The 120,903-nt window shown below is 37.3% G+C and overlaps 5 protein-coding genes across 11 annotated transcripts in view; 4 read left to right on the top strand and 1 right to left on the bottom strand.

Annotated features, from left to right (window-relative positions):
- The window catches only part of tap2a (transporter associated with antigen processing, subunit type a), a 5,030-nt gene extending 897 nt beyond the window's left edge, over positions 1–4,133 (top strand). Inside the window, exons 2-9 of the mRNA XM_058752546.1 lie at positions 5–210; positions 330–527; positions 648–776; positions 1,598–1,786; positions 2,407–2,580; positions 2,722–2,881; positions 3,376–3,512; positions 3,630–4,133. Coding sequence (XP_058608529.1) covers positions 5–210; positions 330–527; positions 648–776; positions 1,598–1,786; positions 2,407–2,580; positions 2,722–2,881; positions 3,376–3,512; positions 3,630–3,872 — 1,436 coding nt within the window. The 3' untranslated portion in view covers positions 3,873–4,133. The remainder of the gene's footprint in view (positions 1–4; positions 211–329; positions 528–647; positions 777–1,597; positions 1,787–2,406; positions 2,581–2,721; positions 2,882–3,375; positions 3,513–3,629) is intronic.
- A 42,284-nt stretch (positions 4,134–46,417) lies between these two features.
- On the top strand, positions 46,418–59,528 carry brd2a (bromodomain containing 2a). 2 transcript variants are annotated; one of them, XM_058753293.1, is made up of 12 exons: positions 46,418–48,636; positions 51,474–51,771; positions 51,903–52,040; positions 52,231–52,375; positions 53,189–53,388; positions 53,518–54,024; positions 54,110–54,238; positions 55,147–55,380; positions 55,522–55,784; positions 55,877–56,202; positions 58,095–58,223; positions 58,316–59,528. In XM_058753293.1, the coding sequence occupies exons 1-12, from the start codon at positions 48,605–48,607 to the stop codon at positions 58,444–58,446; spliced, it is 2,532 nt and encodes an 843-aa protein (XP_058609276.1). In that variant the 5' UTR covers positions 46,418–48,604; the 3' UTR covers positions 58,447–59,528. The 2 variants fall into 2 exon arrangements, with proteins under 2 accessions (XP_058609276.1, XP_058609277.1); XM_058753294.1 differs by having other exon boundaries at positions 46,420–48,636; positions 55,147–55,368.
- Positions 59,529–61,103: 1,575 nt separating this feature from the next.
- LOC131525544 (HLA class II histocompatibility antigen, DP beta 1 chain-like) lies at positions 61,104–66,306 on the top strand. 2 transcript variants are annotated; one of them, XR_009267245.1, is made up of 6 exons: positions 61,104–61,814; positions 62,822–63,091; positions 63,246–63,527; positions 65,625–65,741; positions 65,829–65,913; positions 66,267–66,306. XR_009267245.1 is itself a non-coding variant. In XM_058753295.1 (6 exons), the coding sequence occupies exons 2-6, from the start codon at positions 61,751–61,753 to the stop codon at positions 65,852–65,854; spliced, it is 759 nt and encodes a 252-aa protein (XP_058609278.1). In that variant the 5' UTR covers positions 61,339–61,356; positions 61,714–61,750; the 3' UTR covers positions 65,855–65,974. The 2 variants fall into 2 exon arrangements, 1 of the variants encoding a protein (XP_058609278.1); XM_058753295.1 differs by lacking the exon at positions 66,267–66,306 and having other exon boundaries at positions 61,339–61,356; positions 61,714–61,814; positions 65,829–65,974.
- A 1,351-nt stretch (positions 66,307–67,657) lies between these two features.
- On the top strand, positions 67,658–70,581 carry hsd17b8 (hydroxysteroid (17-beta) dehydrogenase 8). Its single transcript, XM_058754162.1, has 9 exons — positions 67,658–67,840; positions 68,229–68,431; positions 68,515–68,631; positions 69,305–69,400; positions 69,540–69,625; positions 69,825–69,909; positions 70,099–70,141; positions 70,273–70,347; positions 70,443–70,581. Exons 1-9 carry the CDS (start codon positions 67,795–67,797, stop codon positions 70,460–70,462), a joined length of 771 nt encoding a protein of 256 aa, XP_058610145.1. The 5' UTR covers positions 67,658–67,794; the 3' UTR covers positions 70,463–70,581.
- A 1,865-nt stretch (positions 70,582–72,446) lies between these two features.
- Positions 72,447–110,575, bottom strand: col11a2 (collagen, type XI, alpha 2). Of its 5 annotated transcripts, none has more exons than XM_058754158.1 (66): positions 110,557–110,575; positions 109,375–109,488; positions 102,793–102,954; positions 101,660–101,870; positions 101,201–101,363; positions 99,922–100,044; positions 95,004–95,789; positions 93,632–93,760; positions 91,937–92,158; positions 90,205–90,258; positions 89,953–89,994; positions 89,642–89,704; positions 88,433–88,507; positions 88,135–88,221; positions 87,980–88,036; positions 87,822–87,875; positions 87,596–87,649; positions 87,277–87,330; positions 87,050–87,103; positions 86,778–86,831; positions 86,555–86,599; positions 86,361–86,414; positions 86,147–86,191; positions 85,862–85,915; positions 85,730–85,774; positions 85,489–85,542; positions 85,235–85,279; positions 84,945–84,998; positions 84,302–84,346; positions 84,120–84,173; positions 83,860–83,967; positions 83,588–83,641; positions 83,429–83,482; positions 83,175–83,219; positions 82,888–82,941; positions 82,709–82,753; positions 82,555–82,608; positions 82,414–82,467; positions 82,269–82,322; positions 81,926–82,123; positions 81,741–81,794; positions 80,405–80,512; positions 80,213–80,320; positions 80,073–80,126; positions 79,829–79,882; positions 79,610–79,717; positions 79,464–79,517; positions 79,269–79,322; positions 79,032–79,085; positions 78,874–78,927; positions 78,639–78,746; positions 78,502–78,555; positions 78,293–78,346; positions 78,155–78,208; positions 77,877–77,930; positions 77,694–77,801; positions 77,544–77,597; positions 76,804–76,965; positions 76,071–76,124; positions 75,793–75,828; positions 75,554–75,607; positions 75,161–75,440; positions 74,957–75,069; positions 74,779–74,847; positions 73,813–74,049; positions 72,447–72,593 (listed from the first exon to the last, which is right to left on the bottom strand). In XM_058754158.1, the coding sequence occupies exons 2-66, from the start codon at positions 109,454–109,456 to the stop codon at positions 72,447–72,449; spliced, it is 6,081 nt and encodes a 2,026-aa protein (XP_058610141.1). In that variant the 5' UTR covers positions 109,457–109,488; positions 110,557–110,575. The 5 variants fall into 5 exon arrangements, with proteins under 5 accessions (XP_058610141.1, XP_058610143.1, XP_058610140.1 ...); XM_058754160.1 differs by lacking the exons at positions 95,004–95,789; positions 110,557–110,575 and adding exons at positions 98,219–98,317; positions 109,601–109,971; XM_058754157.1 differs by lacking the exon at positions 110,557–110,575 and adding an exon at positions 109,601–109,971.
- Between the last annotated feature and the right edge of the window lie 10,328 nt (positions 110,576–120,903).

The raw sequence follows: 120,903 nt of genomic DNA, 5'->3' as shown, positions 1-120,903 counted from the left end.
TCAGGTGATATCACATCTAGACTGTCCACAGACTCTACTCTAATGGGTCGGGCTGTAGCCCTGAATGTCAACGTCTTTCTGCGGACCCTGATTAAGACCCTGGGCATGTTGTATCTGATGCTGAGCCTCTCGTGGAAGCTTACGCTACTGATGCTGATGGAGACGCCACTGACAGGCTTACTGCAGAACATATATGACACACATTATCAGGTATGGGGCTGACGAAAATTCAGGTATGGGGTTAACAAAAAAATCATGATGAATGATAGATAATCATTTCTGTGCCTTTGAGAATAATTTCTTATATCAAGTTTTCATGCCCTTTTTAGAGGCTCTCAAAAGAAGTTCAGGACTCTATGGCGCAAGCCAATGAAACTGCTGGGGAGGCGGTGTCAGGAATCAGGACTGTAAAGAGTTTCAGGACAGAACTTGGTGAAGCAAATCACTATGATGTCCGTTTGATGGAAACCCATAATCTAAAGACCCGACGGGACACAGTCAGGGCGATTTACCTGCTGGTTAGGCGGGTGAGTTTAGTCTTTAACTAAACTTTGTTTTTGAATATGTGTTTATTTTATTTAAAGCAAACATGTTGATGTGGAACTGCATTGCTCTAGATAGTGTCTTCTTGACCATTTGTTTTGCAGATGACAGAATTGGGAATGAAGGTGGCCATGCTTTACTATGGGAGACTCTTCATCCAGTATGGACAGATGAGCACAGGGAATCTAGTCTCTTTCATTCTCTATCAGCAAGACCTTGGAGACAACATTAGGGTATGCCTATGTTTATTTTAAGGCGAGACACTGCAGGTGAATAGGGTAATTTTTTTTTTACTAATAGTTATCACCTTACTTACCTAGTTGATTGATTACATTGATAATTGCAAACATTTTTTGTATTACAAGTTTTCTAAAATGTTAGGTTTAAATATGCAAATGAGGCATTATTTAATGAAATATGCACTAATTTGCATACATTTCTAGTACAAAAATCTGAACACTGGATGAAGTCAGTTTCAAAATTCTTGTTTAATTTTTTGACATATTACAGTCAAAAGTTTTACAGAGGAATTTTGGGTATCTCATTTTGTCACTCCATAATTCAGAAAATACTTAGAACAGACAGAAAACACTATATTTTGACAATTTTGGGGGGATTAAAATGTATATAATCAAGCAAATTATATATGAACAAATCCCTCTGTAAAAACCTTCAGGATATAGACAGGAATAAAAAATGTCAAGTTTGGTGTGTGTAAGTGCTACTGAAGTGGAGATTTATGGCTCAGTGTAGGAGAAAAAACTCATTTTGAGAAAACGGCCTTTAAAAATATGTATTGTAATTGAAATCTATCGACACAAATAGATAAAGTGCTATAAAAAAAACACTTAACAGTGTCTTTTGGATGTTTTCGTTCTACTAGTCTAAAAAAATACTTTATGAAAAACCAAAAAGCCGAAAATCTCAAAACTGACAGGTGCATGATAAAACAGTGTTTTTGCCTGCAGTGTCTCCCCTTAAAAGAGGGATTTCTCTGGTGACATAGAGGGTAGAGAAAAGTTGTATCAATCAAATTTATCCATCTCTGTTCCAGACTTTGATCTATATCTTTGGAGAAATGCTGAACTCGGTGGGTGCAGCTGGTAAGGTGTTCGAGTACCTGGACCGAAAGTCTGAAGTCAGTATTGATGGTGACCTGCAGCCCAGTGATCTGAAAGGACACATCAGCTTTCAGAACCTCTCCTTCTCGTATCCCAGTAGACCTGACCACAATGTGTTAAAGGTACTGAATGATTACTTCACTTGATCCTCATCAAGTTTGAGCCCAGCAGGCACCAGACATCTATGTAACATCAGGCTGACGTTGGACAGATGTTGCATTTTGGTTTAAAATGAAAATTGGGTTGACGTCAATATTTGACGTCAATTTGACGCTGACTTAACATTGGATTTTGGTTGTACAACCTAAAAGCAACAAAATCTCAACGTCAGCTGACATCGGTATTGGACATCAATTTAACATTGACATTAGACGTTGAATTTACATTGAATTTTGGTCACCCGACGTCGCAACCGAAATTTAACCAATGACGTTGTGTGCCTGTTTTGTGCCTGCTGGGAGAAGGCATTTCACATGAACCTAAAATATGAGTAAATATGGTATTTAAACACAAAGATCTTTTATTTCTTATATTTTCTTCAAATGGTTATATATGTACGCACACACATAAACAGTTGAGTGAATGTGCATACATTTGCAAACATATTGTGTATGCTAATGCCAAATAGAAAATGTATAATATTGTTAATCAGGATGTATACATGGTATGTACTAGGTTTATCATATATTTGTAATATTCATAATAATTACCTTCTTTTCTTTTCTTTTTTTTCTTTTTTCAGAACTTCTCTCTGGAGTTGAAGCCGGGTCAGATGACGGCTCTGGTGGGAATGTCAGGAGGAGGGAAGAGCACCTGTGTGAGTCTGCTGGAGAGATTTTATCAGCCTCAGCAGGGACACATTCTGTTAGACGGAAAACCACTGCAGAACTACCAGCACAAATACTTGCACAGCAAGGTGACTACTCTGAAATAACAAACCCGTTATTATTGTATGTGGTTATATTTTATACCATCTCTGTTGTTCATACAACATGTGAGTCTACATAAAGAACCATGTGCAACCATCTAATGCAATGCTGTAAATAATATCTCTCAGATAGCGATGGTGGGTCAGGAGCCTGTACTTTTCTCTGGCAATGTACGAGACAACATTGCCTATGGTCTGCCCGGCTGCTCAATGGATAAAGTAAAGGAGGCTGCCAGCAAAGCCAATGCCCATGCCTTCATCAGCAAACTGGAAAATGGCTACAACACAGGTAAATGAACTGCTGTCACTGTCCACTGTCATTCATGTGTCAGTGGCTAGAAAGATTGTGACTGGACATAAAAAATAATTTAAAGCCAATATCTTGATTATTTTCTACTCTTGATATCTGTGAACATCAGAATTGCCAGCATTCATAGCCTTTTAGTTATTCATCCTGACTACACCCCAACAAACATAGCCTGAAAGGTTTTGCTTTCACACCAGCATAAACCAGCCTGGACTTAGTCATGTTAGTCTAAGATGAACTTTACATTTAAAGTCATTTTAGAATTCCTGATATTATCAGCAATTCTGGATTTTTGTAGCCACGCCATTAATTATTTGATAAGGAAGGTTTTAGCAGCTTGGTCCATTTGCTAGACCAGCATAAACTAGCCTTTTATTCCACTCCATTTTTTATTGGATAAACAAGGTTCTAGATTTAAGCATGGTAAAAGTGTTTTATTAAATGCCACAGTGATAAAATCCTGTTTTCTTTGTCAGATGTTGGAGAGCGTGGAAATCTGCTCTCGGGAGGTGAGAAGCAGCGCATCGCTATCGCCAGAGCTCTGATCAGGCAACCTCAGGTGCTCATACTGGATGAAGTGACCAGCTCTTTAGACACTGAAAGTGAACAAATGGTAAAATAAGGCTATTCAGTATGAACACAAAGGCATATGCACTGTATGCATTCACAAATCCCTGCCCCCTTTAGTGCTACTATTATAATATTTCTTGCATGTTTTGTTATTCCACAGGTTCAACAGGCCCTGGCCTGCTGCCCCAGCCAGACTTTGCTTGTGATTGCTCATAGGCTGAAGACCATCGAGAGGGCGGATCAGATCGTGGTGATTGACAGCGGGGAGGTGGTGGAGCTCGGTACACATCAGGAACTGATGGACAAGAAAGGAAACTACTATAAACTGAGAGAGAGGCTCTTTACTGATGATAACACAGCCAAACAAGACCAAGAGAAATCTGACACTGTAAAAGCCCAGTAGCCTGTGATAAAATAATGTGCCTGTTCATAATACAAATATACCATTACAAACCTTTGTAAATAGGAACATACAGTATAAGTGAGGACGTTATCCTTTAACCATTATCACATTTCTAAAAGATCTGTGGTATTGAACTGTGGACTTGTACATAGAATAAATTCAGAGATGATCATCAGTCAAAATGTTTTATCAACAAGCAATTTTGATAAATGTAACATTTTGGATTTGTTCGTGTTGTGAATAAATGTGAATAAATATTGAGTTCTTGGTTTTTGTATGTTTGTTTTATACAGTCTAATTTCAAATTTTGTGTCATCATTACCTTGGATGTTTGTTTTATTTCATAACTGCACTGAATGAACGTATCAGCTCATGCCATGTGCTTAAATCATTTTAAACAATTATACAAAACAACAAAATATTGCTGCTGCTGTAGTGACTTATAGGTTTGAATTTTTCAAAAACTCTGTTCAGAGTTAGCATCAGTGGCGGTTTTAGGCATGGGCGAACCGGGCAGGCGCCCGGGGCGGCATTTTTTCATGACACGTGGGGGGCGGCACAAGCACTTGAAAAAACATAAATAATAATCTGCGCCGCTAAGCGGTTTTCTATTATCTATCATATAACTGTGTGGGGAACTGGCAAATTGGCGCCCGTGCTTGTTGAGAAGGTACTGTGCACAGAAGCTGTGTGAGAAGTGGAAAGGCCGCGGGGGACAGTTCACCTCTCCCAAATGAAGCGCTTGTCCGCTCCATTAGTGGGACAAGTGGGATGAAGTCAGTCACACCTTGACTTTCTTCCAAATAACGCACCTTTCATTCATACTATTAAAACACAGGCCTATAATTTGCACGTTTTTGTTTTTTTCTGAATTGTGTGAAATGGCTAATAAAAATAGGTAATACAAAACGATTATGTGGAGGTGAATTGGTTTAGTCTTGACTTCTGGTCGTGAATGACAGTGTTGGGGGATGGGAAATCTGTTGATTGTCGAGTGCCAAATAAACACAGAGTGTTTATTATATATATAGAGTATATTTATTTAAGTTCTGATAACTTACTGTTTTGTGCAGAATTGTGTTTTTCAAATGTTCTGTTGAAGGATTCGTGCAATTGAGAAATATAAGCTTGTTTTACACTTATATTGTTATAGTAAGGTTAATAATAGTATGTAAATGTTATTCAATGTTCTTCATATGTGTTTGGGTCAAAACACAACTTTATATAATCATAATATAAAAATTATTAATTTAATAATAATCTTGAGAATTTTAGTGCATAAATTTTAACTGATAGCAATTCTACAGAATAGCAGCCCAACATAAGCTCTTCCTGTTTTATTTAAAAAAAATAAAATCATAAAAAATCAGTCTGACCACATTTCATCATCATCAAAGCCAACAGTGCTCCATAAAATTAGTTTAATTGCTGTTAGGACCCTTATGCAGTTGCACATTGCTATAGATCGATAGGCAGGTGAGAACTGAATGTTAGATTTTGACAAACACAAATGAATTTTACACAAATTTTGTGGTAGTTTTGACACATTTGATTTTTCTTTTGGGCTGTGTGGCTATATCACAAGATCAACTACCAAACAAGCAAACCCTGTTCAGCTGGAAAGTCCCTATTGTTGTTTCACCAGGTTACACATTTGCATGTTTGGCTTGATGCCTGGCTCTACCTTGCTCGTGCCGTTTGTCTCCCCCACTAATGCCAGCAGGTCTCCATTTTATAAAGCTGCCTGTGGTCTACCTGCCTCAAAATGGCTTCCACTGTTTTTAAATGACGCATATATACCTTTTTGGATTATAGACCTATGTATCTGTTTTCCTACACTATATATACAGTGCTGCTAGAAAGTTTGTGAACCCTTTATAATTTTCTACATTTCTGCATAAATATGACCCAAAACATCATCAGATTTTCGCACAGGTCCTGAAAGTAGATAAAGAGAACTCAGTCAAATAAATGAGACAAAAATATTTTCTTTTCCATGAATTTATTGAGAAAAATGATCCAGTGTTACATATCTGTGCGTTGCAAAAGTATGTGAATCTTTGCTATCAGTATCTGCTGTGACCCCCTTTTGCAGCAATAACTGCAGGTAAACATTTCTTGTAAATGCTGATCAGTTCTGCACAATAACATGTAAGACTTTCAGCCCATTCCTCAGTACAGAACCACTTCAACTCTGTGATGTTGGTGGGTTTCCTCCTATGAACTGCTTGCTTCAGCTCCTTCCACAACATTTTAATTGGATTAAGGTCTGGACTTTGACTCAGCCGTTCCAAAACATTATCTTTATTATTCTTTACCATTCTTTGGTTGAACAACTTGTGTGCTTGGGGTCGTTGTCTTGCTGCATGACTTACTTTTTCTTGAGACTCAGTTCATGGACAGATGTCCTGATATTTTCCTTTAGAAATTGCTGGTATAAATCAGAATTCATTGTTCCATCAATGATGGCAAGCTTTCCTGGCCCAGATGGAGCAAAACAGGCCCAAGCCATGATACTACCACAACCGTGTTTCATAGATGGGATAAGGTTCTTATTCTGGAATGCAGGGTATTCTTTTCTCCAAACATAACGATCAAAAAGTTATATTTTGGTCTCATCTGTCCACAAAACATATCTCCAGGAGCCCTCTGGCTTGTCCACATGATCTTTAGCAAACTGCAGACGGGCACCAATTTTTTTTTGGAGAATAGTAGCTTTCTCCTTGTAACTCTGCCATGCACACCATGGCTGTTCTGTGCTCTCCTGATGACGGACTCATGAACATTACAGTTTTTTTTCAATTGCCAAAATCCCTTTGTCCAATCTGTAGTCACATTTTCAAAACTCTAAACACAATTAGCACAACATCTGTCTGTTGTGGCCATACCATTAACACAATTTGTGTTGTTTTCACACAATATGCAGTCAATTACAATGTTTCTAAAATGCTTAAATTTTCTTTTCATACATGCTTATCCAAAACCAAAATCATGGATCTTTTAGTCTTATTTACAAATGCTTAAACACAGCATGTCAGAATTGAAGACCTAATGTTCCAAACCTTAAATATAGTATAACGTTTCTACTTCTACAACATCAGCAGCTCAAAAGCATTGAAAAAAATCTCTATATATACAATTTTGTAACAACTGATAAGCACTTTTAAGTAACAGATCACTGAAATATTTAGAAATAGCTGATTCCAGTCTCAGTTGGAGGAATAGTAAGGTGTTGAAGCTCTTTCCATTACATCAACATAAAGTAAAAAAGACCTAGAGGTAGAGGAGTAGTTGGATCAGAAAAAGGCAGAAGAGGTGGGGAGAGGAGTGAGAATGTGTGTTGAACTGTGCATTTTATGTTTGTTTGTTTGTTTGTTTTTCCCCTTAGACATGTGGAACCAATGAAAGCTTATTTCTGCCATGGAATATAAAGGAGGGTATAAGGGTAAATGTGACTTTTTTTTTTTGCAATTGTGAATTTACAGTATCTCACAATTCTGATAAAGTCTGAATTGCAAGATGCAAACTCGCAATTCCAATACAGTTTTTTTACAATCATTTTTGCACTAATAACAGAACCTTCGTGTCATTTTTCAAAACTCTAGACACAAAACTCAAAACAGTCATTATTTGTAACACAGGCTTTCCAATGTTCAAAACTTTGCATATTGCGTTCATATCTTTAAAGAAGCCTTGCATTTGCAGAAGCATTGGTTCAAAAATTTATTTAGGTTCAACTAATTTATTACGAAATATCATAGGAACATTACTTTAGATCAACCACACACAAGATACCCATAGTTTCACTGTGTAGTTGTTAGTACAATCATTAAATATAGTTGTTCAAAACACATGATGCAGCTTTCATTATGGTTCTACACATTCATACATCATTGTAATAGACTAGAGAGAAAAGTACAGACACTGGAATCATTAAACATTTGAAAATTATTGATGAAATAATCAACACAATAGGTTTTTCAAAAAACTTTAAATAAGAAAAAATTAGATTAGGCCTACAGTAAAATGTCAACTGGAGTGTCCCTTACTACACTTCTATGTTTTTATCAACCCTGTCTTGTGGATTTGGCCACAGGTTCTCATCCACATCATAATGGATGTTTTCATTAGCTAAACATCTTGGAAAAAATCTTCCTGCATGACAAATACAGGCCTGACATTAGTCTACTCCTGTGACGTCATTGCATGCATCATCTGGCCTGGAGAAGAGAGATTTGTTTGTGAGGAGCCTATTGTGAACCCTCCTCCATGTGGAGAAAACTTCTTCAGTTGGGTTACAGTAAGGAAAGGGGAGTTATGGGGTAAATACAAGGTGATAAACTGTGGATGGGCCTGAAACCATGATTGCTGTCAGTGCTGTCGCTAGGAATTCTGGGCCCATTGCACTGATTTTGCTATGAGGCCCCTCAAAATCACATTCAGTGGGGGGTGGTCGGGCCCCCCAGAGAACATCGTTCTGGGCCGCTCTCAACCGCTGGGCTCTCAACCTCTCCTCCATCTCTTGGTCAGGGTAAAGCCTGTCTCATCCAAAAATATGAATGGTTTTCATCAGCTTCCAGCTCTATCACCCTCTAAAAAGACATGTACTGTATTGTAAAACAAATACTGATAACAATGATATAGACTTTTGGGGATTTTTTTATTTTCTCCCAACAACAGGCATCTTGAAACTGATCACACCTGAACATACTCAGTCCTCAGTTTCTTCACTTTCATAATCTAAACATTTACAGTTTTTCTCGATTGCTAACACACAATTCATGAAACAATTCACCATTTTCTCACAACTGTAAACACAATCTCAAAACTACACACCAACTTGTGCAAACTTCAAACTTCCAGGTCAAAGTCAAACATTTTAATCAAAAATATATTCTCTTTTGTCAGAATCTAATCTTTGGTCTCAGATGACACACAAAGCTGTTTCCCTGACTAGAGAACACTAGTGAGATCAATTCAAAACACTGTTACAAAAACCTCCTTTTGGGAAACAGGAAACATCTTGCAAGTCAATGTCTGGCAGTATGCAGCATAAATAGAGTTGTGCAGAATCAGTAAAATTCACCAATAAACTTTAAGAAAGGTTTATTTTCATTACACTACTGTAAAGTGATCTTACAGTAGATGAAAAGCACTAGAAGAGAAAAGTACAAAAACCAAACAACTGAATATACAGTAAACACACATTGGAATATCAGTTTCTGTACAGCAATAAATTAATTAATTCAGCATCCTCTGCCAAGTTGCATTACAGTATTGGTAATATCCTTATTTGTTATACTATAACAGTTTCTTAGTCATCTGAGAAAAGACTTTCTCTGCCTCCCCTAGACAGATGACTCTCAGTACATGTAAAAAGTACTTGGCTACAAATCAATTCAACAGTTACGAGTTTGAGGGTGTGTGCTGCAGTATTATTTACAGTACAAGTTCTCTCATCTGAAGTACTGCTGCTGCTATGTACTGTAATTGTAATGTGTAAGTAGATGAGGCTGCAGGCAGCTTTCCTTATGCTCATTCCATGCACAAGAACATGCTCAACTATAGTGCTTTACATTTCATCAGCAACAAATGACCTTTGACCTCATCCCCTTCATTTTTCTTTTCTCCCCCTATTCCTCTTTGTCTCCCACTACCAGGATTCATTTTCCAAAACACATAACCACCTGTGCTCTTGTTCATATCATCCTGAGATTCTGACTGCTGTGTCGTCAATTTTGCTACTGGATGTTCAAACACGGATAAATGTGTGCAATTTGTGTTCATTTTGTGATTCTTGAGGTAGTTATATTGTGTATTTGTGTTTTCTAAATGATAACATGGTTAAACCTTTGCAAAATGATGCTGTTATTGTGTAGAGTTTTGCAGAAAACATTGAGCAAATTGGAGCATGTGTGAAAGCAGGTGGAATGTGTTAAACGTTTTGAGAAACATGTCTTTGTTTCGAGAACTGTATGAATGGTTTGGAAAATTGGGCCAAATGAATCAGTTATAGTGTGTTAGCAATCGAGAATTTTACATAAAAACTATGCTTCAAGAGTAATGCAACAGCTACTTAGCATTTTGAGCAGTTGTATCAATTGATAGTTAGATCATTGTACTGAAATGAATAGACACTCAATTCAGATGTAATGTGTAAGTTGAATTTTTAAATAGTAATACTTTGATGTTAAGTTGTGTCATTTTGAACCAGTGATTTTAGTTCAATGAACAAAAGATCTTTGGCTCATGTGTATTGTATCCAAGCATTTGGAAAAAGTGTTAAAGGGGTCATATAATGCCCATTTTCCACAAGTTGATATTATTCTTTAGGGTCTTAATGAAAAGTCTGTAACATAGTTTGGTTAAAACTTCTCACTGGTAGTGTAAAAAACACCTTTTTCACCCTGTCAAAACAGCTCTTGTCAGAGCAAGCGGTTTTGTGTCATTCTCCTTTAAATGTTAATGAGCTCTGCTGACTCCGCCCCTCTCTTCCTAGCTGCTCTCTGAGGGGCTGTTTACTTTAGCACATTCATTGTGAAACTTGCTAATTAGCACATTGTTAGGAAAGGCCATTTGCAAAGATTCATTTAAAAAACCTTGTACTCACTTCTTCTGGAGGTGAAGCTGGATCACGAATGATTCGCGCGAACATAGACGCATTTAGGTAGATGGAGGGCGCATTCCCTTCAGAACAAACCTAATCCTCTTCAGCGGCTCAGATGATGGGAGTAAATGATGACTGCTATGTTCATTATTACATCCAACAACAAAACTCCTCAATCGCTTAGGAGTCACTCCTACATCTGCTCCGGCGGTGAAACAACTGATGACTGCTCACTCAGGCGGGTCTGAGGTAAGACACCAGTGCAGTCTGTGCTGAAAAGCTGCTGTCAATCAAACTACCGTGGGAGGGGCCTCCGTCCGTGTGACGTCACACGGACAGACGGCTCGATTTGAGACAGGGGTAAAGATTTAAAGAGATTACAAAAAAAAAACACTGGGTGGATTTTTATCATTATAGGGTGGTTATGTACACACACTGCCAACACACATTTCAGTTCAAACAACTTGTAAAAGTGCATGTAGCATTATATTACCCCTTTAAATGTTTTGAAAAATGGTTCTGTTATTAGTGCAAAAATGATTTTAAAAAACTGCAATAGAAGTCAAAATTGTGAGATAAAAAGGTCGCAATTACTGTTTTTACTTTTTTATTCTGTGACAGAAACAAGCTTGCATAGTAACCAAAGGCCATTTTGGAATTTTTGTTGATCACTGGCATCAGCTACCATCGGGGCACCATCCACATCCAACCCTCACCCACTGGAAAGCAATTTCAATCAAGGTTCCAATTGAATTTCTGCATAGGGGACCCTATTTTTTTCTATTGTACATTCTATAAAGTAATGACTCATTCAGTTTTAGATAGTATGTTGCCAAGTATGAACACATTCAACACTTACAAATGTAAATTGGGTTTCAGATGACGGTAAACTGAAGGCTAAATTACAAAAAACAATGGATTTTTTTATATTGTCTATTATATGCAGGTAGAACTGAAACATAACAAGTAATGCAGTTTTTGTAGAGCCATCAACTGTTAGTATTTTGACAGTCAATGTGCTATGATTGACTATATGTTTCTGTTGGATAGAAACTAGTGCTAATGTTTTGACCGAATGACTCAATTTTGAATCGGTTTTGCTGTGTTTTGATAGAGTTAGTATATGTAGAAAAAGGTATTCAGCATTTTCAAATGTAGAGTTAGTATTTATTTAACAAAATTTGGTTTTGGCCAGAAAATTTACTATTTGGCTAATTGTGTGATGTAGGTGTGTTGCTGTGTTAAGAGTTTAGAAAAAGCTTTGCTTTTAGAGTGATCTTTGTTGGTGGATCACTTCTGGGGAGGGTAACAGTGGTCTTGAATTTCCTCAATTTGTACACAGTCTGTCTGACTGTGGATTTGTGGAGTCCAAACTCGTTAGAGAAGGCTTTGCAACCTTTTCTAGCCTGATGAGCAACATCAACTCTTTTTCTGAGGTCCTCAGTAATCTCCTTTGTTCATGCTATGATACAGTTCCACAAACATGATCAGACTTTGATATATCCCTGTTCTTCAAATAAAACAGGGCACGCAGTGACTCCTGATAGTTATTGCACTGATTGAAAACACTTCTGAACAGACGGACTCTAATTTCACCTTCAAATTAACTGCTAATCCTAGAGATTCACATACTTTTGCAATGCACAGATATGTAACACTGGCTCATTGCTCACAATAAATAAATTATTTGTTTGATTGGGTTCTCTTTGTTTACTTTCAGGACTTGTGTGAAAATCTGATGATGTTTTGGGTCATATTTATGCAGAAATACAGAAAATTATAAAATATATATATATGGGTGTTATCAAACTACGTGCAACTACGGGCACTTTTGACTCTCCAAAACCCCTGTGAATTTTAATTTTAACCATCAGAGTCTGTAATACTCTGGTCAACAAAATAGCATGGAGCCATTAAGATTTTAATCTGGAACATGTTTATTTTTTATGTTTTTCAACTCTTCTTCTTACAAAATGTCCTTACCGCAACGTTACAATAACGTTCATTATATACATTTTTCTTTTTTAATTTCTACAAAAATGTAATATATTTCAATAGCTTTTTCAAATTTTGTGCAGTTCTGTAAATACTGATATTAAAAAATAATATACAAAATAGGGGATTTCATGGTTTTCTCTATGCCATATAAAATTTAGACAGTAACCTTAGATGTCAATTGTTTCCATACACACTAAAAATAACATATTTAGCTTTTTATAACAGATGTTGCAATTTCAATGTGTAAATCATCTCAACTTGTGTAAATGATTATTTTATTTTTTATGCAAATAAAAATATGAAACAAATTAAATAAAGCAGAGCTGCGATAATCAATCAATCAACATTTATTTATATAGCACATTTAAAACAACACCAGTTGACCAAAGTGCTTTACATATCTAAAAGTTAATCAAACAGACACAATACACAACAATATCCATCACTGAACAATGTCCCAAAAGCTAGGGGCAACTGTATGCCACCGACTAAAGGTGTGTTTTCAACATTGATTTTAAACAGTCTAATGAGTCACATGTTCTAATGTGCAATGGGACACAGACGTGGGGCTGCCACAGAGGCTCAATCACCTTTGGTTTTCAAACATAATCTGGGAACATGTAAAAGCAAACTCTGTGATGATCTTAGAGGTCTAGCAACACAATGCTGCTGCAACAAACATGAAATGTACTCTGGGGCAAGGCCATGTAAACTTTTAAAAACCATTATCAAAACTTTGTATCGGACTCTAAAATCAACAGGAAGCCAGTGCAGCGAAGCCAGCACCGGATAAATGCTGGACCACTTCCTTGTGCCAGTCAACAGTCTAGCTGCAGCATTTCGTACTAGCTGCAGCCGTGAGAGCAGACTCTTAGACAACCCTAGAGTTGCAATAATCCAATGTTTTTCAAAAGACCATGTCCTCAAAAGACTCTTCAATTTGGCAATAATATGCAATTGATAGAAGCTTTTAACAACAGCACTGACTTGTCTATGACATCTTGTGTCGGTAAGGACACAATGTTAAAGTGCCATGAAGACAAAAACAGGCTACTGTAGAGAACAATAGTAAAAGAAACATAAAACAGAAGGTATTGTATGTGTAATGTTCTTTTTCCTTTTGAAGATAGTCTCTGGGTCTTTTTCTCATTTCCACTCTGCATTTGTTTGATCTTATTGTTGATGAATTTGGTCTCATCTAGGGTTACAAAATGTCATGTTTAAATATAATTTACAAAAGACTGAATATTTGTAATTTAATATACAGTAAACCTTGAACTTGTCTCTACCGCAACACAAGGTCTTTACCGCAACACCTAAATTTGCTGCGGTAAAGACATGCTGCGGGGGAACATTTTTTTTGCTAATATTGCAGCTAATTGGCAGCTAGTAAGGTCTACTACATTAATTTTGACTCTTAGCATCTTAATATACATGAATTAAACAGTAATATACATTTATTTTTAAAATGTAGTTCAAAGTACAGAATTACTAAGCTGTATGGTAAGGACACACAATAAATACTGACACAGAAAAGATGATATTTACCTTATATTTTTGAGATCTTGTGAGTGAGGTAGTGAGGTGGCCCAATCTGTCAGCAATGTGCTCAGGTGCTAATTTCTCATTGTTGCGGTAAGGACTCAAAAGTGTGGGACAGGCACATTTAATTGAAAAAAAAAAAAATCATAAAAAATGATGTAAATATAAAAAAATTATTTAAGATACTGTAAATTAATATGTATATTAAATAATTCCATTTGAAATAGTCAAATTGTAATTCAATTAGCTTATTTTACGTATCTCAACATTGTGACCATGAACAAAAATGGTGTTTGCACCTATAAATGCTTCATAATTTTATATTAAATTGCATTAATCATTACGTAATTATATTTTTTTTGTCAAGGTGTGTAATGACACTGTGAATTGGCATCATATGACAAATTTGAACATAAATCTAAAATTTCACTGCTGGGATTTAAAAGTTGCAGAAACACCCATATATATATATATATATATATATATATATATATAAACATGTTCTTGTGGTGATGAATAGTGGTTTAGATTAACTTTGCATTGTGATAGCATGTCCAATATATTCTTTGAGTAGATTTTGGTACCTATAACCAGCTTCACTGTGAAAAGTTATAATAGTAATGGAATCAATATTACTGCATTTCGTTAAAGAAATTAAGCAAAATTAGAGATACCACCTTTTCACAAATCAAAATTACATTGCTTTAAACACCAGAAAAGCAGAAGGCTAAAGACAGACGTTTTCTCACTTAACAAGGATACTAAAATCCTCAATCATAAAATGATTGAAAGAAGGGTTCGTTTTTCCCGAAAACAAAAAAATAAAGTGAATGGCCATGAATGAGTTAAGTGTTTGCACAAGGCGCACAATTGGTGGTTTTGTGAAACCATGTGACTTTTATGAAATGGCCAGTTTGCCAGACCAGATTATCGGCACCATTTTGAGATTGTCAGCCATTTTATGACCTTAAGTAGGCTAAATAAAGATGGCAAACTCAGGTGATAGTGAAAGGATCTCATACTATTCTCTTCTGCAAGGAGAGTGATAGTGTGCATATATGCACATATTCTTTCATTTCACATACTGAGAATAACAAAACAGTTTTTTTTTGCAGTTTTTCAACGCTTATTTCTTTTTAACATGCTAAAATTATTTTAAAACAACAGCACCATTTATTATTCTCTTTCACTTTTTTCTAGTTTGTCGTCATGATACATCAACTTGGAATAATTTCCCCTAATGTTCAGAGCGCTGCTGTATAGATCGCCTTTGGTTTTTGATATCGTCTTGTTGGAAAGTACCTGGTGTTCTTGTTTTTGTATTGTAGGTTTGTTTTGCTTGCTGCCTGGTTATGCCTGGCACGTCCACGGTTGCAACGTTGTTTTATCACCCCCTATTGCCAGTGGGACAGATATGACAAGAGTTTACCTGCCTCAACATTTTTTATTATTGTATCATGCATACCTTCATGGTCTATAGATCTATATGAAATAGTGGTTTAGATTAAAATTACAGTGAGTTAGCAGGTCCAATATATTGTTTGAGTAGATTTCAGTAACAAACTGTGAAATGTTATAGTTTAAGAGGAATCTATATTACCAGTGTTGGGGAAAGTTACTTTTAAAAGTAATGCATTACAGTACTCTATTACTAACTAACACAAACTTAGTTACTTTTTATGTAGCCTAAAGTAATGCATTACATTACTTTTGCGTTACTTTTTGTCACCTGGGCTGGGCTCGCTTATTTATTTTAAATAACAGAAAACCCAAAAGTTATATTTTTGGCAACTGTAAAGGCCCTTTCACACAAAGAGTGAAATTAATAAGCGAGAAGAAATGCTGAAGAAAATGTCTCTGCCTCTACATTTACTCCTAATTTCTCTTAACACGGGGACAGGATAGGTGTCAATGAATAAATAGGAAAGCAAAATAACTTGCATTACTTATTTGAAAAAGTAACTCTGATATTTTCTTGTTAATTTAAAAGTAATGCATTACTTTACTAGTTACTTGAAAAACATGCGTTACTTGTAATAAGTTACCCCCAACACTGTATATTACCTTATATTGCATAAAAAACCAAGCTAAATGAAGGATACCATCATTTCACAAATCAAAAATCTACTGCGATACACACAAGGAAGGCAGAAAGATAAAGACTAATTTCTGACTTACAGGAATACTATAAAATTATTGAAAGGTTGGGTTTTGTGTGTGTGTGTGTGTGTGTGTGTGTGTGTATGTGTGTGTGTGTGTGTACTGGTTTTTGTGGTTTACGGGGACAAAATTTGTATAATGACATGGGTATGACAGAGGTATTACAATTTGAAGGTGGTTTATATGGACACTGCCTATGTCCCCGTAAATCAAAAGGCTTAAAAAACATACTAAATGGTGTTTTTTTTTTAATCTAATAATGCAGACAGTCTCCTGTAAGGGGTAGGTTTAGGTGTAGGGTTGATGTAGGGCAATAGCACATACAGTTTGTACAGTATAAAAACTATTACGCCTATGGAGAGTCCCCGTAAACCACTAAAACAACGACTGGCCGTGAACGAGTTAGGTGCTGGCAGAATTTTATATGCCAGTGAAGGTGCACAATTGGTTTTGTGAAATCATGTGACTTCCATGAAATGCCCAGGTTGCCTGTCCAGATTATCAGCACCATTTTGTGATTGCCGGCCATTTTGTGACCTGAAATAAAAAGAAATCACCAAGCTCAGGTGACAGTGAAAGCATCTCATCACATATGAAACCTATTCTCTTCAGCAAAGAGACTGCATACGCACATATTCTTTGCTTCAACATCCTCAGGATGACTAAAAAGTTTTGTAGTTTTTCAAAGCTTGTTTAAAAGTCATTTTAAAACCATACCACCATTTTATATTTGTTGTCATGATACATCAACTTAATCATTTCCCCTAAATATTCAGAATGCTGCTATATTTATTGCTCATCTTTGGGTTGAGACATTGTCTTTTTGGAAAGTCCCGGTTCTTGTTTGTGTAGTGCAGATCTGTTTAGCTTGCTGCCTGTTTATGTCTGTCTCGTGGTGCGTCCACGATTGTGATGTTATGTTTTATCACCCCCTATTGGAAAACATTCTGCTGCCAAGAAATGGTACAGTGATATTTTGGCCTCCATTACAAGGTACTGCCTCAAAATGACTGCCATTACATTGCACAATAAATAATAACTGCTGACGAAATAAATGGAGATTATCCATTTAATGCATTTTGTAGCACTTTATTTACAATTTTAAATGATCTATCCCTCTGTTGTGATACAAAAGCAATATTTTTTAACTCTTTTGAATGAGACTGAACATTAGGATTTAATGCAAAATGGAAGTTGAGCAACATAACTTTTTAAAAATATAATAAAACTTAAAGCTACAGACTTTACTGTTCTATAATTTGGCTTTCAATTAAATATATTATATTGTAACTGACTGAAATTTCAGCATACAAAGAAAAGTGAGGGCAGTGATTTTCTCAAGCGATGGGATATTATGAAATGCCTGACAAATGTTTTGGTACTTTTTAGTTTTACCCACACATGCTACAGACAAAAACGAAACAACAGACAACAGCGAAGCAAACGAGACAATAGTTCACCCAAAAATGAAATTTCTGTCATCATTTACTTACTCTCAAGTTGTTCCAAACCTGTATGAGTTTCTTTCTTCTGCTGAATGCAAAAGACCAAACAGTTGCCGGTAACCATTGACCTCCATAGTATTTTTTCCATACTATGGAAGTCGATGGCTGCTTGCAACCGTTTGTTTATCAGAATACTTTCAAATATAATCTTCTTTTTCTTTTTTTTTTCAATAAAAGAAAGAAACTCCAGAGGTTTGGAATAACTTGAGGGTGAGTAAATGATGAATGATGATGAATTTTATATGAATTTTAGAAAATGAATTTTCATTTTTGGGTAAACTATCTCTTTAAGATAACCAAGCATTAGTGTATGTTTGAATCATCCATTTTTTCTCGTCTCCTTGGGTGCTGACAAAGCATTCAAGAGTTTTCCCGCTCTCCTCTTTTGGTTTGATTGTATAATCACGCCACCAGTGGCTGAACATCACATGCCAAACACAATGACAACACCCTGGAAAGTACCGAGCCGGCACTCTTTCGCTTTCTTTTCTTTTCTTTTCCAGTTTGTTGGTGATGCCAAGCCAAAGCCAAGCTCACAGTCATGTGACTCAGTGATTGTGGGGGAGGGAAGGAACTGATGGATCAAATGCAAACTAGCCGCTCCCTTGCAAATATATGATCTTTAAACTCTGAACTTATTTTGAATCTGATCAATGATTATTCAGTTTTATAGCCACTGAATCAGTTCATATTATAAAAATTATGAAGTGATATTGTGGATGACATGACTGGGAAACTTGGGGAAATTCTTCTCATTTTTACCATGCTTGATGAAAACAGGTTTGTACATGGATCTGAAAGAAACTGCTTCAACGAGTCATCACAAACAAAAAAATTGTTCATTTCCAAAAATGGCCTGTGATAATGAAACTAAACTAAACAATGGGTTGGGCTTTTACAGTCCTGACCTATCAACACAATAGAGAACTTACATAGCTTACTCTAACCTACATTACAAAAAACAAACAACCAAAACAAAGCAATCAAACAAAAATATCTTCTGGGTGGCTGCACTAAGCATATAAATGCTAAATTTAAATAATATTTTTAAATATTAAATATTTATGCACTACCTCTCAATGTGATTTACCTTGTTGTTTACATGTTGTTGTTGTTATGTTGTTTCATGCTGTATATTTTCACCAAAAACTATGATGCTCTATAGACAAATCAATATATAAGACTATTAAATTGTTATAATGCAAATCAGCTTTTCCTGTTGAATATAATTAAATTATAAAACTATCAAATAATTATTAGTGATCACTCACATCCAAAATAAAAGTTTGTTTACGTAATATATCTGTGTACTGTGTATATTTATATGTATATAAATACACACACATACATGTATATATATATATATATATATATATATATATATATATATATTTAAGAAATATTCACGTGTGTGTGTGTGTGTGTGTGTGTGATAGATAGATAGATAGATTAGTATTTATTTATGATTTATATTATATTAAAATATATATTACACATATTTCTTAAATATAAACATGTATGTGTGTGTGTTTATATTAATCGATTTGACAGTCACAGCCCTATTATAAAGGTATACAAAACAGGAGTTAATTTGACCTTGTTTCAGGAGCAGGCCACACCTTGTGTCAGTTTGGTTCGGTTTAATAGACTGATAATCCCCTAAAGTTCACAAAGGGGGAATTGAAGGGGTGTGTATAGCTCTATGGTTACATCATCAACAGAAATGTGGTAAAATGCAGCACTCATTCTAGATGGGCTTTTTTTAGTCTGGAAAATCCCTATTAGGTTACAGTAATGGTTGTTTAGGTGGGTGGCTGTGTTGGCTGATAAAGAGCTCCCCCAAGAGACTAATAAGTAGATTTCACTCTATCCTGACCAAATAAAGGACAGCGTTTCTATCAGTAAATAGTTTCTTATAAACGTTTCTTATGTAGGCTATTCATTTTTATACAACTTAATCTTAAGAGTGTTGCCAGAGAATATCATCATCCAAAATGGTATTTAACCTAAAAACACTACATGCATTGTCTTCTGGGTAATCCAAACCTGCTCTTTCCTCGCTCACATGGCAACTTCTTACAAGTCACGCAACCAATCAAAAGAAATCAAACAAATCTGCTGTTTCATCCTGATTTCTAATGCACAGTCATTGGCGCCCTCTTGTGAACACTTTTGAATAGCTTCTCAATAAGATGCCATTATATAGTGTTTCTGGGTCATTCTACAGAAACGTCCACTTTTCTGTCCCAAGACTTTAAAGAAATATTACAATTGAAATACACATTAGGGTTACAATTTTTTTATATTTTAAAATGAAACAATATGTTATTTGAACAATTACATCTTCCTGAGCCATCAATGTGGTATTATTATTTTTTTATTAATTATAGAGAATTCCAAGTACCACAAAACTGCTCGTCCCCACAGCCATGTACAGCAGGAAAGTGCTTTATTTTGAGGTCAAAAACAGGATTTTCTACCATTTAAAATACAAAAGTCTATTCATAACTATCAAATATATGATATAAATGGCATAATAAAACAAAATGCCAAACAAATATTATAAAATGTATAATGAAAATAGTGGTCCCCTGGAGTTGTCACTGGTGTTACCGCTTAACAAAAGTCTTTTATTTTGGAATAAAAAATCACACTGATGACATCACTTGACTTCCTCCTTCCTATTTTCTAAACATCTATGAAAAAAGGCTCATGTTTAGTCCACTGCTTCTTATCAGTTATGATAAATTTTCTCATTTATCTCATAATTTCATATGAAGCTTTTAGTTGATGTCACTGGTGTGACCTATTTATTGTTAGGGAAATGTAAAAAAAACTATAATACAAATGGATTAAACTACTTAATTTAGTGAGTATACCATGATTGACAACATGTGGCTTGATACCTTGCAGCAGACATTTTGTAAAATGCATTTTTCATGAAAATTGTCACTGGTGTTACTGTCACTGGTGTCACCTTCTTTATGGGTAACACCAGTGATGATCAGTATATCAGGTCTAATGTATGTCACTGGTGTTACTGTACTGTTTTTGTCTGTCACATTAAATAAATAAAACATAATCTCCTTATTTCTTGCATTTTCATTCTTTTTCTGTAACTCTGACTACATGTGCTGAAAATTTTTTTTTAGAAATAATATTTCATAAAAACTTTTAATATTGCTAAAGAAGGTAACACCAGTGACAAAAAATGATACATATGGTCTTGAAATAATTGCATATATAATTAAGCTGTCGTTTATATGTATTCATAAAGTCAAAAGGTAATCTAATAATGTGGTCTAAGTTTAAATGTAAAAAAGAAATAACAATTTTAAGACATTTTGCCATACCAAAAGTGGACGTTTCTGTAGAATGAGCCTTCTATTAAAATTTCATTACAGTTCAGTTAGCCTATATAAACTCTTGTATTAACCGTAAATTTGTTAGATTTTTATGTTATTATTTTTGTTGATAATAGTGCTCAAATTGTATTGTTCAAGTGGTTTGTCATACCTGAATGTTGCAGCACATGTGGTTTGAGGTGTAATGGTTTGTGGGTTGTGTTAGGATAGTCAACCAAACAAATGCAGTGAAGTGGTATTATTGCAGTCATGTGGTAATTGTGGGAGAGATGGCATGTGGCAGTTGTTTCTTAACTGTTCTGTTTGATCTCCTAGAATTGTGTTCTGAGAAAAACAGTCTGAGTGCACAATGTTGTTTATCTTTATATATATACTATACATCAGCAAAATCAGAAGCATCCTCTCACATTCAACTACTTTTATTTGTAGAACATTTCTTATGTTACTTATGTTAACGTGGGGTGAATTCGGGTAATCCTAAACTCCAGTGTGTTTATTTCCTGTTCTAACAAAATTTAGACAACAGGACTTTTACCATAATTTTAGCATGGATGTCATGTGACTGATTCCACAGAAAGGGGCGGGGCACCTGTCAATCAAGAAGCTCCCCTGGGAATTGCATGACAAGGTCAGTGACAAAGGATTCTGACTAGATTAATGTTAAGGACATAAATCTGTCATAAATAAGACAATGTTCCTAATTGTTGTCAAATTATGTTTGTGATCTATTCAAGCAACAAAATATGTATTAAAGTGTCGAAAATGTGTTTTAGTTTTTTTTCTTTTGAACAATTTTTTGTTGTCCCACATTATCAAATATGATTGAGAATGTGGGACAGCATGCTTTGGGTAATCTGGGACAGTCTTCAAATGGGGAAAATATGCATTTAGGGACTTTATAAGTATTGACAAGGGCTAATATGCCATAGTGAGAAATGGGTGTATATGTGAATTACAGGAGGTTATAAAATTAGCATAAATTCACAGTAGCTAGCAGTTAAACCAGAGATGCTACAGAGATGGAATCTGTTAAACGTATTCATATATATATATATATATATATATATATATCACCTGCAAGGAGTGTTTGCTCCCCAAGTAGCCCCAATTTTAATAGAATGGAGAATTTGAATAACCAAATGAATAATCCCTTAATCGAATTGTTGCCTGCTGTTACTTAAATTTTAGTTGGTTTTTTAAAATGTTAAACAAATGTTAAACAATTTTAATAGAGATCTAAATGAATTAACACATATCGTTAATCCTGTGTAGAGATAGAAATTATTTTTCCTGATATTGGAATATACATTTTCTTATTGAGATTTCTGTACTTGTCATTTTTTTCATAATGCTTTTTAAAAATTGGTGATATTGTGTTTGGCATGCATAAAGTATGATGAATATAAGCTTTTTTAGGCCTAATACATATGTCCCAGATTACAAAGTGACTTGTCCCAGATTATCAAATTCAGACAGAATTTCAATTTATTTTAATTAATTTTTTTGGCACAAAAACACTAATAGGTGTGGCATGTCTCCTCTGGGTATAATATCTACATTCTTTCTTCTGGTGTGTTTAGAAAACATCTTAGGGGTTTCAAAAAAGTCTAATGTGTTGATATAATGTGTTAGATAGATATCGAAATAAATCGCAGAAGTCAAAATTGCAACAACAACAAAAAAAAAATGTCCCAGATTACCCGAATTCACCCTAACACAGCGGGCGGCCAGCAGCTCTGCATCTCATCTTCATGGGCTGCACCAGGTTACATGTGGCACATTTGTGTAATTAAAAGGATGAGAAGTAGTTAACAGTCTCCTACTGGCCTCAACCTCTCCATAAAACAAACAAAACAAGCCATGCAAATTAATAAAAAATATTTTAAAAACCACATATACAGACACATCATATTTAATGGTATTGTATTATTTTTATTGCATTTAAAGTACCGGTATTATAATTTCAATAAAACATTTGCAATGGGTTTTTAAAAGCTGTTTTATGCATGTTTTAGCCTGAGTTTTTGTTGCATTTTCACAGTTTTGACCAGCAGGCGTCAGCGCGTGGTGTTTCGAGAGCTTCGAAACAATTAATCATTTTGCGAAGCTTCGAAAAGGTTCGTTTCCTTTCAGTCGGTCACTCCGAGTCACGTCGGATAACCGACGAAATTGGGATCTCGCCAGAGAGACCAATCCACTTCGAGTGTAACTAAACGAGCCAATGGACATTGACATGCGATTATTGCATCCAGCTACCGCTGATCACAGCACGAGTATAAGGCTGCATTTACACTGCAGGTCTTGATGACCAATTCCGATTTTGTGACTAGATCCGATTTTTTTGGACGACTTGCTTACATTTCTTTTAAAAGTGACCCGTATCCGATGTGTGCATTTTACACTGCACTTGTTGAAACAAGCCAAAAATAGCATATATGACATCACAAATCAATTTGAATAGTACATTGAGTTTAATTTATTGACATGGAATTCATATAGAAACGTTTTTAATGCAATAGTTACATCTATACATCAAAATAATTATATATCCTAGTACAAATTCTTCAGGACCTTATGATCTTCTGCTCCGCTGAAAGCTTGCGAGTGGAATAATACTCAGGTGGTAGATATTGTTAAGCATGTCACATCGTCATGTTTTTTTAGTAATTAAAACCAAATGCGTTCTTACTGTACTGATATTCAAATATTTTCACTGTATAGTTTTGGAGAAAATGAAAGGCAAATTCACCCCAAGCATGTAAGTGCATAAGCACTTTTACACCATATCCCATTTTCAAACACTCATAAAAAAATTTCCTTTATAGGTTTGCTCTTTCTTTCAGGTGATTCCTATTCACAGTGACCCTGACTATTACTGAAATAGTTTTCAAATATTTTTACTGTATAGTTTTGGAGAAAATGAAAGGCAAATTCACCCCAAGCATCTAAGTGCATAAGCACTGTTACACCATGTCCCATTTTCAAACACTCATAAAAATCCTTTCTTTATAGGTTTGCTTGTTTTATGCTTGTTTTACTGATTCCTGTTCACAGTGACCCTGATTATTACTGTAATAATTTTCAAATATTTTTGCTGTATAGTTTTGGAGAAAATGAAAGGCAAATTCACCCCAAGTGTTGAAGTGCATTCTAACACTTCTACATCACGTCCCACTCATAAAAATCTTTCCTTTGTAGGTTTGCTTGTTCTTTCAATTGATTCCTGTTCACAGTGACCCTGACTATTACCGTATTAATTTTCAAGTCATTTTACTGTACAGATTTGGAGGACATTAATGGCAAATTCACCTTAAGTGTGTGTGTATTCTAGCACTTTTACATCATATCCCATTTTCAAGCACTCATAAAAAAATCTTTCCTTTATAGGTTTGCTTGTTCTTTCAATTGATTCCTGTTCGCAGTCACCCAGTCTATTACTGTATTAATTTTTAAGTCTTTTTACTGTATAGTTTTGAAGAAAATTAAAGGCAAATTCACCCTAGGCATCTAAGTGCAGCACCATTTCCCATTTTCAAACACTCATAAAAGTGTTTCTTTTATAGGTTTGTGCATTCTTTTAATTTATTCCTGTTCAGTTGAAAATCAGTTGAAAGCAAGAGCAAACCTCTAAAGGAAATATTTATATGAGTGTTTGAAATGGGACATGGTGTAAAAGTGCTTATGCACTTAGATGTTTGGGGTGACTTTGCCTTTCATTTTCTCAAAAACTATACAGTAAAAATATTTGAAAATTATTACAATAATAGTCAGGGTCACTGTTAACAGGAATCAATTGGAAGAATGAGCAAACCTATTAAGGAAAGCTTTTTACGAGTAAGTGCTTATGAGAAAATGTGAGAATGCACGTTGAGATTTGGAGTGATTTGCCATTAATTTGTACAGACATTGTACAGTAGATTTAACTTGAAAATTAATACAGTAATAGTCACTCTAAACAAGTATCAGTTGAAAGGTACACACACACACACACACACATATATGTAGCCTATAGTAACATTGATAAATGATGTATATTAATAATTGTACAATACAAATGTTAATGTACAAAAAAATGTATTCACAAACATTAATTCAATGTTCAAGTCATTAAACAAATCCTGAAATTCTATTATTTATGTCATGATATAAAATTATAAAATAGCAATAAATACATATTCTGATGTCGCTTTATGGTCTTTTTAGGGTTAAACTACGTTTAATGTAGACATATTTGGGTCACCGTGAACAGCAATCTATTGAAAATATCAGCAAAAGTAGCTACAAAGGAAACGCAGTTATGACAGCTTCTTTACATCCATTTTGACCACTCCCAGCACCATACCATAAGTGTGCGATTAGACGCGCAAACCAAAAAAAAGTGTGGCTGGCTTGACTGTGTATTTTCAAACCGCGGCTGGCTTGACTGCAGTAAATGCACGTATCTGATTCATATCTGATTTATTTCCACATATGATTGAGGCCTGAAACCGATCAGAGAATATCAGAATCCATGTGATTTTTTTTCCTGCTTACACAGTCGTGGGCCATATCGCTCTCGGTTACTAACATAACCTCGGTTCCCCGAAATGAGGGAATGAGACATTGCTATGGGAAATACATCTTCCTCAAATACTACTGAAGCCTTATTGAATCACGCCAGTGAAACTGGCCAATGGCGTTCAAGCGTGCGAAATATGAGCGGGAATCCCACTCTGTATAAGGCAGTGCTTGTACGTCATCCATTCAGAATCTTTGACTGAAGCAACTTGGCATTTTAAGATCCTGAGCTCGGTGACACGGCAATAAGAGCAATGTCTCATTCCCTCATTTCGGGGAACCGAGGTTACGTGAGTAACCAAGAGCGTTCCACTTCAATTCGGTCACTCAACATCGCTATGGGAACGCATAAAGTCCTGCCGTGTCACAGTGATGGAGCCTGGCTCGACTAAGTATATAAAGGTTCACATTCAGAGCCATAATGAGAGCGGCAATGATATTGGCGCTCTTAGTAAACACAACTCAGGTCTACAGGACCTAGTCGAAACCATGTAAAAGACTAGACATGACATTTGCCCAGGCCCACGAGGACGCGAGTCCGCGGGTTGAGTGGGCCCGAACCCCTATAGGACATTCCACGCCCTTACAGCTATAAGCCAAAGCAATTGTGTCGACGATCCAGTGTGACAGCCTTTGCTTGGACACAGGCAATCCTTTTGTACATCCACCAAAACATACAAATAGCTGCTCCGAGAGTCTGAACTGTCTAGTTGGTGTTCCGGGACGGAAAGCAGATAGTGTTATGACCTGCGCTTTAAATGGAGTCGAAAGCACTTTAGGCATATAACCTTTTCTAGGCTTCAAGGTGAGTCTGCAATCACCTGGTCCGAATTCAATACACGAGTCATCAATTGAAAGCGCCTATAGGTCTCCAATTTGTTTAACAGAGGCCAGCGCAAGCAAGAGCGCTGTCTTGAGAGAGAGCGCTCGTAAGCTCGCTGATTGTATGAGCTCGAACGGGGGTCCCGTGAGAGCGTCAAGCACAAGAGCTAAGTCCCAAGTGGGTAGAGTAGAAGTGCGAGGAGAGTTCAGTCTTCTTGCTCCTTTTAAAAATCGTATGATCAGGTCATTTCTGCCGATCGGGCGATTTTCGACGTGCACGTGAAATGCTGTTATAGCGGCCACATACACTTTCAATGTGGATGGCATACGACCACTATCAAATCGCTCTTGAAGGAAGACAAGGATTATTGGTATTGGGCAGCTGATTGGGTCTTCGTCCCGCGATACGCACCAACTTGAAAAAACTCTCCATTTATGTGCGTAAAGATGCCTCGTGGAAGGAGCCCTAGCCTCAGAGATAGTGTTCGACACACGCTGAGGAAGTGCATCTGTTACTGGCAAGCTCTGTCGAGCAGCCAGACATGAAGGCTCCATGACTCCTTGTGCTTAAGAGAGGAGGTCTCTCTTCAGTGGGATAGTCCACCGGGGGGGCTACCAGCATCTCCACCAGTTCTGGGAACCACGGCTGATTGGGCCATTTCGTTGCCACTAATAGAACAGATTCCTTTTCCTCTCTGATTTTGCAAAGCACGTGAGGCAGAAGTTTCACTGGAGGAAAGGCATACTTGTGTACTTTCGGCCAGCTGTGAGCTAGTGCATCCACTCCTAGGGGAGAGTGTGTCAGTGAATAAAACAGCGGGCAGTGAGTGTTCTCCGCTGATGTGAAGAGATCCACCTTCACCCTGCCAAATACACTCCAAATCATTTTGACTGTCAGAGGGTGTAATCTCCACTCCCCGTGGATTACCCCGCCCCTCGACAGTAAGTCCGCGCCATAGTTCAGGCGTCCAGGGACATGTACTGCCCGGATGGAGAGGAGGTGTCGATCTGCCCACAGAAGGAGGTCTCTCGCCAGTTGCAGCAGTGGTGGCGATTTCACACCGCCTTGGTGATTTATAAACGCTACCACTGTCATGCTGTCCATCCTGATGAGAACGTGAAGTTGAAGAATGTCTGGGAGAAAGCACTCGAGCACTAGGTGTACAGCATGGAGCTCCAGACAGTTTATATGCCATGACTTCTCAGTTTCTGACCATGTCCCGAAGGCTGGACTGCCATTGCATACGGCTCCCCAGCCCGTGCTCAATGCATCTGTCGTAACATTCTTTCTCCTGATCACTTGGCCAATACGAACACCCCGGCGATACAGAGTCATATCATGCCAAGGGTTCAGCTTATGCAAACAGTTGCGCGTCACTTTGATGCGCAAGGTGCCCGTGCGCCATGCGTTCTGTGGCACCCGGCTCTTTAGCTAGAGCTGAAGCGGTCGCATATGTAGGAGCCCTAGATTGCACACTGTTGAGGCAGCAGCCTTTCTGAAAGCATTTCAGCAGGGGGAGAACACCCTAATTTGAAGACTGCGAGAGAACTGATCAGTTTTTGTGAGTGCTCCTCTGACAGACGCGCTAGCATATTGATTGAGTTCAGTTCCACTCCTAAAAAGGAGATGTTCTGGCTCGGTACCAGCATGCTCTTTTGCATATTTACAGTCAGCCCTAAATTCTGAATATGAGCGAGGAGTCTGAACTTGTCGCTGAATAGCGCGCTCTCTGATTGGGCTAACACTAGCCAGTCGTCGAGATAGTTCAAGATGCGCATTCCGCTCTGTTTCAGAGGAGAGAGAGCAGTGCTCATGTATTCCTTAAACGTACGAGGGGCCAGGGGTAAGCCAAAGGGCAGGACCGTGAATTGGTACGCTGTCCCCTCGAATGCAAATCTCAGGAAGCGCCTGTGGCGGGGGGCTACCTGAATGTGAAAATAAGCATCCTTTAAATCCACGGAGATAAACCAATCTCCCATTCTGATATGTGAGAGGATTTGTCTCAGCATAATCATTTTGAACGAGCGCTTTGAGTGTGCGATTCAGTGGCCTCAGGTCCAAGACAGCTTTCCTCCTCCGAGAGACAGCATCAGGAACGCGGCTTTGATTCCGGTGCCGGTGGCCTGCTGTTTCTGTCAGGGCGGGGTCTCTGGCCCTTCGGCCACAGCTGTCTTGATCTCACCGCCGGCTCATGTTCGCGCCGAACAGCAGCAAAGGAGGCTTGTGGTCTTCCCACGCGCTGCCCTGAAAAGGAGCGGGAACGCGCGGGAGATTTCGCGCCGGCACGCTTTGGCAGGAAGTGATTAATGGCCTTCGACTGCTTCTGCGCTTCAACAAAGCGCTCCATGAACGTTTCCACTGCCGCTCCGAAGAAACCTGAGGGATTCACGGGAGCGTCCAGAAGGGCCGTCTTCTCCGAGTCCTTCAACTTGGTCAGAGTCAGCCACAGGTGACGATCTAGCACCACAAGGTTCCCCATATTGCAGCCGATCGCTCGAGCCGTCACCTTCGTCGCTCTGAGGGACAGATCCGTGGCGTGTCGGAGCTCTTTGAACACTTCAGGGTCCGGCCCATCCTCATCCAGAGACTTGAGTAGCTTGGCCTGAAGTATCTGGAGTATCGCCATCATGTGCAGTGCTGAAGCTGCCTGGCCCGCCACGGAGAAAGCCTTGCCGGCAAGGTTTGCAGTGGCGCGCCAAGGTTTAGAGGGGAGAGACGCATTGTTTCTCATATCCCCCACGAATCGTGTGTGACCCAGGCAGAAGACGCACGATTCGTGGCCATCAGAAGATTCAATTGGCTCTGCACAGGAGAGGCAATCGTGAGTCATCTTTGAATCCGAAGGTCACCGGAATACAGCAGGGGAGTAATCACGGTGAGTAGTCTTGTTTGGTAGGCTTCTTGCTTCTCGTAGAAGGTTTGCTGAAGGAAAAAATTCTGAATGGATGACGTACAAGCACTGCCTTATATAGAGTGGGATTCCCGCTCATATTTCGTGCGCTTGAACGCCATTGGCCAGTTTCACTCGTATGATTCATTAAGCCTTCAGTAGTATTCGAGGAAAATGTATTTCCCATAGCAATGTAGAGTGACCAAATTGAAGGGGAACCGATCTTTGCCACATGGGAGGAAAAAATCAGAATTGCTCTTCCGGTAAGCCCCTCCCGTCGAACACAGACTAGCCAATGGCAGTTGAGTATCAGTTGCACGGGGAGCGGAACTCGGACATCTTTAGGTTTCAGCGCCATAGAGAAACATTGGAAGATCCGAAGCTCGGATGTTTATGGAGTTTATGCTTCAAAAATGGAAAAACTATGTGCTTGGGGTACTTGTAACACTGAGTCCAGGTATCCTGAGAGGATGGGCAATATAATTTATTTTATTACATTTCCTGAATCCAAACAAAACAGAGCAAAATGTCCCTATGTATTCACCCCAATACAAATGAAGACAAAAACGTTCATTTTCTGGTTGTCATACACTCATTAAGTTACAGTTTTCATCTGCTCAAGCAGAACGTGATCTGTAAACCCTCCTACGAGTTACCCACCATATTTATTTTTAAATATTTTATAAATCCCTCCATGGAATATTTAATTCCCATTTGGTGGCCTTCTGTGTCCAAAATTGTGCAAAAACATTGTGGGACAAGGTTTTCACACTGTAGTTATCATTATAAGACAGTGAGCTACTCTGTTTGTTTTTCCGAGGAGCAACAGTAACTAAGGGGGGCGGGGCTTACCGATAGGTCAATTGGGTCACTTGAACTACGCAGTGTAAATGCAGCCTAAGAGGCAGCAGGTGCACCGCATTAATTCATCCACGTCTTTTCTGCACGTCTCTGGACGTCTAAATGTGTCATCTTCTGGATGTCTATTTTGTGTTCATTTAAGTATATAAGCCTGCATATAAAATAATCACACACCCATTGTGTAACATCGTGAAAGGCATTAAATTATGTCTTGAGGTTTACACATCTGAACTTGACAAAAGGTTGTAAAAAGGTCCAAAATCGGTTCAGTCCGACCTGAACGTCTATAAAACGTTTTAATCACGTGCACATCACAAACAATAACACATTATTCGTGGACTTAAACAAGAAGAATAGTGTTGTAATTTAGCACAACATATTTTATTGTGAATATTACATTTTTGAAAAATATCTTCCATTTGTTAAACAGCTACTATCCAAACAAGAAAATAAAAATAGTAGAATGTGGTTAATTCTAAATCTGTGGCAATGGCATTTTCTCTAACTGTTTTACATTAATGTTAAGCAGCCATTATATACACAAGAAAATAAAAGTACAGGATCATAGTTAACAGATACAGTGGGTACGGAAAGTATTCAGACCCCCTTAAATTTTTCACTCTTTGTTATATTGCAGCCATTTGCTAAAATCATTTAAGTTCATTTTTTTTCCTCATTAATGTACACACAGCACCCCATATTGACAGAAAAACACAGAATTGTTGACATTTTTGCAGATTTATTAAAAAAGAAAAACTGAAATATCACATGGTCCTAAGTATTCAGACCCTTTGCTCAGTATTTAGTTGAAGCACCCTTTTGATCTAATACAGCCATTTTTTTGGGAAAGATGCAACAAGTTTTTCACACCTGGATTTGGGGATCCTCTGCCATTCCTCCTTGCAGATCAACCTGATCTCACAGAATTCCGTGTAATGTTCACGGACTTAATTAACCCGAATATGTGGTGGCATCACGGAATCGCCGAAAATTCCGTGCTGGGCTCACAGAAGGCATCAGCCGTGGTCCATGCACGGATTCACTGGTTCAACACCAGGGCTGCATCGGACCACGTAAAAAGAGTGACTCCGATGCAGTTATACTTTCACTGGAGTACCTGACCCCACCCCTACCCTAAACCTACCCAGTTCTGAACAATAATGATGACGATAAATTATCGCGTCGGCATATTGAAAGTGTCGAACCAGTGGATCCGTGCGTGAGCACGGCTGATGCCTGTCACTGACTTACATTGGTATCACTTCTGTAGTATTCGAGGAAAATGTATTTCCCATAGCAATGTAGAGTGACCAAATTGAAGGGGAACCGATCTTTGCCACATGGGAGGAAAAAATCAGAATTGCTCTTCCGGTAAGCCCCTCCTCGAACACAGACTAGCCAATGGCAGTTGAGTATCAGTTGCACGGGGAGCGGAACTCGGACATCTTTAGGTTTCAGCGCCATAGAGAAACATTGGAAGATCCGAAGCTCGGATGTTTATGGAGTTTATGCTTCAAAAATGGAAAAACTATGTGCCTGGGGTACTTGTAACACTGAGTCCAGGTATCCTGAGAGGATGGGCAATATAATTTATTTTATTACATTTCCTGAATCCAAACAAAACAGAGCAAAATGTCCCTATGTATTCACCCGAATACAAATGAAGACAAAAACGTTCATTTTCTGGTTGTCATACACTCATTAAGTTACAGTTTTCATCTGCTCAAGCAGAACGTGATCTGTAAACCCTCCTCCGAGTTACCCACCATATTTATTTTTAAATATTTTATAAATCCCTCCATGGAATATTTAATTCCCATTTGGTGGCCTTCTGTGTCCAAAATTGTGCAAAAACATTGTGGGACAAGGTTTTCACACTGTAGTTATCATTATAAGACAGTGAGCTACTCTGTTTGTTTTTCCGAGGGAGCAACAGTAACTAAGGGGGGCGGGGCTTACCGATAGGTCAATTGGGTCACTTGAACTACGCAGTGTAAATGCAGCCTAAGAGGCAGCAGGTGCACCGCATTAATTCATCCACGTCTTTTCTGCACGTCTCTGGACGTCTAAATGTGTCATCTTCTGGATGTCTATTTTGTGTTCATTTAAGTATATAAGCCTGCATATAAAATAATCACACACCCATTGTGTAACATCGTGAAAGGCATTAAATTATGTCTTGAGGTTTACACATCTAAACTTGACAAAAGGTTGTAAAAAGGTCCAAAATCGGTTCAGTCCGACCTGAACGTCTATAAAACGTTTTAATCACGTGTACATCACAAACACATTATTCGTGGACTTAAACAAGAAGAATAGTGTTGTAATTTAGCACAACATATTTTATTGTGAATATTACATTTTTGAAAAATATCTTCCATTTGTTAAACAGCTACTATCCAAACAAGAAAATAAAAATAGTAGAATGTATTTCTCTAACAGTTTTACATTAATGTTAAGCAGCCATTATATACACAAGAAAATAAAAGTACAGGATCATAGTTAACAGATACAGTATCTGTTAACTATGATCCTGTACTTTTATTTTCTTGTGTATATAATGGCTGCTTAACATTAATGTAAAACTGTTAGAGAAAATGCCATTGCCACAGATTTAGAATTAACCACATTCTACTATTTTTATTTTATTGTTTGGATAGTAGCTGTTTAACAAATGGAAGATATTTTTCAAAAATGTAATATTCACAATAAAATATGTTGTGCTAAATTACAACGCTATTCTTCTTGTTTAAGTCCACAAATAATGTGTTATTGTTTGTGATGTACACGTGATTAAAACGTTTTATAGACGTTCAGGTCGGACTGAACTGATTTTGGACCTTTTTACAACATTTGTCAATATAACAAAGAGTGAAAAATTTAAGGGGGTCTGAATACTTTCCGTACCCACTGTATGTAACTATGTAACCATCTCTTCCAGGAGTGTGATTCATGTGTTCCACCATCGATGCATGGAAGTCACAGCTATGGAAGTACTCATTTTTCCTAACAATCTTGCATTACTGTTAAGCAGCCATAAATCAAACAAGTAAACAACAAAAATACTGGAATATGGTTAACACATATGTACATGTTTTTAGAGTCTGTGAAAGTTGTTTATGGCTCAATTTTTATATCCACCACCCCCAGTTCTTCCTGAAGCATTCAGGCGTTCTGCCATTGCTGCATCAATGTCTGAGTCTGTATTATTGGGGCTCCTGTAGGAAACTTTTTCCTCGTCGAAGCAGAGACCAGGAGACGTTGGGATATCTTTCATACAGAAGTTACTCTTTATTGAGAACTCGCTGTGCGTCGCTGTAGTCATCCAAGTCTAACTAAAGCAGTGATACGTTGTAGTATATATACATTTAGGGGGCAGTGCTTAGGAATGGAAACAAAGCACCTGGGTGACGATCTTAAACAAAGCATGCAAATGAAGTATTCAGGTATAGCAACATGCCCCATTTAACCACTCCTAATCCAGTCAGCCTAAGAGCCATTACAAACAAAAGGTGAGAGTCTCCGAGAGTGGCTCATTTGACTTACAATAAGAGAACAGGAACTGGCAGGAACCTCTTGCTACAAACTCTGTATAACAGAATCGTTCATCTGATGTCATCATCTTCACCATAAATGCTAAATACAATGTATATAACTTCTTCAGTTTATATACTGTTACATTGGAACCTAGATTTAACTTTTTATAAATTTGTAATCCAACACTCCACCTCTTCAAAGCATCTGAGGGAAGAGAATATGAATATAAAAAAAATAAAATCAAAAATCAAAGGCAAGGTTTGAGGTAAATGACACACTTACTAATTTTGAAAATGTTTTTATGGTCCTACAACCAAATTTAAAATACAATGGAACAAGATTTTGCATCCATATTATGAACGAAGCATTAGAAAAAAGTAATCAACATGTATTATATGATATTTTACTCTAAAATAATCTTATGTCAGTAAAAGTTTTTCTGCATTAAATGCGTGTTAGATTTTAGCTGTTTTTAGCTGTGAAAAAACAGCATTTCTCCGCTCCCTCTTCAATCCCACTGTGGTGCCCTTGAGACCCTTAAGCAGGTGTGTAACTGTGTGAAAGTGAACAGGACATTTCTGATAAAGGCAGGAAGTCTTTTAGAGAATGTCCCCTGAATAGATAAAGGGTGCCAATAAAAATTACATAAGACAAGGAACAAGAGATTTTTTTAATGTTACATGGCCAAAATTACCTTGAATTACATAGTATAAAGGTGTAGCTTTGAATGGCTTCTTTTCAAGTCTGGCTGACTGTCCGAGTTAGTACGGACATCATAAAACTCCTGAGCAAGAAAACAGGCAGGTATATAAGGAGATATAATGGTGTGTGACAGGTTAAATCCTGAATTCAAGTAATATCAAAGGCTGGGTTTATTATTGTGGCAATCATATATATATAATTTACTGAAATATTATGCAGCAATACACAAACAATGCAAGGTAAATACATACCTGTGCATGACTTTGTTCACACAGTCTATGAGAGAAGATCCACCAACTCTAGACAGATCAATCACACCACCTTGATACCGACCGATGTTCACTGTCATGAAGCCTGTTATCACCTGTGGAAAAAATACAACAAAACAATTTATCTTCATTTTGAAATTCATACCTCAAAATATATAAATGACTTTAATATTGTTGTTACACTTGCACTATCAAACCCTGCAACAATCAGACCTTATTCCAGAAGATAGAGATTATTTTCATTACACTCTAGAGATGGATTTCAACTTTGAAAGTAAATGTTAACATTTCTGTTTATTGGATTTGTGGAAGAAAACTGGAAAACTACATTAAATTCTGAATTACACCATCGGGTGTGCCCCTGTTGTTTGTACCAAGTGTTTATTGCTTCCTCTACAATGACAAGGGTAATGATCATCTGAAAGCTTACTTAAGTTCTGATGTATTATTTACAATGACAGTGGTGTTATGACCTGAATTGCACCCTTGGGGTATCAATACAGTGTCATTAAGCATTTAACCTATTGATAACTACTACGACATTTTAAAAGTGTCACTTGGACATTCAAAATCAGAACAAATTCTTAACATATTTCCAGATGCTGGAGCTGGTATTTCAGGGAAAAATATAGTTCTTCTAAAAAAAATTCTGGAATTGACAGGACTGTGTTTGTCTTGCCCTGTAACAGGGCAAAAAATCAGCTTAGTTGTACACATTCAGATATAAAGTTTTCAAAACATTAGCACCTACGCCTCAACATATGTCCACAGGTCTGTGAAGATTCATGGCTTCTGTGTTGTTGATGTTGACCTCCAAAGGTGTTATGTTGTGCATCCACTGTTGAAAAGAGTAATCTAATAATGGAAATAAAGAACCATTTTATCTATGGAATTTTGAAGATGTTTATAAAGAGCTTTGCAACCACTTCCATTAAATTTGATACATTAGGACATTGTTAAAATAAAAAAAAACACAGGGACATACTTCTGGGGGTAGCCGTCATTGTTTCATGAGATGTGGGCTTTTGCCTCCATCTTACTTGGAGATCCAGCAGGCTCTGGGTAAATTGCCCATCTTGGAAATTTTACATAGGATGTGTTAGTTTTGGAGCATTTCACTGTGCAATTGTACTATTAAATGCTATAACAATAACATGTATTTGTCCTATGCATCTACATAATGGAGGGAGGACCCTATTACATGAAATCAAAGCTAACAAACAATATCTTGCATCCAAAACTTGCATGGAAGGTGACATTACTTCCATAACCTATTAATGATCATATAAAAATCAAATGAGAATTGTACTACATTCACAGTAATTTTTGGTGGCATACCTGTTCTTTCCTCCTGTAAGTGTGACAGCCCAGCTGTTTATTAAAACACTCAAGAAGTGATGCTGTTCGACTGTTGTAGTATGGGATGTAATTCGTCATGTGTTGATCCCTCCGTGAGGTGATTGCCCTCACCCACCAAGGCTGGCTCCACTGTCCCCTCGGATTCAGAGCTGCGATCACGTTCCACTAAGGCAACAACCCTTGCCCATCGTCATCTCCACTTCCTTTGGTACTCAGGACATATTTAGCAAATCTAAAATTACAAAATATTTTTAAAGCAGTTACTGAAAACATCCATGCTCAAATTCATTTACAGACTTCAGCACATGTTATTACTGAGCTATTCCTACATTTACTTAACGTTTCAGTCAATTTCAGGTAATTTACATTCCGAAAGAAACTCTGAAAAGGCCACATCTGACAGTAATAACTTTTACTGGATCAATAAACATACTGGAGTGATATTATCTGCTGCTTGTCATAGCTACTACTATAATTACATATCCATTTGTTTGGGGTTTTAACGAATTCATGTTTTTTTTTGTTTTTTTTATAAAAAACTTTTTATAAAAAACTTTCACTAAAACGTACTTCTCATTTTAAATTCCAATTCTAGCAGTTACAATAGCACCTAGAAAATGAATTATAAGCTAGAAGATAATTCATTTTGCACTACAACACTCCAACCTCATCTGAAATGGTCTCTTGCAGCTTCTGATTGATTGAACACACCTGACCCAGGTAACCAGCATGGGGTAGGGCAGGGATAGTTAAGCCAGAGAAAATAATTAAGCCATTATAAGAAAATAATTAAGCCAGGTGTCCTTGAAGACCAGGGTTGGGAACCCCGGATCTATTACACCATGTTCTTGCAGTAGCATGACATTTAGCCAACATTAACAGATTGGGGATTTGGTGATTTTTCTATCAATTTCTCACGGGCTTGTAAATATTCATCAGGTCTAACTGGCAATGCTTTTAGAGCCTGTGGGGAGGCGGCTCCACGCCATGGCGTTACTGCAGGTCCACCAGGCCAAAGACCTGAAAGACCTGCACGAGGGTGGTCACGACCTGGCGGTTCTACATGAACTGTGTGCTGCGACGGACCTCGTGCTTAGAGCGACGAAAGTGACCGCACAGTCTCTGGGTCGTGCGATGTCCATGTTAGTGGTCCAGGAGCGCCATCTCTGGCTGTGTCTAGCTGACACAAAGGAGCATGAGAAGGTGCAGTTCCTGAATGCTCCCATGTTGCAGACCGGCATCTTCGGCGCTACTGTCGAGAGCTTTGCCCAGCAGTTCTCGGCAGCACAGAAGCAGACTGAGGTGATCAAGCACATCATGTGCCGGAGGAAACCTGCTGCTTCCACCCCGGCCACAGCCCCTCAGCCTGCTCGCAAGTGCAAGAGGCCCTGAGACGAGCGATCCAGAGATGGAGGAAACTGCTCGTTGGGAGATGGTGACTGCACCACTCCCTCCCCCAGAGGAGGGCCGGGTGGAGAATATTTTGTTTCATTTTGTTATTGTTCCGCCGCTGGCCCAGCAGCCAGTGGTACCCAAAACATCAGTAAAAGAGCAGTTTCCTCAATCTCTGGGTCTAAATAGGAGGAGAGTGGTGAACCGTGCATCACGGGATCACTTCCCTCCTCCCCTCTCGCCAGCAGGCAGCGGGTGGTTGCCCAAGAGCACCCCTCCTGCCCATTCGTAGAACCAGGTAAGGGCGGTAGCACTCGAGTCCCCACTTCAAGTCATCACACGCCGGGCTGTCACAAGCCTCAAGCCGGGTTCCTGTGTTTCCTCCCACACGAGGAGGAATCAGGTGAGTGTTACACTGCACACCCAGACCCCGCCCCCTGCCGTCACAGGCCAGGCCGTCACAGGCTGGGTCCCTGTGTTCCACCTCGCTGCCCCACCACGGGTACTTCAGTGGCCCTGTTGGTCCCGCTGGCACGGTCTCTCTGAGCCTGGCTAGCGCTTCCCGATCCAGCTCCGTGGCTCCTGTGGACCATCAGAGTCAGCTACACGATTCAGTTCGCCCGGCGTCCCCCCAAGTTCAGGGGCATCCGGTTCACTTCAGCCAAGGCCATCGATGCCCCTGTCTTGCGTGCGGAAATCGCAGTCCTGCTGGCGAAGGATGTGATAGAACCAGTCCCTGCAGCCGATATGAGGTCGGGGTTTTACAACCCTTACTTCATTGTTCACAAGAAAAGCGGTGGGTTACGACCGATTTTGGGTCTGTGAGTTTTGAACCGTGCACTTCACAAGATGCCGTTCAAGATGTTGATGCAGAAACGTATTTTTGGGTGCGTCCGTCCCCTAGATTAGTTTGCAGTGATCGACCTGAAGGACGCGTACTTTCATGTCTCGATCCTCCCGTGACACAGGCCATTCCTGCAATTCGCGTTCGAGGGTCGGGCATATCAGTACAAGGTCCTGCCCTTTGGGCTGTCCCTTTCGCCTCGCGTCTTCACCAAGGTCGCGGAGGTGGCCCTTGTTCCCATGAGAGAACGGGTGTGTGCATCCTCAACTACCTACATTTACATTTACATTTACATTTATGCATTTAGCAGACGCTTTTATCCAAAGCGACTTACATTGCATTCAAGTTACAGTTTTTACATTTTATCAGCTCTTGCTTTCCCTGGGAATCGAACCCATGATCTTGGCGTTGCTAGCGCCATGCTCTACTATTTGAGCTACAGGAAAGCCTACCTAGATGACTGGCTCATACTTGCACAGTCTCGAGACCAGTTGTGCGCACACAGGGACCTGCACCCAGCCAGTTGGGTCTTCGGGTCAACTGGGAAAAGTACAATCTCGTGCCAACGCAGAGGATCTCTTTTCTCGGCATTGAGTTGGATTCGGTCAACCAGACAGCACGCCTCACCCAGGAACGTGCTCAGTTGGTGCTGAAGTGCCTCAAGACTTTATCAGGCAGGACGGCGGTCCCACTGAAAATCTTTCAGAGGCTCCTGGGGCATATGGTTGCAGCTGCAATGATAGTTCTGCTCGATCTGCTCCATATGAGACTGCTTCAGCACTGGCTCCATGGCCGGATCCCGAGGTGGGCGTGGAAACGCAGTACTCACCGGGTTCAGATTACACCGGCCTGCCGCAAGACCTTCAGCCCGTGGACAGATCCCTCATTCCTTCGGGCAGGAGTGCCCCTGGAGCAGGTATCCTCCTAGGCCTCCCTCCCTACCTTCTTGGGATTTGGCATTGGTGCTAAGAGCCCTACAAACTGCCCCCTTTGAGCCTTTGCAGTCAGTCGAGTTGAAGTTTCTCTCTATGAAAACCCTACTCCTGACTGCGTTGGCCTCGATCAAGAGGGTGGGGGACCTGCATTTTTGGTTGACAAGTCGTGCCTTGAGTTTGGACCGGCTGACTCCAGTGCAACACTGAGGCCCCGGCCCGGCTATGTGCCCAAGGTTCCTACCACTCCCTACAGGGACCAGGTAGTGAACCTGCAAGCGCTGCCCCTGGAGGAGGCAGACCCATCCCTAGCTTTGCTCTGTCCTGTACGCGCACTGCGACAGTACGTGGATAGAACTCAGAGCTTCAGGACCTCAGAACAGCTCTTTGTCTGTTACGGAGGACAGCAGAAGGGGAAGGCTGTCTCCAAGCAGAGGATGGCCCACTGGATAGTGGATGCCATCACCTTGGCCTACGAAGCACAAGGTGTGCCCTGCCTGCTCAGGTTGCGTGCTCACTCCACTAGGGGTGTCGCATCGTCCTGGGCACTGGCTCATGGTGCCTCGCTAGCAGACATCTGTGGAGCTGCGGGTTGGGCGACTCCCAACACGTTCGCTAGGTTTTAAAGCCTATGTGTTGAAACCGGTTTCCTCCTGTGTTCTCACCTCAAACGGGTAGTGGCACTGAGAGGCCCGGCTCAGAGTCGGCTTGGGCGTTCTTACACCTAATTCTCCAGAGAGTGCCTTAACCAGGCAAACCCTGTCGAGTCCTCCAGCACTCCGGCGTCCGGACGTGGCGGAGCATTCGGCGCCAGACCTTTCAGCCAATGAATTCTTGAAATCTGGTGTGAGGTTAGTGCCCATATGAGTGACCCTGTTGGGATCCCATATGTGTATTCTATGGTATACTTATTAGAGCCCGTGGCGCTTTGGCAGGGATCCCAATTTCGTCAGTCATCCGACATGACTCGGAGTGACCGACTGAAAGTCGTTCCCTGAAGGAGGGAACGGAGACGTCATGTCCCGTCGCCACAGTCACTGTACCACAACTGAGCTGCTGGGTCACCAGCTCGGCTCCTCAGCGAAAGCATGAATTAATGCGGTGCACCTGCTGCCTCTTATATTCACACTGTAATCAGCGGCAGCTGGATGCAGTAGTCGCATGACAATGTCCATTGGCTCGTTTAGTTACACTCAAAGTGGATTGGTCTCTCTGGCGAGATCCCAATTTCGTCGGTCACCCGACGTGACGTCTCTGTTCCCTCCTTCAGGGAACGAGGGTTACATACGTAACCGAGACGTTTCTCCCATCACTGACATGTGCTTTGCCAACTGCAAGGATGATCAGCCATCCTTGCTGCCTCCCTGTAGCACTGTGTTAGGGGTTTTACATTACATTACATACAGACCTCTGGTCACATCTGCAGTCCTCAGGCCTCCTGCAGCAGGACAGTGGCATGTTCAGGCAGGTGATCAGGAACCCTGGGCATCTTTCTTCTGGTGTTTTTCAGAGTCAGTAGAAGGGTCTCTTTGCTGTACTAAGTTACACTAGCTGTCACCTTAATTATATAGAATACTTTTTTTTTGTATTATAATTGCCCTATATAATACTTTTGCATAATTTTCCACATCCGGGAGGAGATTTCGTGTTTAAAGGTTCCTGTTCCACAGGTGCATGTGCAATAATTGTGTATGGTTCATTGAACAAGTATGAAAAATACTGTTTAAACCTTTTCCAATAAAGATCTGCAAGGCTTATTTGGATTTGACAAAGTTATCTTTAAAACACAGTATCCTGAAAAAGGGATGTTTTTACTTTTCCCAGGGGCCAGGATACACACCGACACCTTGAGAAACCTGAAGGTGGGAAAACTCTAACTAAAGTTCTCTAACTTCACCCAAAGTTCACAAAATCCAAGGTCATAGCCAGTGTTGGGGAGTAACTAGTTACATGTAACTGAATAATTTAATTACAAAATAAATGTAACTGTAATCTGTTACAGTTACTGAGAAAAAATGTGAAATTAAATTACAAAGGGGGTTGCATCTGAATATTTTCACACACATACAGATGTGATTGATTTCATTGCATTGACTGCTCTAAAATACGAGACACAAATGTTTCAGGAGTTTAGGACACATGCTTATTCGAGAACTGTTTTATATCCTATTTAGGTTTATGTTTATGCTTTATTTTTTAAGATTAACAGTTTTTTCCAAGGCATTGTTAGATGCTAGTGTTTCCTGTCAATGCAAGGATTTGAGTTCAAAAACATAGCTATTCAACTATATCTTATTATGATTTTAAATCTGTATTTCGATCAGAACGATCTCAAATGTGGAAAAGATTCTATTCTAGTCTATACATTTACACACAAGGCTGAATTTTGAAGTTTCTGATTATTCCCATCATAAACACTAGATGTCACTGTTGTACACAAAATAAAATGTCCCGGATGTGGCAAATTATGCAAAGGTATTATATAGGCCTATTATAATACTAAAAGTATTACTACTTTTATAAAGTATTTTATACTCTGACTTTGATTTAAACACTTAAAGACAGCTAATCTCGCTATGCTGTGCTGACATCACAAATAAAATGTGGAGAAAATTCTATTCTACAATCTCAATTCCAGATTCTATTCTAGAATATGCTTAAAGTATTAGTATTATCCAAAGTATTATATTCTGAAGTTTTTTTTTTTGTTTTTGATTTTTCAGTTTTGTTTGTACGTCATCCTGATAGTTGACATGGCACAATTAAGAACTGTTCTTAGTAAAGAAATAAATCACCTCTCACTGTTTTGATGCAGTCAGAAGCTCAGATGATGAGTCAAAAAGCTTCACTTAGATATATAACAATGGTGGTGAGAAGTCTTCCTGTTTCCAGTGAATTGCTGCTCATCTGCCTCCACCACTGTAGCTTCTGCCTAATGCAAAAGTGATTGTATAATGCCTGGTGGAATCTGATAACTGTTAACTTTGGTTGGCTTAGTGTTGATGCATTGTGTGTACTATAGCTTGAATTGTTGCTGTGCTTCCCTTTCTGAGTTACAGTAAAATAGCTGAAGGCATATTGAAATACATATGCCCCTGACACACATTGAAAGGGGGTTATTATGATAATGTCTCATATACCACTCTGATGTCTCATATAACACATCTGAGAAAGCAAAAATAAATGGACTAAAACTACTGAATTTAGGTATAACTATCTTAGTGCAGAAGTCAGGTCAAAAGCAAACATTTCTCTTATCAGGACATTTAAGAGAATTATACTCAAAAGGCCATTAATGTGAACCAAAGTGCTTAAAATGTATCACAAAAGCATTAGTGTAATAAATATATCAAATACTCCTGTGCTTAATGGGTTTGGTTCATCTTTATTTCCACACATCATTGCAGAGGTAAATGTGATATAATGCAACAACGTTTTTGCATAGCAACACTTTACACCTGTGCAGAGTAGAGCTATTGGGGTTCATTGTGTCTGCGTTCAGAATAGAAGTGCAAATAGCTGTGAGAATCACTCTTAATAGCTCTACAATTATAGCTAGTGACGTCACAGAAAAGTCCTCAAAGAATGAGCTTCTAGCAGTCATTGCAGTAGTGTCAGACATGCCTCGGTAAAAGGATGGACTGAAACTGATTCTAGGGTAAACATTGTATTTGGAAAATATGTTTTTTTTAATGATCTAGAAGGCTTTCTGACAATAACGTAACTCTGCTGCTTAAATCATTATTGAATGGAAAGGAACAATAGATTATACAGTGCCTAAAGTCTTCATACCCCTTCATTTTTTTCACATTTTGTTATGTTGCGTTATTACGTTAAACTGCTTTAAATTACTTTTTTCCCACATAAATCTACACCCCACTCACCATAATGACAAAGCAAAAACCGGATTTATCACAACTTTGACAAATTTGACAAAAAATGACATTGCACAAGTCTTCATACCCTTAACTCAAAACTTAGTTGAAGGACTTTGGCAACAATTTTGCCATTCTTCTCTTTAGATCATCTGAAGTTCTGTCAGGTTGGCTGGGTACCATCAGTGGACAGCCATTTATAGGTTTCTCCAAAAATGTCTGATTGGTTCCAAGTCCCAGCTCTGGCTGGGCCACTCGAGGACGTTCATAGAGTCATCTCTAAGCCACTCCTGCATTGTCTTGGCTGTGTGTAGGGTGATTGTCATGTTGGAAGGTGAACTTTCAGCCCAGTCTGAGTGCTCTGAACCAGGTTTTCATTAAGAATATCTCTGTATTTAGCTGAATTCAGCTTTCCGTCTTCTCTGATCACTTCTCCAGTCCCTGCCACTGAAAAACACCCCCACTGCATGATGCTGCATGACCATGCTTCACCATTGGGATGGTATTATGCAGGTGATAAGCGGTGCTTGGTTTCCCTCAGACATGAATAAGGAATTGAGGTTCATCAGACCAGACAATCTTTTTTTTTTTTTTCATAGTCTGAGAGTTATTTAGGTGTATTTTTGTAAATTCCAAAAAGGGTTTCATGTATCTTTACTGAGGAGAAGCTTGAGTTTGGTCACTTTGCCATCAAGTCCAGATTGGTGGAGTGTTGCAGTGATGTTTGTCCTTCTGTAAGTTTCTCCCATCTCCATATAAGATCATGGAGCTCAACCAGAGTGACCATGAGTGTCTTGATCACCTCTCTAACCAAGACCCTTCTCCTTCGATTGCTCAGTTTGGCCAGGAGGCTAGATCTAGGAAGAGTCCTGATTGTTTCAAACTTCATCCATTAAGGATTTTGGAGGCAAATGCTCCTGTGAACCTTTTTGTAGTCTTCCCCAGATCTGTCTCAACACAAATCTCTCAGCTTTGCCAGGCCATTCCTTTGAAAAAGTGAAAGTGAAAGTGAAGTGCCATATGGTGACCCATACTCAGAATTTGTGCTCTGCATTTAACCCATCCAACGTGCACACACACAGCAGTGAACACACACACACTGTGAACACACACCCGGAGCAGTGGGCAGCCATTTATGCTGCGGCACCCAGGGAGCAGTTGGGGGTTCGGTGCCTTGCTCAAGGGCACCTCAGTCGTGGTATTGAGGGTGGAGAGAGCGCTGGACATTCACTCCCCCCACCTACAATTCCTGCCGGCCCGAGACTCGAACTCACAACCTTTGGATTACGAGTCCGACTCGGTAACCATTAGGCCACGACTTCCCCGTATGTTCCATGTTCCCCGTATGTAAGCCATGAGGTCAAACTAAGCCATGACCTCATGGCTTAGTTTTTGCTCTGACATCCATTTCAGCTGTTAAACTTTATATAGACAGGCGTGTGTGCCTTTTCAAATCACGTCTAATCAACTGAATTTGCCACAGGTTAACTCCAGCTGGAGTATAGAAACATCTCAAAGACGATCCAGTGAAACTGGAATGCTTCTGATCTAAATTTCAAGTGTCAAAACAAAGGGTATGAAGACTTATGCAATGTCATTTTTTCAGTGTTTCCTTTTTAATACATTTGCAAAGTTGTGATAAATCATTTGTCATTATGGTGAGTGGGGTGTAGATTTATGTAGAAAAAAAAAGTAATTTAAATCAGTTTAACATAATAACGCAACATAAAAAAATGTGGGAAAAAATGAAGGGGTATGAAGACTTTCTATAGGCTCTGTATGTATTTTCAAAGGTGTATTTACATTTAGCCCTATATGCATCCCCCATATTTGATGCATTAATTTCTAAGACCTCTAAATTACTTTATGTAAGTAGTCTGTTATATTATTTGAAGAATTTCATTGATTTACAATACAAGCTATCAGAATTTCATTTTACCTGTTGGCTGTATAAATAACATCTGCACTATTGCATATTTTTGCTAAGTCTGGGCTTCTGAATTTAGATGTTTTCTTCTTCCTCAAGTATGAGCTCCATATTCTCACTATATCAGACTATATGAGCCATAAAAGCCTGATGTATCAAAAAATAAATAAATAAATAAAATAAAATTATTTTGACATTTTCTTTAAAGGTTATATAAGCTATTCCATTTAACACACACATGTTAGGCTTTAGAGGGTTAAAAAAATAAAAAAAAATGCGCAAGCATGCTCAAACATTGCAATGAAAAGGATATGAAATACTGAAATTAACTGGGAATTTTTTTTTTTCTTTTGCAAAAGATGCAAACCGATAACACCTAACCATTGAGCATTACACTGTAAAAGTGGGTGCTTTCCTTCAGTGCAGTGTCTATTGCCAAGAACATCCAGCTATTAGGAAAAAGAAAGAGTGTGTGAGCGAGAGCCTCCATAGCAACCGTTTCCCTGCTGGCCAAGTTGCCTTGTGACGCTGAGTCAGACTGGGTTAGTGTTGTCTGTGCTCAGTTGTGTGGGACATGAGCGACAGGCCAGGCGTGTGCTTTCCCATTTGTCATGCTGTTCTCACAGATGTTGTTAGATGTAGGACAAGTCAAAGAACTATGTGGTGATATTTAAATGTAAAATATTATTAAAAAAAATAAATAATTGCATTTAAATTAAAATACATTTATTATTTATACTACATATACATTTAAAATTACTTATTTAAAAGTAAGTGATATTTTGCCAAATATAAAACTATATATATATATATATATATATATATATATATATATATATATATATATGAAGAGTTCATTTGAAAAACAGATAACTTTTAATTTTCAAAAATCATGCTTTTCCATTCATTAATTCATCTCAATCTAACTGCAGTCTGGTTATTTTGATTAGATAAAAAAAAAAAAAGACAAAAAACAAACAAACAAACAAATACAGCTACCTAACACAATAAAACACAATAGAACATGACAACTTAATAAAACAAAATTAATTTTAAAAATAAAAAAAACGTGTTTTGCAAATAAACACTTCATATATATATATTGTAAAAGAATAAAGAAAAGACAAAAGAAGGATAGGAAAGGATAGGTTAGGATAAGGATAATTATTTTTCCCAAAATATTTCCTGGTGTTAAAAAAAAGTGATGATTATATTATCTCTTTGCTTACTGTAAGTAGGCCTACTTGTTTGCCTTACTTATTACTAAAACGTCTTTCCAATATCAATGTAGCTATATTTTGTAATCAGTCAAAATAAATAGTTACAGAACAAGTTTCCCATTTCAGCTCAAACCAGCAGTGAGGCTGCGGGGGAAGGGAGTCGAATGAAACTGCACATGCGCAGAAAGGACTACATTCAAGGGAGATGAAAGCTATTGATTACATGGATTTCTCAAGCTCCTAATAAACTTTTTTCCACGCGTTTTACTAAACTGAATTCCAATATTCAGAGCATTTGGAAAGGAATCGAATGGAATCGGATTATATTATCCAAGGAGATAATCTCAGTACAAAAAAATAATCAGGTTTAATTTTTGCGATGGCGCGATGGTTTGCGAGACACGTGATCGGCTTTATCCAATCATGGCGCGGCAACGACAGCCATGTCTTCTTTGTTCTGGATTTATCAACGTTGCTGACTAATTACAAGTTTACAGTTGATGGATTTTTAAAGATCGAGTCTTTAATAGTTAGGGAACGCTCTCGTGTGCGGGGTATCTCAAAAAGAAGACGTGTTTTGGGGAATTCCTGTTTAAAACCAGTTTGAGCCACGCGAGTCGTTGTGTGGGTTGTCACGTGACTCTCCCTGCCCCCACTTCGCTCCAATGAACGGGGAAGAAGAAGAAGTCGGACATGTTTGAGGGAAATGTGTTGAATAAAGAAACGTGGCTGAAGACAAGAAGAAAATCAGGATTTTTCCAACAATGAGGAATTCGACATATTTTGCTTTTCCTTTTTATTTTCAATTCACTTAATCTGGATAGAGGTATATGTTAAGAAATTTAGATTTATTTTTAGAAAACAAAATTCAGTTGTTGTAAAACATTGTTAATAATTTAAATTAGACGTTTTGGTTTAAATAATTTATAGACTACGAACAATTTGGCTGGTTTAGTGTTGTATTTTGTTCCCCACAATCTATGACATTGTTTCAAATCTGTAACCTTGGCAGTGGGGGATGGGCGGCAGTGTATTTTTTACTAAAAATCCGCGGTCCTAAACTATTTTAACTTAAAAATATGTTTAAAACATAGATCGTCGTTTCAGGTTAAAATACTTTCAGGCGTTTACCATTCGTTAACGGCTTCTGGAAAGTAAATATTTTAATCAGTGTATTTCAGGTGTCCTCTAAAAAAAATGAAAAGGCTGATGTAGAAACTTCGACAAGATTTGTTGAAAACGATGACCTTTTATTATAACAAACAGAAAACTTAGTGGGAATCAAACGTATTTTCGGTATTGTAGATGATTTTGGGTTTTGTAGTTGGAACTCGACGCTGGCCTAAACGTCTTTTTTCCTTGGATTTTGTGTAAATTTCTAACGTAATTCGAATATTTATGTATTTTCAGACTAACTTACGTGAGTTTTATACATATATTTTGTCGTTGTAATCGTGTTTTAACAACTGCGTGTCGTTGTTTGAAGAACCAAAGTTGCTGCGTCATTTTATGGAGGACACTCCTTGTAGGCCATGTTTGAACCGACACAGAAAGAAGGGCATCGCCTTTTTTGTTTGCTTGTTTTAATACGGGGTCTGAGTTTGTTACGTGTTTATTTACACTGGGTTAAAAAGTCGAGTTTTTAAAGAGACAACATTGTTTTTGGCTCTTTTAGGCCCCGGGGGGTTGCGGTTTTCGTTTTACTTTCGGAAATTTAGCAACATCACGAGGTTTCCGTCAGATGTTGGAGCTTTTTTTGTAGTATTTTAGTGATTTTGCAGGCAGTGGATGAGAAGCAGGCTGTAAGGCGAGGAGAACTGTACGTGTGTGTGCTGCATTTGTCTGTTACGCGTGACTAATCGTCTGAGCCAATGGCGTGTTTCCAACCTGCCCTCGATGCTCGCGCCTTAGTTCTGGGCAGCCAATCAGCGAAGAGCGTTGACGTAACACAACTCTTGAGAAACGCAGTTTCTGCAAATGTTACCGTGTCTTTGAGTGTTTTAAATTATTCGCTAAAATGTGTTACTTATTTTTAGTCTTATATCTACAGCAGTGGCATTGCTTAGGCAAGTGTTTTTTTGCGTAATAATCTGCTTTAAATACACAAATTGTGCTCCAGGGGTTGCGTGGGCGTGGCCTATTTGATTGACAGCTAGAGTGGCCTGTAGAATTCGCGTAGGCGTGTACGTATGGCGTTACATCAGCCAATGGAGCCGTCGATGGGTTTATAAAAAGTCGGGCGGAGCCTTAACGTCGCCATTTCATTGTAGCTCTGAGCTGGAGGATCGAGGAAGTCAGAAAAACAAGGCCGCGAAACTCGGATCCGCGAACGAAACCGGTTTATAAACAGAATCCGGATCCATCCCGATGGAGACGGCCATTAGCCCGCCCTTTGACAGGTACCGGTTGGAGTAAATGGCATTGCACTTGTTCTGTGAACGAAAATGTTGTTGGAATATTGTCATAATTCGGCATCTTTCGGAATTATTTTATTTTTAATCACTTGCAAACTGTCGCGATAACATCAAGTGAAATACTGGAGTATTAAGACTGCATTGACTTTGACTTTCTAATGGTAGGGATGTAGGAGACTTTATTTTTTACAGTGTCATTACGCTACTAGTCTTCAAGTTTTTAAAGTCTGGTTTTTAACGAGCAACTGCCCGCGTTTAGTGCGCAGGCGCGCTTTCTCTCCATGAAACGGGCAGATAACGTTAGTTTATTTACATATATTCTGTGCGTGTTCAGACTGTCAAGTTTGAGCAATACAAACCTATTTTTCTTATCTGAGACTCGTTTGAGTTGTATAACGGATTGTGTGTCGTTGTGCATGCAGTGCTGGGGTGCGAACGGGAAATTAGCATGGTTGGCTAATGCTAACAGCAACCAGCAACTAATGTTTAGTGTTATCTAGTATTTTTATTCGTTATAGTGGTTGCCGACTCGTTTTTATAAATTGATTGCAGAAATTTGTTTTGGGTGGTTAGACTAAAAAGGTGTTCTGATGCACTATATTAGGCATCGATCAGTTATTCTGCGAGTGTTACAGTGACTCATATGGTTGTGATCGGTAGATTATGATACTGTCCAGCGTTATGGAATAACATCAGATCGATATGGTGTTTCAATGCGATATATTTATATTTCAGTGGTATGTATAGATTTAGGTCATAAGGCGGTGCCTTGACTACAAAGACTAGTAAATATATCTCAGCATCGGGTGTTATTTTTGCTTTTGTTATAATAATGTGATTGTTTGACTTACTTTATGGATAGCATGTTAACCAGTTTTAGTTTCGCCAAACGTTTTAGTCATTCTGAAACTCGTTTTATGTTGCGCTTCCGCCTCGAAACCACGTGGACTTTTGTCAACATTTTACACGCGTGGAGGCCTCAGCTCTGCTCGAGCCTCTTTGATCGCACCGCGGCTTATTTTAGTGGCGAGCGCCATTGATTTGTGAAATCTAATGGCACAACACTGAATAATTTGTGGGGTTGTTTCGCTTTTGGTTGCTTGGCAACGCGAGTAGTTAAAGAAGCCGCACGAAGCCTGCCGTCTGCCCCCCTCCCAACCAGCATGCACTAGATGGGACAGAATAATTATATCTATAATTTGTTTTTATTTTTTCCCCAAAACATTGTTTGTATGCCAACATTTTACTTGACTGAAAATAAAAATTTTAAATGTGAAACTGTGATTTTTATTTTTTTTGTATAATTTAGCACTGTTTAAATTAAACATTAAACTCTTAAGTTGTTTAGAAAATTTGCTTAATATGCTTTTATCAACTTGACTGAAGATTTTAAACTTACAAACGTGTCTTGATGTGTTTTAGATTTACAAAGTTTACTCCTGTAGAAGCAGCCTGTCTGCATTTAGTTTGTCTATTTTTCAGTTTGTTAAATGACACTCCGTCCATACTGGGGCAGGTATGCAAACCTTCACTTGCAGAAACTGGCTGGAAGGCATGAGAGCAACATTTCTGCAGAATGAGTGAACACCCACCTCAAGTGTTTTGTGTCTGTAGTTTTCTTATTAAAATGAAGTAACTGCTGCAGTGATTTTACAAATGTTGCATCATTATGAGCTATCTATGCAATCCCAATATACACTGAGAATGAATGCCAAGAGGATGCACATGTAATAAATTGGATGCTACCAACTTGTTCACTTTAAAATGTTCAACAATTAGGCTTCAGAAGGTAAGTCTTAGTGAGGAAATTAGGTTCTAAATACTAACGGAATATAAAAAGTGTATTTGAAACCTTAAGTTACCAAGGGTAGTGCAATTTAACATAAGCTTTTTTTTTAAAGTGTCCAATGCATTTAAATGCCCTACATTCCTATGAGTTCAGAATTCATATATATAGATTTTTAAATGCTGGTAGTATTAAGTTCTAAACCATTTTTGCAGTGAAGAATTCATATCTGAGGTATATAAAATCAAGTTAAATGAGATAATACAGTAGTGAAGTAAAACAGGAGTAATGCTCCAGTTTTATTTTTTTGAAGGGATCTATGAGGAAAATAAGGCTATGTTGTATTTATTAACGGTTTAATAATAAAACATTTTGGTGAATAATTAGTTAAATTGTTCCAAAGGACAGGAATAAATTATTTGTAATTCAAAATATTTATTTTGAGGCCTGCATGTTGTACAGGTGCTTGATTAGGATGCCTTTTCTGTGCATCCGTGTTATTTATATACACATTTTATTCTGATCGTATTTTTACTCATTTTATACTAGGTAAATTATTTCCTTGGAGTATGTCTATGTTTGAAACAACATTTCAGGGTTTTGTGCTGCAATATCCTGTCTTGTCAAACATTTAAATAAAACTCAACTAAGCATTCTCATTGGCTAATTCCTCAGATGAACACAAACATGATCTGATCTGGGTTATTAGGTCTGTTTAAGGCCCCGCCCCCCCCGGTTTTCAGTATGACAGTGGTGTATGGGTTTGGAATGTGTTCAAGCATAACTCGCCCATGCCGAGACGGATAAACTGCTGAAGGGGCGGTGTGTCTTCATGCTTGGTTCACATAAGCAAAATGCGCTGTTTAGTCAGAGTTTGAGTCACGACGAGTCTACTGTGATTATGTTGACTTTTCATACTTAATGCATGTTTCAACTCATTTAGTCACAAAATTGTTCATTCTTCCATTTCTATTTATAGTTTGGCAATTTGTTTATTATCTGTATGATCTCACCCTCAACTTCCTGTTCTCCGCAGCTCTCTGGGCGGGGGCGACGGCATGCAGGGGGTCACCATGATGATGGAGCAGACCATCTCCACTCCCGGCAAACGCATCCGCAAGCCGTCGCTGCTGTACGAGGGGTTTGAGGGACCTGCTCTGCCACAGGCTCCTCAATCCGGACCCCCTCAACCCTCTGTGCGGGACCCCGCTCGCCAGGGCCGCATGACCAACCAACTGCAGTTCCTCCAGAAGGCTTTGCAGAAGACGCTGTGGAGGCATCACTTCGCCTGGCCTTTCCATGAGCCGGTGGACGCTACCAAGCTCAACCTGCCTGTAAGTTTGTTCTTGTTCTAGAATAGACTGTTTGGAGTATGTTTAAACATTTAAACAAGATATGGGTGTAAACTCAAGAGTGTGTTTTTCTGATTTAATAATGACTTGTATTCTTGTATTATCTCATGCAGGATTATTACAAAATCATTAAACAGCCCATGGATATGGGGACTATCAAGAAAAGACTGGAAAACAATTATTACCGCAGTGCCAGCGAGTGCTTACAGGATTTCAACACCATGTTTACCAACTGCTACATCTACAACAAGGTCAGTCAGTTCGTTTATGTCTAGGTAAAAAGTTCTGTAAGCTCGGACCTTTTCAGAGCTTGGATTTATTTTGTTGCTCACCATCAAGTTGCTCAGGTCTTCTGCCCAGCCTGTTATGGAGCAATTACTCGCATCAGTGGTATCGTCTAGAGACCTGCCATGTGATCTCAAACTCGTCTGTTTATAACAGCCAACAGATGACATCGTCCTGATGGCTCAGTCTCTGGAGAAGGCTTTCCTGCAGAAGGTTGCTCAGATGCCCCAAGAGGAGGAAGAGATTCCTGCACCTGTCCCTAGGGGCAAACAGAGCAAACCTAAAAAAGGACACAAATCATGTAAGAATCTGGGGGGAAACAATGAACCTGAATAAACTGATGAAGAGAGCAGTTGACAGGATTTCCATGGTCATGGTTTTGATAGGTACCTGGAGATAACATATATAAAAATAAAACAAAACATATGTTTTAGTTATACATGTTATTTCCAGGCTATATTAACATGTATAACTAGATATAAAATATATTAATAAAAATGTGTCTTTTGACTAAAAAAGATATAATTAAATATTAATTTCCAGACCTGGAAAAGTCACGGAAATTAACAAAATCCTAAAAAGTTATGGACATTTTCAGAATAAATTCCATATATATTATTTTATATTATTATTAGTATTAATATAATGTAATTATGCAATTATATGAATTATAATATAATTATGTAAATGGTTAGCACATGTAAATGTAATTTTAACTATATAAATGTCCATGACTTTTTTGGAATTTGTTAATTTTTGTGACTTCCCTGGTCTGTAAATTTGGAAAATTAAAAAATGTAAATTTATAGACCTTGGAAGCTGTTTAACTTAAAAAACCTAACTATATAAAATAAATACATACACACATATATATATATATGTATGTATGTATATGCAAGTCAAAAATTGTAATTTGAAATTTAATTGGTGCTGGTGTTTATTGGCTGTTTGTCTGCCTTCAACTAATTGCCCTTTTTACATTTTCACTCTGAGTAATTACAAATGTTTTGAATAAAATTGCACTGGTGCTGATGTTTGGCTGTTTGTGTGCTTTCATGCTCATGCATCTCTTTATTTTTCCGTCTCTTTTTTTTTTTTTTATTTTTTTTTTTAGTCTCAGGTGGATTCACAACAGCTCATCAGGTACCAGCTATATCTTCCGTGTCCCAGTCGGCCTACTCCCCTCCCACTCCAGACACCCCAGACTCGGTCCTCTCCACCCCACCGCAGATGCTTATAACCAAGACTTTGCCTCCCACTTCACACAGCACCCCTGCACTGATGGGTCTGCCTCCTACCCAACCGACTGCAAAGGTAAGACTACATCTTTCCTAAAAAAACTCTTTATACACATTCAGATGCAGCATTTGGTAGTTGAATTACCAAATACTTGTTTGCATGCTAGATACAATTTAGTTAATTTTTCTCCATTTTTTTTAATAGAAAAAGGGTGTCAAGCGCAAGGCAGACACAACCACCCCCACCACCACAGGCATGCCACTCGCTTTGGGTGTAGGTGGGATGGGTCTCGGCATGGGCGGCGGTGACTCTCCACTCACCCTCTCCGCTTTGGGTGCCGACCCCAAACAGAGCCTGTCTCTTGGCCTGGGTATGGGCATGGGCATGGGCATGGGCCTTGGTGGAGGCCTGGGTGGAGGTCTGGTTGGAAGCCTGGTTGGAGACAAAGTACCGGCAAGACGAGGTGGTAGTGGCAGGCCCATCAAACCACCACGGAAAGACTTGCCCGACTCCCAGAACCAACATCAGCCGGTGCGGCGCGGGAAGCTAAGCCAGCAGCTACGGTACTGCAGCACGATTCTCAAAGAGCTGCTGTCGAAGAAGCACGCGGCTTACGCCTGGCCCTTCTACAAGCCAGTGGACGCTTCCTCACTGGGACTGCACGACTATCACGACATTATCAAGTATCCCATGGATCTAAGCACAATTAAGGTGCGTATAAAGAGGTTTAGATGTGTTGCACAGTAATATGCAACCATGTGCATGATCAGACCTGATGGTTTTCTCTATCTTGCAGAGGAAAATGGATCATCGGGAGTACAGGGATGCATTGCAGTTTGCTGCTGACATCAGGCTAATGTTCTCAAACTGTTACAAGTACAATCCCCCAGATCACGATGTGGTGGCCATGGCCAGAAAATTACAGGTACAGATGCTTGCACTTAGATAAAAATAAATTTCTCAAGTCATTTGCAGTTTCACATAAGTCATCAAATCACACGCAGGGTTTTATTTTACTTCATTTAGTTTCCTAATTTATTATATTTATAATACACTTTAACACTCTCTGCATTATGAAAACTGGTAAAAGCTTGTTGAAGGCAGACAAACAGTCAATAAACACCAGCACCAATTAAAATTTCATGCAAATCAAGTGTAATTACTCATTAGCTTGTTATTTTTGACCTTTATACAGTGTGTGCCGTTTTAAAGACTGTAGACTATCACTCACAGCCTTGTTTTCACTAAAAAAATCATTATGGCATCTACCGCTATCTATCAAGTCCAAATTATGTTAATATTTTTCTGTTAAAATATCAAAAACAACATTGTATTGTACGACAGAGGATGCGTTTGTAATCCTCTGAACATTATGAACATTTTATTATTCATCAATGAGCAGGTATGCATGCAAATTTAGATGTGGCAAATAGCTTAAGTGCCCACGTGAAAGAACACAGACTGACTTTAAGATTTCATTGGAAATCAGTAAACTCCAACATATGTTTGTTGTGTATTGAGAGTATGTGCATGGTTTCCAGGTTGGGAAGGTTAAGTAAAACACTCTACTCTTTAAGGGAATAAAAGCTCTGATTGGAGCATTTAAACTCTTGACCTCTGGCAACTTGTTACCAATGCAAGATAACAGAAATGTCTAAAGAAAAAAACATTTTCAGGATAATTAACCAGCGGTCCAATGTGCTTTATTACACTTAATTGAGAGAACTGAAATATACGATTAACCATGCGGCCCTACTTCCACTTCCCTTGATAACCCATTCAAATTGCTTGCGTCCAAAGCTGGATATTAAAAATGTCTTCTCCCTGTTTCAGGATGTCTTTGAGTTCCGCTTCGCCAAGATGCCAGACGAGCCCCTGGAGTCCCTCCCACCTGCGTCCCTGGGCGGCGGCCTGGGCGGTCACTCCTCCTCTTCCTCCTCCTCTTCCTCCTCGTCGTCGGAGAGCGACGTGAGCAGCGAGAGTGAGAGCGAGAGCAGCCCGAGCTCCGACAGTGAGGAGGAGAGAGCGCATCGCCTGGCCCAGCTTCAGGAACAGGTGTGTACACAGGTAGCGACTGAACTTTTCCAGCAAAGTCTGCTAAACCGGCTCTGACAGATTTGACGTAGTTGTACATTTACTGAGAGCTGCAGTGGCTGTGGGTTTAGAAAAAACGCAGTGACACTCACTCACTCACTCGCTTGTCTGCAGTTGAGGGCGGTGCACGAGCAGCTGGCTGCGCTGTCCTCTACACCCATCATCAAACCCAAGAAGAAGAAGGAAAAGAAAGACAAGAAGAAAAAGAAGAAGCCAGAAAAACACAAGCGGGGCAGGAGTATGATAGAGGAAGAGGTAATTGTCCGGCCGCCGAAAACGCCAAAACTCTCCAAGACACCAAAGAGCAGGAGCAACAGCAAAGCAGCGAGCTCCACTCAGGGCAAGAAGAGCTCCAATAAGAAGAGCAGCAAGAGCAAGTACGTCTCAAATACTGATTATTTACAGTAGTTAACTTATTTGAACCTGAACATCAACAAAAACATGAACTTGTCGTCCTTTGTTCCCTTAGATCCTCAAAGAAATCTCAAGCCTCCGTCTTCAACTCCCAACACGTGAGCCAAGGCGGTCTTACGCCGCACTATGACTCTGAGGAGGAAGAGGAGACCAGCCCCATGAGCTACGATGAGAAACGGCAGCTCAGTCTGGACATCAACAGGCTGCCGGGCGAGAAACTGGGCCGCGTCGTTCACATCATCCAATCACGAGAGCCCTCGCTGCGTGACACCAACCCAGAGGAGATCGAGATCGACTTTGAGACGCTCAAGCCGTCCACGCTGCGCGAGCTGGAGAGATACGTCATGATGTGTTTACGCAAGAAACCACGGAAACCTTTTGGTAAGAGCATTTAGATAGGATTCAGACTAGGGTTGTCGATTTATTCGTTTATTTATAGTAAATTATATATTAATTACATAGATTGATTGCCTAATTATATTTATAATTTGGAGCTATTTAGTTATGGAAAAAACAAGGCGTTAAAATTAGTTTCTGTATTAATCAGACGTTTGAATGAATCCTTTGAATGACTGACTTGAGTGACTTGCTGTGACCTGCTAGTGGTTTGAGTTTCATTTTGAGAGTATCATGTTGTTGTTGTTGTTGTTGTTGTTTTTTTTATCCGTTTCCTTTTTTAAAACATTAATATCCTTTTATTATCAATAGTTATGCAATTTTGAATCAATTTTGAATTTTTTTTCTAAATGTACTTTTTGTAATGTCTACTGAATGCTTTTCTCATCTAACACAATGGGTATTTTATCTTTTTGGGGTGGTTTCTAAGCTAAAATTGATATGTGATTAATTAGATTTATTAATTGGCACATTGTTTTTAATAAGAATTAAATATATATATATATATAGCTTAATAGCCCTAATTCAGACCCTTTTTATATATGCGTAGTTAATTTGCTCAAAACAATACAAGTTTCCTTGGAAAAGGAAGCTAATGGGAATCTGATACTAGACGCTAACCCATAATGCAGAGTCGCCCCACCTTTCCTGGTTTTATTCAGCGCACTTTACAGGTAGACCGTAATCTGCCCTTTACCCTTCCTGTGAACGAACAAACACAATGCTGTTCTTTCATTCCTCCGCTGATGTCGATGTCAGTCATCGCTTAAGTGACTCATGCATCAATATAGGTGCAAGGTTAGATAATTGCATGCTAAGAGGAAGAAAAAAGAAAAATACAGTACTGTTCAAACGTTTGGGGTTGATAAGATTTTTTTTGATGTTTTTGAAAGAAATTCGTGCTCACCAAGGCTGCAACTTATTTAATCAAAAATACTGTAAAAACAATATTGTGAAATATTATTGCAGTTTAAAATAACTCTTCTCTGTTTGAATATATTTTAAAAATGTAATTAATTCCTGTGATGCAAAGCTGGATTTCCAGCATCATTACTCCAGTCTTTAGTGTCACACATAGAAATAGAAATAGATAGAAATCATTCTAATATGCTGATTTGATGATCAAGAAACTTTTTCTTCTTATTATTATTATCATCAATGCTGAAAACTAAAACTAAAATGCTGTTTTGCTGCTTAATGTTTTTTGGAAATTCAGCATTCTCCAAAAGTTTATTTAAAAAACAAATAATATATATTCAAATAAAAATATTTGAAAGAGAAAAAGGAAATATAAAAGTCTTTACTGTCACTTTTGGTCAAATTAATGTGTGCTTGCTGATTAAAAGTATTATCTTATATTATCCTATTGATCCTAATCTTTTGAACAGTAGTGTAAATATTATATTTGCCCAGCTCTCTAGATATGAGTTAGCCATTTTTGTTATTTTTTTGTTTGTTTACATTTTATATAATGTAACTAGCAAATGAGTAATGGACAAAATTGAATAAAAGCATCTGCTAAATGTTTTAATTTAATTTCCCCAAAGTAAAGCATGATGCTACAGTATTTACTCCGATTCACTGCAAACAAAAATTCACATAATGGATGTACTAACATTGTGAGCACAATTGATGCTGATGCATTAAAGTCGGTCACTAATATCCACTAGATAATGGAACTGTTATTTTGAAGGGTTTTTGGGATATTTCCCTACTGTCTTAATCCATTTACATTTATTACATCTTTGAGTTAACGTTCAAGCCCCTCGTAGAAGTAGAGACTCTCTTGACTGATTATGACGTATTGTGCATCTTATATCAAGCTGTAAAGACGTTGTATGGTAAATTTGACTGAATGTGCTTCTTGTGTGTTCCAGTGGCAGTCAAAGGTGCTGCAGGTAAATCCCGCGAGGAGCTGGCTCTGGAGAAGAAGAGAGAGCTGGAGAGACGACTGCAGGACGTCAGCGGCCAGCTTAACTCTGCCAAGAAACCACAGAAAACCAAAGGTAGGAACCGAGATGGTTATAAATGATCAATGCTGATTCAGAATCAGGTTAATCAAGACAAACTGAATAATACGTCTCTGTTTCTGTCTCAGTGGAGAAGCCCACCGGGGCGGAGCCTCATGCCGTGGCGTCTCGTCTCAGCGCCAGCAGCTCCAGCTCAGACTCCTCCTCCTCATCCTCCTCTTCCTCCTCCTCTGACACCAGTGACTCAGACTCAGACTGAAAGAATGGACGTCAAATAAAACATGCACTCCATTCCAGAATGGAGTTTCTGCTCTCAATAACAGTAACTAATGAGGAAGGGCAGTGTTTCTCTTTAGATGTATAGAAGCAGGTCAAAGAGAATTCTGGGAAATGATGGACGGAGAAGGAACTGATGGAAAAGCAGACCAGGGCATCGTTGTCTAGTTTGGGACTCCTTTCTGTTAGTCCATCCTTCTTTACTTTGTGTATATACATGTACAAAGATATATAAATATCTATTTTTCTTTTATAAAGAAGAATTTTAAGCAATTCCCTGGTAGGGAAGAAAACAAATCTTTTTCTTTTGTGAATATTTTGTTGCTTTTTTTTTTTCTTTTTTTTTCTCCTTTCTCTCCCTCTTTTTGTTTGACCTTTTAGTAGTTTGTCCTAAAGGAAACAAAAGGCTTGGAGTGGAAACTGCTGTCACTTTTGTTTGCATGAGCGAGTGTGTGATGTGTACGTGTGCCATTGAATCCCGTGGTTTTCTATTTACACACTTTGCACATACATGATGTGTTGGCGCTTGGTTGTGCATTTGAATGAAAAAACAAAGCTCCACCTATTCAAATGGCATTTGTACACCCAGACGTTATGAGAACAGGGAGTTACGTCACCCGTCTGTCCGATGGGCGAGCTGTTGGCTTTAGTGGCGTCTTAAAACTTGAATCTGATCCTCTCCATCCAGCCTGCTTTATTCCCATGGTCAAATGAATGGGTTCAAACCTCCATTGTTTTATATACAAACGTACAGAATCTTGCTCTTTGAATTCAGCTGGGCCACATGAGCATTTGTTTTTTTTATTTGGATGCATAAATTATTTTTATGTTCATGTGGTTTCGGTCACAATTTCTAGAGCAGAACAGAGTCTTAGATGCACTATGAGAGGTACACAGCTGCTTAATTAGGTGTTGATGTGAATACTGTTTGTAAATCTTGGTTTTTGAGTTTTAGTCTGGTTTTGTTTTAGTGTGTTTATTATTATTCACCCAGAGAGTTAATGCACAATTTATGGTTTTAACAAAGTGACCCTCATGTTCAGAAATTAAATTCTTGGAAATATAGTTTCAGTTTCATAGCACATTCTATTACACAACAATAACAACAACCAAATTTGACATTTGTATTTTTTTATTTTTTTTCCCAAAATTTGTACATATGTAACAGTTTCATGACCTCGCAGCTTGCATCTGTCAATATGACCTGATTTCTGTTTCCTGCATTATTTTTTTCTTTGTTTACTACTGTCTTCAGCTCTTCTCTTTAGTATTGTGGCTGGTTTTTTCCACAGCTCGTTGTGTTTTTTTAAGAAGACAACAGCAAAACATGACAATGAAATGAAACCTCAAGCTGCAAGCATCATCTCAACAGATGCTTCATGCGACCATTATTCTCATCTGAAAAATGTCATGTTAATAAAGAGGGTGAGATGTCCTTAAAACAAAAACTTGCGGCTCAGTGTTACTTCAAGTGCATGCTATTTCATTAGCATACTTCTCTAATTTTCAGTGGAATATTTATTGCATCTAGGCATATTACAGTTAGTCAAAACCATGGGGGAAAAAATTGCTGCTTGAAACAAAATATATTCAGCTAATTGCCAAATTTCTCATTTTCATTTAGTTTATCTTGTACTAAATACTTGAACTATATAGACATTAAAAAACTAATAAAAATGGCTATAATAGAAATAAAACATTTTATATAATATTAAAGAGAGTGTATACGTAGGTATATATTAAAATATAAATTATAATTGATTAAAGTATTAAACATCTGTAAAAATGCATTGCACAGATCAGGATACTATCTTGAGCTACATCAGGTGGCAGTAGTTGTTGTTGTACGCTGAATATCGTCGGTGAATCAATTAATCCTGTTAGCATTAACATCTGTTAGCACCATTCATCTCTATCAGTGTTGCCAACTTAGCAATTTTGTTGCTAAATTTAGCAACTTTTCAGACTACCCTAGCAACTTTTTCTTCCAAAAGCACCTAGCAACAAATTTAGCAATTTTAAAAAATGTATTTGGCAACTTTTAGCAACTTTTGATAAGTGACTCTTTCAAAAGGATGGAAAATGTCAAAGAGACATGTGTCTCAAATTACACAAAAAGAAAACCAAAGATGCCATGTCAGTACACCCATCATGTGAATTGAGTTAGCTGCTATTTGCAATTGTTCAATTTAATAATAATAATAACTGAATAATTTAATAATTGTTCATTTATGATACACTTTGTTAGTAGCTTGTACTTGCCATTGTTGATCAGTTAGTACGCTGTAAGAAAAATGGAAAAGATAGGCTACTAGTAATTTTCCAGGATGTTATCCATTATCCATTGTAACCCTGTAACCCGAAAACACAAATGTGTAATTTAAAATGCAGGTAAAAAACCAATACGGAAAATTCTTTCATATTAACATAAGTTTATTGTGCCCTATTTTTACAGCCTTTTCTTGGAGTGTAGCATACTAACTACTAATACATTGCTTAAAGCATTATTGTTGAGAATGTGTTATATTACTAGTTTACTAGCTATAAAAAAATTAATTAAATTTTTTTTAATTGTAATCATTCAAAAATGTGTAAATGTTCAATAATTCAATGTATTTTAAAATACAGTTATTTATATTTTAATATAATATTTTGCATATTATTTTACAAACAAATCTAAATTAACATATATAAAATATATATTTTTGCTGAGATTTGATGTTGTGACAATTTTGCGCCGTGATTACGCAATGACGTCATCGCGCAATGACATCACAACATCATTTAGCAACTTTTAGCAACAAATCGACCTTCCTTTAGCAACTTTCTCTGAAAATTAGTTGGCAACACTGATCTCTATGGCAGTTGCTCATTTAGCAGAAGCCCCATAGTGGTGTGTTGTGCTGAGTGTAGTAACGATTATATTTGGGTAACATAAATGTATGTATAGATGGGTTTGTGTTATTTAGGTCAGACAGTAGTTCATTGGGTTGTCAAACTGAGCTAATAATTGTTCTGTAATTTAGTTAATTCACACTTAATGCTCCTTAATTTTTATATTAATTGTAATTGAATTTTTTAGATCATAGTGGTGTGAAAACTGAAATGTGTTTTAGTAAAGACAAGAAACTTGTTGAAAGAGTGTTTTACAGGCATTTAACTTTTTGTTCCTGGTCTCATGCGTGATTGATACTAAATTATGAGGAAGTATCCATAAGAAGTGAAGCATATGAATGCTTTCATTATTCAGACTGATTTTCAAACAGCACTAGAAGAACAACACAGAGATGAGGACACTCGGACTTGGACTTGTCCTGGTGGGCTTTGCTTTTTGTTGTGTCTCGTCTAAAGGTGAGTTTAGTTCAGTTTAGAAATTATATGAAGACAGGACTGACTTGTAGGGCCAGTCTGGCCATTTTATGGTGACTAACCATATGATCAAATACATTTGAGCTTCTTCTTGTGGTTTGTTAAATGTACGTCCCTGTTTGAGCTTTCTAAAGCCTCAATCCGGATAAAACAAATTGCTTATTTCTGGACTCCTAAAAATAACTTGACCCTAATAAATGGGCCATGAACTGAAAAATCAAGAACTTTTGACATATAAGAGGTCATTGTACTATATAAAAAAAACATCTTTGTAAATTTCAAAACTTTCTTGTTAGTCTAAAAACAGCTTATATTGAAGCCAATCTGCCAAAATGACAGCTTGTGGAATGTGGCACTTTATGACGTAATAGTGTGGCTAAGCACCGCCTCCGCAGAAGAAGATCAACACCTGCTTCTACATCGCTGCCTGTTTAGCCCCGCCCACCGGTTCATGCACATAGTGTAAATAACGAGAGAGGCAAACGCAGGTCTACTCTACGCAGAAACCAAACGATAAAGATATTTGCATTGCCATGCTTTTGATCCCAACATTAGCAAAGAGTGAATGAACTTTATTTTTAATGAAGGATGCAGGCTGATAAACAAACACAACTATTAGCCAATCATAGCAGTGGGCGTTTACTTCCGAGTCTACAATCCAGCATGCCTATTCAAACGGAGCTTTCTGATGAGGGGGTTGAAACAAGACAGAAAATAGCCTATTATTTCTAAATTGTGATGTTTTTTGATGTACAAATCTGGATAACATTATAAGTGGACATCAGAGAACAGTACAAAATAAAAAAACAGAGGCAGGTCAAGGTTCTTTACAGTGGAAACAAATTATTAAAATGTTCTTTTCACAAAGAAAAAGTGTTTATTTAAGAACTGTTTACTGAAAGGTTCTTCTATGGCATATTGAACTCTCAAGAACATATCTTAACTGGCATATACTGAAATTTATTTGAATAACTGTCTGTTCCCTTCAGATGTTTATGTGTTCCAGGACATCGATGAATGCGAGTTTAGCAAAGAGGATTTGTCTGACATGATCTACACAGTGAAGCTGGTCTTCAACCAAAAGCTTCTCTGCATTTATGACTCGAGGTTGGGCAAGTATGTTGGTTTCGATGAGTATGGGATCAAAAATGCTGAGCATTACAACAATCAGAGCTGGAAGATGAAAGAGCGGAAGGAGCAGGTGGAAACACTGTGTAGAGCTAATGCCAGACTTTATATCAAAAGTGAAGCAAGAAAGGGTGAGCAAACTCAACTCCTCAGAAATGACCTCAGTTTATTAAGCCAGAGTATAAAACTGGAAATGAAAGCAGAGTCTGAATTGTTTGAAGAGTTGCATCAGTTAAATTTGATGGATTTATCTCACTGTCATTGCTCTTGCTGTCTTCTCAACAGTGCCGCCCGTTGTTACGGTACGCTCCAATAGTAAGGCTCGTTACGGTCAGCTGACCACGCTGGAGTGCCATGCGTTCGATTTCTACCCCCAGGCCATCAACGTCACCTGGCTGCTGGACGGATCAGAGGTCACTGGAGACGTGGTCTCTACTGAATTCATGGATAATGGCGACTGGAGCTACCAGATGCACTCATACCTGGAGCTGGTGCTTCACAGAGGAGTGACGGTGAGCTGCCGAGTGGAGCACAGCGGTCTGGAGGAGCCTGTCCTCGTTCTGTGGGGTGAGACACGCTCGTGATCTGTGCTGACTGTGCATTAGATAATACTGTGTTATTTATATTATGCTATTTACTCAATATGGAGTTATCTTACTTAAAATATGATGCATGGTCATGAAAGTAATCAATATGTTAATTAATATGTTGAGTTATTCCAATACTGGATGTCCTAATGTAGAATGCAAGTCTGAGGGCCTGTCTATTGGGTAGTGCTGGTGGTTTCCATTGGGTTGTTTCAGTGAACTCAAATAAACCTATGAACTCTGGGTGATTTCCAGAGTGTGACAGATAAACAAGTTTGGGGTTTGTCCCATGTGGCCACCTTATTGGCAGCAGAATAAAGGTGGCTGATCTGGCCAAATTCCGCCATTAAAATGAAGTGGCCAGGGGAATAAAAGTGGACTGATAAGAAATTGTGGTAAACCAGATTAAATTAAAAACCGAAACTAGCCATTTTGGTTAGAAAGATGGGTATAAAATGTATGCCCCGACAGACTTTAGATGTGGCTTTGTATAAAGTCTTATTTTGACATCTGGAACTCTGCTTCTTGAGTTTATTGACAAATTTGAGAAGACCATCGTTTGTTTCCACAACAATAACTGCTGGAAATCACGTGATTGGTAGGATGATTATATGACTATCAGTGCACATGTTACATCTAATTCTTGCAGAAGAACTGACCAGGGTTATTATTGATAAATAAATGTATTAATTACATTTTTACAAACTTTTTTAAATTTAAATAAAGCTGTAATAAAATAAAATAAAATATAAATAGTGCATGAAAAACTTAAAACTATTAAAAATGAAATGGTAATATTTATAAAAACTAATAAAAATGAGCCCCAAATCACAAAAAAATTAAATAACTGAAAATAAAAAATGAAAGGCTAATTATTGATAAAAACAAAAACTGTATTTAAATAATATTAAAATAACTCTGGAAGTGAAGAGGCATTGTATCCATGACTCAACAGATGGTGTATAACAGAATTACTAAAAATGAAGTTAAAATGAACTGAAAATAATAAATAAAAGCTAATTAAAATTATGCATATAAACTATAATAATAGTATATAAATAATATTAAAATAACAGGTATTTTGTAAGAAGGTAATATGGTCTGGTGCCAAACAATACAAAAATGTAACTACATTAAAATAGAAAATACAAAAATAAAAACTAGCTATTAATTAATTGTTAATAATAATATTAATAAAAATTAATGAGAATATTAATGAACATATCACAGTATTTAAATAATATTAAAATACTATTGGAACTGTCAAGGCAATAACAAAATGACTAAAAATGTGAATAATTAAAAAAAAAAAAAATATATATATATATATATATATATATATATATATATATATATATATTAAATAATGAATAATGGAAAAAAAAATGGAAAAAAAACAAACAAAAAAAACTATAATACTATATGAATAATATTAAAATGACACTTGAACTGTGCAGGTATTTTGTTCATGGCCCAACAAATGTGGTCTGGTGGAAAACAAAATTACAAAAAATGTACTAAATTAACTAAAAATCAACCTAAAACAAAAATAAAAATGTAAAATATAAACAGATGCTATTTAAAAATATGAGTAACTATAATAGTGTATAAATAATATTAAAATGACAGTGGAATTGACAAGGCATTCTGTCCACAACTGACAAATGTGGTCTGGCGCATAACAAAATGACAAAAAAATTAAATGAAAAGAAAAATTAAGACTAAATGGTAAATAAATAATATTAAACTAATACCGTAAATGACAAGGTGCTTTGTCCATTACCCAACAAATGTGGTCTAGTCCAAAGTTTCCATCACTTCCTCTTTTCTCTCTGCAAATACAAAGCCACATCTTTCAAATGCTCCTGTGTATGTTTGTGTTCATGAAATACTAGTTCTTCTGATATCATGCTGGAATCACTGTAGAAGTTTCCAGCTTGTAAAATCCACACACATGCATTTTGAGTCATAAAATCCAGGTGTTTTTCTTGCATTGCTGGTTTATTGATTTTCATGTACTGTTAAAGCAGGTTTTTTATGTCTGTCACTGGTTCATTGTCTCTTTTCTCACACTCAGACTCCACCTCTCTCGATACCAGATTCATAAAGTTAGCTGTGGGTTGCTCTTTTTTCCTTATCGGCCTTGTCGTGGCTCTTTCTCCTGCATTCTGGCACTACAAGAAACAGCACAGAGGTAAACCTCTGCCACTATTGGCCCTAAAATAATAATACAACTCTGATAATGCAGGAATATGAAAACACTTTTCTTGTTTTCCCCCAGGTTTTACCTCTCTTGCCCTCCATTGAGAGCTGTTTTTATGATGTTAAGGGTGGAACCATTGAACGTCCACTCTGCTTTTGCATGTGTATGTAAATCATTTATTTCCCCCTGTTGTTGTATATTATTGCTCATTTTAATAAAGACTTATTGGCATAATTTACCTATGCATGATTGCCTCTGGCTTATTTACATATCAAAACCACAGCTCTAAACAAAACATAAGGACAGACAGAAAAAAATATGCAAAATAAATGCCTCAAAATTGCAACAAAATATCAAAGAGGTTGATAAAAATGTGTCTGTGACTCATTTGTGTATAGGGATTCAATGATGTTTTATTTTTAATCTAATGGTGTTGAATGATATCAGTTGAGATGGAAAAGCTGCATAAATACAGCCTCTCGGGACGGTGGTTAATTGTTCTGTTTATTTCCCCAGACGCTGGTTTGTGTTTCAGAGCACAGGTGCAGTGCAGAGCTCATTCACAGTCAGTGAGAAGCCAGAGCATTATCAGGAGCTCAGGAGTGTTAAAGCTCTTCGCGACTCCCTGAAAAATCTCATTACAGCTATATTTGAGCTAGGAAAAAACTTTTTAATTAACAAAACTTAAAAAAAAAAAAAAAAAAAAATTCAGTAGTTTGAGATTTAAGAAAGCAAGCAAAATATGTAGAAAAGATGGCACAGACATTATATACAAAATAAATATTTATAGTTATAATTTTTGTACATTGTAGTATAATTTGTTGACATTTTTTTAACAAAAACTTTTACATTTTATTTAAAATAATTGTAATAAATGGATTGTTATTAAAAATCTACACAAGACAATTTGAAAATATAACTTTTATATAAATCTAAGACATATTGAGGGTCCCTTGGAAGTTTAAATTGAGTTATATTTAAATTGAAATATATTGAAATTTGGTTTTTTAACTTTAGCACCGCAGGTCATTTGTGATCCTGGAGCACAAAACCAGTCTTAAGTCGCTGGGGTATATTTGTAGCAATAGCCAAAAATACATTGTATTATCAATTTTTCTTTTATGCCAAAAATCATTAGGATATTAAGTAAAGATCATGTTCCATGAAGATATTTTGTAAATTTCTTATCGTAAATATATCAAAACTTCATTTTTGATTAGTAATATGCATTGCTAAGAACTTTTTTGGACAACTTTAAAGGCGATTTTCTCAATATTTTGATTTTTTCTAGCAGATTTATCTCGACCAAATATTGTCAGATCCTAGCAAACCATATGGAAATCTTATTAACTCTTTAAGCTTTCATATGATGTCTAAATCTCAATTTCCAAAAATGCACCCTTGTGACTGGTTTTGTGGTCCAGGGTCACATTTGTTTTTGTTTTTTCTCAGTTGTACACTTCTGTCCTCTTGTGGTCAGTTACGGTATTGCTGGACATTTGTAAATTACTCCGGTGCTGATTTAGCTTCTCAGAGCGATGTAATAATATTTTCTCTCGTTTCTTAAATGTATATTTTTTTTAATGTGAAAATAAAAATATTTTTTTAAAGAGTTAACTTTAACAATCAAGGACCTTATCACCACTCTCTGCTTACGACAGTAATTGCATGCATTACTGTTCAGTTCAATTAAAACGAGTCAATGCAATTCTCAGTCATTTTAATAACTTAATTTCACTGCATTAAAACACAGAAACAGAAATCAATTATTTTAGCCTTAAAATTACTTTTAATCCAGGTCATTTATACTCAGACGTCGTGTTTGCACCAACAAGCATAATTCATCAAAGAAGATAATAAAGGTTTTGAGCGACATAAATGTGAGCATATTCATTTTATTTTTCACATATCTTTTAAGAAGACACCAGCTGTGCGAAATGCTCATGTCATGATGACTTTGAAAGTGGTAGAGACCGTAAATAAGTAAATATGGAAATATGGTTTCTGGCGGCCTCTTGCGGACTACAGCACACTGTACAGCATCATGGCGGCGTCCTCGCGACTCATATCCAGGCTGACATTAGTGACAGGTGTGATTTAAATACATTTAATTTGCTTTAATGTTCACCTGTATATTTTTTTACTGTATTTAAAGTCATAATAACATTTTACAGTTGGACACTTTTGTCATACAAGTCAGCTTTGAGTGCTCGTGAAGCAGTTTGTAGATCATGCAAGCTGAAGGTTGACTGTGTAAAAACGAGTGCATTGTTTAAAGCTACAGCTACCATATTGTTCTCAGTATTTATATATCAAACAGAATACATAAAATGCTTAAGCTTTTTTTTAACCCTTAGGAATTAGACTAGATTTTGCAGTGTGTCATCATGCATTGCATATTTAGGGTATATGTCATTTATTTTTTTGAAAGGTTTTGAAGTGTTTGTGTTGATCAGATGATGATTTGTTGTGTTTCAGGAGGCGGCAGTGGCATTGGCAGGGCTGTGTGTCAGAGGTTCGCCTCTGAAGGAGCTTCTGTAATAGTGGCTGACCTCAATGAAGAATCAGCCAATCAGACGCTGGAGCTGCTGTCACATGACCTCAGAGGTCAGCAGCACATGGCCCTGGGGGTGGATGTGTCATCTAAGGACAGTGTGGAGAAACTAGTGACAAGTGTACAGGTGTGAAAGACGTGTTAATAGGCTCTTCTGGAGCTCGAACAGTAAATCAGAAAGTTCACATGTTTATTCTTGTTTTCTTGCAGCGCCGCTACTTCCAGCCTCCGTCTGTGTGTGTGAATGCAGCCGGGATCACGCAAGATGACTTCCTTCTCAAGATGGAAGAAGATGATTTTGACAAAGTAATCAAGATTAATCTCAAGGTACTGCAGTCCAGAATTTAATTATTGTGTTTAATGTCACTATATACAGTCGTGAGAAGCAACAGAGGATGATCTTTGATCAGTGTTTTACAGAGTCTGAGAGCAAAAGGTGATGGGAGAAAAATACATATATATTCTTTTTTCTAAAAGTAACAATCTTACCAGCAAATTGAAGAGTCACATTTTGTGAAAGAACAAAAAAAATTAATGTCTTTGTCAAGGCTGCATTTATCTGATGAAAAATACAGTAAAAACAGTAATATTGTGAAATATTTTTACAGTTTATAATAGCATATTTCTATGTGAATATATGTTAAAATGTAATTTATTCCTGTAATGCAATTAATTTTCAGCATCATTATTCCAATCTTCAGTGTCACATGATCCTTCAGAAATCGTTCTAATATTCTGATTTGCTGCGCAAGAAACATTTGTTATTATTGTTATCATTGTTGAAAACAGAAACCTTTTGTAAAATGCATCCTTGCTGAATAAAAGTATGAATTTTATTTGAAGATTTATATTTCAGCCCAAGTTTTGAATGGTAGTGTCTGTGTATATAGTTGTTCCCATCAAGTTGTCCTCTTTTTCGTAGTGTTTCTGAAAGTTTTGTAAGTAATCTCGAGGGTGCGCAGGCGTGTGTCTGATCTTCTGTATTGCTGATGTCTTTCAGGGCACGTTTCTCGTGACTCAGGCCGTCTCGAAGGCTTTAGTTTCTGCAGGAGCTGTGAAGGGCTCCATCATCACTGTGGGCAGCATCGTGGGCAAGGTCACGCATCTAGAGCAGTATCAGGCTCTAGTCATTTTCTCGCTGTTTTATTATAGTGGACATTTAACATTTTTACACAGCAGACGGTTAACATTTTCAGAGCATATTATTACTTAAGTGTCTGTTTCTTTGTCTGTAGGTTGGGAATATCGGGCAGGTGAACTACTCCGCTTCTAAAGCCGGAGTGGAGGGACTCACTCGAACCGCTGCCAAAGAGCTGAGCAAGTGTGTGAGCATTTCATTATAATCTCACACAGTAATTATAACATTTACACACCTGCGAGTTTTGCTTTAGGGTTTGTGGTCTGCTTATGTCTTAGTTATGGGCTGGTTGAGCTTTTTAATTGAGAAAAGTTTAAAGAAAGAGTGCATTGTTCTATATGTGTATGATTTTATATGAAAAACATTATTTTCTTCCTTTTAGATTTGGCATTCGCTGCAACTGTGTCCTGCCCGGGTTCATCACTACACCCATGACAGATAAAGTACCAGAGAAAGTCATCGATAAAGTAAGCAAGAATTATTTAAGTGATTGTTTTTCATAGATTTTACAACAGCTTTGAACTTTAGTAAAGGATCCTAAAATTGAATAAGATTTATGAATTGAAATTGCATGGTTGATGCATTGTCAGACAATGTAGCACACTGAAGTCACATCTATTGTAACTATGAGCACTATTTTTGATAATTTTTTGCAGCTCACAGCCATCATTCCAGTGGGAAGAATGGGAGAACCTGCTGGTACATCTTTTCATTACAGAAAAACATTTTCATGAACATATTTCTATCAGAAGGGTGTTCTAATAATTGCTTTGGATTTGATATCTTATTATATATAAATATCTATTTCTCACTCTTGCTTCCCTGTGCAGAAGTAGCTGATGCATGTGCATTTCTGGCTTCTGATGACAGTCGATATATTACTGGAATCAGCATTGAAGTTGCTGGTAAGACGCTTGATCTCTTGCTGATCAGCAAATTGTGCAATTTCATTCTCAAGTGTGTTTTGAACTGACGTGGCGTTTTCTCTTTAACAATACAGGTGGACTCTTCATTGGCTGAAAACTGTTGAATGACACTAAACTGATCACCAACTCTGTGCCTTCATCTTCGTGAAGTTGTCCTTGTATAAATTACATTTAATTGCTGTAAAATATTGTGAACAATGTAACAAATGAAAATTAAAAATTCTATATTTATACAATTAAAATGTGGATATTTTACACCGAACCCACTTATAAAAAACAATTAAGTTGACACAGGAGGAAATGTGTTGATGTGTGGTTTAATGGGAACGTTTGGACCAAAACAACATCAAGTCAAAGAATTAAAACAGTTAACATTTCAAAACTCAGACTAATAGAGTGAAACAAAATTCATCATTTAAAAGGGTTTTAGGAGTCGTTTGAAGGAAAGTGGCCAGATTACATATTGTGGTTTTTCTGAGACACAAGAGACGTGTTAAGTTGTTGAAAGCTGAAAATGGGAGTTCGGCTCAGAAGCGTGGAGAGGCAGATGAAATATGAGCAAAAGCACCGAAACAAACGCGGAAAAGAACAACAAAGGAGTCCAACAGCTCTTTAAATAGATTATATATTACACAAACAGATTCTGAAGTACTTACATAAAACACGTTTTAGCACCATATTTTATAAAGACAGATGTTTGTCTCACCGACAAAAACAATCCTAGCAGTATTGTCCTTGTGAGAAAACCACACAAACAACTTTTAATTCACAAATGATTTTTTATAGCTTTTCATTCCCCTCGCCATGTTTTAAAAAAGAAACAAAAAATATACATAAAAAACAAACCACCATCAGTTTCCTTCCCTCTCCTTCCTCTTCCTGTCCCTTCTCCACTGCTGTCTGAATCTCGAGACATTTCGGTCGTTCTGTTGTCTCCACCTGAACCTCAAGCTGTGATGTAAACGTGATCTATCACCAAGTGTACATATCATACAGAGAAGGCAGATTTGCTTTCTGGGGTTTAATTTACATATTTAATAGATGAAAAAACTACAGGAAATAATTACAGATGAATACCACATTATTTTGTACTGCAAGTGTTGGTCATTTTCTTGTGAGCACCTGTTTGTTTCACAAAATAAATACAATAAAATATTTCTGTACAAATGGTTCTCATGCACGATTCCAGCCTGAACACTGTCCACACGAAAGGTCACGAACCCATGAGCTCGCTGCGGGTCAAAATGGCACAATGTTAAAAGCGTGCCAGAAAAAATGCTAATTTTTAAAGGCCTCTGTAATGAAACAATAACCAGCTTGCATACGTTCACCAAAAAATACTGGACTGGTAAATTGGCAGCATGTTCACAGCATGAACCAAAAAAATTGAGAATGCTTACAGATTTTATCATTCTATAATAAATGTACAACAATATCAAATTCAATACAATTTTACACTGTAAATGGCTTTTCATTGCGTATGTTGACGACGTGATTTGAAATGGTTCTAATGGAACTTTGACGCTCTGCTTCCGTTCCTCAGTTTAAATGTAGCACCTGCAGATCATTCTATTCTAGAAGGTAAGGAAGGAAGGGGCGGAGCTTCGCACAGGACTATTTGGGAGCGATCAGGCATGGAGGTAGGAAGAGTGGAGCGTCTCAGAAGAGGAACAGTGGGGAGGGGATCTGTGGGAGAGAGAGGGGGCCGAAACGGGAGGGTCTTCCGCTTTAGGCCAGCAGTATCTGCGCCATCACAGAACATCTTCTCTCCTCTCCTGCGAGAATGGCTCTCTTCTCCTCCGTTGCTGGGAGTGTTTTTCCCTGGGCGTGTACTTTGTGTGCAACTTTGTTTCACAATGTGTGTGTGCATATGTGTGTGAATCTATGTGTCCCACTTCTTACACGTGATTTCAAATGTCTTTATTAGTGTTGGCACATCTCTATGCGGTGATATTTATGTCTAGGTTTTAAGTGCATGATTAATGAGTGTGTGTGTGTGTGTGTGTGTGTGTGTATGAATGTGTGTGTTCTCGCTTGTATCGGTGATTGTATTCCCCTTGCCCTCAGCATGTGTGTGTTTATCCCAGGAAACAGACAGGTCCCACTTCAAAACCAAATTTCTGATTGTCCTCCCCAAAGTCTGAGATCCTGATGTCCAGCAGGGGGAGCTGCTCCACCTGAGGTGTGTTCACCTCCAGCACTGTCCTGTCCAAGCCTTTACGATACTGCAGGGGAAGAGGCGAAAAGAGGGTGTAAGGTTTTTAATAATTACAAACAATGTTTTTAGTGCTGTCAAAACGATAAATCGCAATTAATCGCATCCAAAATAAAAGTTTTTGTTTACATAATATATGTGTGTACAGTGTATATTTATTATGTATATATAAATTTACACACATACAGTATATATTTTGAAAATATAATTTATATTATATATAATATATATTTAATATATAAACATAACTTATTTTTTGTAAATATATCCATACATTTGTGTGTATTTATATATACATAATAAATATACACAGTACAAAAACATATTATGTAAACAAAAACTCATTTTGGATGCAATTAATCGTTTGACAGCACTAATTTAAAAAAAATAATATTACATTTTGGTTTCTAAAAACAAACCTTAAATAAATTGTGTAATCAAGACGAGGTGCAGTTTACATTTAAAAAATATTAGTTGTTTAGCAAACTATTTTTTGCACTTGATTTCATAAATCAGATCAAACTACAAAGTTTGTAAAGGTTTTTAAAATTTTTATTTTATTTATTCTTATTTATTTATTTAAAAACTTTTAGAATAAATTCGGTGCTTGTATAATTCTCGCAACAGTAATAATATACACTACTATTCCAAGTTTGGAGTAAGATTTTTAGAAAAAAAAAAACTTTTATTCAGGAAGGATTCACTTCAACTTGATCAAAAGTGACAGTAAAGACTACAATGTTACAAAATATTATTTCAAATAAATGCTGAAAACAAATGTTTCACTGTTTCCATAAAAAATATGAAGAAGCACAACTGTTTTCAACATTGATAATAATCAGAAACGTTTCAAATCAGAATGATTTCTGAAGGATCATGTGACACTGAAGACTGGAGTAATGATGCTGAAAATTCAGCTTTGATCAAAGAAATAAATTACATTTGACAATATATTAAAATAGAAAACAGTTATTTTAAATTGTAACAATATTTCACAATATTACTGTTTTTACTGTATGAGCAGAAGAGCTTCTTAAAAAACCGACCACAAATGTTAAAAAAAAGTTACATTAAATAACTGTAATTTATAATTTAATTGATAAGAATCTAATGTAAAAATATATATATATTTTCATGCCTTAAAATACTTATTATACAGCGAAATTAAGCTTGTATTTAGCATACAAACATACTGCAATCTCTGGTTTAATCAGGATGAGGTAACTTACAGAGCAGCCGTCGACGAGGGCTTTGATGTAGGGGCTGGTCTCGTAGCTGAGCTCTTCATCGTTGGCACCCTGGAAGTGTAGTGCCCTCTGGTAGCCGCTGTCGGTAGTGAGGTCCGCCCAGGCCACTGATCGCTGGCAGTGGTAGGTCAGGTTTTGACGAGCCTGAACGCTGAGCAACCGCAGGAATCCCAGCTGGACGACACCCACGGGCTCTCCACTCAGGTCAACGTATGAAAACTACAACAAAAACGACAACGTTAAATATAGTGATTTTGACACTGTAATATTTCTTAGATTTTGATATCTAAAAAAACATTAACTAAACACACTTTAAATGGATAGTTCACCCAAAAATTTAAATTCTGTCATCATATTCTCACCCTCAAGTCATTCCAAACCTATATGAACTTCTTTCTTCTGTTGAACATAAAGGAAGATATTTTGAGGAATGTGGTTAATCAACCAGCTGCTGGTCCCCATTGGTTGTTTGGTTACCCACATTGCTCAAAATATCTTCTTTTGTAAATGATGACAGAATTTTGGGTGACGTATTAATTTAATAAAGAGCTTTTGGTTAATTTATACATATAAACCTGGACCACAAAACCAGACTTAAGTGTCAATTTTTCAAAATTGAGATTTATACATCATCCGAAAGCTGAATCGCCTTTAAAGTTGTCCAAAAAAGTTCTTAGCAATGCATATTACTAATCAAAAATGAAGTTTTGATATATTTACGATAAGAAATTTACAAAATATCTTCATGGAACATGATCTTTACTTAATATCCTAATGATATTTGGCATAAAAGAAAAATGGATAATTTTGACCCATACAATGTATTTTTGGCTATTGCTACAAATATACCCCTGCGACTTAAGACTGGTTAAGTAACATATTACTTGGCTAAATTAAACATATGAATCAAAGACATGATTTTGAAGAGTTCTGAGGCGATAAACCCACCTTGTTGCCCTTTGCAAACTGACTAAACCAGGACCCAGGCTTCTCCTTTGGCCAAGTGTTTATCTTCACCTATGGCAGAATTTGGGACTCGTAAATTCAGACCAATCAAGATTTCAGAAGTCTAAGGACGTTGCAGTAAAGTATAAACATATAAAAGTGAATGACAGCAAGTTCTTACATTTTCCACAGCTTTGCTGGGATACAAGCATGTCTCTCCACCAGCAGTGAAGTTACAGTAAACCTTGAAAGAGTCGCGAGCGCATCCCTGATTTGGATCAATCCAGTACTCTCCTGAATAAAAGAATAAGAATGATTCAAATGGAAAATGGCTCGCCATTGGTTACGGAATGCGTCAATCACATAGTAACCATGACGATCGTACCGTCTTTCAGATCTGGTTGGCTGAGGTGGAGGTCCTGGCAGGTGCGGGCCGGGCTTTCCTGTGTTCCCAGCGGGAAGCGCATGCTCTCGATCTCCTGGCGCAGGGAATTGAGCGAGCCGAAGATCTCCTCCATACCTTCATTACCGGTCAGGAACGCTGTGCCCGTGGCGTCGGCAGCCTCAGCGTCAGTCTCAGAGAACATCTTACTGCCGTCGATGGAGCGCTTGGACTTCTTAGGGAACTGAATGGGCAGCGGCTGGATGACATCTCCAGGGGGTCCCTAAAGCAAAAGGGAAATTCAGCTGCATTTCATGCATACAGGATCTCTGGGATATGCTGATCTCCAATGATGCTTGTGCAACATTTGTATTGTAGATAACAGATATAACTCACAGGTGGTCCTGGTGGTCCTTGTACACCCTTTTCTCCTTTAGGACCAGCTCCACCCTGTATCACAGAGAGCAGACATACAATATTAGTGTCATTTTACAGTAAAGTACGAGAAATGTGGACTATGTATAGGTCTTATTTAACATTTCATTTTCATGGCTCATGAGATGCTTTTCACAGTCATAACACATTTTATGTTAAGTACAAATATTTAAGGAAGGACATATGCAAGGATTACTCACAGAGGCACCTTTAGCTCCTTTGATACCCCTCGGACCCTGTGAGAAACATCACATCCATTCAGCTTTAATCCATGAGACCAGTGTTTGGAGATGATATATTTTGGTGCTTCAGAGCTCAGCTTGAGTACTCGTAGTTTCAAGATTTCATAAAAGGTTTAACAAAGGATTAACCGTGAAGAATAAGTGCCACTGAAATACCTAAGGCACGTTTCTCCACAAGAATTTAGTATGATAAACAGCTTTATAAAACTGAGAAATGGCAATGAATGTTTACTCACAGGCATACCAGCGGGACCTGCAGGACCAAGAGGGCCAGTTCCTCCAGGCATACCCTAAAATAAAACACATCAAGAAATGGAAAAAAACAAACATGATTTTTGATGATATGAAACAGGATATAAACTGGGAAAGTTTTGCATGTATGCGATTGTTCAGAAGTTTGGTGTTTGGACAGATTTTTTAATGTTTTTGAAAGAAGTCTCTTCTGCTCACCAAGGCTGAATTTATTTGATCAAAAATAAAGTAAAAACAGTAATATTGTGGAATATATTATGATTTAATATAACAGTTTTACATTTGATAATATTTGAAAAAAATATGTGGTGACAAAGCTGAATTTTCAGCATCATTACTCCAGTCTTCAGTGTCACATGATCGTTCAGAAATCATTCTAATATGCTGATTTTCTGCTCAAAAAACATTTCTGATTATTATCAATGTTGAAAACAGTTGAAAACTGCTTCATATTTTTGTGGAAACTAGGATACATTTTATTTCTCAGGATTCTTTGATGAACATTAAGTTAATAAGAACAGCATTTATTTGAAATTAAACCTTTTTCAACATTATAAATGTCTTTACTGTCACCTCTGATCAATTTAATGCATCCTTGATGAATAAAAGAATTGATTTCATTAGAAAATCTTACTGACGCCAAATTTTTGAATGGTAATGCATATATGCCTGTGGTCTGATTTTGATGTGCACAGGACGTGACCAGACTTCACATACCGTTTCTCCCTTGGGTCCTGAAGATCCCTGAGGTCCAGACATGCCTCTGTCTCCTTTCTCTCCTTGTTCTCCTGGAGGCCCAATCAGACCAAGCATACCTGGATGTCCCTTCTCACCCTTAGCACCGGGGTCACCACGAAGACCTGGCAAACCTGGAGGACCCTATGAGAGGAGGGGAACAATAATTTGGCATTCAACACATATACACACATCTCATGAAACTGTGATAATAGTTCACTTCTTAGAGTAAGTGTTTCAGGTTTTAATACTTGTATATTGAATACTCAATCCATTACTTATTTGATAATACAGCAGGTCTTTTAGTAACAAAGAATATAACCGCACACTCACTCACAATTATTACCAAAAACAATGAGACCCAAAAAGACCAACACAACATACCCAGAGATTTTTTGTTTCTCATTAAATATTGGGCTTGTCAAGATGTAATGTGATATATGGATCAGTCTGTTATTTTAATTGATCAAGATTGTTAATTAATTATTGAATACTGATAGTGATGTAACTATGTTTCATCTGTGAGCTATTGTTGACTCGATTTATGATGTTCTGCATTTTGAGGAAATTGTAACTTGACAATGGTTTGTTGCAGACATATTGGTTATAATGAACTTGTTGATGAGTGTGCACTTATACTCTTCTTCACAAAGTATTTTTCTCTAACTTGTACCTCCATAAGGTGTGAGTTTGCTGTAATGCTTTAATACAGAGGCTCTTACCATTGGTCCAGGAGGTCCCTTCTGGCCAGCAGCACCTGGAGCACCTTGCTCACCCTAAATGAAGTTATCAGTTATCAGAAGATCATTTTGATAAACGTTACAGTAGTTATTGTTAAATAAACAGACAAAAACACAATTCCATTATCATACCACTGTTCCAGGCAACCCTCTTAGACCCTCAGTTCCTGGTTTTCCTGGTTGACCCTGTGGCCCCACAGGGCCGGTCTTTCCTGGAGGGCCAAGGGCACCTGAATCCCCCTAAAAAAACATATTACATGAGGACAAAAAACTACAGAAATTTACAATAATCTACAATAATTTACATAGTCTTACCTTGCTTCCTTTCTCTCCCTGACGACCCTCAGGTCCCCTTGTGCCTGGAGGACCCTGAAATAAGAACATTAACACACAATTTCAGAAATATGTCCAGAAATATGCATTTTTCTATTTGAACCTGTATTTTAGTTTTTTTTTTTGGTTAACCAAATATGTAAATACAACTTTGTTACAGTGAAATACACCATCAATTATCGTTATACAACAATACAGAGCTTACAAATTAACATATGATGGTGGTAATGTTGGGCTTTTGTAAAATAAGTTGATCTTACTCTCTTTCCTGGAGGTCCAGGTGGTCCGTTCTCACCAGTTGGTCCAGGTGAACCCTAAAGCCATGCAAAAATAGTGCTCAGTGTCTCCTGAAAAACACCTTATAAGTATGCATAAGGAAGATTTGCATGACCACTCACAGCTTCTCCTTGTTCTCCATCCTCTCCTCTTTCACCCTTTGCACCATCTTGGCCCTGTAAAGAAGATCAGAAAGAAAGTCAGACATTTTTTCTTGCACTGATGAATCATATACAATAAGACCAGGAACATGTATGAAGAGTGGGTCAAATTCAATTTCATGTTGACTTTAAGCGTCATGTTTAACTACATAAATGAAAGCTCTACTCACTCGTGGTCCAACTTCACCAGGGGGACCGGGATCACCAGGGAAACCAACAGGACCCTTGAAAACACAGAAATCAGCGGCTGAAGTGTCACACAAAGACCTATTTCTCATTTCAAAGCTAAGTCATGTTTAATACATACAGGGTTTCCTTTGGGTCCGTCATCTCCAGGGGGTCCTTTTCCACCAGGAGGACCAGAGGTGCCCGGCTGCCCAGACTCTCCCTTCTCACCACGCTCTCCTCTTGGGCCCTGCCATCAGATAAGCAAACCAATAAGGTGTTAGCTATTTTACATCTATTAAATAAATAAATAGAAGTGTGAGCATTTTGTACAGATTCAAAATGGACAATAAAAATGTTTTGACTAAAATTCTCACCATTTTTCCTGGCTCTCCACCAACACCAGGTGGTCCGGATTCACCAGGCTCACCCTGTCAATACAAATAAAAAGACGTCAAGTGCCATCAATCAGATTTGCTGATCTTGTCAATAAAAGTCATCATCCATGTGGAAAGTTGAACTCTTTTAAACTTGCCTTCTCTCCTATGGGACCTGGATTACCCAAACCTCCTGGAGGACCTTGAGGACCCTGAAAAATTAAGGATGTGCATTAAATTAGACACAAAAGGCCTAATTTACTGACCACAGAATGCCATGATTGGCCAATAAATAAAGTATTCCAGAGAGTCATTGCATAGTGATCATAAAACATATAATAATGAACTGTCATCATTTGTATATTATTATTCATAGTGCAAATTAAGGTACTTACATCAGCACCATTAGGACCAGCTGGACCACGTGGACCTGGGGGACCAGGAGGACCCTATAGAAATACATAACCAGAAAACATTAGGATATACAGCCATCATATATATTCATTCTAAGGGTGATGCAAAATGCTAAAACATCATATGTTGCATTATATACATCAATTGCACCTTTAAATCAAAATATTAAGACTCACCAATGGACCAACATCTCCCGTCTCTCCTTTTTCTCCAGCTGGGCCTGGCAAACCCTAAAGACGTGAATGAAGAACAAATAGCTAAGACATCCAGTATGTAGATTTTAATGGGTATGAGCGAATAAAATACAGTTTGAACGCAGTACCTGCAGTCCGATGGGGCCTGGAGGACCTGGGAACCCTCTTGTCCCTTCATCTCCCTTAGCACCAAATGGTCCCTGTTGACCCCTCGCACCTGTCTCACCATCAGCACCCTGAGAAGAGATTTGAAATGGGGTCGATCACAAGCCTATTTAACCTTTTGACTAACTGTGAATAGTAGCATGAATTTGTGATCCCATTTATTTGCATTAAACCACACTTACAGCTGCACCAGGCTGTCCAACAGGACCCATTGACCCAGGTGGACCAGGAGGACCCTGTAAATATGCAAATAATTGATTATAGAATGATCCACCAGAATAAGTTAAAGAAAATCTAAGCATGCAAGAATTTCAAATTTAAAGACCAACTGAAATGGCTTTATACACTTTTATTAGTTGACGCATTCTGTTGAAACAGGACGTTCACATTTTTTCAAGCTGAAAGGCTGAAAGCTCATTTACTCACATGTTCTCCTTTGGATCCTTTACCTCCCTTTTGTCCTGGCTCTCCAACCTCACCCTATACAAAAAACAATTCAAATTTACATTTGTCAAGAACATCCACATAACTGTGATTTGAGTTTGAGATATGAAGAGGTCGCTGACCTTGTCTCCATCCTCTCCAGCAGTACCTGGAGGACCGGCAGGGCCTGGGAGACCAACTGGTCCTTGGATGCCGTCGCGACCAGCTGGACCAATTGGACCTTTCTCTCCCTGTAAGACAGGATTATATTATTTGATAGGCCTATATATAAATCCGTATTAGAGATAAGGTGCAAACCTAGAGTAGACACTTACTGGCACTCCTTTTTCTCCCGCTGCTCCAGGGGGCCCCTGAGGTCCAGGTCGTCCAGGTGGGCCGACAGGACCTGCAGTGCCAGCTGCTCCTCTCTCCCCAGGTGATCCCTGCATAGAAATACAGTTATGGTAACATACTGAAAGACCATCATTTAATTTCTTAATTCCTCAAAAATAAGATCATAAACCTCTGGGAATTATTATTTATCATTATTATTTCATCCTAAAATAATAATAATAAAAAAAATCATTTTTATAACAATTAAGCACATAATTTATTCTCTCTAGCCCACTCTAATGTGAAAATAGAGTTCTCATTATGAAAAATATATTTTGTAAAAAAAATTGAAATTGTAAATATTATTTAAATCGTATACACATTGCAATTGCAAACAACAAGTACAACTGTAAGTACAGTATACATTACAGTATTGTATTTATTATACTACCTTTAATTTATGTTAATATAAAATAAATCAATTAAATGATTAAATATAGAGATAAATATTTGATATGCTTGATTGTCATTAAAAAGGATTCATTTTATGCAGAATATAATTACTTATATTTCCTTTTGATTTTGGTGTGAAATATGAGCGATATCAATATGAATTCATAAGTTAGTGGGGCACTAATCACTAATTAATATCTCTATACTCTTAAAAATAAAGGATGTTTTTGCAGTGATGCCATAGAAGAACCATTCTGAGTTCCCAAAGAAACTTTCAGTTCTTAAAGGTGCTGTATGTAAGTTTTTGACTCTACTAAAACATAAAAATACCATATGTTTGCAGATATGTAAGAAACATGCTAAGTTAACATGTTTATCTGAAAAACAATGCTACAGTCAGTTATTCTCCTTTGAAAATGGTTTTGGTCTGTGTAACCCGCCCACTGCCAGTTTACCCAATTGTATTTCGGCACCCCGGGATGCCAGTTGGCAGAAAACACAGCGTATTTCAATTCAGTCATGGAAGCTGCCAAGGAAGGTGCGCTCGTTCCTGTTGGTGTCATCAATCTGGCAACCTGCGTGTGTGTCAAGTCTGAGGAGGAGGGGCCGGGTGAAAAAAAACCCTCTCCAAAATTTTGAATTTGGACTGCAATACCTAGTTCAATCCTACATACAGCACCTTTAAGAGAGCCATTTTGTCTTATAGTGTGAACAACATTTTATAACTTAGAGAACCTTTTTGCAGTATAAAAAACTTTTGTGCAATAAAAATGTTTTATGGATGTTAAAGGTTCTTCATGGAACCATAAATAACAATAAAGAACCTTTATTTTTAAGAGTGTATCTACTTGACATGTCAGATTCTGGTTATTATGAGCAACGTACAGCAGATCCGGGTGGTCCAGCAGGGCCTTCATTTCCTTTCAGTCCTCCAGTGCCCTGTGAAAACACAAAGGTACAGCTCAGTTAGGTATAAAAACATTTATGTGCAGTTTTAAAGTTGGTTGACAAAATACAATTAGAAAAGGTTTTATAATATAAAATTCTCTAGAATGGGTGAGACTTATTACTGGAGTTCCTGGCAGTCCTCTCTCTCCTGGGAATCCTCTCAGTCCAGGGGGTCCGTCTTTACCGGGGCCGCCAGAGGGACCGGGATCTCCTTTGGTTCCCTCTTTACCAGAAGGCCCAGAAAGACCTTGCTCACCAGGTGGTCCTGGGGGTCCTGGGTGACCACGCTCACCCATTGGACCAGTCTCACCAGAGGGACCCTAAACAAGAACTAGAAATGAGTAAAGCTTGTACAGTTCCATACATTTTTTAATTGATTTTAAAGATTTATTGATTTTTGAGGAATTTAATGAACAATTTCTCGAGAAAGAAATCCATTTTGCTTGATAAATGCACAAAACTCACCTGTGGTCCAACAACTCCTGGTGGCCCAGGTGGTCCAGTTTTGCCTTGGAAACCCTAAGAATGCAATGTGAAAAATATATGTTGCTGTTTAACTTTGATCAGAGTGAATTTTGTACTTTAGGTGATAAAAATGAAAGATACGTACAACTTCGCCTCTTTGTCCAGGGTGTCCAGGCAGTCCATCTTTCCCTGGAGGTCCCTTCAAAAATCAATTGACATATCAATAAGCAATAGAGAAAAAAGAAAGTTTTTAAGCATCAGATCAAACTAATAAACCGTTCCTTACAGGAGGTCCCTTTGGTCCAGGGAATCCATTTGGACCTTGAGGTCCAGTTAGCCCCTGAAAATATGCAGAAACATTATAAATAAATTAAAGCTGAAGTAAAAATCTAGACTGAAATATTTTGAATAAATAAAATAAAGTTCTGAAATAAACATACTCTCTCCCCAGGTGGTCCAGAAGGCCCGTCACTGCCGGATCCGCCCTAAAACATCAGAACATAGAAACTGATTGATTGAAATTAATTGATCTTTATTGTCATTGTTGAAAGACTACCAAAATTACTTGACCAGCTCCTCAAACAATGTCCACAAAAATAACTTGAAATTAATCTCATACCTTAGCACCTGGTTTTCCTGTTGCCCCACGGGGTCCTCTCTGCCCTCTGGGACCCTAAAAAGATTTTAAAAAAAGAAAAAAAAGAAGAAGTCTTAGAAAATCATTGCACATTGCTTTACAAGTCAACTGATTTGAAATTTGTCATCAGCTTGAATCAAAACTCGCAACTTTAATCTACAAAACAAATCAGACCATTTCAAATCAAATGAAAGCAAAAATTGCTTGTTTAAAAAAAGTGGAAGAGAATAAGATGAGAGAGGAGATGATGAATTAAAACAGGCCCTTACTGTTGGCCCTCTCTGTCCTCTTGGTCCAGGTTTTCCAATCAAACCCTGGAAAGAGAAAAATCAATTCAGAATACTTCAGATTTTCAAAATAAAGAAAGATAGTCTATGTGGGACTATTTCAATTTTTATTGTGAGTGAAGGACTTTACTCAACTTTGACCTTTAATGCAGACCTTGCATTGCCATCCCTGTGACTTATAAATGCTTCTACTGTAACTGTTGAATTTTAGTCTAATTTAGTCTAAAAATTCTTACCCTTCCGCCTTTCTCGCCATTTGCACCAGGGAATCCTGGGAAACCCAGGGAGCCCTAAAAATACAAGCATTATATTGATTTAAAAATGCATTCAATTTGATTAAACACTTGGCTATATGTCTTATAATGCATATTAAACAATATTATTATTTTGTTTACCTTAATTCCTTGCCTTCCGGGATATCCAGGAAGTCCAGGCACACCAAGTTTACCCTGGATTGGCATAATTTTGTACGATTTAATACATTTTTAGACCAGCAACTAAAATACATTAATTAATTAGTTTTATATTCATGAATATAAATTTAATATAAAAAACATAACATTTATATTCATTACAGCTTACTGTTAATATTAATGGCAATGCAAAACGTAGCTTATGTAATGGAACAAATTAGAAATCATGACTCGTTTTGCATGATCAAACTAACCTTCTCTCCCACCAGGCCAAGAGGACCGATTTCACCAGGGGGACCGACGCGACCCTTCGGCCCCTCAGGACCGTCCTCTCCTCTTGGGCCAGGCACTCCCACCTCTCCCTGATGGTGCACAACAAATCTCAATGGCAGTTGAAATGGGTCAGTAAAGTCAAGTGCTTTATTACCATTTACTATCATTTTACATTTGTGCTAAATCACATGTTAATGGATGTGCTTCTATCCACTGATGATTTGTAATATGTAAGACATACCCTCTCTCCCTTCACACCAAAGTCTCCTTTGACTCCAGGGAATCCGTCCTCTCCCTGAAAGTAAAGTAAAGTAAAAAAAAAAAAAAAAAATTATTTAGCACTGATTGTTACATATAAAACTGTAGCACAAAATTGGTTTGGGTTTATGTTTAAACTTGATGCTTTGGACCAAAAACACTCACCTTCTCTCCCTTATGGCCCTTCAGTCCACGGATACCTTGAGCTCCCTGTCATAAAACATTTAGTCTGTTATCTTAATCTTAAAGCAGATATTAACTATCAGCAGCCATTACCAATACATAAAAATCTCCATAGACAGAACTGCATATAAACGCCCCCCTTGTGACTTTTCCTGGCTGAAGGACTTAATGTCCTTTCTACACTAAGAAAAAATTAAACACACCATTAGAGACTCTGTTAACTCATTTTACAAAGTGTGGAACTCTGTCCTTTCTTTTGTTGAAACTCAAATATCCTCATTAGAGATATTTATTTTAATTTTTTGTTCCTGTGGGTTAATTTGGGATAGGTAGGGTTAAGAGTCTTGTTCTGGTTTCTTGTATAATTGTATTCATCTTTCACTATGCCTGTTAAAAAAAGAAAATTACAGGTTGTGTTGTTTATATTGTATGGCATGCATATATTGTCATTTTACAATCTGTTTAATAAATATATTGCAAAAAAAATAAATAAAAATGACTCAGGGTGATTAAAGGATTTTTTTTATTCTCCATAATACTTGCACAGATATAATGTTCATTTGGAAAATGATCAAAATAAAAGCTATCTGCATCCAAACTAATTATAAGAGGATATATATTTTACCTTAATTCCCCGAGGGCCAGGATAGCCAATAGACCCCTGAGGACCATTAGGACCCTAAATAAGAACAAGAAAAATAAATGTCAACATATGAACACACCGGGACTTATGAACATGTCTGCCCTGAAAATGTCTGTCTATATATCTAACAAAGATATGTATACATATATATTTGTTCTGTAGACAAATTGCTGATTACGAAAGTGCACGAATGCAGAAAGCATACAAATAGTTTTAATTTAATTTATGAAGTTATATAGAGAATTCTACTTAGCATTATCATATGGCCTCACCTGATTTCCTTTGGTTCCACCGGGGCCTTCCTTTCCAGGATGACCCTGTTAAGACACAAACAGCATATTCTTTATTCTTTACCACAGGTAAATAACCACATACACATTCACAGTCTTCTGTAAACATTTCGTTTTGCCTTATTAAATAAACTGACAATTGGTCTAAAATTATGAACTCCCATAAACTAAAAGATGTTAAAACACCAAACCAACAGGCTTATTTTGAATGTGAGACAAACACATCTAGCACTCACTGGAGGACCGTCAGCTCCGGGCATTCCTGGTAGACCAGGCTTTCCTGTGGGCCCCTTCAAGAAGACATACAAAATGTCATTATAATTGCATCCTTGAATACTTGATCTCAGAATAAGACTGGACATGTAAGTGTGTCATTTTTTTTTTTCCAAATGCAGACTTCAAAGTGGTAGTTCTGTAAAGCACTTTCATTGATTATTGATAATTATAGCTTTGTGTTCAACAATTATAAACACTCACTTTCTCTCCTGGTGGTCCAATAGCACCCTGTGGACCTGACATTCCCTATGACACAGAAAAACAATAATACTTAATATACTTCACTATGATTTTGTACATTTGTCATTAATCTGTAATAGACTCATTGTTCACCTGTGTTCCTGGAGCCCCCTGCTGTCCTGGAGGACCAGGCTCTCCTTGAGGACCCTTAAAAAAGACAAGGAGAATGAGGACATATACTGTCATATACTGTTTTTTTAGTTTTCTGTTACATTTTCTGATTGCTGTTATTATGAATATTATACCTATTACACACATATGCCAATTATTGCATATTTTGACACTGTTCAAGAGCGTGCACAGAGTAGTCAGAGTGCATTAGGGTAATGTTAAAGAACTCAAACAATTTGAGTCAGTGAATGTCAAAGAATTACTGACCAAGTTTCCTTTTGGACCATGTGGACCATCATTTCCACGAACACCCTGGCAGAGGCAGATAATATGGAGAAATTAAAGAAAGATCTGGACATCCCTATACAAATATTTATTTTTCAAATCTTTCAAAAAAAAAAAGAAAAAAAAGAAAAAAAAAGAAGCAAAATGTACATTTTATTATGCAGTTTTTGTGGTTGAGCTTTCAATTAATACTCACAGGAGGTCCAGGAAGACCAGAAGGCCCTTTAGGCCCCAGCAACCCACGAGGCCCCTACAGAACAAGAAAGAGGTTCATTAAAGAACGTACAAAGAAAGTATCCCTGCAGATTTTAAATTGGACAACAAAACCAATTTATACAGGTCAGTACTATCATATACACTCTCATATGTGTGAGAAACAGAAACACCCACCGGTTCGCCGGGAAGACCTCTAGGTCCAATGTCTCCATCGTCTCCCTGACAATTATCAAGGTGGAAGAGGACCATTAGAACAAGTTCACTTTTTTATGCTTTATAAAGATGATAGGTATTCAAGGAAAAAACGATCAACAAAGATCACAAGGATGTTCAGGCAACATACATCGTATTCACTATTGTTAATTTACTGTAACAGTACGAAATCCTTGAGAAGTACCCTTTCTCCGTCCTCTCCAGGGGGTCCTGGGGTTCCCAATCCTCCAGTTTGACCCTTAAAAAATAAAAAAATTAAACATTTTAATATTATTATGTAACTTATAGCTATGTTCCAAAATCCAGCGAGACCCCTGCTGTCTACTGTGTACACACTGGAAGACGATTCGATTTTGGCCAAAAAAGGTCTCTGTAATTACACTGCCTTAAAAGCTCACTATGTTTTGGAACAGGGCTTATGAACATTAACAACGATGTTAAAATGTCAGCACTTACACGATAACCCTTGTCGCCAGGCAAACCAGGAAGGCCATCAAAGCCACGGTCGCCCTAATACAGAAAAACATACACATACATGACTTTACAAACCACAGACGCTGCTCAAAAGACTCCAGGTCAAAGTCATTTCTATGAAGGAGTTTCAGAGCTGGAATAACACAAAAATACACAAATGAATCACACACAGAAGACAATTTTAACAAGAAATGATTAAGATGTCCGACCTTAATTCCAGTCTCTCCTGGCATCCCTCTGGCTCCATCCGCACCAGCACGACCCTGCAGGAAATATCAAACATAAGCAACTAGATTATTAGATTTCTTGAGGGAAACGCAAGGGGTGCCACCAAGATGCTAGGATGCGGTTGCTAAGGAGTTCTGAATTATTGATATGTGGTTGCTAGGGTGTTCTGGGTTATTGCTAGGCAGTTTTTTTTTACTACTTTGAAGTTACTATGATATTCTGTCCCATAAATAAGGCCTGTGTCAAAGTAAACCTGCATGTTTTGTTTTTCATTAGTCATGAGCACTGTAGTGGACTTACCCTCCGACCAGATTTACCAGGAGGACCAGACAACCCTTGAGGACCTCTGGGGCCCTGCAAAAACACAGTAGGGATGCATGATAAATTAGAAAGTTGCCTCTTTATATCCAAGATATTTATACATTCTGAATGTCAGAGCATCTCAGAATGGCTCATTGTCCTGCTAGTGTTCTTAAGGCATGGCTAAGAATTATAATGTCACAGAAACACAAATCAAGGACTTTACCTGAGGACCAGGGTCCCCGCTTTCTCCCCTTAAACCAGGACTTCCAGGTGTTCCCTATACAGGATCACAACATCAGAATGTAAGCACCTGACAAACAGCATGTAATACTGTAACAGACATGTCTGTTTTATTTATTTATCTGTGTTTAGTTCTTTTACCGTAGGTCCTGGACGGCCGGTGAAACCCATTGGCCCTGGTGGGCCTTTCATAGCCAACTAGACAGAAGAAAATTAAAATGCATAAAGTTAGAGCTCAATGTGGAAAAACTAATAAATAAATATTAAATAACTGCTATATGACAGCTGCTACTAACCCGAGCCTGAGACAGGATGGCTTGAGCTTGGGCTTCCTGTGCCGAGGCAACGGGCCCTTTTTCACCAGCACTCTGTCCAAAACGGAACTGCAAGAACCAGAAAAGAGTTTTGCAAATTAAGGAATTGACATCTATTTCTTTTAAGTAACATGGATGTAGGAACTCGGTAGGAGAATGTTAGGAATAAAGTCACATATAACTTGTTTAACCATAACGGTATAATGGTGACATCTAGTGGTGAGATGACTTTAAGAAAGAAAGAAAGAAAGAAAGAAAGAAAAAAGAAATAAATACTTACAGGAAGCATGACAGAAGTTCCAGGAGGTCCTGGGACACCGTCCGCTCCAGGTAGACCAGCTTTACCGGAAGGACCCTACAGAAACAACCAACAGGGTTAATTATACTGCTTTTAATTAAAATTATAAACACTCTAAACACACTAAATATATATATTTACAAGGACATATGCAAAGTTGAAACTATGAGCACCGGAAAACCGGAAAGTAACAGAATGATGCAAACTTAAAAAATGAGGCAAATCTAAATTCTGCTATAAAGCCAACAATGGTGTCATTATTCAGAACTAGTCAGTTCACTGTTAATTCAGTTTAGTTCAATAATTGTGTAAAATTCACCGATACCTAAATGTAATATATGTTACATTTCCATATAAGAAATATATTGTCATATGAAGTAAAAACATATGAAACCTATTAGAAATTGTCATATATTAACATATATATGCATGTTTATGTATGTGCACTACATTTTTGGACATGCATGTCATGTACATGTACTGTATATCCATCCTAAAATTCATCAATACTTGTTGATATTATGTAAGTAAATATAAAAGACAGACATGTATTTAAAAATGATTACAAACATGCAAATTTTTGTATATATGTTGTTTTAATAGAGCTACATATAAAAGTAAAACATATATTTCTGACATATTGTTGCTACATATAATACCATATACAAAAGCATCAGATATTTTAACATATGTACATTAATTTTAATATGGGAGCTTTACATATGTCAAATGTCAACTACCCAGAGAATGTACGCATGTTAAAATTATATATAAGGTAACATAAATGGCAACATTATTCTTCATATGGGGCAATATATGTCATTAATTACATTTCCATATGGACATTCATTATGAAACAAGCTATAAGCAGCTCTACTCAAGACAGTAATATCATTATTCAGCTCTGGTCAGTTCAATGTTGGTTCAATTCAGTTCAATAAGTGTAATTTAATTATGAGCAAATTCGATTTAGCTATAAATCAGAAGACAACAGCATCGTAATTCAAGCCAATTCAGTTTTGTTCTCATCAGATAGCGTCAGTGCCATCGAATCAGTGAATGAATATTAAATGTCTTTTAGACTCCAACTAAGGAGTGGCAAGGAACCCAAACTCAGTCATGTGACAGAAATGGAGAAGAAGAAAAAAACAGCCTCATCTAAAGCATAAACACAAAAAACTGTCCACTCACCCTCTCACCAGGATCACCAACAGAACCAGGGGGTCCCTGGGGGCCAGAGGAGCCAGGGAGACCCTAACACAGACAGAAATATTGCATAATTAAGAGTGTATCATCTACACAAACCACAGCTGTGAAACTTAAATTCTTATCATAACATAAATGGAAACATAAACTGGATAACTTGCAATGCTCAATATTGCAGTTGCATGAAAGTAAGTTCTGCTTTTCTGTTAGAAGAGTCAAATGCTATTTGGTCATTAGCTTAATTTTGGGGAGGACTAGGAATGCTAACTGATCATAAACAACTAAATTGCACATACTGCTGGTCCTTCTGGTCCAGTTGGTCCTTCAATCAACATGCCCTGTGAAAACAGTAAAATTAAGAAATTACACACAGAAATAATACATTTACAAAACACTAATAAATGAAATACATCACAATGCTGTTTTGTAGCACCCTCTGCTGGCCTGGATGAATTACTTGTCTTAACAGATAAAGCAGTCGCCTTGATTATTTCCAGTTGTCATAATGGTTTGGAGTAATGCTTTGATTATGGAAGTGTGACTCTTACAGGTTCAAGGACAGCAGGCTCTCCCTTCTCTCCCTTCTGGGCTCGCACGGAGGCCTGAGGAAAACAGATATGTAACCCAAAACAGAGCCCAGTCAATATACAAACAGAAGAAGCCGTCAGTCCAAGATGTTCAGGTACCCACCTACATTATACATTATAACCCCTTTTTGTGGTTTTGGACGTGATCCATAAACCACTGAAACTTAAGATTTACCTTGACTGACAAATTAAGGTAAGTAGATACTTAGCTGACCAAACAGGCTTAAAATGTCACTTATCTGCTGTTGTGAGGCCATCCATCTAAATGTAAGTGAGCACTATACATTTTTATTCTTGTATATGCAGGTCTACAGCATGTTAATACATACTGTACAGCTCTGGAGCTGAAGTCAAGCAGAAACACTGTGGTACCCTTCCAAGAAGATACTGCTGTTCTATGCTGATCAAGATTAGGACTGTTCTCAGATCAGCATAAGAGCAGAGGAGTCAACCAATACTGATGGTGCTCTACTGAACTAAGCACTCTACGCAGACTTGCAGAGGAATCTTGTGCAGGAGAAGTAGTGTTTAAGTCTTGCGATAAACAAGGTTTGCTGACATGGGAGCCATTTCCTGTTGATGGCATAACTTTCTAAATCATTACTCTAAGCAAACTTGATTTAGTCTTGAGTAAACACTGAATGCAAATTAGCTGACTGAAGTTCTCTTCCAAAACCTAGTGAGCAGCCTTACTGTCAACTGCCTACCAATGTTGTTACTGTTAAATATATATTAAAACAATGTTGCTGTTTTTTTGTTATTTGATACGGAGCCCTGGACATGATATTCAGTTAAATCGTGGCAACTTTGTATTACTTTGTACCCCCCATTTTAATTTGATTAAATCGTGGCCACGAGGGACTAAATTAATAAATCGTTAGAATGAATTCTTAATTTGTGTCTACAATTTCTATATATTTTTCACATGTCATGAGTAGGGTTCATAGTTTGAAATACAAATATACATACTAAATGAAAATATAAAAAAATTGAATAAATAAAAAGTAAAAGTAATCAGAAAATTAGAAATGTTTCCTTCAAGTACTAAAATGACTAAAAATAAAATTAAATTAAATTATGTAAATACAAGTTATAAAGAAAATTAATTATAAATGAAAATAAAGCTAAATAAAACTATAATATAATATAATTACTAAAACATAAACTAAAATTCAATTGAAAAATATAAAAATAAAAGCCAGTTCAAAATACTACTAATAATATTATAATCTAATAATCTTACCAATTCATAACTCATACAAATAGTCAGTAATCATTAAATCAATTAAATTATTCATATATATATATATATATATATATATATATATATATATATATACTTAATAATTATAAATGAATTAAGAATGAACAAATGTATCAATATTGTCCAGTATTTAATTAAATATAAACATATTTATAATCAATACCTCTTTTTTGCCAAGTAAAGGACACATGGGCTGCTGTCTTCAAACAAGGTATTTGCTTTGTCATCACATTCTACCTTAAATTTCTGTCTAGGCAGTTAACTAGGTTTTGGAAGTCTTGGACCAGTATTTAGACCAGCACCAGCACTTAGATGATCTTAACAACTCCCTGCTTGATCCCTCTGCAAGATTTAAACCCACTGCAAATTCAATTTAAGCTTTTCTCAAAGCTTTAAAGTGAATTTGCTGGAAAGCACAAGGTAACTTACACCTCCCTCATCTGTCACAGCGGACAGGGCAGGGCCAAAGGATTCTTCCGTCTTGCTTTCGATGATGGGCTCATTGTAGTCCCTGTAGGAATAGTCATACTCCTTTGTTCCAAAGTCGCTTGTAATGTACTCCTCAGTGAAGGGCTCGTCTGGTGTTTGAGACACCCCTTCACCACCTGTCTTGGTCGCATCTATTTCCTCAGCGCCAACAGTCTCGTCAACCTGGATCGTACCATTGGGAGCAGAGGTAGGGGTGGAGTGGATGGTTTGGAGGATGGAAGTTTATATGGTGTGATGGGGCAGAAATGAATAGAAAATAGGAAAATAGAGGGGAAAGTGGAAATTAGAAGGCAAAGAGACAGAATAATCAGAATAATAAATCTTACCTGTTGTAAAACAGATATGAGAGATGGGCAAACATCCACACACAGGCACAGGTTTACAGTCTCACACACACACACACACACACACAGTACACAGTCTTCTTCATGTCCAATTTTACACAATGAATCAATAGTCTTATTTACCACTTTAATTGTTCAGTCTAAAGCCCTGTTCACACCAAGAACAATAACTATAAAGATAACTGTAACATTAATCATATTAGCATGCACACCAATGGATGATAATGTTCTGTATATTATAATCGTGCACAGCCACTTTAAATGCTTAAGCTTTTTAAAGGAAGATGGAATCCTTCTCGTTATCGTTCATCATTTGGGAAAAAACATTCTGACGTCATTCCTCTGTGTTGTTACTATTATAGCTGTGTTGTAAACGTAGAATAAGAACGATTATTAAAAATGTATAGTTATAGTTACCATCCTTGATGTGAACGGTCCTTAAGAAAGCATTTGTCCATTTCATCTCCGTCATCAAGGCATTGACTTAACAAAATGTGTGACCATAATTATGAGCGTTGTGCCTCAAGATAAATTGAAATTCTTTTTCTGGTGCATTTTCCAAATATTGTTAATAAATCAATGAATTAGTTTCAAAATGAGACCACAGAGTCACTCAGGTCTATGGCAACACATTTACCAAAACTAAAGCACTACTTCTAGTCTCTTACCATTGTGTATTGTTGACTCTTTCATTTAAATTTTCAGGCCATGTCCATTTCCAAACCATTCCTAAACATCTATTCTTAAATACAAACCTGACCAAAAAGTGCCTCTCTAGACAAAAACATGTTTTAGTTAGGTTTATCCATTACTAACCCACTTACTTAGATGCTCAAAGTAAAAAGTTAGGATATAATGTTTATCAGTTTCTTAAATCTTACATATTGACAGTGTCTGCATCCCAAAAATAAAAATAAAAAATCTCACAAGAAGCTGTTCAGCAATGAATGCATGGTATTCATTCCATAATTGTACCATTTCTTTTGTGATCTCTGTTTCTCAAGATTTCCGTTCTTATGTCAAAATGGTGTTATGTCCAGTTTTGACATAGGAACAAGGAGAAAATTTTGAGGCAATTTTTAGAATCACAAAAGAATATCTGATCAAATGGATGCTATGCATTTATTTTTCAGTTAAGTACAGCACTTATCATGGCACACGTGGCTGCAAAATGGTTAATTGTTAAGGTAAAATATACACAGGCTGGTCTCACCTCCATTGTAATGATTTAGAGTAATCGAGAGACTGTTTTCAGCTCCATGTCTCTCAGATATCTATGGGTGTGGGTTACCTGGTTAATGGTTTCGTCATATCCAGTCAGATCACTCTCTGGCTGTGGGCTCGCCTCTTCTTCTACTGTGTAATAATAATCGGTCTCTGTGGGGGTGTGGTCAGCCTCTGAGTAAGCAGGATCTATGTCCTGATTGGAGGAGGCCGAGAGGTGGGAGGGGTTGGGGGAGGAGGTAAGCAGATTTGAAGGGGAGAGATAGATTAGTATGAAACAAGCTCAGGTCTGATGAACTTGTAGAAAGAAAAGATCAATGTGTTTTTGCCAATAGACACACAAAAACACCATTGATCTCATGTCATAGTAAAATCAGAACAGGAAACTTTTGCAGCTGGAATCAAAAATCTTGTAATAAGCCTTTACATTGTGAAAGACTTATTTGAATCGCCAAGATTTGCTGTCCCAGATTTTCCTTTCAACCTGATTTGGTTTAATTAGCCACTTTGCCATGTCAAGGATAAAATATAGTCAAGTTGGGTCAAAACTTGACTTTAAAGTTGTTGATGTTGGTGTCAATAGTCTCTGACCATTGAAACACAACCGACAACATTAGTAAACAACTAATCATGGATAATCATGGAGTGCAGCGTCACAGAGTCGGTGTTTTAAACAGCTGTGAAACTGCTTCATTCACATACTACTGACAGAACAGCATTTAACAAACAACACATAAAAGAGAAACAGGCTGAAATCATAAAGTGAGACGAAGAAAGAGACTCGTTGTGTCATGTGTAACATTGAGCTCGACCAATGACTCAATAAACTGCGACTTCTGATGTTTCTTAACTGATCACATGCTCTAATCGGCATTACCTGGTGATCTACTTTCTAAAAACTAACCGGGTAGAGAGTGTAGATTTGGAGTGAAAAGAAGACAGACAAAACACTGTACAAATAGCCATGCGGTAATGACACAGTCTATACCGCTTATCATATCCTTCTAATGATCTCTCAGATCATTTGATATATGAAAGGGTGGAGGAGATCCAGTGGGTCTGTATGTCTCCAACCTCACAGCTGGTCAGTCTCATGATACCTTTATGGTTTTACACACTGACTGAAAAGTAAAAAGTACAAAAGATCAAAAATATGCTTTAGAAATCTTTTTTTTTTTTTTTCTGCGCCTTCCTGATTCTGTTCTGAATCACATTAATACTGAAAACATATGTATAACCTGAAAGGTAAGATGTAGGACCTCATTCACAAAGCACACCAGAGTATGTGTTGCATCTGAGATCTTTCAACATTTTCGATGAAGACAAATCCCAGATCAACACTTTCTTTGAGACACTTTATGAACGCGGTCGTGAACTACCAGGATGGCGAGGTTGGAAATACAGCTCTGGAAAGCCAACGCGGGCTCTTGATTTTGTACCTGTTGATAACCATTGGTGGGTTTCTTCTTGGGTATTTCTGGAGAAGACACGGTCGTGCCACTCACAGCAGCCTTGTTGAAGGGTGGGAAATTTTTGGACATTGATTTGACGTTATTGATGTCCAAGTCCTTGGGCTTTGAAGGGAGAGGCAAAGGCACAGGGGTGGGTTTGAAAGCAACAGGTTTGTGAGTTTTAGCGACTTTGGTCTGAAACTTTTGATTTTTCACTTTTGGCTTTGCAGGTGCTGCATTGGCTTTTGTTTTGTCTTTGCCTGGTTGTGACTTGGTCTCTGCTTTCTTCGCAGTTGTCTCTGACTTCTTTGCTACTGTTACTTTAGTCACTGCTGCCTTTTCAGTCTTCACTGTTTTCGCACCATTGCCATTAGCTTTAGCTTCTCCGTTTGCTTTTTTCTCCACAGCTGCCTTCCCATTGCCATTGTTATTGGCTTTGCCATTGCTGCCAGTCTTAGCCTTACCATTAGCATCTTTCCCATTCCCATTCCCATTGCTTTTGCCATTGCCATTACCATTTACTTTAGTTTGACCGTTATTTTTTCCATTGTCGTTTGCCTTCTTTTTGTTGTCATTCTTTGGGGCCGGTGTTGCTTTTGGTTTGGATGCTAGTTTAGAAGCTAAAGTAGGTTTTATCTTTGAGATCAAGATTTGCGCAGCAGTAGGTTTGGCCTTTGGTTTTGGAGTTGGCTTGGTTTTAGCAGGTTTAGCTGGAGCAGCTTTGGATGGGGCAGTTTTTGACTTATCAGCTTTGCCGTTGTTCGCCTTTCCCTCCTATTTGATTAATATTGTTTTTATTTCAAAGCGCAAGTGTCGGGTCAGCGTTGATGAAAAGAGAGTGAATGAGAGAGAGACAGAGAGTGGAAGACATCAGGGATGGGTGGGATTGAAAGCAGTGGGGATGGACAGAAAAAGAGAGAGAGACAACACAATGAATTTAAGATCGCTGGTGCTTGAATGACTGACTGAGATTTCACTGGCATTACTGGATACAGTATGAAGATAAGTCAGATATGTTTATAGTCATTTAATAAGTTTAGACTTCATGAACTTCAATCATACCTAAAGAAACAAATAATTTGATACTGTTTTCTCCAATAATGCCAATCTCCACATTAAAAAAGCAGCATGTTGTGCGCATGGGGATGTAACGCTGTGAGGCACTGGGGGAAAGTTTGCTCAAATAGCATCTGCTGATAAAACTGATGCATGGCTGGTACACTGTGCTGCCCAACTGCACAGAAAGAGAGGGATATTAAAGGAAAGGAAGGGAGATAGTCATAATGCACCATTCATAATCCCATTAAAATGACATTGCTAGAAAATTATTAAAGAAAACTGTTAAAAATCAGAATACTGATTCAAATATTATACACCAATCAATGTGAAAGGAATGAATGGCGTAGACTACCCAGATTCAGTTGATAAGCAAAAGCACAAACTGCAGAAAATAAAACAGGCATATTAATTGAAGGCTAATCCACAAGTTGACACATACTAGCTAAATTAAATTAAACTAGCTAAATTAAACTAGTATAGGTTAACTATACTCACAGTGAAACACAAAATAGTTTTTTAAAGAGCTCAGAGAGCACGCAAGATAAAGACATGACTGTCCACAGGGAAAGAAAAACAGCACTAAAAATAAGTGAGAGTACAATCTTGGCCAAAGTGAAAGTAAACCTATAAAGTGAAGAGATGAATATGAATAAACACATAGACACAGACGCTCGTTGTACATGATAACAGATCAGAGTGACACAAGACACAAGCGAACTCACAAGTTTTGTTACTCACACAACAGGTGAAACGTGAAAACATGCAAATACACATAAGAATAAAACCAGGTTTAAGAAGAGTAATGCCATGCACTTGGGAAGAATGCAAAGTGGTGCCCTTAAAAAAGCCTGTTTACCTGAGCTATTATGTCAACATCAAATCAAAAAGTTACAATGGCCCTGTTTACATGCACATTAAAATTTTGAATGGTCAAAAAGTTTTTGGTTCATTTACTATGAAGTATTACTGAATTGCAGTAATTAACCAGAATATGGACTTTAGCCATAAAATGTAAAAAAAAAAAGAAAAGAAAGAAAAGTAAACTTAATTTACTAAACATAATTTAGATACAGTGTAAATATACCACAAAATATAATTTATTCTGTATATAATAATATATATATATATATATATATACTTGGATCTATAGACACTACATTCTCTGTTTAGTAAATCCATATTTAATACATATCTCTTTCTCTAGAGCTGTTGGTTTAACACAGTGGGGCCATGATCTGTGATATAGTGTGTGTGTGTGTGTGTGTGTGTGTGTGTGTGTGTTGTGCCTCCAGTCCCCTTGAAAAATCCACATACACACAATCATGTACTGACCAACACAAACATTCTGACACTATACAGGTACAAATATATGAGAAAGGACAACATGTAAATGACACAGGAAACCTCAATATTATAGTGTGACAGGTGATGTGCGAGGTGAAACGAGGTGAAACGAGGTGACGAACGGAAAGAGGTGGGACATCACATGACAATGTGAGACAGGAGTGAACAGAAAAGAGTGGATGAACGTATTCAGTTGAAAGAGACAGGTGAGTTTAATAAACTCTCTGTGTCCAATTGGTTTTTGTAAAATGTATACATTTAAAGAAATTAAAAATTTAACTTGTCAATGTCATTGAAATATTTGCATACTGACTTCAGATTGGTATTCTGTATTTCTTTTAGTTGCATACTATATTGTGATTTTTCTATATTCTGATGACTGTTTTTCTTCTATATATTCAGGTATGCAAAACCAAAGCCTACAGTCACAGTTTACACTGCAATACATATATATATATATATATATATATATATATATATATAAAAAAGTAATCAATATTTTTATCTTGTTTTCTAGTAAAGCAATGGATAAGACTGTAATACTTATTTTCTTTTTTTTTACCCTGCTGTCTTCTTTTTAGCATAAACCTCATCAAATTTTATTATATCTGTTTTGTCAGAGGGATGTTTAGAAAACAAGACAAGAATGCAGATTAAAAAATGATTACATTTATTTAAAACATTAACATTATTTTTTCAGCCTTGCAGGCACTTATCAAGTTACCCTAAATCAGGAATCATGCTGTCTCTTTCTCCACCCCTCTTTTCTGATTCACTTCACTTTCGCTCTCCCTCTTTACCTCTTTGGTGGGGTCCACGGCTGGGACGGAGGGAGGGACACTCGTAGTTCCTTCATAATAATAGGGGTATTCATAATCATCCCGCTCTTCATCAAAGTACTGAGAGACATGGGGGGAGAGAGAGGAGCAGTGAAGCCAGAGGAATGCAGGGAAGGAGAGAGAGAGGCCTTGTGAGTGACAGGAAGAGAATGTAGCAAATGACAAGAGGGAAAAAAGAAGATTTTGGGAAGAGAAAATGATTGAGAGAATAATAGGGAGAGAAGAGAAAAGTGAAGGATGAGTAAAGGGAGATGTAGGAACTAGAAATAAAGGGAAGATGAAAGCATGATGGTTTTATCATTTGTTCATCAGACTCATGGCTTTGAGTAACACTCAGATGTTACTGCATTACTGCAAAACACACTGAGAACTTCAATGAACAAGAAAACAAATGCATTCATCTGGAAAGCTGGCACAAGGGTATATTGTAAGCAGTAAGCAAAATAAAGCTATTATATGCAGTTTCAGCATTTAGATTCAATCGGATGTTATAAAATAATTTTCACCCTAAATTCAGATTGTACGAGCTGTGCTTGAAGCAATTATAAAAGATAAAAGCCTTTGTGGCAAGTTGCTATGTTGCTCAGCATATTTGGCTAAAGAATTATTCATTCTGATTAAATAAATGTATTAAATATAAGTGTTTATTGAACACTGGAGTAATTTATCATATTTCTGTCTCAGGGTTATTATATGTAAATACAACTAAAATTTAAAGTAAAACTAAAATCATACAAAAAATTTTTTTTCATTATTTGAAATAAAATAAACATTAACTGGGATGATTAACATTAATAACATAATATGATTTTTATTTTTAGCTAGGCAACATTTTCATTTTAATTTAGCTAATACTAAAATTTTACTATATAGATAGATTTAGATAGAGAGAAAAAAAACTACTAAAATAAAAACAACAAACTTTAAAATGAAGAAAAAAAACTAACTCAAAATAACAATAAAAACTACATTTGTATCTTACTGATACTAAAATATGTTATGTCTTCATTAAAGCAATACATTATAATGCATTTTTGAAGCCTATGCCTATAAAGCTGTAATAAAGCTCCTCTAGGTTGCTATGTTTCCAATTTGATCTAAACATTGCAGTGAGATTCCTCTTGTACTTTGTAAGAGATAAATCTCAGGAAAGCCACATGCACTGATGAGAAACTTGAGACTGCATTAGGACAGAGCACCTTTGATGATGTGGAAGAGCTGTGGATGTATGAAAATGTGTTGGAGTGTGTATCTGACTCACATGAGGGGCTCTATTATACTATAGGTGAAATATGACACTAATGTGCTTTGAAACATAAAAATTCTAGATTTTTATGGATGATTTTCATGGATATTTAGCTGGCATTCTGATGTGAGATGCATTTGTGAGTAACATTTACAAAATCTGGCTTGGCCCATATTTATCCAAGCATTCAGCGCAAGTCCAACCCAAGTCAAATACAGATGCAGCTTTTGAATGGCATGAGATTAATGACTGAATCAAGGCAGACTCTACAGCAAATATTTGGACGAGTCGCTGTTTTTGCATAAGCAAAAACTTTTATCATACATTGATGCATTGAGAAGAGTTATTTCTTCACGTGTAACTCCATTTTGATATCTCACATCTTTGCCCCATTGTACAAATGTGCTGTGGTACTCACGTAGCTGTTTGGGTCCTGGGACTGGACTTTGGGCAGAGGAGAGTCACAGTCGGGGCTGTAGTGCTCGCAGAAGTCATAAGCGGCCTGAGGATTGGATGCGATCATCAGCTGCTGGATCTCACCCTGGAGAGAAGCAAAGGAAAAAAAGAAGAGATGTCACTTTAACAACCAGATGTGAATAAACTATCAAGTTTGTTACCGGGGGTCAAAGTCAGGTAATGTGGGATACTAAGGAATTTTGTATGTGCAAGATTTTTTATTTTTTTATTTTTTTCAAATAAAATTTTATTTGAATAGCGATAAGTGAAGTGCAACAGAACTGTCTCACATTTTCTTATTATACCATATAAGAGGAATTTAAAATCAAAATAAAATGACATTTGCAACCCCGTTCTGAGACATATTTTAGAGTAAAGTAGAATATTCAACAAGAAAACGTAAGATAGGACTTTAATTTGATACAGCAGCAATTGACTGGATCATGTCAAGTGGGCATTCAACAAGAGTACGCTGTAAAAATGATTTCATAGTTCAGTTGTTTCAAAGTTGACAACTTGCATTTTCTGATTTTTTATTCAACTTGACATGTTTCGTTTTCACCGTCTCAACTAGTTTGTAAGTTCACTTAACAGGAGTATTTGGCCCCTCGGTAACATTTGTGTGAGGTTTCAGAAGTCAGAAAGAGCTTTATGAAGACAGATGCAGACCAAAAAAAAAACGTTTAAAAATGTTCATCATCATCAAATTTGGTAAATAAATACGTATTTGTACTTATTGGTTCACCTAACGGTCCAGGAATGTGTATTAACAAAGTAAATAAGGTCAGTTTTGATTTCATGTTGACAATTCTTGTTATTTCACTTGCCTATAACATGCAGGCAATTTAAAAAACTCCACATATGTTACAAAGTAACCCTTCTTAAAGGGATAGTTAACCCAAAAATGAAAATTATGTCATCATTTACTCATCATGTTCTAAACCTGTATGAATTTATTTCTTCTGCTGAACACAAAAGATGATATTTTGAAGAATCTGGGTAACCAAACAGTTGCCGGTCTATGGAAAAAGTCATATGGAAGTCAATGGGGACCATAAACTGTTTGTTTACCCAGATTCTTCAAAATACTGTATCTTCATATGTCCAACAGAAGAAAGAAATTAATGAGTAAATGATGACAGAATATTTTTGGGGTGAACTCTCCCTTTAATTGTCATCTATCAATCACAAAGTGTGTATCACAGAACTCCTTGATATCTCTTGCACACTGTATACCAGACCTGGAAGACCTCCTCATCCAGGAGACGGGCTCCAAAGACAGTGATGCCCTTGGTGTCCAAGACTGGGTTGTTGCTACGCGGCAGAGTTTTTGTAATACGATTCTTGCAGTCAAGGATCAGAGTGATGTTCTTCTTCTGCACAGAAATGGCAATGCGGTGCCACCTATAGGATGAGAGGAGATATTGAAGGTTTAATGTGCGTGAACTGGAGCGATAGTCACAAAGAGTTCCTGTATATAGTTTGAGTGTTTGCCGAGAGCCATTAATATAGACTGGAAGGAACCTTTCAGCCCCTGCATACAAAATTTCTTAGTCTAAAAAGTGATGTTTACTATTCAAACAACAGTTACACATCACATTGCTTGGAAACTAACAGCATCAGTGTGGCATAACACAAGTAATTATAAGATATTTGAAACTGGATGGGCCGATGGGGCTCAGCAGGCATTGGTTACTGACTTGCCATCAGCCAGGTTGACCCCTTTGAACAGTGGGTAGTCCTCTGGGGCGGGTTTGCGATTCTGGTCTTCATACAAGAAGATGGGCGAGCGTCCCAACTCTACACCGAGCTGCTGGACACCCTGCTCATTATAGATGGACAGCAGGAAGGCCTGAAGACCAGCCTTGGCCTTTACCAGAGTCATGATGGAGAAGTTCTCCGGGAAACGTCCTACAAGAATTAAAAAAACAAAACAAATAGAAATATGAAGATTTGAGACAAACAAAGTAGGTTACTTCAAGCACAGACACATTTGCAGTCTGGGATAAACCTATGATTCATGACTCAACTTGCAGAAATTGCACATAATTCATTGACACTAACATTCAGATTTAGTTTTAACTACGCAACCATCTCATTAGCTACTGAAAAGCTCTCATCCTGCTTTTGAGGAGTAATTGCATGTTAGGGACCCAAATGATTTTCACCCAGACCTAGTAATCTTTCTAAGCATATTAAAACAGCACCCAAATAAAAAATAAAATAAAAACTTGAAACCAGTATGAGCATGAATGACTCAAAAAAAGAAAAAGAAAAAAAGAATTGCAACCAAAATACCCAGCTGATAAATAATTTCACACTTCATTTATATAATAATATATATATATATATATATATATATATATAATTTCACACTTCATTTCTATATATAATTATATAATGCATATAATGCAATTTCACACTTCATTTTATATATATAAATGTATATATATATATATATATATATATATATATAATGCACTTTCTCTATAACCAAAATGTAAAATTCCTAATTATATATATAAACATCTACAAAAGTATGCTGCCTTCAATTTTTACGTCTCAGCACTTTTCCTTTCAAGCCTTTCAATTATGAACCTATCTTTTGCACAAATCATACCCTTGTCCTTTTTGAATTCCTTCATACAGACCGAGACACATACTGACATTTCATAAGTGGCTTTCAGATACATATAACTAAGATCCTACAGCTGTTTTTATAGATAAAACATTAAGTTATGCAATTGTGTGCCTATGAACACAACAGAATGTCTTCAGATCTGGTTTATGTGAATAACAGTTATTTAAATGCTTATACATTAAAAGAACTTACCTGAGAATAGTTGTTTGGTGGGGGCAGAGATCTGGGCTTTCTTAGTGATGCGGTAGGCATGGTCAGGAGTGCCGGACCGGCGAGAGGTGCAGAAACCCGGGACCTTCTGCACACCTTCAGGGAGGGAAGGCAACTGCAGCACCCGCAAAACATCTATCGGATCTGTAGAAGAAGAAGAGTTTGGTCACTGTTAGAATAAGAAAGTGCATTAAGATACTTTTTAACATTATTTCACCATTCATTAAATTTATAATACATGATTTTGCATTCATATTAACAGTTTCTGTTCATTTAGATCCAAAGAGAGCTCATAGCACATATTTCTGTAAGTATGAGCCTTGCAAAGTGAAATAACATGATTTTCAGACAAGATAAATGCACTTGTTTTTGGGAACACTATTTTACACAGTTCAGAAAGTGAGTTCAAACAGATGTTGAATCATTCAACAGGCCCCACACAGACAGGTTTTAAAATTTTATGTCTATTTCCATCTTCCTATTGCTCTTGGCAGCTCTGTTGCTCTTTATGGGATTCATGTGAATCCTGATGCCATCTGCTCGAACCCACAATGTGTACTACATTATTAACTGTCTAAAATGATGTTAAACTCTCTAACAAGTCTTAATGTATTTGCAATACCTATTTGAGGTTAAGCATGTTTGGCTCTGTCTCCATATACTCTTTCTAGGGCTTGACAAATCTTCTGCTTCCTTTCATTTTAAGCTGGCACTTTCCTCTGAGGCTCTGCCAGTATTTTTGGTCCCTATAACCACATTGACCAAAATATGGTCTGTGCAGTTACCACAATGGGTAGTTAAATCATTTTGCATTTAGAAACTCGCATATTCATATTACAGACCAAAAATAATGAATTCTACTTATGTAAACTAATTAGAATGTGAGTACACAGTTAGCCATAGAAAAAATATAGAGACACAATGCTGTAAGGAAACAGGCTGAAGGAGGTTCAAGAGTGCAGGAATACCCTAAAATGGGGCTTCTAGCTAAAATGCAATGCTTCCTTGATTCTCAAAAGGTGAACCTATTCAAACATTCTGGGAGAAAGAGATGAACAAGAAAAAGAAAGTCTCTGGTCACTGTATCGGTTTCCAGAAGAGACAACCTGCACAATGTATGGCACTGTTTGAGACCTCAACCACCGCACTATATATGTCGCTGGGCCTTCTCAGATAAATTGGATAAAATAAGGAGGGAGAGGCCCAAAAAGCATTTCTCAAATAGAGCAAAATTGGGAATAAGGGCAAGCAGTGCACAAATAAAATAAGACACCGTAGACAAAAGAGAATTAAAAAAACTGAGAATGAAAACACTATATATCATTTAATTAGATCAAAAAACTATTTTGAAATTTAAAATCAAAAGTTATTATATTAAGTTTAATAGAATTAAACTTAAGAATTAAACAGCATTTATCTAAAAATTGCTCCAAATAATAAAAAAAAACCCACTTTCTATCAATAGGTGAAATGATCAGACAAATCATCTCAAAATAGCTCAATTTTAGCTGATTAATCAACCTGAATTAGTCGATCACTTCTGCAAAGCCATGCACTTATTATAGAAGACATTACTGCTTCTACTTCATCTACCCAACACCAACATTCAACAGAGCTCAGTAAATGTTTTGTAAATGGCAAACATGTTCTTGAATGTCTGAAACCTGAATGCTCTCACAATGCATTCACACAAACAAACACTGTGTGCTCACGCAGTTCGCAAACACAGGAACAGACAATGATCCTCAAAGAACAAGACCAAGAACCAACATTCCCAACAGTAAGTCATTAGCAGTCGTGGTGACCTCAACATTTCTAAACAAACTTCCACCATCAGAACTCTGTCACAGAACATTCCAGGAGATTGGTTACTCCATCTTCTCTTTCTTTGAGCTTTGGTGTTCTAGTGTCTTCTTGTGAGCTTCAAATAACTGTGCTAAATACCAGCGGGACGTACCACCTGACACCTTGACCTTTTCAACTCTCACCTTTACTTCTCACAAAGATGCTCTTGTTTTGAGCAAAACGTATGGATTGAGGATGAAGAAGTAGATAGAGAAGAGGTTCAACATTTCTGAACAGACGAGGAGGAAACATTTGCAAATGTATCAAACAACTGCAACAAATGTGACAACAAACCACAAACAGATAAAACATCAGAAGATGCAATAGACATGAAGATAAATCCATCAAACCGTCTGGATCTGTCTCCCCTGTCTCATTCTCTCTTCCCGCCAACCGCAGTAGTTAGGCGTGCATGTACAGGCCTGTCTAGAGGTTATAATTTAAATCATGGCTCTCTATATTTATGATTTATTTATAATACGCAGACAGCTATGCCATCATACCAACTCCTGGCATAATATGGGGTTACAGAGACATATATATCAAAAGAGTAGGTATTTCATGTTCACAGATTGCCAAGTGTGTTAGTGTGGTTGATGTGTTTTTGATCTCGATGAAAGGTTTAAAAAATAAAAAAGCCAAAGGCTGACACAAGCACATTAGCCTGACTAGTGATGCTTTCCAGGAAGCGAATAAAGGTTCCTCTCAACAAATGTAGTACTTTTATGACTTTTAAAACAAACAATCAGCAATCTACCTCTAAACAATAGGCCAGTTCATTTGTGAAGTCTAGATAATGTGTCCATTCAGTTCAAGTGCAGAGAGCTATTCAATTCAACCTAAAAAAAAAAAAGCATTCAGACATATTTTCAAATGATTATTTGCTGTCATTTGCTTAATACTATTCTCATTCCCTAGAGATGGAGGGCCTCTTGAAAGTCAGCGAAGAACTGCTTTAGAACATGTATTGCCTTAAACAAAGGTTGTAAATTTGTTATTATACATTATAATACTATACTAATACTATATATACTATTATATATATTCTGTGCCACAGTGCCAGCGTGTTCTGGGTCTAGGTGGCTCAGTATGAGTCAGTGTGTATGTGGTGTACAGTGCGCCTCTGCTTGCCACTGACCACACGGCCACTATATTAAACATCATGTAAACTAAAAAAGACTGAGCGTTTATACAGACTCCCCACAGCTACTGCATACACCCATCACTGTAAACCAAAGAATACACTACTCACAAAAAAATGTATATACTTTACTAAGAATTACTCAGACTAATGCCTATTAATAGCAATCCAAGATAATATGGTTAGCAAAACATTCTGAATCAGTCTTAAATTTGGTTACTGACAAATAGCTTGGTCGCTTTTTTCAGTTTCAGTTTTTTGCTTATTTCAGTTGTGATCTTAAGCAAAGAAGTGTGAAAACAGACAGCTTTTATCAGCTTACAAGTGTAAAGATGCATAATCATAAGGCATGCACAAAGGTTTAAATTCCTTGAGACATATTAATAAAAAATAAGCCAGACTAAAAGATGAGGGTGCTTATTATGTGCTCAGTGAATCCTTCAGATGTGGTGCTATTGAACTGAAAAGCTTGAGCATGTGTTGGGCCCTCTTGTGGTGAGATGTCTGCATTCCCAAAAAACTATTTTAAACTAACCTTAAAATACAGAAATTTTGTGAGATATAAAACCTGCTGCAACAATCCCGGTAAAGACATTTCCATTGCATGTTTCCATTTTAAGAATTCCCCCCCCCCACCACCAGAATAATCAGCTGCAATGAAAGTTGAAACGTGTCTGGAAGAGAGATAAAGTGATCTATTTAAGGTATTAATGGCTCAAACATTACATTCTTAAATATAACGGTTCTATATTAGCATCAGTGGTTCTATGAAGAGACCTTAACCTCAATGGAAATGTTCCATTCCACAAAAGGTTCTTTAAAGTGGAAAAAGGTTCAATGTTCTTTGAAAACTAAAAGGGATCTTCTATGGCACTGGTGTGAAAACCTTCTTCTGGAACCTGTATTTTTAACATTGTATGCCAACTTTCTATGTATTTTAGGTTTAAAAACAACCCTTTGCAAAGAGACTGTGTGGACTGAGCCTTGAAGACATGATGACTAACTATCTAGACATACCGCAAAGCTGTGCTTCTTCAACCAGAGGAACTGTATTGTTGTCAACAGAGCCATTTGTGGAAGTGTGAGGCTTCTGGAGGCCTGTTGCGGTCAGAGTGTGAAAAGATTCCTACAGCTGGAATTGAATCACTAGGGTTAGTTTTGTTTGTTAGTTATGGGAGAAGAATAATAAAGAAATGCTTGCTCAGAGCGAAAAGCATAAGGCTGATCACTTAGAAAACTATAGCACAACTCACTACAACAATTAACTTGAGGTATCATCCATGCACTAACAATAGTTGCAAGTTTAATACCAAGTATGCACAATTATTATAGTGATGCTATGCTCTTTCCATGCATGCATAAATTCAACAAATCTAATAAGGGATATGAGGAGCACCCATTAAACTCTTCAACCCTCATATTCCCAATGCACTTCAGGATAAGAGTAAGTTAGTGATGGGGAAGATTAGCAATGTAAGTAACACACAATGACATTCATGAAACTGTCAGGAATGATGGACACACCCATGAGGACAGTCTTTTCTCACGTGCTACGAATATACACACGAATATTCCGGGCATTTCCTTCACACACAGTGGCTCCATTCAGTCCTCATTCGCTGCATTGGGTTGAGGGTGTTTTGGTTAACAGAAGTGAGACAGACTGTTCTTTGAGAGCGCTGCCTTTGAAATGAGGTTGAAGGAACATCCATGTTAAATAAATATTCCCCACCTAAAAAACACAGCGCTCTCAAAAGTATGTCTGCTGTCCCAAAGTTAACAATATGGAACAACAGTGACCGCTTAAAGGTAACTAGCAGATATAAAAATGGACTTGAACATAAAAAGAGAATCCTAAATAGTGGCTAGGTTTGCAGAACTTTTTGGAGTTTAGTTTTGAACAAAATAAACTGGTTTGTGTTATTAAGAATCATAGATGTTTTTGAACCAGCAACAGCAGACTGTGGAATATTCACAGTGCAACGTTCACCGGCCTAAAACTGGCATACTGTGGAAAATTCTCCAGGTGTAATAGACGTGTGCGTTTACACAAATATCACTGAGCTCACACACGGAGACACTAACTCATTCACTGCATCTCTGAGAACCACAGGGCAGAATAATAACCTACTCATGCGAGGCACAAATATTCAGACTTCCTCCAAACACACAAGGGAGGGAATGGGGAGAAAAAAGAGCGATTAAATCAGAAATCTGGAATTACATCCACGCCTGAGGGACTTTAGGTGTGCGCCATCATCTAAAAGATCGTTTTGTCACTTTTTCATTCAAACAGAAGCTTTAAATATTAATTAAATCTGTCCAAATCTGGTGTGAAAATGTACTATATCTGATTATGTGCTTCTACTTACTGTAAAAGAAACGTCTATGGAGAAGCAGCAGAATCTGGAGCGCCTCTCACAGACTAGTGGTGAACGCTAGAAGCGCAGCCGACGATTTACGTAAAAAATATTAATGTGCAGAAATTAATGTCCAGTCGGCAGGGGTAAATAAAATAAAATACTAATTGTATATGGAACTTCTTATATTAAATATGGATTCGTTTTTCTAAATAAAACAAAAACCTACTGCAACAAAAAGCGCACTGGAAAAAAGTTCGTAACGTTTACGAAGACGAAAAGCTCTCGTGTTAATAAAAATAACAGTTCAGAGCAGGTGAATAATGTATAAAAGGTTTTGGACACTCTGAGGTGAGTTATTTGGGCTATAGATTAACAAATACAAAAATAGCATTAGATATTGTTTTTAGAAATTATTTTTAAGAAAAGCGACGAGACAGAATATACCAGCTAGCGACGCTCAGGAGGCGCAGTCATGGCTAAATTAGTGTTGCTAGGGGCAACGGTTATTATTCAAAAATATTTGATCGCTAAATGTCGAGACTGACCAATCAGAATCAAGCATTCCAGAGAGCCATGTAATATAAAAAAAACAATAAATGAAAATTAAAAATGTAGCCTAAACAAAAAACATAAACTATATATTTTAAATTTACGATACGATTAATGTTCGTTGTTTGCACTACCAACAAATATCATCTCAAGGTGCTGTGCGCTGAAATGAAGTTCAAACCAGGATGTGAAACCTGTCAGTGAAAGCACCGTCCTATCCTATGCCACCGTCTGGGATGCCACATAATGTGTGCCAACGCGGCCTGGAGCTCAACTCATGGGCCTGTATTTGTTTTGTGCATATTTCAATTCCTTGAAAAATTCGTACGAGTTTAAAGACTGGTGTCAATTTAAGGGACTCGAACCAAATTTTAGTCTGCTATAACGTGCGCTCACCAAGTGACAGCTAGATCCAACATGATGTATCAGAATTAAAAGTAGAAATCAGTGCACTGAAATCACTTTAACAGAAGATAATAGAAAATTCAAGCATCTTCTTGGAAACACTAACACACAATCACCTGCGTAATCTCGTGGATACCTGGCGTGCGTAAAGCGCATCAAAACCTAATGTTGCATTGAAGCAAAATGCATCAATGCATAAATCACGTTACAGTTTCTTCTGTCAAATCCCACAAACACAAACAGAAAAAGCAAAATGCTCACCTGCTTGTGCCAGAGTAAGGCACAGGAGGAGCAAGAACGAGGTCTCCATGCACCACGGCCTCCGCTTCTTCCGAATATCCATAGTTCCCAAGTGTTTTGACCGGTTTGGTTGGACTACAAGGCAGGACAGTTTCAAATTAGCCTTTTCGTTCTTTCGACATCAACTTCGACTTGGCCTCTAACAAACTTGGTGTGTTTTAAGAGACGTCTTGAAACGCACACCCACCTTGTTCTTCAATAAGTTATCTGTGTTATGTACAAAACTTAAATAGAAAGAAGGGAACGGGTAATAAATATGTAGTTTTACAGCTCGAAACCCCTAATGCTAGAGCCCCATTGAGTCTGAGTGAACAGAAAAGCGGAGAGAGCAGAGAGAGGCTTCAAATCACTCTCTCTCAATCTCTCTCTTTCTCTCTCCCTCTTCTTACTTTCTCCCACGAAATGCGAGGGAGCGCGCGCGCGTGTGTGTGTGTGGAGAGAGAGTGAATGAGAGGGTAGAGAGCAAAAAAGAGGGAGGGAAATGCATGCATACGGACTTCTGCGGCTTTCTACGCGTTCGTTACGTGTCGACATACATAATTTCAAGAATTTATGAAAGGATCTATATGGCCCAAAATATCTGTATTCATCAAACGAGCTATTGATGTTAACGTGCCAGTGATTGGCATGTAGATCAGTCAGTTTATTCCTCTCTATTTATTTCTGTTTCACAGCTGAACCATGTAGGACCGATGGGTCCGTAGGCATGAAGGATTTCAGCCGCCAATCAGATCCTTATCCGCTCGTGACGTCACATGCCCTCTTCCCTCCCTTTTCACGGCTCGGTCCAACTCGGTTACTCAAATTAAATGACCACGGCAGCAGGTACCGAACAAAATTAACGTTTAGCCCTGTCAGCAGAACTTCATTTCGGTTAGTCATACACCATTATTAAAAAAATGTTTATTGTATGTTAATTATTAATGGATTTCAGGCCGTCTGCTTGTTCTGTCAGTAGTTCATGCTGAGGCTTGTCTCGCGCAGCGTCTTTTGGCGCCTTTAGCACATTTAGCTAATATTCAACTACTGAAACAAAAACCCAAACGGGTATATTTACATATCATTCACGTTTTAGTGATGTGTCAATGATATGTAAATATATAATAAAGTGATAAAACGCTATAGGTTACTTTGTTGACATACCATGCCATGCTGATATAACGGCGGAACGGCCTGTTGCTATAGTAACCGCCTCCCGTAAAGCCAAAGGTGATTATTTAGCGAACTCTCTAAGAATTTGTTTTATTAAAATAATTTTTTTTTTTTTTTCACATTCTCAAAAGTGGCCAAATTTACCAGATTTTATTATATTATTATTATTTTATTATATTATATTCTACTATATTAATTTATAGCAGCCTAGCTATAAAGCATAACATTACAGCCTAGTTTATATATAGCCTAAAAGTAATGGCCCTACACATAAGCAGACCTTTTAAGTTTTTAAGTGACAAAAATCAGAAAGTAATGATTAAATGTAGTCATAGGCTACCTCCCGTTTGATCTCTGATTCACCAAAGAAACTGATTTATTTTGATGTTTTTCCTTTCCTTCATTTTTCCCCTTCAGTTGCCTCCTATAGATGCAGCAAACTGCAGTTCTTCAAAGTAAGGGATAAAAAAAGAAACCCAGTCATTTATTTAGGTTACGCCTATTCTCGGTCCAAAGATCTTTATAAACACCTGTGCTTTTGAACAACGAACCCAAAACAATGAGTCTTGGATTACTCAAATTTAAAAATAAAGAAATAAATAAAGTTCCTCAAATGCATAAAACAAACATTTATGAAAGAGAATAGTAATAAAATACCATACTGTCAGCAGCCACCAATCATAACATGACCTGCACTATTAAAACTCCCACCAACTCTATTAGTACCTGACGAGAGCTTTTCCCTGCAGGGAAATTCTAATTTGCAGGAAAAAATGAATCAAATCAGTGCTTCTTGTGTCCTGTAGCCCGTTATGGTCTAAAGGAGACAATCCATAAACAATCATGGCATGTGTTTTTGTAAGGCCTCTGGCTGGTGCACTCTAGCATTCTATAATAAAACAGTAGGCTATAATCATATGCTTTAAATCTGTGGTGTTCCCATTGACACAGAAAGGCCAGAGGAGAATGTGAGAAAGAATAAATGTATTTTTAAAAATGTGAGAAAAGATCATGGAAAATGAGGGATGTGGGTGGAAAGTGGCAATAAGGTGTACTGTACTATTACTGCTGAAGATAAAATGTAATGCAATATTTAAATGACTAAACAACTAAATACATTAATATTAAATTAAAAAATATATATATTTAAAATACATCTAAAATAAATAATATTAAATGAATCATTTAAAAAATTAATGAATAAGAAGATAAGCACTCAAGCCTTGTGGCAAGTTTTGAATACTGAAACATACTGAAATACATACTGGAAAAAAACAATTATAGCCTGAATGCACTGTAAGTCGCTTTGGATAAAAGCGTCTGCTAAATGCATAAATGTAAATGTAAATTAATAGCAAATCAGAGCACTTCTAGTTGTGTGAGAATGCAGATTGAAGTCTTCTGAATATTTTTTGTTTCTTCAAATTAGCACTGATGCTAAATCTAACTGCTATGCCGAGTATGATAAAAATAGCAGTGTTGTTCATAATTACAGTTTAATCATGAACAGCATTTAGGAAAAAAGGGAAAATCTCTAAACTGACATTAAACAATTAAATGAATTAAAATGCCTTTGCTTGGTCTGTCTGAAACCGCACATGAACACAGACATTAAGAATGTTTAAAACCAAGCAGAGGATGGCATACAGGTGAGCACAGACCTTGAGAAGGTAAAAATACAGCTGGGTTGAAATGGCCTGAGACCAGTTTACATCCAGAGAAACACTGAAGCGCAACTTCAGCACAAACACTGCAAAGTACCTTGAGAACATCCACATAAATAGATGACTGACATAATGTCTTGGCATTTGTACAAACCATGCAACCGATAAAACTCAGAAAGCAAAAAGGTAAAAAGCCACTCCGACTCTGACAGAGAAATCCCCAAGACAGATGTTTCCCACCTTAAGTGAATACAGCTGTTCGGATTAATACAGCCTACTAATTTGTCCACAGTAATTTCAGGCTTTGGCGATAGGCCGCTAGCCATGTGGTTGTGTAGGTTTGGTTGGCCACCCATGCTAACAGATTTTATGAAAACATCTGAAATTCGCTGCATGTGTGAGAAAATGAATTATCTTCTGATAGGGCTACGTGCTGGGCATGAAGCAGTTCAACGGGGGGCACACGAAAGCTAACTCAAGTTTTCCTTGGAGTCAGACACGGCAAGTGCTTGCGGACAGCCTGGTTATTTCCAAAATGGGGACCTTGTAATTACAATAAAGCGACCAGATTATATTGTAGACTTCCTTAAAAAAGTCTGTATTTTACTGGGCAGGGCTGCAAACCACGCACACACACCCTAGCCCACTACAACACACCAAAATAGATCGGAGAAGGGGGGAGGAAATAGATTGGCATGTGTGTATTTGCGTGTGTGTGTTTGTGAGGAAATGGACTGGGTTGGTACAGGGTTACAGCTGTAGCATTGAAAAAAAATGTATGCACCTCTGTATTATGCTAGACAGAGCTCCCAGTAAGTAGAGACCCAGATATAAGAGCGCAAAATGAAAGAGCGAAAAAAGAATGGCTCAGTGATTTTTGGATGCCGGACTCATATACACCCAGATGGGAAGCAAACTTAATGCCAGCTTGTATATGTGAGCCATATTAAACCACCAGTTACGCTAGTAAGAGTTTAAAGCAACGAATAAATGTTTGTTTGTTCGCTGCGCAGATCATTATAGCATGTGCGAGCGTGTGAACACTGACATAAGCTCTCGGTTTGACTCATTTTTTCACATTTTCTAAATGTGGCCACTGAATGCTTCTCAGATCATTTAGCACAATTATGCATCATTAAGCAAATTTACTTCAGCTTCTTCAATCGCCTCAGTAATGGTGACTATTTAACGGATAGTTATAGAAGTGTGCAGGGAATGGAACATACATTGAGAGCTCATGTAGTGGACATTTCAGAACAGATGTGCTACAGTTTCACCGAGAAAGCTATGAGACTAAATGGAGTGAAAAATCAGAGTTTACTTAACTTCGCTCACCTCAGGGTTTACTTCTTGAGAAAAAGACCCATGCCTCCTGTGGAGTTTGAGAAGAGATCTTAAACTGTACTCAGATGTGCCAAAATAGTCTGCAACCAAAAGTTAGATCTCATTATGAACTCATATATTTCTCATCACATTTTTCCAAGGTTCATTTAACAGCATTAAAGTCTTGCTTTGTCAACATTCCTAGCATTTTTCTCTTTATTTTTTATTTCTCTGAGGAAATTCATGAATAATTTTGATGAATTATTTGTGTGTGTGTGTGTGTGTGTGTGTATATATATATATATATATATATATATATATATATATATATATATCATATTATATATATTTATAGAAGTATTTGTGACCCTGGCCACAAAACCAGTCATAAGGGTAAATTTTTTGACATTGAGATTTGTCACCACCTGAATCATCTGAAATTATGAATAAATAAGCTTTCCATTGATGTATGGTTTGTTAGGATCGGACAATATTTGGCTGAGATACAACTATTTGAAAATCTGAAATCTGAGGGTCTTTAACGTTGCCCAAATAAAGTCCTTAGCAATGCATATTACTAATCAAAAATTAAGTTTTGATATATTTACGGTAGGAAATTTACAAAATATCTTCATGGAACATGATCTTCACTTAATATCCTAATGATTTTTGGCATAAAAGTAAAATCGATAATTGTGACCCATACAATGTATTGTTGGCTATTGCTACAAATATACCCCAGTGACTTAAGACTGGTTTTGTTGTCCAGGGTCACATTTATCATAGCTTAATGACCAATGTCACAGAACTACGTCCATTTATCTAAAACAGGTGAAACAAACAAGTGTGGGAGGAAGACAGAGAAGAGAAATACTGAAAATGACTAGGGAAAGAGATGATGTGAGAAGAGAGAGAACAGGTACTGAGCTATTTAAGAAGTCACGGAAAACTTCATGGAGGGAAAAAAAAATCACTGGAATGAATAGGGAAGGTAAGGGGGGTCCAATGGCATGCAGCAGGAGAGAGGGAATGAATGAGGCCTATTGATGGAGAGAGAGAGAGAGCGATCAAACAGTATTTACCCAGAGAGAGAGAGAGAGAGAGAGAGAGAGAAGGAGAGGTGGTATGGGAGGGAGTCCTGAGCAGAAGGGAGGAGGTGGATTCATATGACCCACTGACTGAAGTGGAAATGTGGGGACATACTGATGAGTCAAAGGAGGAGACGGTGATGGAGAGGACAGAGAGAGAGAGAGGATGTCATGAAAATTTCCTGGATGCAATACCAAATTGCATTACAAAATCTCATTTGAAACATGGCAATAAATATCCACCGTTTTGTACTTCTATTTAAAGTAATAAATAAATATCAGTTATTAAATTAATTTTAAAGGGATATTAAAGGGATAGTTCACTCAAAAATGAAAATTTGCTGAAAATGTGTTCCCCCCTCAGGTCATCCAAGATGTAGATGAGTTTGTTTCTTCATCAGATTTGGAGAAATGTAGCATTGCATCACTTTCTCAGCAATGGATCCTCTGCAGTGAATGGGTGCCGTCAGAATGAGAGTCCAAACAGCTGATAAAAACATTACAGTAATCCACTAGTAATGCATACCACTTCAGTCCATCAATTAATGTCTTGTGAAGTGCATGTCTGTAAGAAACAAATCCACTATTAAGATGTTTTTTACTTCAAACCATTGCTTCCAGCTAAAATACAAGCCATCTATAATAGTATTGCTTTATCCAGTGAAAAAGTCACCTCGTCTATATCAGGAGAGAAATATGCACAGATCAAGCACCAATTACCAGCTACAGTTCTAAACAAATATCTTGCTGGATTTTGATGTGAGAGGACAACAGGACTTTTTCACAGGAGGAAATGTTATTATGAACTCATATTTTGCCCAGAAGCCACAACTTAAAGTTAAAATGTCTTAATGATGGATTCGTTTATTTAGAACTTTTGTGAATGATTAGTATTCTAATTATTCAGAAATCAGTGGAGTTTCTGTGGGTTCAGATCCGTGTGGGTCTGCTTATGGGGTTTTATTGCGGTTGGGATGCTGCCTTAAAAGGTAGCTGCCGATTTAGGCAGTAGACAGCAAGGCAGCTGGCAGGAGTTTGGAACAGAGCTTACATGTCATTTAGCAGAAAGTTTTACAAAAACAACATGCAATTTCCAGAACACTAATTGCAGGAAAAACCCTCCAGGATCAACCATGAGCTGCAGGCATCAGGCAAGCACAATGATGAATGTGATGATCAAACTTTAAACTTTGTTTTGTGTGTATACTACCTTTTTTCCCTCCAGGAAGTTGGGGGTGATTTGTTTTAATTAATACTTTTATTCAGCAAGGATGCAGTAAATTAATCAACAGTGACAGTGAAGAAATATATAGCATAGTATAACGTATAAACTTTCATCAAAGAAACAGGAAAAAAAATTATCCTGAAAAATAAATCATGGTTTCCACAGAAAAATTAAGCAGCACAACTGTTTTCACAACAAAATTGATAATAACTAGAAATGTTTCTTAAAGCTGCAGTCCGTAACTTTTTTTGGTTAAAAATGATCCGAAATAAATATTTGAGCAAGTACATAACCAGCCAGTGCTTTAGCCTGATTCACAACGGTTCGCTTATAATAATGTTCTCTAATTTGAGTGGTACGGGTAGGTTTTCGCGGGAAATTCGAGCATGGCACTGCGTCATTACGTCATGTCTGTAAATATAAAGTAGTTGTCCCGGCTAGTAGGCTTTTGCATGTGAGGATCCTGCAGGTGACGGATTGTTTAGGCTTTTCTCTCAGCAGCTGAAATATTTAAATGTATCATTTTGATGGCGGATTGTAATCCAGAAAGGATTATGTGTTTATGAAACACATGTGAATGAAATTAAATTATATTCCAGTTTTAAATGTGCTTCTGATTACAGATAGCCTGGGATTACACAAGATTTGTATTTTAAAGACAACCAGTTCGAAGGGAGCATAGTTTGCTTTTTGGGTTAAAAGAATTTCTTAATATGAAATTCGAATGGTATGACAATTAGATATTAGACTGTACAGAAATTGAAATCTACACGCTAATACACACTATACTCATAATCACGCAATGCTGATGTTATTAACATTAATAATTTGAGAATAAAGTATAACAATAATAATAATAATTTGCACGGTTTAATGTGATATGAGCTAACCGATCTTTAGATTAAATCACCATTGGTAGCGTGTTTTTTGGTAATGCTTTTTTCCTCAGTTGGTCAGAACAAACATGGCAGACTTGTTACTTACTTGTTCAGATGGCAATATACAGTGAAAATTCTTATTTGAGTCATATATTCCAAGACGTAGGCTAGAATCTGTGATTGTGAAGTACAGTAAACATCCACACCACATTAGTAAACATTAGATTCATCCGCTGAAGCCTTGCCGGAGCACAACCCACACAAGCAAGATAATTCTGCACACAGCTGCAATTCCAGGTTTTCAAACAGAGATGGCGACAAAGAGGCAAAATTCAATACAATTCAATTCAAGTTTATTTGTATAGCGCTTTTTAAGATACAAATCATTGCAAAGCAGCTTTACAGGAAATTAAGTCTCTACAATATATTTACTGTATATATTGTAGAAACTTGGTAAAATTTGGTAATTCTGTATATTGTCTGAGGGTTGGCATCCTCTGAGGTCCTCTGAGGGGTTGGCATCATCTCTTCTCAGGTGTTTGGTCATCTCAGATCATTTAAGGGTTGGGGTAAGGTTTAAGGTAAGGGAAGCAAAACTTACGGACTGCAGCTTTAAGCAGCAAATCAGCATATTAGAATGATTTCTGAAGGATCATGTGACACTGAAGACTGGAGTAGAATGCTGAGTTATTACTGTTAACTAGGACAAAAACAATAAAAAAAAACATTTTAATTACTTGAAACAAAACACACATGAACTGAAATAAAATAAAATAAACTTAAACTTGTTTTATTTCAATTAGTTTCCAAGGCAACATTTCTATAAGTTTCGTTTTTACGTGAAGAATTGATTAATAATTATGTTTTTATATATATTTTTCAAATTATATAATTATGTTTTATATAATTATAACATTACATTACATTACAAAAACCATACATTACAGACATATTTTAAAAATGTCAAAAACACAACATATTAACAAAAATTTAATTTAAAACTGATAAAATGATAAAATGTAATTCAAAATATTAACAAAAACTACTGTAAAACTATAAAACACTATAAAATTATAAAATTCAAGCTTTTTCATTTAAGGAAAAAAGTTACATTCCAAAATATCTTAAAATAATAATAATAATAATAACCACATATTTTGCTATATGATTTCATATATTAATATATATTTTAATTCCCTATATTTTATTTTTGATTAAAAAAAAATCTGCATTATTAAGCATAAAATATTCCTTTCAAAATCATGACAAAAAAAAAAAAGAATATACCAGCTCCCACATTTTTAAAAGTATAGTGTATAGTGATTATACTTTGTTAAGCTAAGTTGTAGAACCCTTGGGTATCAATCATTCAGTGTTTCTGTACCTGCAGAGCTGGAGAAGACAAGCGTCTTAGCGTTACGCTGCGCTCTACAGCATGTGTGAAACAACAGTTCTGTTTGTGGAGCCTGATCTCACACATCAGCTTCAGGTGTCTGCGGCACTGTACCGTAATAATGCCGCTTTGTGGCCGGACTACAGCTGAAGGTGAGGAGAAGAGCCTCACAATGAGACGCACTGCAGGGAGAGGATGAGGAGGAGAGGGAATGTACCACTTGGGTGTTGAGGAAGGGGGTGGGGGAAAGCGTAGAGAACAGAGGGGTCTTTTGTGAGGCAGGAAGAGAGAGACACGCAGAGAGCTGTAGGTACAGTACAAGCCTGATGGGAGCAGAGAGAGAAGCACAGATTGAGAGGTAGAGAGAGATGTGAGGAGTGAGTGAGGCCTTCACTAAACAACCAAACTTCAACATTATAGATATCAAATCAAATATGGTTTGTTGTGAATTAACTCAAATATATTCACCAAAATTGACCTACATGGTTAGCTATACTACCACCATCACGCTTGGTTGATGCAAGAGTTATAAGTAAGATATATATATATATATATATATATATATATGGTCAAGTTTTGCCTTTGAATGAGTGTCATGAGTCATGACTCAGCAAAAGTTTTGGGCTGTTTTTTTTTTGTGTGAGAAATAATATTACAATTTAAATTAAAATCTTTTCTTTTTGAATACATTATAAAAGGTCATTCATTCCTGTGATCGAAGCTTAATTTTCATTCAATCATTCTAATATGATGATTTGCTGCTCAAGAAACATTAGCATGCTTCATATTTTGTGGAAACTGTGTTGCATATTTTCAGAATTCTTTGATGACTAACATTATAAATGTCTTTACTGACATTTTTGATCAATTTAATTGAATTCTTTCAAAGAAAACAAACCTTACTGAACCCAAACTTTTCAACAGTATATGTGACCATGGACCACAAAACCAGTCATAAGGGTCAATTTTGTGAAACTGAGGTTTTTTTTTGAATAAATAAGCTTTCCATTGATGTATGGTTTGTTAGGACAGGACAATATTTGGCCGAGATATTTGAAGATTTGAAATCTGAGGGTGTAAAAAAAAAAAAATCTAAATATTGAGAAAATCGCCTTTAAAGTTGTCCAAATGAAGTTATTAGCAATGCATATTACTAATCAAAAATTAAGTTTAGATATATTTACAGTACAAAATTGACAAAATATCTTCATGGAACATGAATCCTAATTAATATTCTAATATTAATATCCTAATAATTTTGGCATAAAAGAAAAATCTATAATTTTGACCCATACAATGTATTGTTGGCTATTGCTACAAATATACCCCAGCGACTTAAGACTGGTTTTGTGGTCCAGGGTCACATATATTATTATTATTTTTAAGTTTTAATTAATGGTTACAAAGCTAACTGCTAACCTGGTTGCTGAACTCATGCTTATTTACCTAGATATCATTTAAAAAATCTTACTAACTACAAACAGATATAAAAAAGTGAACTAATTATTATCATTTGTGAAATCTCTAGAGCCCAATAACACTTTAAGATATGTATGATTTAAAAGGTGTTATCTGGGTAACCAGGTCATAACAAAAACAAAAAAATCATAAAAAATAATACATTTTGAAGGAAAATGTAATGGCAGAAAAACTAAATGGCATAAACGTCAGTTGCTCCAATTTAGTTCAGTTTTCCAGTCATTACAGCAGCATTTAGTGAGTGACATCATGAATAAATAAACACTGGATGACATGAAATAATAAACCTGTTGATCTTCACTCACCTTCTCTGGTCTTCTTACACAATCTCTTCTTATTTTAATTGCCTTTTATTTTCAACACATCTTTTTGATCATATTATAATAGCAGGAAAAAAGAAAATAATGATTATTTATAATTTATAAGTATTCTGTTAGCAAGTTGTGTATTTTGCATTAATAAGCATGTAAAATATTTATTTTCAAGACACAAATACTTTGTATCCTCTCTCTCTCTCGCTCTCTCTCTCTTTTTTTTTTTTGAATTATAGTGTTGGTTTCTATATTCTCATGCACTTCTTTTGCTCTCCAGTGTGCTTACACAAGATGAAGAAAAATTTACGTTTGAGAAAAAAATGACCTATAAGTAGAAGGTTTTTTAAGAGAACAAAAGCCTTTGGACATCCACACTGCCACACAGCGTCCCCAGACTGCAGCTTTTCTATCATTTAGCCGAAAGCAAATATGCATTCCTCACTGCAACTCAATCCAAACCAGAAACAAAACAATCACAAACATCAACAACTATAAAAAGACAATTCTTCTGCACACATCCGAGTGGGAAAAATATAAACAAAGTAATACACATAATGTCCATAAGGACCACCATAACAGATTCACATTCTAATATACTTCATCACTATTCAAGAAAAAGAATGGGAGATGGAAATCAAAATAAATGTCCCGGTTTTAGATTTAACTTAAATTACGACTCAGCGTTTGTGCTCAATATACTGAAGTTTGGCTCTGAAGAACTTACTTGCCTCACATTGCTATTTAAACTCACAAACCAAAGTGCTAATTTGCAAACCTCTTATGGCTGATACATACTGCTCATTTGCAAGAACCCTCATCTCTGAAGCTCTAATTTACCAAATGCTCATTAGCTAAACTCCTCCGTCATATAACCATCACATCATTTTGTCCACCTCTTGTAGCCAATAGAATATTTAACAGTTGCAGCATTCCTTAAAAGAAGTGTAATTCTAAAATAAAATAAAATATATATA

The sequence above is a fragment of the Onychostoma macrolepis genome, chromosome 19 (assembly GCF_012432095.1).
Source record: "Onychostoma macrolepis isolate SWU-2019 chromosome 19, ASM1243209v1, whole genome shotgun sequence".
Taxonomy (NCBI): Eukaryota; Metazoa; Chordata; class Actinopteri; order Cypriniformes; family Cyprinidae; genus Onychostoma; species Onychostoma macrolepis.
Note: the sequence above shows the minus strand (reverse complement) of the source record. Positions and strands in the feature narration are given on the sequence as shown.

Bases quoted from the DNA above. Each gene is read 5' to 3' on its own strand.
- brd2a (XM_058753293.1), top strand. From the start codon at position 48,605: ATGGAGACGGCCATTAGCCCGCCCTTTGACAG. The intron at 48,637-51,473 runs GTACCGGTTGGA...TGTTCTCCGCAG, and splicing joins ATTAGCCCGCCCTTTGACAG to CTCTCTGGGCGGGGGCGACG. The intron at 52,376-53,188 runs GTAAGAATCTGG...TTTTTTTTTTAG, and splicing joins TAAAAAAGGACACAAATCAT to TCTCAGGTGGATTCACAACA.
- LOC131525544 (XM_058753295.1), top strand. From the start codon at position 61,751: ATGAGGACACTCGGACTTGGACTTGTCCTGGTGGGCTTTGCTTTTTGT. The intron at 61,815-62,821 runs GTGAGTTTAGTT...TGTTCCCTTCAG, and splicing joins TTGTTGTGTCTCGTCTAAAG to ATGTTTATGTGTTCCAGGAC. The intron at 63,092-63,245 runs GTGAGCAAACTC...TCTTCTCAACAG, and splicing joins CAAAAGTGAAGCAAGAAAGG to TGCCGCCCGTTGTTACGGTA.
- hsd17b8 (XM_058754162.1), top strand. From the start codon at position 67,795: ATGGCGGCGTCCTCGCGACTCATATCCAGGCTGACATTAGTGACAG. The intron at 70,142-70,272 runs GTACATCTTTTC...TTCCCTGTGCAG, and splicing joins AAGAATGGGAGAACCTGCTG to AAGTAGCTGATGCATGTGCA. The intron at 70,348-70,442 runs GTAAGACGCTTG...TTAACAATACAG, and splicing joins AATCAGCATTGAAGTTGCTG to GTGGACTCTTCATTGGCTGA.
- col11a2 (XM_058754158.1), bottom strand. From the start codon at position 109,456: ATGGATATTCGGAAGAAGCGGAGGCCGTGGTGCATGGAGACCTCGTTC. The intron at 85,916-86,146 runs GTCAGTAATTCT...GTCTTTTTTAAG, and splicing joins ATGGTCCAAAAGGAAACTTG to GGTCCTCAAGGAGAGCCTGG. The intron at 85,543-85,729 runs GTGAGTGTTTAT...GTCTTCTTGAAG, and splicing joins TTGGACCACCAGGAGAGAAA to GGGCCCACAGGAAAGCCTGG.